We start from the raw sequence: 144,179 nt of genomic DNA on the forward strand, positions 1-144,179 counted from the left end.
CCAGTTGGGTATGTGTGATGTTTGTGTTTTGCATAGTTGTGGATATACTTTTTCCAATAAATTAATTTTATAAACCCTTGTGTTCTGTCTGACGATATTGATCCATGGTATTAGTCCTGGTCTCCCATGACAATACACTCCAGAGTTTAGTGTCTATATCAGTATGTAGAGGAATATACACCAGCGTGCAGTGTATCGATCAGTACGCAGAGTAATACACACGAGTGCAGTGTATCGATCAGTACGCAGAGTAATACACACGAGTGCAGCGTATCGATCAGTACGCAGAGTAATACACACGAGTGCAGTGTATCGATCAGTACGCAGAGTAATACACACCCGAGTGCAGTGTATCGATCAGTACGCAGAGTAATACACACGAGTGCAGTGTATCGATCAGTACGCAGAGTAATACACACCCGAGTGCAGTGTATCGATCAGTATGCAGAGTAATACACACCCGAGTGCAGTGTATCGATCAGTACGCAGAGTAATACACACGAGTGCAGTGTATCGATCAGTACGCAGAGTAATACACACCCGAGTTGCAGTGTATCGATCAGTACGCAGAGTAATACACACCCGAGTGCAGTGTATCAATCAGTACCCAGAGTAATACACACCCGAGTGCAGTGTATCGATCAGTACCCAGAGTAATACACACCCGAGTGCAGTGTATCGATCAGTACGCAGAGTAATACACACGAGTGCAGTGTATCGATCAGTACGCAGAGTAATACACACGAGTGCAGTGTATCGATCAGTACGCAGTGTAATACACACGAGTGCAGTGTATCGATCAGTACGCAGAGTAATACACACGAGTGCAGTGTATCGATCAGTACGCAGAGTAATACACACGAGTGCAGTGTATCGATCAGTACCCAGAGTAATACACACCCGAGTGCAGTGTATCGATCAGTACGCAGAGTAATACACACGAGTGCAGTGTATCGATCAGTACGCAGAGTAATACACACGAGTGCAGTGTATCGATCAGTACGCAGAGTAATACACACGAGTGCAGTGTATCGATCAGTACGCAGAGTAATACACACGAGTGCAGTGTATCGATCAGTACGCAGAGTAATACACACGAATGCAGTGTATCGATCAGTACGCAGAGTAATACACACGAGTGCAGTGTATCGATCAGTACGCAGAGTAATACACACGAGTGCAGTGTATCGATCAGTACGCAGAGTAATACACACGAGTGCAGTGTATCGATCAGTACGCAGAGTAATACACTCGAGTGCAGTGTATCGATCAGTACCCAGAGTAATACACACCAGTGCAGTGTATCGATCAGTACGCAGTGTAATACACACGAGTGCAGTGTATCGATCAGTACGCAGAGTAATACACACTCGAGTGCAGTGTATCGATCAGTACGCAGAGTAATACACACTCGAGTGCAGTGTATCGATCAGTACGTAGAGTAATACACACCAGTGCAGTGTATCGATCAGTACGCAGAGTAATACACACAAGTGAAGTGTATCGATCAGTACGCAGAGTAATACACACTCGAGTGCAGTGTATCGATCAGTACGTAGAGTAATACACACCAGTGCAGTGTATCGATCAGTACGCAGAGTAATACACACCCGAGTGCAGTGTATCGATCAGTACGCAGAGTAATACACACCCGAGTGCAGTGTATCGATCAGTACGCAGAGTAATACACACGAGTGCAGTGTATCGATCAGTACGCAGAGTAATACACACTCGAGTGCAGTGTATCGATCAGTACGCAGAGTAATACACACGAGTGAAGTGTATCAATCAGTTAGCAGAGTAATACACACGTGTGCAGTGTATCGATCAGTACGCAGAGTAATACACACCAGAGTGCAGTGTATCGATCAGTACGCAGAGTAATACACACCAGAGTGCAGTGTATCGATCAGTACGCAGAGTAATACACACCAGAGTGCAGTGAGGAGATACACCACGCTGGGTGTTTTTATTGAGCATTTGACATCATTTTATACGTGGAATCATTTACTAGAAATACATGGTCTGGATGATAAAAGTTTTGACTAAAAACCTGCACCGTATGGTGCCACAGGTGTATGGAATACAGCGCTTCAGGGTCAGTATATACAACAGGACTCCATATGTAGTACAGTGCAATGTTATGTAGCACAGATATGTATTCATTAAAGCTGCTATACATGTTGGAATTGGGATCATATCTGAGCAAGATCTCCCTCTTGCTATCAGCTCTGATAGATACATATCTTGATGCTGGAATGTCCTATTGTATGCAGAGTAGTCCAGATTTATCTATATTCTACAGCATGTTGAGGAAGGCATATGTTTCTGTAACATTGCCTTCTGCATCTATGTGTGTGTGTGTGTGTGGGTGTGTGTGTGTGTGTGTGTGTTTGGGTGAATCCCAAATCCCAGTGGCAGCTCCGTGACCTTCGACAAGCCACTTTATCTCACTATGCCTTGGCCATCAGTATTAGATTGTAAGCTCCTCGAGGCAGGGACACATTGTGCTTGCAGAATTATATATACAACTATATGCGTACGGGAGCTATATAACATATTATGTGCCCAGCACTAACTTGCCTCTCAGTCCCAGAGGTCAGCATGGTGCAGCCACCTCCAGGGTTCAATCCTGGCAGTGTGCTTCTGACACAGTGATGTTACAACCCAATTATAGATAAAGTGATAGGTCAGGTCACATGGGGCATCACTGGCCGAGGAGGGAGCTGTGTTCAGGGTTATACCGCACAGGACGCTCTGCAGAGCGCCGATATGCACAGGACACTGCAGAGCGACGATATGCACAGGACGCTTGGCAGAGCGCTGATATGTACAGGGCACTGCAGACCGCTGACATGCAGAGGACGCTCTGCACAGCGCTGATATGTACAGGGCACTGCAGAGCGCCGATATGCACAGTACGCTCGGCAGAGCGCTGATATGTACAGGGCACTGCAGACCGCTGACATGCAGAGGACGCTCTGCACAGCGCTGAAATGCACAGAACGCTCTGCAAAGCACTGATATGCACAGGATGCTCTGCAGTGCAATATGCAGAGGACACTGCAGAACGCTTATATGCAGAGGATGCTCTGCAGTGCAATATGCAGAGGACACTGCAGAACGCTTATATGCAGAGGATACTCTGCAGACCATCTCACCCTCTCACAGCAGTAAGGAGATTCCAGAATCAGAAAGGCAGGAAGAAGGTCCCCGCTCAGACACACAGAGGCAGCCCTCCTGTCACATGCAGTATTCCTTCAGCTGTGACACAGCGGAGACGCGATGCCAGGAGTACGATGTACAGAAGCTCACTGGAGCAGAGCCCGGATCTGCTTGGATGTGGTGTCATCGTGCAGGTGACGGGTGGTGTATCTGTGACATAGCAGATGAGAGAATGTCGCTGAGCATCAAACAGCTGCCCCCCTCCACCTTCAGGCTGCTGGCAGACATGGCGCACGCTTACATACCTGAGAGCGTTGAGGAGCCCCTCTGTGCTGGTGGATGGCTGCTCCTTCAGCACCTTGATACAGCCTTTCATCTGAGAGCAAGATGGGAACACACGTCACTTGTAAGGCTGCGTCCATAGAGCCTCAGCCCACGTCACTTGTAAGGCTGCGTCCATAGAGACTCAGCCCGCGCTCCTCCGCACTGACGCTGAGACTCGCCTGCCCGGTCAGGAGCGATCCCATGGACTGGCAGACGAGCCAGCGTGCGAGATCGGGAGGCGGGGCAGTGACGTCGCTGGGCCAATAGCCCCGCGACGCACCGACGTCAACGTCACGGCGCCGTGACATTGACGCTGCTTTGCTGTGATTGGAGGTTTTCAGCCGACAGCTCGCTGAGAAACAGGCTCTGCTGTCGGCTGAAAATTCCAAAGCCTCAGCACGCCTGCGGACGCTTGCGTGAGCCCCCTCTAAAGATATCCTCATTGAGGATGCAGGGGCTCAGCGCGGAGCGTCCGCGCGGCTTCCCCTGCTATGGACGTAGCCTTAGGAGAAATAGGGGTGTGTGTATATGTATGTACATATATATATATTTTTTTTTTGTAAAATGGGTGTGCATATAGAGATAGAGCGGTATATAGATAGCACGAGTGAGCGCACAATTGGAGGAGTTATAGGAAGCCTTTATATGGAGCAGGGAGTGATTACATGGCATAATAAAAGGATTTATAGAGATTTATATGGCAGAGTAGTTATATGAGGAACATACACAGAACACGTAACAGAAAGAGATATATATCTGCATCCGATACCGGTAGTTTCATTTGTTGGATGCAGTGATTTGATGTCAGTGTATATACAAAAGGGACTCCCGTTTGGTTTACACCATAAACATATTTTCGGAACTCTGGGGGGGGAGGAGGGTTGTGGTGACCCCCCATTACATACTCCGGACCCCGATACTCACGTCGATCTTGGAGGTTTTGGCGAAGGCTCCAACAGGGTGCACGTGATCATATAGGATGATAACTCCAACCATCACTCTCATGCAAAACAGCAGCGTCTCTGTGCTTGTGAAACGGCTGCGGTACCCCCTGAGAAAAGGACAGGGGACAGGCGTGTTGGAAAAATCCAACGTTTCGACTGCAAATGCAGTCTTTGTCAAGGTGAGAGCCTTGTAGTGTAGCTGCACAGAACCTGCTCAGGGAGGGAGGTAGTGGTGTGTCTGTAGGGGTCTCCGTGTGTGTCTGTATAGGGGTCTCCGTGTGTGTCTGTATAGGGGATTTCCATGTATGTGTATGGGGGGGGGGGGGGTCTCCATGTGTGTATGTATGGGGTTCTTCATGTTTGTATGGGGATCTCTGTGTATGTATGGGGGTCTCTGCCTGTCTCAGTTGCGGGTACTCACGGGGTCTCTAGCATGACTCTGCACACACAGGCCATGGTACTCAGACAGTCTGTCGTGTCCTCAATAGGTAAAGATTTGTTCTGCAAAGAGATTAGAGTGTTTAAGTCTGCAGAGCATCCATCACCAGCACTCTATCTGCAGAACATCCCACCTTCCAGTGTCTGCAGATCATCCCATCGCCTGTCTTCAGAGCATCCCTCCCTATTATGTCTGCAGAGCATCCCTGCCCCTTCTATGTCTGTAGATCATACCTCCTCCTGTGTCCGCAGAGCATCAATCTCCTTGTCTGCAGATCATCCCTCCTCCCATGCCTGCAGAGCATCACTCCCCCTCCTATGTCTGCAGAGCATCCCTCCATCTCTTCTTTATCTGGAGGAGCATCCACTTGGAGTGCTCTGCTGTGTCTACCAAGCATCCCTCCCCCCCTCTGCAATGTGTCTGCAGAACAAAGCATCCCTCACTTCTCACCTCAGACACAAACTTGGTGGTAGCGCTGCTCAGGGTTTTCAGCATGGGGGTGGCGTCAGCGTAGAACAAAGACATGCGATTGGCCATCTCATTGTTTACATCACTCTCCGGGTCTATCTGAGAGACAGAAACACAACCTGAGAGTGTGTGAGAGCAACGTTCTGCAGATACTGAACATTGAGAGTGTAAAAGACACTATACAGTTACTGACCACGGATTGTGTAAAAGATGCCATGCAAATACGGAGCACGGAGTGTGTAAGCGAGGTTTGACAGATACTGAGCCCTGAGTGTGTAAGAGACGCTCTGCAGATACTGTGCATGGAGTGTGTAAAAGATGCTCTGGATAGTGAGCATTGAGCGTGTTAAAAGCAACGCTCTGCGGTTACTGAGCACACTGAGTGTGTTAGAGTGACACTTTAGATACGTTGCAGCTGTCGGTACCTGGAAGTTGTTGAGACGGTTTCGGCTGACAGTCCGTCTGTAGTAACTGAAGTCATTCTGTATCGCAGGATTTGTCATCTGAGGAGAAGAAGCAGAGTGAAATTGAAATCTGTGGTAAATGAATTACTCATATCACAATCAAACAGCACAGCCTGATAGTGCAAAGACGGACTTTGCTAGATGTTTCCCCACTTGTGATTCATACAATCGGGTTACACTACGGCAGAACAGATAGGGAATTCAGGAATATTTGATGTGGATTCCAGTTTAGATATTTTAATTTAATCTTCTATCAAAATAAAATACATTCTGACTCAGAGTTAAGAAAGGCAAATACAGACTGCACCTCTCACTACAAACAATTAATTAGTGACATCACAGCACTGCTTACATTTTAACAGTGACATCACACCCCAAGTGCCTATTAGTGATATCACAGTACTCATTACACTATAACAGTGACATCACACCCTGAGTGGTAAATCAAAGTTACAAATGGCGCTCTAAAACCAAAGTGTAAAACCTAGATCCTAAAAATAATAGAGAACCTATTACTTGTGCATAAAGCTCGTGAATATAAGGTGAATACCCCAAGATGACAAGACTAAACCACACGGTCCAATAAATGCACCAGTGCCCACAAAGATACCAAATAATTTGTGATATATACTACATAAAATGAATAGAATGTTGGTTGCTGCTCAAACCCTTGGTATGAATCGTTCCCCCAATTCTTCACAAATGTCTTATTTGTCCAAAACCCAGGGAGCGCAGATAAAGTAACCAGAAATTAGAAAAACACAATATAGTGCAATATGACAAAAAATAAGGCAGGTAATGTGGATGGTGATAGGGTTATACTCGCATATTCCCCAAAGTAAAAAAGCAATTCCCAATTCAGTGGCCAAAAAATGTTGCTGGTAGTGTGATGGGAGAAGACCTTTCCAAGAAAAGCCAGAGAAGAGATCGACAGTGCAGGCTGTAAAACTAGTCTTTATGTTGTATCCGTAATACAATCCAACACTCACATTGTGTCAAAGTTGAAAAGGCATAAGTAACAAAGTAAAGATAGTGCTCTCACCGCCTCCTTTACTTTGTTACTCTGCCATCTTAACTTTGTTACTTATGCCTTCTAAACATTGACACAATGTGAGTGTTGGATTGTATTACTGATACAACATAAATAATAGTTTTACAGTCTGCACTGTCGGTCTCTTCTCTGGCTTTTCTTGGAAAGGTCTTCTCCCATCACACTACCAGCAAAATTCTTTGCCATTGAATTGGGAATTGCTTTATTACTTTGGGGAATATGCGAGTATAACCCCTATCACCATCCACATTACCTGCCTTATTTTTGGGCATATTGCACTATATTGTGTTGGTCTAATTTTCGGTTACTCTATCTGCGCTCCCTGGGTTTTGGACGAATATCACACCCAGAGTGCCTATTAGTGATATCATAGCACTCATTACACCTTAACAGTGACATCACACCCTGTGTGCTCATTAGTGACCACACACCCAGAATGCTTGATAAAAACTACAATAATTCTAGAATGTTCATGAATGACATCCCACCCGTAATACTTATTAGTGACATCACAGCAATCATTACACCTTAAAAGTGACATTACAACCCAAGTGCTCAATATTAACATCCCAGAGCTGGTTATCATCACACCCTGATCACAGTAGAAGTCGCATCCTGATTACAGTGCTGGTTACACCTTGTTAGTAGAAGGCAAAAGTCCAGGCACTCGGTCTTCAAAATAAGTAGTTTAATACAGCAGAAAAATCCAACGTTTCGACTGCAAATGCAGTCTTTGTCAAGGTGAGAGCCTTGTTAGTGACATCACACCTTGTCACAGCACTGGTTACACCTTGTTAGTGACATCACACCTTGTCACAGCACTGGTTACACCGTGTTAGTGACATCACACCCTGTCACATTGCTGGTTACATCTCACTAGTGACATAACACGCTGATCACACTGCTGGTTACACCTTGTTACTGACATCACACCCTGATCACACCGCTAGTTACACCTTGTTAGTGACATCACACCATGATCACAACGCTGGTTAGACCTCATTAGTGACATCACACCTTGAGCTCGTCGAAGCTGAGCGTGAAGTGCAGGATCTCAGCAAACTGCTTTGCCAGAGCCTGTTCCCTCTCTAGGTGCTGAGTCGGAGCAAATGGAGGGGAGGTGAGAGCTTCCAGGAGGCTGTGCAGGGCGTTCTCTGGGGGAGACAGAACACAAGCTATATAACAACACAAACCACACATTGTGTGCATGTAATACACATACTGACTGAACACACAAACACAGGTTTTGCAGTTGGCAGCACTGTGAGTGTGAGATGTATGTGGCAGGGGTGACATAAGACAGGTGTGTCGACTGGTGTGAGTGTGATATGTGACAGGCGTGAGATATGACGTGTGTTATGCGACAAGTGAGTGCGATATCTGGCAGGTGTGTGATATGTCACATATATGACATATAACATACAGTGAGTGTGACATTTCACAGGTGTCACAACATACATGACAGCTGCAATATGTGACGTGAGTGTATGACGTGACAGGTGTGAGTATGACGTGACAGGTGCGATATGTGACAGGTGTGAGTATGACGTGACAGGTGCGATATGTGACAGGTGTGAGTATGACGTGACAGGTGCGATGTGACAGGTGTGAGTATGACGTGACAGGTGCGATATGTGACAGGTGTGAGTATGACGTGACAGGTGCGATATGTGACAGGTGTGATATTAAACAGGTGTGAGTGACAGTCACCGAGTCGGAGGGAGAATTCGTAGAAGCGTTTTAGTTTTGCCACCAAGGGGCAGACTGCGTGCCAGGCCTCCTCCTGTAGCTGCACATTCCCCGGGTTCTGGATCGCCTGAGGATGACAGACAGAGTGAGAGAAAGGAGCAAGGCAGAGAGAGAAATTGATAGACATAGAAACAGTAAGAGAGAAAGATACAGGGGTTGAAATGAATAGAGAGAGGTTGTAAGAGATGTGTGCAGAGGTATTTAATGGAGACCGATTAGGGTTAAATTAAATCCTGGCTTTATTGCACCTGTTCCTTTAACAGGGCAAAACATACAAAATGAAACAAAATAAAGGCCTACTCCACTTTGGAGAATAACTAAACCTTTACTCCAGCCCTTTCTAACGGAGTGGCTAGCTAAGCTGGTTACCACCCTAAACACACACACACACACACACATATATATATATATACATCCACACACATACAACTGTCCAACAAGAAAGTCTCTTGTCTGTTGCTGTAGCTCTAGGGGAAAGCCTCTCTGTTCTCCTGGGTCAGCATCCTTGTGTGCTATGTCACTCTCTGTGTCCAGGTATAGAGGTGTTGTCCCCGTGTCTTGCTGTCAGCATACAGTCCTTCTGTGTGCAACAAGACATCATATTTTCCTCAGGTCAGCCCAATTGTGGGCTAAGGAAATCTCTGCAGTTCTCTTTCTCCTTATGTCAGTCCAAATGTGAGCTACGGAATCTCTCTCCTGTTTCTCACATCAGGCTTTTTCTAAGAGTCCTAATCAGGCAGGTGTGCCTGTGTGCAATTAACCACCACACTGTTGGATTTAGAGGCAGTTTCTCTCAAACAGTGTCCCTGTTACAGAGGTATATATATATTTTGATCAGCGTGTTAGATATATATATATATCACACAGATATATGTATCTGCAAAATATATATATATATATTGTGACAAAAACAGCTTCCTCAGTGGGCTCTGCGTCTGTTCGCGCCCACTAGAAAACGCTCTTTTAGGGTGTGTAGATAGATAAGACGTCCCACAATGTTGGCTTTACCAGGCTTATGCCTGCTTTATTCAGTCCCAGGCATTGGGACTGCAACACTTGAAAGAAAAATACAAAAACAAAATCCCTGCTCAACGGAGTAATAACTAAACAGAAGGTTTATCCTGACTACCGTTGGGCGTCTTCCCCACTTTCCAACCAGATAAAGTAACAGACTCCAAAATAACATATAAGGACGATTTACCCTTGGGGGGTTGTGGGGGGGGGGAGCTCGGCTCCAGCACCTGTGAAACTGTGGGATGGAGGACATCCATTCTGTGGCTGCACTTTCCAGCCTAAAAAGATTAGAGGCTTTCCAGTATCCTATCCTGGGAGCCCTATGTATCACATTTATTACAACTCACTAGTCTGTCTCATATCATCCCCCCCCTCCCCACAGACCTAGAGGGGTGAGCGACTATGGATAAAAGAAAGTGCATCCTTGACAACCCGTCGGCATATTTTCCACCCTGACCTGTGTTCTACAGAAAAATTAAAAGGTTGTAGGCTCAGAGACCATCTAGTCACCCTAGCATTTTTCTCTCTATTTTGACACATCCAGGTGAGGGGTGCATGATCCGTGACCAACCGGAATTTTCTGCCCAATAGATAATATTTGAGGGATCCCACAGCTCATTTTATTGTGAGACACTCCTTTTCGACTATGGAGTAATTTTTCTTTTGGGGATTTAGTTTCATACTTAAATAAAGAATGGGGTATTCTTCACCCTGGTTTTCATGGGAGAGCCCATTTTCAGGCTTTTAAAGGGCTGTCTGCTTCAGGGGACCATTTTATGATTAGCGGTCCTCTTGCTTTTGTGAGGTTGGTTAGTTGGCTTGCCTTAGTTGAAGTTAGAAATTAACCTTCTATAGTAGCCAATTAACCCGAAAAAGGTTCTCACTTGTTTCTTTGTAACTGGCATTAGCCAATTTTGTATCGCCTCTACTTTGGCCATTTGGGGTATAATTAGACCACTGCCAATAGAATATACTAGATACCTGGCCTCCTCCAGACCAATAGTGCTTTAGTGGGGTTAGCGGTTAATCCAACAGACCAAACTGAATCTAGCACATCTTGGATTTTTGGAAGGTGGGATTGCCAATCTTCATTATGAAATACCACATCATCCAGGTAGGCGGCAGCATACCAAGTATGTGGTTTCAAAATCTTATCTACCCCTCGTTGGAATGTGGCAGGGGCCCCATGTAGGCCAAAAGGTAAAAATTTATACTGAAAGAGGCCATCTGGGGTTGAGTAGGCCATATTTTCTTTTGCCCTTTCTGTGAAGGGAACCTTTTGTAAGGTCTAGGGTTGTGAGATATCGGGCTTTGCCTAGTCTCTCTACCAGCTCGTCAACCGTAGGATAAGTATCACATTTTGAAATGGCATTTAGGTAGTCATTGCAAGATCTTATTGTACCATCGGATTTTGGTACTAAAACTATAGGGCTCTTTCACCCACTTTGGGATTCTTCAATTAAGCCGACATTTAACTTTTTTTTTAACCTCTAAATTTACAGCCTCTCTTTTGGCCTCTGGGATTCGGTAAAGTTTAAGGTTAACCCTTACCCTGGGTTCAGAGACTAGGTCATGTTCCATTACTTTAGTTCTACCTGGCTTTTTAGAGAAGACTTCTTTGTTTCTTCTCACTAGGTTCTTGACCTCTCATTACTGGTGAACGGACAGGGTTTCAACTTACTAACCTCTGGGTCAGTTTCAACATTCGTCAATGGACCTGGGGTATCGAGGGTACATACATTTAGAGCACAAAGAATAAGGTTTGACGCTATTGCATATTGCTTTCACCGTGTGCAAAAGTCAGGGAGCGCAGTTCACCGGTATAAATACCGGTGAACTGCGCTCCATGACTTTTTCCCCACCACTACACCCAAGGATCAACTAGAAAGATCCAGTGAAGGTCGAGCTGCATCGTGTTACCGTCTGTATAATTTTCCTGTTTTATTTATTGTGTATTACTGCTGTTCATTGTCTCAACCTAGACATCTGTAGAAGTGCTTGGTGAATCTCTGCTTCTTTCGCCGTGTGCACCCTCCAATAACAATTTACACATTTAGGTATATAGTCTGTGTTCCAATTAAAGCCCTTCCGTGGCTCTGCATGTCGGTTGTTGCCCTTGATATGCGAGCCATTGTTGCTGGTGCTGTATGAAGGCAGTTACCGCTCTTCAGCCAACCTTAACCCTGGTACCCTTTTACCATCTTTGGTAGAGTCCTGAGTCCTTGCGTTGTGGGGATGCTACGGGACTGTGGGTTGCAGGTGCTCATTTGCCACGACGTACCTCTCTACGAGGAACACCAGCTCATCTGCAGGGCGGGGGTGACTGGCTAACCCAATGGCATAGGGCGGAGAGGAGTAGCCTTAAGAACTGATCCATGACTAACTGTTCCACGATGTAGCTTGATGAGTTGATCTCGGGTTACTGCCACTTCCGGGTGAGGTGGATGAGGTCATACATCTAGGACTGGGTGGCTTTATCCAACGTGAAGGACCACGTGTGGAACCTCTGGGCATGCACAGTAGTGGTTACGCCAAGGCGGACGAGGATCTACAATTTTAACTTTAACTTTGCATAGATGTTGGCTTCGGTTGGCTCTAAGTCAAAGTAAGCCTTCTGGGCTTCGCCGCTTAAGAAGAGTGCGATTAGACTAGCCCACTCAGCTTCTGGACAACCCTCTCTTTCTGCAGTGCGTTCAAAAGCGAGACAATATCGGTTTCAATATCATCCATTTTTTGAAGGAAGTGGCTTATCCTTATCATCTTGGGGCCTGGGGCCTCTTTCGCTGGGGCCTTAGCGATAGTCTCTCAGGACAGCAAGCTCCTGCTCTATGACCTGGGCAAAACGTTGTTGCTCCTTTCTCAGCAAGTGATTTGTCTCAAACTGAGCTGTTAGAAGCTTATGAAAAGTGGTATTAGTGTCTCGCTGAGTTACATTAGTCTCTTGCTGGGTTACAACAGTGCGAACCAACACACTCGCCATGTCGTCCATCTGTTTTACCAATATATATATATATATGATATATATAAAACAAATATATATATTTGTTTTTCAAAGTTGTTTTGCCCCCAGACCTTTCAGTGTTCTGTCTGCATTCTCCACCATATGTGACAAAACAGCTTCCTCAGTGGGCTCCCCCGTCTGTCCGGGCCAGCTAGAACACTGTCTTTTAGGGTGACTAGATAGATTAGAGGTCCCACAATGTTGGCTTTACCAGGCTTATGCCTGCTTTATTCAGTCCCAGGCACTGGGACTGCAACACTTGAATGAAAAATACAAAAACAAAATCCCTGCTCAACTGAGTACAGCAGGGCCCCGGCTATACGGCGGGTTCCGTTCCAGAGGCCTGCCGTACAGTGAAAATCGCCGGAAAGCGGATCCAGCGATTTTCAGTGCTGCGCATGCGCAAACCGGCATTTTCGCCGTTCTACGCATGTGCGACCTGCGGTCTGCGCGCGCATCCTGCGGTCTTCGCATGCGCGCCGGGCGCACCCGTCCGTTCTGTGCATGCGCGATTACAAATTCAACATGGCGGCCCCCTTCTCGGTACCGCCGTATCAGCGGATCGCCGAGAAGCGGGGCCCTGCTGTAATAACTAAACAGAAGGTTTATCCTGACTACCGTTGGGTGTCTTCCCCACTTTCCAACCAGATAAAGTAACAGACTCCAAAATAACATAAGGACAATTTACCCTTCAGCAGGGAAAGGTTCTCCCCTTTCTGTTTGCTGACAACAGCCTAGCCTCCAGGCTCTTGGAGAAAGAGAAAGCAGGAAACCAGCTTTAAATAAATACCTGCTTTCCCACATAGCAGGGCAGGTGAAAGAATCCACGCAGCAGTCAATCTCTGGTCTTGATCCCTCATCCCTCAGCCCCAGCACCTGTGAAACTGTGGGATGGAGCACATCCATTCTGTGGCTGCACTTTCCAGCCTAAACAGGATAGAAGCTATCCAGTATCCTGGGAGCCCAATATATCGCATTTAGTACAACTCCCTAGTTTCTGTCACTATATATATATAATGAAAAAATATATACTGCTGCGCCTGCACTATACACCCAGAAGGGAGTATTAAATACCAATAGGTGACTAGCAAACAACACTCAATACAGACATACAAAACAAACAAACAACAAAAGAGAAAAAGAAACAAACAATCCCCAAAGCAGATATTGCCGAAGTTGATGCTATAGGAACGCCGCTGCCAGTCTCTTTCCTCTTCAAACTTTCCTCTCTTTCCTCTTCAAACTACAAAACAAAAAGAAGACAGCGCGGCTTCCATAGCGTCATCTTGCAATACAATTTTAATAGATGCAAAATGCACGGATCAAGGACACTCACAATGTTTAAAAAGAATATGCGCAAGGAACTCAATACAATCTCTTGAACTTCACCCCACTCCTCTGTCCGTGTGGTGTACCGTCTGATGCGCCGAATCCACGTGTAGGGGTGCCGGTATACTTCCGCTCGAGGACGCCAGGAGTGCGCGTCCGCACTGTGTTCCGTCTCCAATCCAAATCTCGCGATAGTGATCTCCGGTAGCAGAGCCCTCAGTAAGCCTCACACGGGCAGAAAATTCACCACATGGAGATTAGTTGGTAATGAATATCAACATTAAAGGTGATATGAAAGCACAGTGCAAGAGTCCAAGTGTTTGTAAGGGTCCTTGTCCTTAACCCTACTCGTTTCGTCGCGGTACAGTACATGCGACTTCATCAGGGGTTGTGCGACTGCATTTAGTGTGCTCTTAAATAGCCTGATGTCTAATTACTTAATTGACTACACACATATTTCAGCAATCAATAAAATGACAGAGTGTCTGCTGTGGGATAAAAACGTACAAAGACCAAAGACTAAATACAAAAAACAAGTCACCTGGGTAAAGATACAAGACACAATATACGAATCCTGAATGATACTAAAATCTTACCGTATGACATGTAAAATATATCAATTAAGACATACTAGGACAATACTGTTTATATAAAATATATATGCTAATCATTTTGAATGGATCTGGGTTAGAGCTATTGATACCAAAGTATCTGCATAGCAATGAAGCAGGCAACTACTTTTTGGATAAAAGATCCTTTAATACATCAGGTTCAAAAGAAATTTATACTTTCCAGCCTATATTTTATTTTACAGCATAACTACTTCCTTTTTGAAAATAATTTTTATTTACAGATATGTGGAACAGCCACGGGGACACCTGGTTCACCCCCAGCTATGCAAACCTATACATGGGGTTGTGGGAGGACCTACATGTGTGGACCAATACTAGACTGGTGGCGGGCCTCGTGTTCTATGGACGTTTCATTGATGACATCATCATCATCTGGGACGAAGAGAAACATGAATTATCTGAGATTCTTCAAATGTTTAATGTGAACGAGATGGGTCTGGTTTTTACATTCGAGATACGGTCCATGCACATTACATTTTTAGATCTCGAATTGTTTGTGGCAGGTGATGATGATGATCATATATACACTAAAACTCACTTTAAGGAAGTGGCTGTCAATGGTTACCTACATGCGTCGAGTAACCATCATGCCAAATGGCTGGAAAATATACCCAAAAGTCAGTTTTATTGAATTAAAAGGAATTGTTCATCTCAATTGGATTTTGAAAAACAGGGATATGAGTTAGTCACCAAATTCATTGAAAAAGGCTATAACAAGGATTCTGTTACAAAGATGGATGAATGAAGTTAAAAGAATTGATAGAAATACCCTTTTAGATCAATCTAAGAATAGGATCCATTGTAGTAATCTTGTGGATACTACTAGTGGTAAGGGACAAAATCAGGGTATTTGTCCCAGATTTATCACAAAATATAATCAGTCCGCTTCTAAAATAAAAGGTGTGTTGGGCAAACACTGGAACATTCTCAAAAGTGATCCCATTTTGGGACCTATTTTACCTCCTAATATACTGGTTACATACAAACAGGCCAGAAATATAAAGAATATCTTGGCCCCTAGCCGGTTAAGAGATGTAGCTAGTGAATGCTCTAATGTTTCTACTCAACCTTGTGGTAACTTTTCATGTGGACGCAAACGTTGTCTCACATGCAAACACTTGGTTACCGGCAATGTCTTTTGTTCCTTCCCCAATCACAAAGAACATGAGGTGAAGGGTAGAATTAATTTCCTTTTCAACCTTTGTAATCTACTTTATATCATGCTCCTGTGGTCCCCAATATGTGGTGAAGAACCCTTTGTACCATGAGTACTAAGTTCTTGGAACACAGGAGAAATGTCATAAATGGTAATTTAGCCCATAGTTTATCAAAACATTTTTTACATGAACACAATAAAGATCCCTCATGTATGACTATTAGGGGGGTGGAGTGTGTTCCGTCCGGTGTCCCTTTTGGGGGGAGATAGATTCAGGAGGTTATGCCTTCGTGAGACCTTCTGGATCTATACACTAGATACACTGTCCCCCAAAGGTTTTAATGAACATATAGACACCAGCACGCTCATCTAACCCTAGGTCCTTCTCATGTTCTAGTGAGCTCTGTTGGCCTTATCATCCAATTTTAAATCAAGAAAGAATTCTTTTTTTTTTAATTTTTTTTAATTTTTAAACAGGTTTTTAACTGACTTTTTGTTATAAAACCAATGTTTTTATATATCAATTTTTAAATTGTTTATTCAATTTATTATTTAGTATTAGGTTATTTCTGGACTGTATTTAAACAACGATTATTTAATAGCTATGCAGATACTTTGGTATCAATAGCTCTAACCCAGATCCATTCAAAATGATTAGCATATATATTTTATATAAACAGTATTGTCCTAGTATGTTTTAATTTATATATTTTACATGTCATACTCTAAGATTTTAGTATCATTCAGGATTCGTATATTGTGTCTTGTATCTTTACCCAGGTGACTTGTTTTTTGTATTTAGTCTTTGGTCTTTGTACGTTTTTATCCCACAGCAGACACTCTGTCATTTTATTGATTGCTGAAATATGTGTGTAGATAATTAAGTAATTAGACATCAGGCTATTTAAGAGCACACTAAATGCAGTCGCACAACCCCTGATGAAGTCGCATGTACTGTACCGCGACGAAACGCATAGGGTTAAGGACAAGGACCCTTACAAACACTTGGACTCTTGCACTGTGCTTTCATATCACCTTTAATGTTGATATTCATTACCAACTAATCTCCATGTGGTGAATTTTCCGCCCGTGTGAGGCTTACTGAGGGCTCTGCTACCGGAGATCACTATCGCGAGATTTGGATTGGAGACGGAACACAGTGCGGACGCGCACTCCTGGCGTCCTCGAGCGGAAGTATACCGGCACCCCTACACGTGGATTCGGCGCATCAGACGGTACACCACACGGACAGAGGAGTGGGGTGAAGTTCAAGAGATTGTATTGAGTTCCTTGCGCATATTCTTTTTAAACATTGTGAGTGTCCTTGATCCGTGCATTTTGCATCTATTAAAATTGTATTGCAAGATGACGCTATGGAAGCCGCGCTGTCTTCTTTTTGTTTTGATATATATATATATATATTTTTTATATATATATATTGTCCTGCGAAATACAGATACATATTCCTCTTGGTACTCGATATATATTGACAGGTGTGTTCCAGACATATATTGCTCTGCGTGTTACAGATGTATATTGCTTTGTGTGTTATAGATATACAGGCATGCCCTGCATTAACGTACGCAATGGGTCCAGAGCATGTATTTGAAGCGAAAATGTACTTAAAGTGAAGCACTACCTTTTTTCACTTTGAGTCGGTATTGCTGTTCAGGACGTGCCTGTGTTACGCATGCGTAAGCTACCGGTTCCCTATTGGCCGAGGGGAATCAGCGCGTCACACAACTGCGGCGGTCTATAGGGCTGAATAAGTGTCCGTACGGACACCGGGGAATGGTGCTATTGTAAATAGGTGCTAGTGTAAATATGTCCGTACTCGTGAGTGTCCGTAAAGAGAAGGTCTGTATAGCGTGGTATACCTGTATAGTGTTCTGTGTATTACAGATATATCTATACCTAGATATATATTGTTTTGCATGATATATAGATATATAGCACTGGCTAGGTGTGCGAGTATAGAGCTCACCTGTCTAATCTCCTGCCCGGCCCCCGTGTAGGATTGCAGCTCAGCCAGCACACCCTGTGCCTCCTCTAGCACAGAGTTCACCTGATTCCACACGGCCGTCTCTGCCTCTGTGGGCTGAGCATCTGAGGGCCCCAAGCACAGTGAGACAGTGAGAGCAAGTATTACCACAGGTCAAAAACAGCAAGTGTACGAGTGGTCTTGTCAACTGGTTTGTGTGCAAAGAGTTAGCGAGGGATCATCTGATCACCAAGTGTGTGAGGGGTCAGTTGGTTTGATTTCTCCTTGCCATCATTTGGGATCTTAAAGCTCTGATATGGAAGCTACAGGTAACGCAGATTATTGGAGACAGGCTCAGAGAGACCAGGATTGTAACACTAAGTGTGACATATCATCCTGGTTCCCTGTGGCAGGTGTTAGATTTATGTGCTAGCTGATCCTGTCCCATGGAAATTATCTCTTCAAAAGAAATGGTGACGATGACATGATAAAAAAAATAAATGACAGTTTGTGTCCTGATGTGTGTGGTACGTGGGGTAGCCTCATCATCATTTACCCTGAGCTCCCCATTTAATGACAGTGCGGTGACATTATCAGTTCTGTGAGGGGTGGGTCCAGAGACCCATGTATCCCTGTCCCTGTAGGTACTGGACTGACAGTGTACACTGCACTTCATTGGTGGGACTGAAGGGTGGTCGTCGTAAGTCAAACATGTTGGCCCTTATTCTATAAGGTGTGATTGTGCAAGTTCGGTGCTATCGCACAGAAAGACCCATTTAAGTCACTTTATAGGATAAGGGCCATTGTGCTTTATGATGAAATTAAACAAACGGTAAGAAAAGCAAAATCGGAGAAAAAAAACAAACAAATTAAGAAAATGGAAAAATTAAAATGATCTCACGTTCAAAGTCAAGGAAAAAAGTGGGACACTGTTCTATGTCGTTATAAGACAACACTTTAAGAAGGTTCCCCATCTGACACCTGGAAAAAAAAGACAGAGAGGGGGAAGTGACGAGGGGGCACAGAGTGAGCAAGGAGGGGGCAGTGCTGCACCTAACCCACCCAGGGCAACAAGTGAGAAGTCACAGCACGGTGACCGTCACTTCTTATATGGCGACTGAGTCATTTGTAATGGTAATGGGCCCTGATGAAGGTCGCTGAGGTTGAAGTGTTGGCGTTTGTGATTAACATTTAATAATAAAGTGAAGGAAACACAGAGGTTCTCTGGGAGTGCACAGAATTAATTAACTGCACTTCCTGGTCTGGGTCTCCCAGTAATGCTCTGTGTGCGAGTTACTTTTGTCCTTTATAAAAGGTAGAGTATCATGCTATTATGTTTGCTCTTATACTAGGTGCTGCCTCGGCTCCCCAACAGGCTGGGGATTTGAGTCTAACAAGACCTCCAGATACCAGAACCACCCCCATCACACAGCCCAACCCAGGAAAATGCATCGGCTCTCATAGGCTTCATAGATTTGCAAAGAGGTGAGAGAACATCTTACAGTATGAAATGTAATATACCACATGTATTTGAACTAAAAAAGATATTTGGTTACACCAATACTCTATAACAAAGCATATTCATTCATACACACTTCTTACACAGATACTTTATCATATAGTATTCACACACACTTCCTGACACAGAAATAATCCGTCATACACAGATATGTTATGATTAAAGGCATGCATCTGTACAAAGATACTTTATAACAAAGTCCATTCATTCATACACAGACACGTCATCATATCGTCATATTTACACACACATTCTCTGACATAGGATATTTATATACACAAACACGTATGTTAGCTCTGTGACAGGATATTCATCATAAACATACTGGACTTACTTTCAAAATCCAGAAAAAAATGAGGACAGTTTTCTAAATCTTTGCCCAAAACCTTAATGAGGTTTCCCATGACCCGCAGACCTGAGTGAGAGCAGAAACAGACAGATCAAAAGAAGCCGTATACTGTGTGTTTGTGCCTTATATTATCTTATAACACTATGTATGTGAGCTCACATATCATGTTTAGACCTAGTTAATGCTGTGTCCCTTGTCTCTGTCCCAATACCTGTGCACCTGAAACTGTATCTGTTTCTCTGTCCCTCCCATAAGCTCCTTGTGTATCGTAGGAATGTACCTGCTGCTTTCTCTGTCCTGTCTTTGTCCCTCCGTCTGTCCTCGTCTCTGTCTACTGATCTTACATATTGTTCAATACGCAGGTCTCTCTCTCGTTGACTCTCCCTCTCTCAGCGGAAATGCAGCTTTTTGTGTTACCACTTCTGTTTTTGTCTATTTCTGAGCCGTAGGAGGAAGCTGCCAGTCGTTTTTTATTCTCTGCACTTCCTGTGTGAGTCCCTCTCTCTGCTCTACGTGAGGCTCAAACCTCCAGTCTGTGCTCCTGAATATAGAGAAGGCAAGAGACTGATAACTAGGCCCATTGACATGTTAGGATCTCTGACAAATTACTTTACATAGTTACATAGTAGATTAGGTTGAAAAAAGACATGCGTTCATCAAGTGCAACCTATGCTAAATTTAGACTTTACCTCCCTATGCCCGTGTGGTGCATAATAATATTGCAATGAAATAAAAAAACAGAACAGTACAGTAATGTTCTTTGGGCCAAGTTTGCGCTGTTTATGTGGAGCAGGTCTGTGGGACTCAGGCCATGTATATACTGCTTCAGTGTGTTAGATGTTGCTGTCTAGCTCAGATCTCATGTGTGGAGGCTGTGGCTCTTTAAATCCTGTGGCACAGACTTCCTCATTGTGTTCCTGACGTTTCTTACTCCCCGATTTTCCCACAATGATGAGAAATCTCACCAGATACAGCTGTGTCACCGGCAGCTGGAGCAGCGTCACCTGGAGTCACTTCATCAGCACAGACAGAACTGCAAAGAGGATGAGAAGTCAGAGAATGTACAGAGAATACAGCAAACTCTGCACACTGAATAGTGACCCTGTGCAGTGTATTACATAAGTACCCTGCAAAGTCTGTGTGTAGCACTGCGTAATTACCTAGTACAGTGCATGCATGGCAATACATGATCTGACATCGCAGTGCGCTGCATGCTTACCGTGAGCCGTGCATGCATGGAACTGCATAAATACCTAATTAAGAACACTGCATACTTACCCAGCACTGTGCATTGCATGCTTATACAGTGCTGTGCATTGCATGCTTACCCAGTGCTATGTACTGCATGCTTACCCAGTGTTGTGCACTGCATACTTACCCATCGCTGAGCACTGCATGCTTACCCAGCGCTGTGCACTGCATGCTTCGCAGCGCTGTGCACTGCATACTTAGCTGTGCACTGCATGCTTACCCAGAGCTGTTCACTGCATGCTTACCCAGAGCTATGTATTGTATGCTTACCCAGCACTGTGCACTGCATGCTTGCCCAGCGCTATGCACTGCATGCTTACCCAGCGCTATGTATTGTATGCTTACCCAGTGCTGTGCACTGCATGCTTACCCAGCACTGTGCATAGCATGCTTACCCAGCGCTCTGCACTGCATGCTTACCCAGCGCTCTGCACTGCATGCTTACCCAGCACTGTGCACTGCATACTTATCCAGTGCTATGTATTGTATGCTTACCCAGCGCTATGCACTGCATGCTTACCCAGCGCTATGCACTGCATGCTTACCCAGCACTGTGCTATGCATGCTTACCCAGCGCTGTGCACGGTATGCTTACCCAGCGTATGTATTGTATGCTTACCCAGCGCTCTGCACTGCATGCTTACCCAGCGCTGTGCACTGCATGTTTACCCAGCTTTGTGCACGGCATGCTTACCCAGCGCTATATATTGTATGCTTTCCCAGCGCTGTGCACTGCATGCTTACCCAGCGCTGTGCACTGCATGCTTACCCAGCGCTGTGCATTGCATGCTTACCCAGCGCTGTGCACTGCATGCTTACCCAGCGCTATGTATTGTATGCTTACCCAGCGATGTGCACTGCATGCTTACCCAGCGCTGTGCACTTCATGCTTACCCAGCACTGTGCACTGCATGCTTACCCAGCGCTGTGCACTGCATGCTTACCCAGCGCTATGTATTGTATGCTTACCCAGCGCTGTGCACGGCATGCTTACCCAGCGCTATGTATTGTATGCTTACCCAGCGCTGTGCACTGCATGCTTACCCAGCGCTATGTATTGTATGCTTACCCAGCGCTGTGCATGGCATGCTTACCCAGCGCTGTGCATGGCATGCTTACCCAGCGCTGTGCACGGCATGCTTACCCAGCGGTGTGCATGGCATGCTTACCCAGCGCTGTGCACGGCATGCTTACCCAGCGCTGTGCACGGCATGCTTACCCAGCGCTGTGCACGGCATGCTTACCCAGCGCTGTGCACGGCATGCTTACCCAGCGCTGTGCACGGCACGCTTACCCAGCTCTCTGCACGGCATCTCACTGCATCATTACCCAGCACAGCACGCAATGCTATCACACTAGGCTGCGGTGGAAGTGTGGTAGCACTGGGGGTTTACAGAGTACCTGCTACTTTTTTATTCACAAACTTTCACTTCCACTTTTTTAAAGGAAGAGGGATCTGGCTGAAATAATGTTCCCTTCCTATCTGTTCTTTCAGCATCTATATTGTGTAATCTCTCCTAGTATCAGGCACAAAAGCCATACCCCCATCATTTAGCAGGCCTGGATTTTCATGGAATAAAACAGCACTGCTCCTCCTCCTAAAAATAATGCTCACAACTACAGTTTAACTTTCGTGAATAAAATAACTCGCTTCTAAAAGAGAATCAATCCCCTTTTCCTCTAACATCAGACCTGCACCACTGCTCTATGCATGCACTGATACACTGCTCTATGCATGCACTGTACCACTGCTTTTATTGAGCTCTGTGCACCTCCCTTCCCGTGAATCAGCTGTGTATAACACTGTGTGAATCCATTATCCAGCAGCACTAGGGGGGAGCGGAGTGTGTGAGGAGGGGGAGAGACAAGAGAGACAAGAGAGACACAGTGCGGCAGGAGAAGTGAAGGAGAGAAAAATGGAGGGAAAAGGGAGGGGAAGAAGAGACGGAAAGGAAAAGAAGAGGCATATAGCCGGGCAGAAGAAACACGCATGCACTTGGTGTTAAAGAAGATACCCACCCCATGTTGCATACACATCCAGACACATCCACACAGCGCTACATGCACACCCAACTGATGTAATATGCACATTTTGTATAACAGGCACACTGTGTTATATACACGCCGTATGTTATATGCACATTCTGTTACATGCACATTGTGTTATATACACGCCGTATGTTATATGCACATTCTGTTACATGCACATTGTGTTATATACACGCCGTATGTTATATGCACATTCTGTTACATACATATATCCTGCATTATACACATCCTTGCAACACACACCCCGGTGTCATACCCTTGCCAGGAATATAAAAAAAACCTGTATTACATACCCGGTGTCTGCCTATTACAGGTGCCCCGGCCTCCGACCACAACCCTGCCCACTGTTCCTCGCACACAGACACAGCACTCACCGCTCAGCCGGCTGCAGGAATGAAGGCGAATAGGAGCGTGTGAGGTTAGGAGCCAGGAGCCAGGAGCCAGGAGCCAGGAGCCAGGAGCAGCAGCAGCAGCAGCAGCACAGTGCGTCTGTGTGCGAGTGCCTGTGTGTGTCTATACCAAGGAGCCCTGCAGCTGCTAACTGTGCAAAATACATCACACAGGCAGACACCCTCCCCCCAAACCCCACTGTGACGTCTGCATTGGCATATTAACCCCCTGAAAGCAGTGTATCAGGGCAGAATAACCCCCTGCATGGAGTATCATCAGTATTATTGCAGACTAACCCCCTACATCCTAGGTATCAAGATTATGAAGGCAGATTAACTCACTGAATGCTGAATAGCAGTATGAACAGATTAACCCCCTGAATGCTAAGTAACAGGACGGAGGAGCACCCCCCACCCCCCGTGTACTGAGTATCAAGAGTATGAGGGCAGATTAACCCCCTGCACACGGAGTATCAACCGCCGGAGGCCAGATTAACCCCCAGCATGCTGAACATCAGGTTTATAAAGGCAGAAGTACCCCTCTGCATGCTGAGTATCAGGGCAGATTAACCCCCTGTATGCAAACATACCATGGCATTTGGAGGAGATAACCCGAGGTATACTGATGTACAGAGGGTAATGTAAAGATGACTGCACAGTTGTGACACTAAGCAGCTCTCTGCTGCTGACACAGGTGTGAAAATGCACTGCGTCTCAGGCATGTAATGTCCCGCCTGCACTGTCACGGGCCTCTGAGATGGTGTGGGGGTGGGGATAGTAAACAAGACGGCCACTTATAGCCAGCAGTGTCCTGGGTCCTATCATAGAGGCACAGTGTGCTTCATCCATCTCTCCAGTAACCCCAGATCTCTCAATGTTACCCAGCCTGTCAGTGTACTCCTGTCTTCCCAGTTAAATCCAGCTCTGCCAGTATCACCAGTGTTAGTAACAGAGGTGGGACTTCAACCAATAACCTTGTGGTTCCATGAGCTGTGCTCCGAGCACCTGACCCCAGTGGAGGCTATGTGGTGGTAGCACAACCCCTACAGTGCATCCACTGACAAAAAACATGAATGAAATGATCAATTGTGAATAGGCAAAAAGCAAGTGGAAGATTGGTTGATCTAAATGTCAATCACAGACAGAGACTCGCTAGCTTCAGTCCCATGAGATGTTTCTATGGAAACAGCCAATCACAGGCTGGCATTTGTTACCGTTAAGTCCCATTCATCCCTTAGAAACTGGTCCCATAAATCAAACACACATGATGTCTAATACACAGGGCTGGAAAGAGCATGTGGGTCCAGATTGGAAAACATTTAATTATTTATCTGTGGAAACCAAAACCTCAGCAGAGGAGAAATGTCCCTTAATGTAAGATAATGAATGAGGACGTGTTCATTACCAGAGATGTGTTAATAATAATAATAATAATAATTCCCCTGCTGTCACACCCTGGCAGCCCTACTCCCATCTCTGCAGGAATATTCTGCTCCAAGGAGCTCACACAACTTCCAGTTTGCCCAATTCCTGCTGTTTTCATATACACTGTATAAAATGTGATTATTTTTTCCCCGCATTTGAAGGAGGAACTAGTGAGGTGGTTTGAAAATCTTGTGTACAGAACACATATTTAAAGAGTTCTCATGTTGGTCCACATCCAGTAAAAAGTCTTGTGGATTCTTGATAGAGGGCCCCAACATTTTGCACAGAAAAATAGGTACACCTATAGTCCCCCTACTCATGCTGGATGGAGACACTTCCAAGCAAGTCCTATGGGTGTCCCCTTAACCTACACACACAAAAAAATCTGCTTCGTAGGCCCAATTGGTCCTGCAGGACCCAAAACAAGTAGTGTAATTGCTAAATAGGTACAGTTGGAGGGTATGATTAATATATTATACTAGCTGTACACGGCGTACAATACGCAGATCTAGCAGACCTTAAAGGTTTATTAATGAAACATTCACGCATTTATTAATCTTTTGAACTTAGATTTTTTTTTTTTAAATCAAAGATTTATCTAAAGGCACAATTGTCAATTTCTGGGTTATTTTCCGACACTACACTAAGTGAATCAAATGATCTGACTCTTGATAGAGCAACGTATAATTGTCCATGACTAAAAATAGGCTTAGGTAGGTTAAGGCACATCTTAACAAATGTTTGGCCTTGTGACTTATTGATTGTCATTGAAAAAGCAAATCGTAATGGAGATTATTTTAGTTCGAAACTGAGTGGTAAATTTGTGTCTGATGGAATGAGTGGGACTCTTGGAATAAGTACTGTGTCTGAGTTTGCTGCAAGGATCACTTTTGCTTTGATTATGTGCGTTTGTATTCGGGTAACAGTGAGTCTTGTACCATTACATTGTCCTCTCAATAGCTGGCAGTTGGTTTCTAAGGAGCATGATAACGGCTACTACAGTACTTTAAGTTTCAGTTCATGAGGAGGCATTACAGTTGGAGTAAGACTGTTTAAGAATTCTTCTGGGAATGCCAGTTGATCAGCAGTACCATCACTCACAATAGTATTCAAGTTTTGCTGTAGTGATCAGTAGGATGACAATATAATATAAATATTATAAATATTATAATTATCTACCCAGTTTGTCAGTTGTTTTCTACAACCGCATCACGATCTTATAATCATTACCTAATGCTTTGCTTTATATTGCAGAATATTCAGACTTTTGTTAGCAGCGGCCATACCATGCTGAACACACCGGTTCTCGTCCGATTCTCTGTTGGTAAAGCGAGCCTGCGATCAGCTGTATACCGTGCAAACCCTATATATCATGAGACTGTCGCTCTCTTATTGCTACATGGTAGCTGAGTCAAAACTTTGGAAGTTCGAGCTGCTGTGGTTTTCTGGACTCTATCCGGTTACCAACATCTTGGAGGTCTGATTATCTGGTGTGAACCCCCTGCAGATGAGTACTTACCCACAGAGAATCTTTCTCTAAATGCGCGTGTTCTAGCTCCGTTTGTGAGTGTATTACCTCATATCTTTTATATTCTGGCAATAAATATTTTACAGATTTATACTATGGGGCACGCGCTTCTCTTTTTTCTTTTTCTATAGATTCATGTGGATGCAGGTTATCCTCTGAGAAGCTGCGATTTTGCCCAATGAAAGATATATCCTTTTTCGACATTTTTTTCAACATTGCTGAGTTAATAATAATTATTGCATATATTTATATTGGACAGACACACATGATCACTTTTGTATACTGTCTGATATAATATCCCTGCCCTTTCTTACTGGGTCTACATACTATTTGTAACATAGACTTCGTTTTATTCTGGTATTGTATATCTTGTTAGAGCTGACTGCTTTTCATATAGATATATATATATATATAAAACGAAACGCGTAGGGCGTTTCCCAAAGAGACGAGTTTGTGGCTGACATTACTGCACGAACGGAGAGAGTACCTTGGAGCTGTTGCTATTTTGCTTGGGACTGCTGTCGCTTCCGGTTTTGCAGTTGCCTGCTGGTGAGCAGTGAGAGCTGTGGGAGGTGTATCTGGAGGGAGTCTCTGTCAAGAGAGAGGGGATTTGGCCTGGGATTAACGGGGTTACACCCCATTTGGCCACCCTCTACTCTCACCTGGGAAGCAAGGGGTTAACTGGACTGTGGTCCAGTAATGTGTTTTTACCTTGCTTCAGCATCCTAATGTATATTCCCCTGTAAAAATGTATTGTTTCTGTTCCAGTGTTGCACCAACACATACACTGGGATTGATGCGGGAGGCTTAAGGGGTTAATGATCTACAGTTTAGGAAAATACAATTGTGTGGGGTCTTTTCAGGAATATCTGGGCTTCAACAGGCTTGATTGAAGTTGGGTGTAAAAAGTACAGAGGGGGTTTGGTGTATGTTAACACATCTTGCTGGTAGAGATAGCTTGGCCCATGTCTGGGGCATTGGGTGTGAAATCTAGCACCTGTGACAAATGTTCTCTACACAGGAGTCCCTGCTTCAAAGGATTTATTGACCAGGGTTTATGGGGGCCAGGGATGCGGTTACCCAAGGAGATATCAGAATGAGTGACCTTATTAAATATAAGAATACCATGAGATGTCCTCGGCTGAACATGCTAAAAATTACATATGTGTAACCGGGGGACCGAGCCGCAAATAACCATTACAGACACATGATGTCTAGCAGGTCCTAGAGATATTAATATCTCTCTTAATTTTAATATTCATGCGTGCCGGAATGTATTAATATGTCTCGCGTGTCCGTAAGTACTACTGAACTGAAGTTATGAAGTTATTTAGATAGGAAAAGCAGTTTTTAAACGTCCTTGAGTGGGAGGAGTTTTACTCTGGAGAAAACTGTCAACCTCACCACTGATTTATGAGATGGGCTGGGTTTAGGTTGAATTCAATGGGAAATAATGGTAAAGAACCAGGCTCAGCCTATGGCTATTGTCTTTCGTGTCCTTTGTGATTTTCAAGATTGCTGTATGAACTGCTAGTCACGATTTCTGACTATTTCATCATTCCCAACTTTAAGTAAGTGCATATTTTGTCTGTTATTTGTATATCTCATGTGTTCACCTTTTTCAAGGAATAAATTATATTTTATCATATCTAAGCCTCGTTCAGTTCAACCCAGTTATATTTGGTGTGTATTATTAATAGCCTGTCTCAAAGCTATCGTCACAGTCTCTGACCGTCTTGCTGATTATTACATCATCTGGCTGCAGTGGCTCCAGTGCACCTTGCTGAACCAACGGATACACCAGAGGTGGCACTAATGGGACAGGCTGATACATTCCCTTCACAGCTTCAAGGCGATTGAGTATATCTCATAAATGCTATTATTTTTACTCTGTTTTTATATTTTACAATCCCATAAATACTGTTTTATACTTTATCACACTAGGAGTGCGCCTGTTTTTTCTTCTTGTTTTCTGCATATATATATATATATATATATATATATATATATATATATATATATATATATATATGCAAAAACAAAAGAAAAACAAGCGCACTCCTAGTGTATTAAAGTATAAAAGGTTTTATAGGACTGTAAAATATAAAAAACGCACTCACAAACAGAGTAATAATTAAAGCATGTATGAGATATACTCAATCGCCTGAGAACTGCAGGGGTCCACGCTAAACGTCCGTTGGTGCCACCTCTGGTGTATCCGGTATTCTAGCAGGATGTGTAGGTACTTCAGGGACCGGATGATGTCATACTCGGTGTCTCGTGCAGAGACTTCCTCCGGCTACACATCCTTCAGCTACCACTGCTTGCCAGCAGACAACCGCGGTATTAGGAATGATGGCAATCCCATGCAAGTTCTCAATAGCCGCAAATAAACTCTCTGTTCGTGTACAATATCAGCTGTTTGCAGTTCTCTGTTATTGACCCAGCTTGTTTTGGACTCCGCTCTTCTGTACTCTTGTCCCCGGCTATCTACGACAATCCGCACCTCTCCAACCCCGACCTCGGCACCCGTACAACGACTATTTTTATCTCTCCAACCCGGACCTCAGCTAATAGTACCTACAACGATCCATACCTCTCCAACCCAGACCCCGGCAAGTATATCGACTATCCGTACCTCTCCAAACTAGACCCGGCTACCTTGACCAACCACACTCCAGAAGCGCCCACACGGCTGTGGGTGGTGTTTATATCCATTCCCACCTTGGCCCCACGGTCACGCCTTGTTTGTGGTGAGCACATTGTGACAGTATGCTCAACCCAACAAACATGGACCCCGCCGAGGTGGGTCAAGTCTTGAGAAAGCACGCCAACATGTTCTCTAAAATAGAGAAATATCTAGAGCAGAACGACCGACGTGTGGACTGGCTACAACAGAATCTTCTCTCTCTGTCCAGGCGCAAGCCCCTCTTCCTACTCCCGTTCTGTCGGGTTCTTCCACCCCTACGCCTACCCTTATGTCTGTGACCATGACTTCTGAACCTCGATTCCTGACTCCCAACCGCTATGCTGGAGATCCGCATGGATGCCGAGGGTTCTTGAACCAATGCTTCATCCAGTTCAAGATCACACCTTCTCGCTTTCCTTCCCAGAGATCCAAGGTGGCGTATATTATTTCACTACTCACTGATGACACCCTGGCCTGGGAACAAATATCGGACTTGGCTCAGAACATCGGACTATTCGCCAGGGAATTCCGTAGAGTCTTTGACACACCACAAGGTAATTGCTGCCTCCTCTATTTTTCATATCTCCCAGGGAAACCGTCCGGTCGCCAGATATGCTCTTGAGTTTCATACCATCACTGCGAAGACCGGTTGGAATAACATGGCGTTGTCATCGACCCTCTGGCAGGGTCTTTCGGAGTCACTAAAAGATAAACTCACCGCACAAGAGCGCCCAACGGATCTTGAAGATCTTATCACTGTCTGCATCCACGTAGACCAATGGTTGCAAGAAAGGAGGTCTGAACGCTCCCGTCATCGCCAATTCGCTCCCAGATAGTCTTCTTTCCACCCCAGTACGCCGTAATATTCTCACTCCGACACTCCTGAACCCATGCAACTGGGTGGTAATAAATTGTCTCCCTCTGGGAAGCAACGCCGACGCAACGCCGGACTCTGTCTGTATTGTGGTAACTCTGGGCATCAAGACCTTCATTGCCCTCACAAGTCGGGAAAAGCCAGCTCCCAATGAGGTCCAGGGGAGTCTCTTTGGGAAAACTCTCCACTTCCCCTATCACCAAGAAGACCTTGCCAACCAGGATATTGATCCCAGTTTCACTTACCGGTAAGGGTTTTCAGACCACTGCCTTAGCTTTTCTGGATTCAGGGTCAGGAGGCAACTTTATCGACCAAGGCTTCGCTGAGAGGAACAACATCCCGCCTGTCTGCAAGAGGATCCATCCCGGTAGGATTAGAAGCCATCAATGGTCGGCCATTACAGCCAGCCTTCATTTCCTTGCAGACTATCCTCTTCCACTTACAGACCAGTGAGGATCATAGGGAGGAGATCCATCTGGACGTGATTCACACCCCTTCTACGAAGTGAACCTGGGCCTAACGTGGCTTCAACGTCATAATCCCTGTATCGACTGGACCAATAAAGAACCTATCCAATGGAGCACCCTTTGTGGAGAAGATTGCGCGGTTCCTGTCCAAAAGATATGTGGGTTGGTTATCCCAGGAGAGGAGACGAGCTCTCTGCCCGAGGTATATATCGAATTCCGTGATGTTTTTGACAAGGCACGATCAGAGGTTCTACCACTGCATCGCCCCTTCGATTGCCCAATTGACCTTTTACCCGGTTCAGTTCTTCTCAGGGGAAGGTCTTATTCGCTCTCACTCCCGGAGACTAAAGCCATGAGGGACTACATTCAAGAAAATCTTTAAAAAGGGTTCATTCGGAAGTCCTCTTCCCCAGCCGGAGCAGAATTCTTTTTTGTAAAAAAAAGTAAGACGGATCTCTTCGCCCCTGCATCAACTACAGAGGTCTTAATAATATTACCCTTAAGAATCGTTACTCTTTGCCTTTGATCTCAGAACTTTTCGACCACCTTCAAGGGGCTACCATCTTCAGCAAGTTGGATTTGCATGGTGCCTACAATTTGGTAAGGATTCGCCAGGGGGATGAATGGAAAACAGCCTTCAACACACGAGACGGCCATTATAAGTACCTGGTCATGCCCTTTGGTCTCTGCAATGCCCCTGCCATCTTCCAAGACTTCGTCAACGAGATCTTCAGGGATCTTCTTAATCAGTTCCTTATTGTCTACTTGGACGACATAATGATTTTTTCCAAATCTCTCCAAGAACATATCGGCCATGTCAAACTAGTACTATTACGCCTTCGTGAAAATTATCTTTTCGCCAAACTGGAAAAATGCCAGTTCCATTAAACTTCTACGGCATTTTTGGGATATGTCATCTCTGACTTCAGGTTCACCATGGATCCAGCTAAAGTAAAGGCAGTTCTGGATTGGCCTCGCCATACTACACTTAAGGCCGTACAACGTTTTTTAGGCTTCGCAAATTATTATCGCAGGTTTATCCAGAATTTTTCTTCTACGGTAGCCCCCATTACTGCCTTGACCAAGAAAGGAGCGGATCCTGCTTCTTGGCCGCCAGCCGCCATTCAAGCCTTCGATCACCTGAAAAGAGCCTTCGTGTCTGCTCCCATCCTCATACATCCGGATCCCAAACTACCATTCACATTGGAGGTAGACACATCTGATGTCGAGGTCGGAGCCATCTTATCACAAAGAAGGTCTCCTCAGGACACGCTTCCCCCTTGTGCCTTTTTTCTAAAAGATTTTCTTCTGCTGAGCAGAATTATGACGTAGCGAACCGGGAACTCCTGGCCATCAAGCTTGCTCTCGAAGAATGGAGACATCTGTTGGAAGTTATGGAGAACCCTATCACCATCTTAACCGATAACAAAAATCTGCTCTACATAGAAGGCGCTCGTCGCCCAGGTGCTCGACAAGCCCGCTGGTCATTTTTTTTTCACCGCTTCAATTATATTATTTCCTTTTTACTGGGTTCCAAAAATGTTAAAGCTGATGCTGTTTCACGACAGTTCAGTTCAGTTCTGAAGATCATCTAGAGACAATTCTTCCTCCTAAGTACATTCTCTCCGCCAACACGTTTGACGTACTGGACGACATTCTACAAGACCAATCTTGTATCCCAGAGGATCTCGAAGTCCCGAAGTGCCGCCTTTTCACCTCACCACAATACTGGAGGAAAGTTCTAGAATGGGGTCATTCATCCAAATCATCTGGACATCCAGGTACCAGACGAACCACCAATCTTATGGAACGGACCTTCTGGTGGCCCGGCATTCAAAGGGACATGAAAGAATTTGTCAATGCGTGCTCGACATGTGCTCGAAACAAGAATCCCCGGAGCAAACCACCTGGATTCTTACATCCTCTCCCCATACCGGATCGTCCTTGGAACCATTTGTCTATGGACTTTATAGTAGAGCTTCCTGTTTCCAAGGGGATGAACACCATTTTTGTTGTCTTTGATCGCTTTTCCAAACAAACACACTTCATTCCATTGAAAGGTCTTCCCAACTCATCCAAGTTAACAGATATTTTTGTCAAGGAGATTTTTCGTCTGCATGGGGTTGTAGAGGGAGAAAGGGGGTGGCCCGGTATTAAAGGGGTTGCACCCCATATGGCCATCCCCTGACCTCACAAGAGAGACAAGGGGTTAACTGGACTGCGGTCCAGGGATAAGGTTTGCACCTTGTTGTATCTTGAAAATGTATGTTCCCCTGTTCCCATGTTTCATTATAAGCATGTATTTTAATGTTTTAAAGTGCATTTCTGTATCTCTAGTTCTGGAGGTCGCAGAGAGTTCATATTTGGCCAATATGTGGAGTCACTGTAGGCATTAAAAACTGGCAAAGGTCGACCCACTGAGCCCACCAGAATGGAACTTATTAATATGTGTAGATATTAAAGTGTATATGTATTTTATTTTGGATCTGTTCTGAAAATGCAGACGCCATTTGCTAGGCTAATAGGTCATGAAGGGCAGACGGCTGAGTAGCCTAAGCACGGTGATCAAAAAGTAACTGCCTTGATTGTTACCCAATGTCTAGGGATTAAGTATTAGTCAATCAACAAACTCTGCCAGTCTAATTGTTACCTGAGGGCATGGGTTAGTCTGTTAGTCTGTGTCTCCACATTAGAGAGTGGATACAGATAATTGTTCACCAATAGGCTGTGTTCAATGTTAAGAATAGGGTTGCACAGGTATATAAACTGTGTCAACCCTACAGTTTTTAGTTGTGCTAGAGTTGTGCTTCTGATACCATCTTGAATGTCACTGGATTGCTGGAGTTGTGCTTCTGATTCCATCTTGAATGTCACTGGACTACTGGATAATTGCTAATGGATACTTCTCCATCCCCCAACCCTAAGTAAGTGTTATCTTCTTGTCTGTTAATTGTACTATATTGATGTGTTCACCTTATTTAAGGAATAAATTATATTTTATTATATCTAAGCCTCGTTCAGTTCAACCCAGATATTTGGTGTTCATTATATCTTGTCATAAGCTACCGTGACAGGGGTACAACAGACCATCGTCTTCAATCGAGGGTCTGAATTCATTTCAACGTTCTGGCGTTCTTTTTCTCAAAGGATGGGCGTCTCTTTACATTTTTCTTCAGGGTATCATCCCCAAGCCAACGGTCAGACAGAGAGAACCAATCAGTCCTTGGAACAATACCTGCATTCTTTAATCTCAGACACCCAGGATAACTGGACGGACCTTCTTCGCTGGGCTGAATTCACGCACAATAGTCTGTGCAGCGAGTCCACCCAAGAGTCGCCTTTTTTCATAAACTATGGATTCCACCCATCCCGCCTTCCGATGTCCACATCTTCTTCTGAGGTACCGGATGCAGATAACAGAATTCTACTTCTACAGGATTCATGGAAAGTGATCCAGGAGAAGATTAGGACCGCAACGGCTAGACTGAAACTCTGGGCAGGCCGTCACCAGTGCAAGATCCAGGAATTTAGTCCAGGAGATTAGGTGTGGTTATCATCTAAAAACATTCGCCTCAAGGTGCCCACGCTAAAACTGGCACCCAGGTTCCTTGGACCCTATTCCGTAATAGAGAAGGTCAATCCACTGGCATATTGCCTACGTCTTCCTCCGTCAATGAGGATCCCCTCTGTCTTTCACGTCTCCCTACTGAAACCTGATTCCCAGAGCTCTCGCTTTCCCGATTCTTCCTCGCCTCCAGCTCCTCTCCTTGTACAGGGGCAACAGGATTACGAAATTCAGTCCATCATGGATTCCAGGATCTCTAGAGGATCAATATAATATGTAGTCCACTGGAAGGGTTTTGGACCGGTGGAACGCTCCTGGGATCCTCACCACCATCTTCACGCCCCCAGACTCGTACGGGCTTTTCACCAGAAATATCTCAAGCATGCCTGGAGACGCCCGGAGGTCGCTCCTGAAGGGGGGTACTGTAAGGATCGGGGAGTCACGCCACTGTGGCGCGCTCCCCACTCACATCCGCTTGCTGCCGAGGCTCCCGCCTTCCCCGCTTCCGCCGCTGGCGGGGACGTCTCTCCTTCGGGGACCACCCAGCAAATGGCTCGCACGCGCACCCCGCTCCAGGCTTAATGCCTCTTCCTCCAGCTTGCGTCCTCGCGCTGACGTGGGGGGCGTTCGGCGCGCACAGGGCCCGCCTCCTCGGACCTCGTCAGGCATCCTCATCCCAGGCATCCTCATTGGTTGCTCTCTCCAACTTATGCTCAGCTGCCCCACTGGCAAATTGGCTGAGCATAATCCTATGTTCCATTGTGTTCATTGCTTCCTAGCCTTGCAGTCTTGTCTTATCCTCTTGTTCGCAACTCTCTGTTATTGACCCGGCTTGTTTTGGACTCTGATCTTTTGTACTCCTGACCCTGGCTATCTACGACAATCCGCACCTCTCCAACCCTGACCTTGGTACCCGTACAACGACTATTCTCCTCTCTCCAACCCGGACCCTGGCTAATAGTACCTACAACGATCCGTACCTCTCCAACCCAGATCCTGGCAAGTATATCGACTATCTGTATTTTTCCAACCCAGACCCGGCTACCTTGACCAAAAAACACTCCCAGACGCGCCCACGCGGCTTTGGGTGGTGTTTATATCCATCCCAACCTCGGCCCCGCGGTCACGCCTTGTTTGTGGTGAGCACATCGTGACAGTTGTAAAGCGCTGTGTACATACATTACAACTGTATTTTGTTGTAACTTATTTTTCGATATTTTGTATGCCCCTTTTAGAATATATATATATATATATATTATATATAAAAAGATACTTCACCAAAATCAGATGACCAGGGAAGGAAACACAGCACAACAGGTAGATGAGTAAAAAGAAGGGTATTTAATCCATATCCACATGTATCCAACATTTTGGAGACCATCTCAGGGCCCCCTCATGAGAGAGAGAGAACGTTATGTAGCCCAGGTGCCCTCCGTCTCCCAGAGACCCCCCTCCTTTGTGGCAGCGCGGTCGCGGGTGCCGCCGGAGCCAGTGACGGACCCGCCGGCTGCTTCCAAAGGTGGGGGCCGGAGCAGGGAGTGTTGCGAGCCTTAGGAGGCTCGGCGGCGTACCCGGCAAGCGGGGGCCGCCATTGTGGTTGCGCGCACATGCGGCGTGATCGTGCATGCGCGGATCAGGCTAGGGAGTTCCGGCGGTTCTTAGGGAGTTGCGCATGCGCAGTAGAATCGCGCACGCGGCCCCAATATAGAAATAGCCTCCACGGGACTACAATTCCCAGGAGGCTAAGGGGGAAAGGCACCAGGTGCCCCAGAGTAGCCAATAGGGCTGGAGAATTGCCCTGCAGGGAGAATAGATACATTTGGCGGGGTTTTGAGGTGAGGAGCAGTTGGCGCCAGGAGAAGCTAGGGGAAGGAGGTAGGGTGCAGGAGTCAGTGACTCTCTGCACTAGGCCAGCAGCCCCCAAGGCCCCAGATAGTCCTGAGTCACCCAGTAGTGTGAGTTGTGTCAGGGACAGGCCCCAGTTTAGGGAACCTGCCCCTTATTATCCAGAGTCAGTTAAGGACCCAGCAGACGCTGCGCGTCCATCCAGAGGTTTGGGCTCAGCCCTTCGCTGTCGCTGCAGCAGCCATCCGGGTGGGATCGCCCCGGACAGTAGTTCCTGTATAAAGCCGACATCAGGATCCTTTGTGAAGTTCCTTGGCAGTCCCAGGCACCGGAGTGCCCGGCAGGTAATCAACAAGTGCACCAACGAGTCATATCATATTCACACGGGACATAGTGGCTGCGCAGCCACACATATCTAGCTCACTTGAGGGTGGGGTAATACTGTGTGGGGTTACTGGACACTGGGTGGGATCATCCAGTGGAGGTAGAGGTAGCGTCCTGCGAGACGCAGTGGTTAGTGTCTCCTCTAGGGAGGGAGACCTGTTGATATATGTGCATATGCTATACAGTAAAGTCATTGGTTGTTTTACATACGGTGTGTGGAGTGATATATATATTTTCCTGCGAGGGGCCACTCCCCCTCTGGTGGGAGCCATCGCAGGTGGAGGCGCTGCACCAAGTAAGAGGTTATTCATATTGTGTCATACGTGCCCCAGGCTCTCCGTGGCGGAGGCTTAGGCCTCCTGTGAGCCTAACAAGTAAAGCACCACACTGGGTAATGCATATAGATCCCCTCATCTACACTATCTGCGATTGGGGGGGGGGGGAATATGGGTTACATTTAGAGGCGCTGCTGAGATCAGACCTGGGGTACCCTATTCTATTTTTGTATCAAATTGTCCACCATGGTTGTAAAGTCCGGACACGAGGTCCTTGCCTGGGCCTTGAGGCAATATCTTAACCCCCACAGTGTGGTGGCCGTAGGAGGCCTTCCCGCCACTATACCCATTGCAAAGGTCAGGGATCATATGTGTAAAATTCCTGAGTGGCCGTACGCATGTATGATAGATGAAGAACAAGATCCCACGTCCACGTGGAAAACGATACTTTTCGTGGCAACCCACACTGAGGATATATGCCTGTCAGAAGCACCGTCCACACTGTTTATGCCAGGGGCCCCGTCTGAGGGGTACCCCTTAGTCTACGCTGACCCAGTAAAATGGCGTCTCCCGCCAAAGCAGGAGAGCGCACGTGTTGCTTGTCTTCAGCCTGAACCGAAATGTGCCACAAAAATCTGTCCTGGTCTGGTGCAAACACCAGAGCCCCAACCCTGCGGGGACAGCAGCAATATATTACTCCCCACAAGCCAGGAGGTTCATGACTGGGCCGTCAGGCTGCATGAGCGGCCCAGTCATGTGGTAGCAGTAGGGAACGTACCCAGGCCTGAGGAGGGGAGTGCACTTCAGGAATCCCTAAGGAAACTTCTGGGCTTAGGCAAAGTGCGAGCGATAGGAGAAAAGCATGACCCTACCTTTTACTGGTGTACCATACTATGGGCGGTAGATCAGGAAATATACCAGGAAAAGGCCCCTCAGAGGTTAAAAGCCCCAGAAGCCCCACCAGACGGCTACTCCCTTATCTATGCTAAAAGCTGTAGTGAAATTAACAGAACTGCGATCAAAATGGAGGCCCCCTCATCCAGTGAGTCCCACCTAAAATGGCGTCTCCCGCCAAATCAGGAGAGCACACGTGCTGCTGACTACCAGGCTGCACCAAAATGTGTTGCAAAAATCTGTCCAGGACTGGCGGGAAAACCAGAACCCCGCCCCCGTAATGTGAGTGACTCAATGCAGAGCCAGAAACACTCTTTGAAAGAGTGTGCCGCCCCTCCTTTAAATTCCACCAGGGGGAGTGAGCACAGTGAACAGCAATCAGCAAATTCTGTTCTCCATAAGAAAAGTACGGGGTGCAGCGAAACACACCCTCAGTTGTATAGAACCTGGCAAGCGCAAGAAGTGAATGTACCCTTTCTTTTTTGTCCGTGCTTACAAAAAGGCTTGATTATATATGATGGTATGGACATCAACCTATTTCAGCTACCTATCTAGAGTCAGTTAAGGACCCAGCAGACGCTGCGCGTCCATCCAGAGGCTTGGGCTCAGACCTTCGCTGTCGCTTCAGCAGCCATCCGGGTGGGATCGCCCCGGACGGTAGTTCCTGTATAAAGTCGACATCAGGATCCTTTGTGAAGTTCCTTGGCAGGCCCGGGCACCGGAGTGCCCGGCAGGTAATCAACAAGTGCACCAACGAGTCATATCATATTCACATGGGACATAGTGGCTGCGCGGTCACACATATCTAGCTCACTTGAGGGTGGGGTAATACTGTGTGGGGTTACTGGACACTGGGTGGGATCATCCGGTGGAGGTGGAGGTGGATGTAGCGTCCTGCGAGACGCAGTGGTTAGTGTCTCCTCTAGGGAGGGAGACCTGTTGATATATGTGCATATGCTATACAGTAAAGTCATTGGTTGTTTTACATACGGTGTGTGGAGTGATATATATATTTTCCTGCGAGGGGCCACTCCCCCTCTGGTGGGAGCCATCGCAGGTGGAGGCGCTGCACCAAGTACGAGGTTATTCATATTGTGTCATACGTGCCCCAGGCTCTCCGTGGCGGAGGCTTAGGCTGCATCCATAGATGGACAAGCCGTGCTGAGGCGTGCGGACGCTCCGCGCTGAGCCCCTGCATCCTCAATGAGGATGCCTTGAGAGGGGGCTCACGCGAGCGTCCGCAGGCGTGCTCAGGCTTTGGAGTTTTCAGCCGAGCGCCAAGCTGTTTTTCAGCGCGCTGTCGGCTGAAAACATCCAATCAGCCTTAAGCAGCGTCAACGTCACGGCGCCGTGACGTCGGCGCCGTGACATTGACGTCAGTGCGTCGCGGGCGATTGGCCCAGCGACGTCACTGCCCCGCCTCCAACCACCTCCCCCCGGCTCCCTTCGCGCACGCTGGCTCGCCTGCAAGTCCGTGCAATCGCGCTGACTGAAGCAGGCGAGCCTCAGCGTTAGCGCGCCTCCGCTCTCCCCACCCCTCTATGGCCCGGGCCTTAGGCCTCCTGTGAGCCTAACAGTTAAAGCACCACACTGGGTAATGCATATAGATTCCCTCACCTACACCCTATCTGCGATTGGGGGGGGGGGGGGAATATGGGTTACAGTTATTTGGAATTTTGTCAGTTTATTATATTTTTCTATATATCTTTTCCCCATTTTACCTGTGGCTAACAAGTAATTGTGTTAATCTCACTTTTGTATCCTGGCCAATTAAGGGTATCACAGGTTTCATGTTATAACGTGTGATTCAGATCCACACACGCAAAGCCCATGTTCAGGGAACAGACCCGCACACACACGTCTGTCCGGTAGATTTAAGAGGAAGTTGGGAGTGCATAAAGCTGAGAGAGACTTTACAGGAAGAAAGAAAATACCAAATTACTCAGCTAATTTACCGTCTCCCTCATCAACAGGCCGAGTTTGAAAGTGTAGTTAAGGGGTTAACAGATAACTTTGTTAAGCAAATGAAATATAAGGAAAAAAAAGGATTAGTAATATACAAGGCGCCAACATGAAAGGATATAATCACCACCAGGAGGAGACCGATGAGGATTCCAGGTGATAAAGATGTGCTTAAAAAAAGATTAAAAAACACAGAACATAGTGTAATACTGTTAAAACAAACAACATATACTATTACTAATTATATATCAGCTGAGATCAAGGGTGAATGGAAATAACAACATTTAATAAAATAATTAAAACACTGGACATACAAAACATATACAAATGAAAATTACAATGGGTAACAATTAAGGACAATTAATATGGGACCATGTAACAGCTGCACTGGGTGGATTGCCCACTCACCGGACGAAAGATATATATATGCAGTGGATATATCTGAGAGTATCCCCTCTCCTTTTTCCAGCTACCACTGCTATCGCATCCGCATCAGGGCCAGGGAGAAGGTTGCAGCACGCCAGACTGTGTGTGCCTCTCTGGATCCTCGTTTCCCCGCAGCTGGGCAGGTGTAGCACAGTGAATTGGTGCAGCTCTCACCGCTGCTGCGCCGAGTGTTGGGCCAAAGGGGAAAGGCTATGCACGCTAGACAGCGTGAGACTCCCTCCGCACTGGCGTTCTCTCCTCGCGGTAGTTGGAACTTTGCAACAGCAGATTCGAGCGGATTTAGTGATAGTCAACAGCAGATTCGTCACGGAGCTTGCAGGCAATGGCAATGCACTGGTTCAGGTCCCCACGGATTAACCCTACGCGTTTCGAGAGCGAGCTGCTCTCTTCCTCAGGGGTTCTAACAATGTGTCTCACAGTGTCCTCTTATATAGGTGTCCAAATAGGTCCAATTAGCACCCTAATTTAATTGTTGCACATGCGCAATCAACAGTGTGTGGAAATCAATGTCCTTTTACTCACACATGCGCAGTGGTTCTCAATGGTGGAAAAACAAATATAAACATGTTAAAAATAACGATCTCAGCTGTATATATATATATATAAACATATTAACATATTATAATATGTATATGATGAATTATAGCACTAAATTGGTGATATTAAAAATAAAAATAAAAATATAAACCAAACAGTGAAAAGTGTCTTTGTGCAATGTGTTATAGTGAGTATTAAATAATAGCCCTGAAAACAGTTGCTGTGAGGAATATTTAAATTGAGTTTTAGAATAATGTATATAAAACATATAAAGTGTACTATGTGATTTTAAATAATAATCTCCTATACAATTTGTGATTAGATAATGTGTATTAATAAACAGTGAATTATTTGTCATATAATATTTGTGTAAAAATATATATGTGTGGTGATTCTCAAATTTATAACAAGTGAATGGGTGTATATATATAATGTAAATAAACTCCAAGTTAAAAAAAAAAATAAAAAAATTTTGGTAAATATATGTGCTTATAAAGTGACAATGTTTATCCATTTAATATGAAAACATGATATTTCTACCAATATTTAACATAATTTGAAGTTACACCAATTAATAAAAATTACACCAATGAATAAAAAATGTATACAATACAATATTTATACAATAATATTTATCATCTTTATGCTAATTGTATGCAATACAATACTTGTACATTAATATCATATTTATTACACCCTTTAAAGCAAGAATCAAGAATACAAACAGAATGGACAATCTATTATTTGAATTACATAGCCAAAAAAGGTTTCAAATCGAAGTCAACGTTGAGGCCAAGTGGGGATAGGGTCTTTAGCTCGTAAATCCAATAAGACTCCCGTCTCCCCAATTGGCCTACAGCGTTTCCTCCTCTCCAGTTTGGGGTGATGGTCTCAATTGCCGTACATTTCAAACCAGTGGGATCTTGGTTGTGCACTTGTTGAAAATGATGGGATACGTTGTGCGTTGTTAACCCTCTTCTGACGTTATATATATGTTCATATATACGTCTTTGGACGGGTCTGGTAGTCATACCCACATATTGCAGACCACATGGACACTCCAAGAGATATATTACAAATGAACTTTTACAAGTGATGTGTTGTTGAATAATATAATTTTTGGATGTCTTATTAGATGTGTATTGAGATGTTTTAGTACTATATTTGCACGCAGTACACCTATTACATGGGAAGTAGCCTTTGTTTGTGACATTATTACGTACCTTTGGTTCTAAAGATGGGCAGCTAGGGGCTAATTTACGTCCGATGTTTGGAGCTCTAGTAAATACTATCTGAGGATGTTCTGGCAATATCCCTTCAAGTTCTTTATCTTTTTTGAGGATGGGCCAATATTTTTTAAATATTTTCCTTATATTTGGTGCCATCTGATTGTATTGTGTTATAAAACTAATATTAGCATTTTTGTTTTTATCTTTATTCTTGTACTGTAAAAGATTAGATCTTTCCATCGCTGCCACTTCTGTTATCGTATTGTCAAGATCTTTTGAAGAATACTCTCTATCCAGAAATTTTTGCTTAAGATCTTTAGCTTGACTTTGAAATGTTTTGGCACATGAACTATTCCTTTTGAGTCTGATAAATTGTCCCTTGGGTATATTTTTAACCCAAGAGGGATTGTGGTGACTGCGTGCATGGAGATAATTGTTTGCCTGTACGGGCTTGAAATAAGTGCAAGTTGCTATTTGGTCATGATCGGCCGAAATGAGTAAATCTAGATATTCTATAGATGTTGAACTAGAATTAAAAGTGAATGTTAAATTATATGTGTTTTGATTCATATAATTTTTGAATTCTTCTAAGTGCTCTAAAGTGCCGGACCATATAAAAATAATGTCATCTATGTAGCGCCGCCACAGGACCAAATCCGCTCCGAATGGGCAACTGGACCATATATGATGTTCTTCCCAGCTACCCATAAATAAATTCGCATAGCTGGGAGCGAATTTGGTACCCATGGCGGTGCCACACACCTGTAAATAATACTTGGACATAAAATTAAAAAAATTGTGCGTTAAAATAAATTGAATTCCAGAAATAATAAATGACTTTTGGTCTGTGGATAAGGTGATATCTTTATCTAATGTATCAGAAATTGCTTTGCATCCTTGGTTATGGTTAATAACTGTATATAAAGAACTTACATCAGCTGTGACAAAATAGTAATGTGATTTCCATTGGATGTCTTTGAGGGTCTGCAATATGTGGGTAGTGTCCCTGACATAGGAGGGCAACTGCACAACGTATGGCTGAAGTTTATTATCAATATACTGGGATAGATGTGAAGTTAAAGATTGTATTCCCGATATAATCGGTCGGCCGGGGGGAAAGTTTAAATTTTTATGGATTTTTGGTATGATATAAAATAAAGGAATACGTGGATGTAAATTATAAAGAAAATCAAATTCATGCTTAGTAATGATTTGTTGGTCTAAACCTGTAGTGAGTAATTTACATAATGATTGCTGATATTGAACAGTAGGGTCAGTAGGGAGGGGTTGGTATGTGGACACATCTCCTAGAATCCTAAGAGACTCCTCGATATAATATAATTTGTCCATAATTACCAAACCCCCCCCTTTGTCAGCAGGTTTAATGATTATTGTATCATTTTCCTCAAGTGCACGTAGAATGTTTTTATCTTCCACACTTAAATTATCGTGTTTGATTTTAAAGTTACGGCTTTGAACCTCAATATCATCAGTGACCATTTGGGCAAACGTGTCCACAAATGGACCACTCACAAATCTCGGGAAAAACGTTGATGGATTTTTAAATATTTTATTTTGTTGGGGTACAGCAGAGATGGGTAGTTGACTATTTCCATCTGATCTAGTAAGCGCATCCCTTAGGAAATATTTCTTGAGGCATAGCTTTCGTACATAGCGTTGAATATCTATGTACAACTTAAAGCTATCAGGGCCTGTTACTGGAGCAAAGGATAATCCCTTAGCTAATAAGTTTTTCTCCTTTGCTGTAACTTTGTATTTACTGATATTAAATATATTATTGTTTAAAGGTTTTTTTCTTAGTGTTTTATTACCTTTTCCATTCTTTCGCCCTCCTCTCGTTCCTCTAAGGTGTTTTTTCGCTTTTTGTTGTGTGTCTCTCTTGCGGATCCATCTCTCCCCAATAAGTCCCTTATTGCCTCTTTGGCATTCTTGGTTTCCTTGGACTGTCTCCAATCTAAAAAAGAGAATGTTGCCCTCTCTTCCTCACGACCAGAGGCAGTGTGATGCCGTTCTCTATCTAAATCAACTAGAGGTTGGTATTTATTGTGATGGTTATATTGATCAAAGATATTGTCCATATCTTTCTCTAATTGATTACAAGAAACAATTGTTGTACTTGGTTCATTTGAGGAACTAGTAGTCACTGATGGTACATTTGATCTAGATGTCTGTCTAACCAAATTGGGTTTAGGATGTGTATATTGTTTTCTCTGCGGTTTTGGTGACATAAATTGTACTGGTTCGTTAGATGTGATTTTGTTGCTGGGGATAATCTTCCTATATGTAGATGGAATCTTATGTGAATAATCCTTAGGATATTTATCTTTATTAGATTTTGTTTGATCAAAATCTTGTTTAGATTTTTTCCAGTTTCTATAACGGCCAGTTGCATAATCTATTTTGTCACGTTGAAACTTCACCTGTTTAGAGGTGATAGTTTCATTCTGTAGTTTGTCCATTCTGTTTTTAATTCTAGACTCCAGCAAGGGTAACTCACTGTGGTCTTTATATTTTTCAAAATATCCCTTCATGTCATTGATTTCCTTATCTAATGTTTCAAGGCATACTTTGCGTTTTGATATTAAAAGGCGCATTAATTCGAAGGAACAATTGTCTAGGATGCGGTTCCATTCCAGAATGAATGATTCACTTTGAAAATCGCTTGTGGGTTTTTTGAATAGTCTCAACCCACGTGGAATACGTTTTTGCTCCACATATTTTTCTATTGTTATGGCATCCCACAATTGTTTATTCTCATTAATGAGGAGTTTTTCCAATTTGTCTGCCATTTCTTGTATATCATTTTGGACATTGTCAACAACAATTGGAACTTCATCATCAGAAAATATACGGTTAATATCAATATTTCTGGTAACTCTTTGTGCAAATAACATAGACATAGTAATATAGAAAGCAGCTAGCCTTGGGGGGGAAACAACAGATAAGAACACAGTTTAGGTAGCGCTAACTATATGGATAATCAATCCCTAAATTAGGGGGCTGCCCTTATACTAAAAACTGACCCCCTGGTCAGATAACAAGAAAGGAAAAAAAAGGATTAGTAATATACAAGGCGCCAACATGAAAGGATATAATCACCACCAGGAGGAGACCGATGAGGATTCCAGGTGATAAAGATGTGCTTAAAAAAAGATTAAAAAACACAGAACATAGTGTAATACTGTTAAAACAAACAACATATACTATTACTAATTATATATCAGCTGAGATCAAGGGTGAATGGAAATAACAACATTTAATAAAATAATTAAAACACTGGACATACAAAACATATACAAATGAAAATTACAATGGGTAACAATTAAGGACAATTAATATGGGACCATGTAACAGCTGCACTGGGTGGATTGCCCACTCACCGGACGAAAGATATATATATGCAGTGGATATATCTGAGAGTATCCCCTCTCCTTTTTCCAGCTACCACTGCTATCGCATCCGCATCAGGGCCAGGGAGAAGGTTGCAGCACGCCAGACTGTGTGTGCCTCTCTGGATCCTCGTTTCCCCGCAGCTGGGCAGGTGTAGCACAGTGAATTGGTGCAGCTCTCACCGCTGCTGCGCCGAGTGTTGGGCCAAAGGGGAAAGGCTATGCACGCTAGACAGCGTGAGACTCCCTCCGCACTGGCGTTCTCTCCTCGCGGTAGTTGGAACTTTGCAACAGCAGATTCGAGCGGATTTAGTGATAGTCAACAGCAGATTCGTCACGGAGCTTGCAGGCAATGGCAATGCACTGGTTCAGGTCCCCACGGATTAACCCTACGCGTTTCGAGAGCGAGCTGCTCTCTTCCTCAGGGGTTCTAACAATGTGTCTCACAGTGTCCTCTTATATAGGTGTCCAAATAGGTCCAATTAGCACCCTAATTTAATTGTTGCACATGCGCAATCAACAGTGTGTGGAAATCAATGTCCTTTTACTCACACATGCGCAGTGGTTCTCAATGGTGGAAAAACAAATATAAACATGTTAAAAATAACGATCTCAGCTGTATATATATATATATAAACATATTAACATATTATAATATGTATATGATGAATTATAGCACTAAATTGGTGATATTAAAAATAAAAATAAAAATATAAACCAAACAGTGAAAAGTGTCTTTGTGCAATGTGTTATAGTGAGTATTAAATAATAGCCCTGAAAACAGTTGCTGTGAGGAATATTTAAATTGAGTTTTAGAATAATGTATATAAAACATATAAAGTGTACTATGTGATTTTAAATAATAATCTCCTATACAATTTGTGATTAGATAATGTGTATTAATAAACAGTGAATTATTTGTCATATAATATTTGTGTAAAAATATATATGTGTGGTGATTCTCAAATTTATAACAAGTGAATGGGTGTATATATATAATGTAAATAAACTCCAAGTTAAAAAAAAAATAAAAAAATTTTGGTAAATATATGTGCTTATAAAGTGACAATGTTTATCCATTTAATATGAAAACATGATATTTCTACCAATATTTAACATAATTTGAAGTTACACCAATTAATAAAAATTACACCAATGAATAAAAAATGTATACAATACAATATTTATACAATAATATTTATCATCTTTATGCTAATTGTATGCAATACAATACTTGTACATTAATATCATATTTATTACACCCTTTAAAGCAAGAATCAAGAATACAAACAGAATGGACAATCTATTATTTGAATTACATAGCCAAAAAAGGTTTCAAATCGAAGTCAACGTTGAGGCCAAGTGGGGATAGGGTCTTTAGCTCGTAAATCCAATAAGACTCCCGTCTCCCCAATTGGCCTACAGCGTTTCCTCCTCTCCAGTTTGGGGTGATGGTCTCAATTGCCGTACATTTCAAACCAGTGGGATCTTGGTTGTGCACTTGTTGAAAATGATGGGATACGTTGTGCGTTGTTAACCCTCTTCTGACGTTATATATATGTTCATATATACGTCTTTGGACGGGTCTGGTAGTCATACCCACATATTGCAGACCACATGGACACTCCAAGAGATATATTACAAATGAACTTTTACAAGTGATGTGTTGTTGAATAATATAATTTTTGGATGTCTTATTAGATGTGTATTGAGATGTTTTAGTACTATATTTGCACGCAGTACACCTATTACATGGGAAGTAGCCTTTGTTTGTGACATTATTACGTACCTTTGGTTCTAAAGATGGGCAGCTAGGGGCTAATTTACGTCCGATGTTTGGAGCTCTAGTAAATACTATCTGAGGATGTTCTGGCAATATCCCTTCAAGTTCTTTATCTTTTTTGAGGATGGGCCAATATTTTTTAAATATTTTCCTTATATTTGGTGCCATCTGATTGTATTGTGTTATAAAACTAATATTAGCATTTTTGTTTTTATCTTTATTCTTGTACTGTAAAAGATTAGATCTTTCCATCGCTGCCACTTCTGTTATCGTATTGTCAAGATCTTTTGAAGAATACTCTCTATCCAGAAATTTTTGCTTAAGATCTTTAGCTTGACTTTGAAATGTTTTGGCACATGAACTATTCCTTTTGAGTCTGATAAATTGTCCCTTGGGTATATTTTTAACCCAAGAGGGATTGTGGTGACTGCGTGCATGGAGATAATTGTTTGCCTGTACGGGCTTGAAATAAGTGCAAGTTGCTATTTGGTCATGATCGGCCGAAATGAGTAAATCTAGATATTCTATAGATGTTGAACTAGAATTAAAAGTGAATGTTAAATTATATGTGTTTTGATTCATATAATTTTTGAATTCTTCTAAGTGCTCTAAAGTGCCGGACCATATAAAAATAATGTCATCTATGTAGCGCCGCCACAGGACCAAATCCGCTCCGAATGGGCAACTGGACCATATATGATGTTCTTCCCAGCTACCCATAAATAAATTCGCATAGCTGGGAGCGAATTTGGTACCCATGGCGGTGCCACACACCTGTAAATAATACTTGGACATAAAATTAAAAAAATTGTGCGTTAAAATAAATTGAATTCCAGAAATAATAAATGACTTTTGGTCTGTGGATAAGGTGATATCTTTATCTAATGTATCAGAAATTGCTTTGCATCCTTGGTTATGGTTAATAACTGTATATAAAGAACTTACATCAGCTGTGACAAAATAGTAATGTGATTTCCATTGGATGTCTTTGAGGGTCTGCAATATGTGGGTAGTGTCCCTGACATAGGAGGGCAACTGCACAACGTATGGCTGAAGTTTATTATCAATATACTGGGATAGATGTGAAGTTAAAGATTGTATTCCCGATATAATCGGTCGGCCGGGGGGAAAGTTTAAATTTTTATGGATTTTTGGTATGATATAAAATAAAGGAATACGTGGATGTAAATTATAAAGAAAATCAAATTCATGCTTAGTAATGATTTGTTGGTCTAAACCTGTAGTGAGTAATTTACATAATGATTGCTGATATTGAACAGTAGGGTCAGTAGGGAGGGGTTGGTATGTGGACACATCTCCTAGAATCCTAAGAGACTCCTCGATATAATATAATTTGTCCATAATTACCAAACCCCCCCCTTTGTCAGCAGGTTTAATGACCCTATCCCCACTTGGCCTCAACGTTGACTTCGATTTGAAACCTTTTTTGGCTATGTAATTCAAATAATAGATTGTCCATTCTGTTTGTATTCTTGATTCTTGCTTTAAAGGGTGTAATAAATATGATATTAATGTACAAGTATTGTATTGCATACAATTAGCATAAAGATGATAAATATTATTGTATAAATATTGTATTGTATACATTTTTTATTCATTGGTGTAATTTTTATTAATTGGTGTAACTTCAAATTATGTTAAATATTGGTAGAAATATCATGTTTTCATATTAAATGGATAAACATTGTCACTTTATAAGCACATATATTTACCAAAATTTTTTTATTTTTTTTTTAACTTGGAGTTTATTTACATTATATATATACACCCATTCACTTGTTATAAATTTGAGAATCACCACACATATATATTTTTACACAAATATTATATGACAAATAATTCACTGTTTATTAATACACATTATCTAATCACAAATTGTATAGGAGATTATTATTTAAAATCACATAGTACACTTTATATGTTTTATATACATTATTCTAAAACTCAATTTAAATATTCCTCACAGCAACTGTTTTCAGGGCTATTATTTAATACTCACTATAACACATTGCACAAAGACACTTTTCACTGTTTGGTTTATATTTTTATTTTTATTTTTAATATCACCAATTTAGTGCTATAATTCATCATATACATATTATAATATGTTAATATGTTTATATATATATATATACAGCTGAGATCGTTATTTTTAACATGTTTATATTTGTTTTTCCACCATTGAGAACCACTGCGCATGTGTGAGTAAAAGGACATTGATTTCCACACACTGTTGATTGCGCATGTGCAACAATTAAATTAGGGTGCTAATTGGACCTATTTGGACACCTATATAAGAGGACACTGTGAGACACATTGTTAGAACCCCTGAGGAAGAGAGCAGCTCGCTCTCGAAACGCGTAGGGTTAATCCGTGGGGACCTGAACCAGTGCATTGCCATTGCCTGCAAGCTCCGTGACGAATCTGCTGTTGACTATCACTAAATCCGCTCGAATCTGCTGTTGCAAAGTTCCAACTACCGCGAGGAGAGAACGCCAGTGCGGAGGGAGTCTCACGCTGTCTAGCGTGCATAGCCTTTCCCCTTTGGCCCAACACTCGGCGCAGCAGCGGTGAGAGCTGCACCAATTCACTGTGCTACACCTGCCCAGCTGCGGGGAAACGAGGATCCAGAGAGGCACACACAGTCTGGCGTGCTGCAACCTTCTCCCTGGCCCTGATGCGGATGCGATAGCAGTGGTAGCTGGAAAAAGGAGAGGGGATACTCTCAGATATATCCACTGCATATATATATCTTTCGTCCGGTGAGTGGGCAATCCACCCAGTGCAGCTGTTACATGGTCCCATATTAATTGTCCTTAATTGTTACCCATTGTAATTTTCATTTGTATATGTTTTGTATGTCCAGTGTTTTAATTATTTTATTAAATGTTGTTATTTCCATTCACCCTTGATCTCAGCTGATATATAATTAGTAATAGTATATGTTGTTTGTTTTAACAGTATTACACTATGTTCTGTGTTTTTTAATCTTTTTTTAAGCACATCTTTATCACCTGGAATCCTCATCGGTCTCCTCCTGGTGGTGATTATATCCTTTCATGTTGGCGCCTTGTATATTACTAATCCTTTTTTTTCCTTTCTTGTTATCTGACCAGGGGGTCAGTTTTTAGTATAAGGGCAGCCCCCTAATTTAGGGATTGATTATCCATATAGTTAGCGCTACCTAAACTGTGTTCTTATCTGTTGTTTCCCCCCCCAAGGCTAGCTGCTTTCTATATTACTATGTCTATGTTATTTGCACAAAGAGTTACCAGAAATATTGATATTAACCGTATATTTTCTGATGATGAAGTTCCAATTGTTGTTGACAATGTCCAAAATGATATACAAGAAATGGCAGACAAATTGGAAAAACTCCTCATTAATGAGAATAAACAATTGTGGGATGCCATAACAATAGAAAAATATGTGGAGCAAAAACGTATTCCACGTGGGTTGAGACTATTCAAAAAACCCACAAGCGATTTTCAAAGTGAATCATTCATTCTGGAATGGAACCGCATCCTAGACAATTGTTCCTTCGAATTAATGCGCCTTTTAATATCAAAACGCAAAGTATGCCTTGAAACATTAGATAAGGAAATCAATGACATGAAGGGATATTTTGAAAAATATAAAGACCACAGTGAGTTACCCTTGCTGGAGTCTAGAATTAAAAACAGAATGGACAAACTACAGAATGAAACTATCACCTCTAAACAGGTGAAGTTTCAACGTGACAAAATAGATTATGCAACTGGCCGTTATAGAAACTGGAAAAAATCTAAACAAGATTTTGATCAAACAAAATCTAATAAAGATAAATATCCTAAGGATTATTCACATAAGATTCCATCTACATATAGGAAGATTATCCCCAGCAACAAAATCACATCTAACGAACCAGTACAATTTATGTCACCAAAACCGCAGAGAAAACAATATACACATCCTAAACCCAATTTGGTTAGACAGACATCTAGATCAAATGTACCATCAGTGACTACTAGTTCCTCAAATGAACCAAGTACAACAATTGTTTCTTGTAATCAATTAGAGAAAGATATGGACAATATCTTTGATCAATATAACCATCACAATAAATACCAACCTCTAGTTGATTTAGATAGAGAACGGCATCACACTGCCTCTGGTCGTGAGGAAGAGAGGGCAACATTCTCTTTTTTAGATTGGAGACAGTCCAAGGAAACCAAGAATGCCAAAGAGGCAATAAGGGACTTATTGGGGAGAGATGGATCCGCAAGAGAGACACACAACAAAAAGCGAAAAAACACCTTAGAGGAACGAGAGGAGGGCGAAAGAATGGAAAAGGTAATAAAACACTAAGAAAAAAACCTTTAAACAATAATATATTTAATATCAGTAAATACAAAGTTACAGCAAAGGAGAAAAACTTATTAGCTAAGGGATTATCCTTTGCTCCAGTAACAGGCCCTGATAGCTTTAAGTTGTACATAGATATTCAACGCTATGTACGAAAGCTATGCCTCAAGAAATATTTCCTAAGGGATGCGCTTACTAGATCAGATGGAAATAGTCAACTACCCATCTCTGCTGTACCCCAACAAAATAAAATATTTAAAAATCCATCAACGTTTTTCCCGAGATTTGTGAGTGGTCCATTTGTGGACACGTTTGCCCAAATGGTCACTGATGATATTGAGGTTCAAAGCCGTAACTTTAAAATCAAACACGATAATTTAAGTGTGGAAGATAAAAACATTCTACGTGCACTTGAGGAAAATGATACAATAATCATTAAACCTGCTGACAAAGGGGGGGGTTTGGTAATTATGGACAAATTATATTATATCGAGGAGTCTCTTAGGATTCTAGGAGATGTGTCCACATACCAACCCCTCCCTACTGACCCTACTGTTCAATATCAGCAATCATTATGTAAATTACTCACTACAGGTTTAGACCAACAAATCATTACTAAGCATGAATTTGATTTTCTTTATAATTTACATCCACGTATTCCTTTATTTTATATCATACCAAAAATCCATAAAAATTTAAACTTTCCCCCCGGCCGACCGATTATATCGGGAATACAATCTTTAACTTCACATCTATCCCAGTATATTGATAATAAACTTCAGCCATACGTTGTGCAGTTGCCCTCCTATGTCAGGGACACTACCCACATATTGCAGACCCTCAAAGACATCCAATGGAAATCACATTACTATTTTGTCACAGCTGATGTAAGTTCTTTATATACAGTTATTAACCATAACCAAGGATGCAAAGCAATTTCTGATACATTAGATAAAGATATCACCTTATCCACAGACCAAAAGTCATTTATTATTTCTGGAATTCAATTTATTTTAACGCACAATTTTTTTAATTTTATGTCCAAGTATTATTTACAGGTGTGTGGCACCGCCATGGGTACCAAATTCGCTCCCAGCTATGCGAATTTATTTATGGGTAGCTGGGAAGAACATCATATATGGTCCAGTTGCCCATTCGGAGCGGATTTGGTCCTGTGGCGGCGCTACATAGATGACATTATTTTTATATGGTCCGGCACTTTAGAGCACTTAGAAGAATTCAAAAATTATATGAATCAAAACACATATAATTTAACATTCACTTTTAATTCTAGTTCAACATCTATAGAATATCTAGATTTACTCATTTCGGCCGATCATGACCAAATAGCAACTTGCACTTATTTCAAGCCCGTACAGGCAAACAATTATCTCCATGCACGCAGTCACCACAATCCCTCTTGGGTTAAAAATATACCCAAGGGACAATTTATCAGACTCAAAAGGAATAGTTCATGTGCCAAAACATTTCAAAGTCAAGCTAAAGATCTTAAGCAAAAATTTCTGGATAGAGAGTATTCTTCAAAAGATCTTGACAATACGATAACAGAAGTGGCAGCGATGGAAAGATCTAATCTTTTACAGTACAAGAATAAAGATAAAAACAAAAATGCTAATATTAGTTTTATAACACAATACAATCAGATGGCACCAAATATAAGGAAAATATTTAAAAAATATTGGCCCATCCTCAAAAAAGATAAAGAACTTGAAGGGATATTGCCAGAACATCCTCAGATAGTATTTACTAGAGCTCCAAACATCGGACGTAAATTAGCCCCTAGCTGCCCATCTTTAGAACCAAAGGTACGTAATAATGTCACAAACAAAGGCTACTTCCCATGTAATAGGTGTACTGCGTGCAAATATAGTACTAAAACATCTCAATACACATCTAATAAGACATCCAAAAATTATATTATTCAACAACACATCACTTGTAAAAGTTCATTTGTAATATATCTCTTGGAGTGTCCATGTGGTCTGCAATATGTGGGTATGACTACCAGACCCGTCCAAAGACGTATATATGAACATATATATAACGTCAGAAGAGGGTTAACAACGCACAACGTATCCCATCATTTTCAACAAGTGCACAACCAAGATCCCACTGGTTTGAAATGTACGGCAATTGAGACCATCACCCCAAACTGGAGAGGAGGAAACGCTGTAGGCCAATTGGGGAGACGGGAGTCTTATTGGATTTACGAGCTAAAGACCCTATCCCCACTTGGCCTCAACGTTGACTTCGATTTGAAACCTTTTTTGGCTATGTAATTCAAATAATAGATTGTCCATTCTGTTTGTATTCTTGATTCTTGCTTTAAAGGGTGTAATAAATATGATATTAATGTACAAGTATTGTATTGCATACAATTAGCATAAAGATGATAAATATTATTGTATAAATATTGTATTGTATACATTTTTTATTCATTGGTGTAATTTTTATTAATTGGTGTAACTTCAAATTATGTTAAATATTGGTAGAAATATCATGTTTTCATATTAAATGGATAAACATTGTCACTTTATAAGCACATATATTTACCAAAATTTTTTTATTTTTTTTTTAACTTGGAGTTTATTTACATTATATATATACACCCATTCACTTGTTATAAATTTGAGAATCACCACACATATATATTTTTACACAAATATTATATGACAAATAATTCACTGTTTATTAATACACATTATCTAATCACAAATTGTATAGGAGATTATTATTTAAAATCACATAGTACACTTTATATGTTTTATATACATTATTCTAAAACTCAATTTAAATATTCCTCACAGCAACTGTTTTCAGGGCTATTATTTAATACTCACTATAACACATTGCACAAAGACACTTTTCACTGTTTGGTTTATATTTTTATTTTTATTTTTAATATCACCAATTTAGTGCTATAATTCATCATATACATATTATAATATGTTAATATGTTTATATATATATATATACAGCTGAGATCGTTATTTTTAACATGTTTATATTTGTTTTTCCACCATTGAGAACCACTGCGCATGTGTGAGTAAAAGGACATTGATTTCCACACACTGTTGATTGCGCATGTGCAACAATTAAATTAGGGTGCTAATTGGACCTATTTGGACACCTATATAAGAGGACACTGTGAGACACATTGTTAGAACCCCTGAGGAAGAGAGCAGCTCGCTCTCGAAACGCGTAGGGTTAATCCGTGGGGACCTGAACCAGTGCATTGCCATTGCCTGCAAGCTCCGTGACGAATCTGCTGTTGACTATCACTAAATCCGCTCGAATCTGCTGTTGCAAAGTTCCAACTACCGCGAGGAGAGAACGCCAGTGCGGAGGGAGTCTCACGCTGTCTAGCGTGCATAGCCTTTCCCCTTTGGCCCAACACTCGGCGCAGCAGCGGTGAGAGCTGCACCAATTCACTGTGCTACACTTGCCCAGCTGCGGGGAAACGAGGATCCAGAGAGGCACACACAGTCTGGCGTGCTGCAACCTTCTCCCTGGCCCTGATGCGGATGCGATAGCAGTGGTAGCTGGAAAAAGGAGAGGGGATACTCTCAGATATATCCACTGCATATATATATCTTTCGTCCGGTGAGTGGGCAATCCACCCAGTGCAGCTGTTACATGGTCCCATATTAATTGTCCTTAATTGTTACCCATTGTAATTTTCATTTGTATATGTTTTGTATGTCCAGTGTTTTAATTATTTTATTAAATGTTGTTATTTCCATTCACCCTTGATCTCAGCTGATATATAATTAGTAATAGTATATGTTGTTTGTTTTAACAGTATTACACTATGTTCTGTGTTTTTTAATCTTTTTTTAAGCACATCTTTATCACCTGGAATCCTCATCGGTCTCCTCCTGGTGGTGATTATATCCTTTCATGTTGGCGCCTTGTATATTACTAATCCTTTTTTTTCCTTTCTTGTTATCTGACCAGGGGGTCAGTTTTTAGTATAAGGGCAGCCCCCTAATTTAGGGATTGATTATCCATATAGTTAGCGCTACCTAAACTGTGTTCTTATAAGCAAATGAAATATGTTATTATTGTTCTGAGATAATCAATAGATCCCATCCACCTCCTACTAACCTCTAACTCTGCAGATCTCTGATACACTCTGCTCTGGACATTAATACTCATCGCTCTGCAGTGATCCACTCTGGACATTAATACTCATCGCTCTGCAGTGATCCACTCTGGACATTAATACTCATTGCTCTGCAGTGATTCACACTGCTCTGCACATTAATGTTCATAGCTCTGCAGTGATTCACTCTGCTCTGCACATTAATGTTCATAGCTCTGCAGTGATCCACTCTGGACATTAATACTCATTGCTCTGCAGTGATTCACACTGCTCTGCACATTAATGTTCATAGCTCTGCAGTGATTCACTCTGCTCTGCACATTAATGTTCATAGCTCTGCAGTGATCCACTCTGGACATTAATACACATCACCCTGCTACGATGCAAACATAGTTTTCTGTCTGCAGAAATCATATGCTATAGCACCACCTGCTGGTATCTTGTGAAATTGCTCATCTTCAATACAGGCACAAGCCTATTGACCAACTCTACCTTTACTAGGGAGACTTCCTGATTTAAAGCTGAAAAAATATATAATTTCTCTGCTGTCTCCCTGAAGATGATTCTCCTACCCCAATGCAAGTCAATGGAAGTGTATGTGCTTGTGTATCTTTGTTTATTTGTTTAGGTATTTGTGTATGAACATGTACGCGTGTATATATTTGATATCACTTCTCTGCAATTTGGCTAAGATAAAGTGTAGTCTTATCAGAGCACATACAAGTGTATTGCATGTGATCCTCTGGCCATGGCCGAGAAGTAGGTAACAGAGCCCGAGTTACACCCCAGGCCTAGTCCTCTTTAGGAGTCCTTAGTACAATTGCACCGCACTTTGGAATGCACACGACGGTGGATACTGTGCACAGTACGTCTTTGCACCTGGAACAGACAACACACAGAGCACAGGACTTTTAAACCCTTTATGGACTGGAACACCTGCCCCGGCCATTAGGCTGAGTAGTGCTCAGGAATATTTATAATACATGACCTTCTGGCTGGGGTGCTTGCTAGCACGCTTTTGCAGCACTGTTTGTGTTTAGTACTGAGCTCCCTTTGCACTTATTTTGATATGACTGTTTTTGTCTGTCGGGGGGATGGGGGGCATGGGGGGTGAGGGAGGGAGGTAAAGACTGCCTGGTCAAAAGGGCCTTTTGGCGTAAAAACCTCTTTCTGCTTTGTTGATTGATAAACCTTATGGTCATAATAACCAAGTTAGGGGACTATCAGAATCTTTGTGATGAAGATGTCTCTGAGTTCAGCAATTGGTTAGCGTTGTATGGCTGGGGATCAAAAAGGATCATAGCTCTTAGGAACCAGTGGGGGAGGAGCTCCTTTGAAGACCATTTGACTTTTTGGCCAAAGATCTACATATAATGTGGACCTTCTGGCTGAAGAGGTTAAAGTCTTTAAACCTGGATTGACTCATAAGTGGACTGAGTACCTGACATTAAGGGAGCGCATACAACTTTGGATCCCAAAAAAATGTGCGTGTATGTATTTGTATGCGCATGTGTGTATCTACATGTCTGCTTCATAATGACTGCCGGGTCTCAAGGATGTCTCATTCCATCAGAGCGCAGTGCTCACTTCTCATGGAAACTGTTTCCATGGAAACTGCACAGTACCGTTCTCTGTGGAGTTTGTAGCACCACCTGGATCACATGCTCCCTTTTACAAGCCCCCTGGGCTACCACTAGCCAAACCTGCGTTTCTCACACACAGCAGCATCGTGAGCCACACAAGCATCTTGTCTGAGTGACAGACCCCCAAACCAATTGTAGAAGCCAATCTCTACGAGGGGGTGCGGCTATGCAAATGACAGAGGGAAACATTGTGATCCAGGTTCTGCTTAGTGCCCCCCAAAACCATCTCATCGTGACCGTCAGAGACAGTACAGAGACTGCCAAAGAGAACGTCAGAGAGACCGTGAGACCATCAGTCAGAATACAGAGGGACGTCTGTCATCCCTGATAACCCTGAGGTAAGTGGGGATGCACAGCCGTATACGGACATGCTCTGCAGGGAAGGGGTTGCGTAGCGATGCTCTGCAGTTCTTTCTCTAGTAGATAAAGGAATGTCGTTGTGCAGGATTTTCTTTGGCAGCGAAAGGGTATATATTGCATCATTTCTGCGTCCGTTGCCCCCATCTTTATGCTTCCTGCCTCCCCCCCTGCTGTGAGCAAATAAAGAGGGTATGAGGACCCCTGGAATTTTTGTGCAATGTCAGCAAGGATTGTTTATCACAATCTGCTACTCAATGCACCATCGAACCCCACATTCAAAAGCAGCACAATATAACAAAGAAGCAAGCCACAGGTGGAGCGGTCCTTGCTCCTAGGAGCTTACAATCTAAAGGGAAGAGTCACCAGGGGCACATCTATGGCACGATCAAAGAATTTGTGAGTGTATGCGTCAGAATGACTGCATTTGTGTAATCGTGTAGGTATCTGAATGCATGTGTACATACCTGCATGTATGTGTGCAAGTGTATATATATATGTATATATATATATATATATATATATATATATATATATATATATATATATATATACATATATATATATATATATATATATACATACACACGTATATTAATATATCCCCACCCATAGATAGATTGTACACTCTTGGGACAGGGATTCCCTTTGCTATATGTTTACATTAATGCTTAATGATTTTATATATATATATATATATATATATATATATATATATATATATATATATATGTATGTATGTATGTATGTATGTATGTATGTATATATATATGTATATATATATATATATATATATATATATATATATATATATATATATATATATATATATATAGTCCATCTTTATACTCCCACTTTACAGTGCTGTGTACATGGTTGGCTCTATATAAGAAACATTATATAGAAGCATTGTTTTTCATGTCCTAGTTAATTATATTGCTTTGCAATGCAGTGTTGGCCCCTCTGGCAGCACAAGGGTTAAAGCTGGCAGCTTGTGTACAAGTGACACATTCACACAGAGCTGGGTTTCTATGATATCAGATAGATGCCCATATAACAATACCTTAACCTTTATTATATGCATATATGTGTGTGTGTGTGCATCTCCATACAAAAATAAATATCACCATGGCAACGCGGAGATAGAAACAGCCATAGATCCACACTGCGGAGTGGCGAGTATCGGAGTGAGAACAATTTCTGGGTCATAATGATAGACGTGATGGAATTAAACAGCTCGCTATCACCGAGCACAACCTGAGGTCCCTGCAAATAGAAATGTTTATATACATAGCTATGGTGCCCGGGGCACGTACCTGCTGTGCCACCTTTAGATACCCTTGATAAAGTGCTTAATCAGTGAGCTGTGTGAATATCACAGCGGTGTAAGGGATCACAGATACCCGTGTCAGAGCAGCCAGGGTAGGGGGAGGATGAATGGGTGGTGTATGGACAGGTAAGGAGTATAAAGACCCGCAGCGTGTACACTGGTGCTCTATGATCAGGGAGCGCTCCCTGTACCAAGCAGCAGTTTCCGTGGTAACCGCCTCAGCAGCAGCTCCCACTACACAGGGCTAGAGACGGGGCTCATCCCTCAGCACTGTACTGCAGCTAAGGAAGGGGGGGGGGGTGAAGGGAAGGATAGAGAAAAGGGGGAGACGGAGGCAGGGGGGGGGGAGCGGGAGGCAGGGGGGGGGGGGGAGCGGGAGGCAGGGGGGGGGGGGGAGCGGGAGGCAGAGAGTCAGTGAGAGAGAGAAGGGGAGAGAGGGACTCATAGCGAGGGAGGCAGAACATGAGGAAATATCAAAAGAGGGACAGGCGCAGAGAGAAAGAGGATAGAGGGGGATATAAAATAGAGGAAGATGAGATAGAGGGACAGAGAGACAAAAGAGGACCTTCTAAAGAGACCCATACAAGTTTTACACATGTAGACACACTGATACACAAACACACATGTAGGTACAAACACATGCAGCTACACGCATACTAACACATGGCCAGGTAGATACACACAGGTACATATACACGGATACACAAACACCAAATTGTTACAGAGACATGCACACAGTTACACATATACGCAGTAATACACAAAAACACACAGTTATATGCAGACACAGTTACATACAATTATACACAATTACACAGACGCAGTTACACACAGACACATAGTTACAGTTACACACAGTTATATGCAAATACAGTTACACTCACACACTTATACAGTTAGACACACAGTTATATGCAGACACAGTTACATACAATTATACACAATTACACAGACACAGTTACACACAGACACATAGTTACAGTTACACACAGTTATATGCAAATACAGTTACACTCACACACTTATACAGTTAGACACACAGTTATATGCAGACAGTTACACACAGACACAGTTACACACAGAGTTATATACAGACACCTTTACACAGTTACACACACATTTATACGCAGACACATAATTACAGTTATATGCAAATACAGTTACACAGTTACACACACATTTATACGCAGACACATAATTACAGTTATATGCAAATACAGTTACACAGTTACACAGTTAAAAGCAAACACAGTTACACACAGATACAATTGTGCTCACAGACGCATATTCACAATCAGACACACACAGTACTTCAATTTATAAACAGATACACAGTTACACACACACAGTTATACAGACGCAGTTGCATGCTCACTGGCACAGTTATACATAAATACACAGTTACACACACAGGTATATACACATAATTACACACAGTTACTTACTGACAAAGTTATAGTTACACAGTTACACACATAGTTATACACAGACAAACACTCACATGCAGTTATGCACAGACACACAGTTACACTCACATAGTTATACACAAAGACAGTTACACTCACATAGTTATACACACAACGCTATACACCGACACACAGTTACACTCAAATACAGTTACACACAGACACATTTATACACACACAGTAATACAGAGTTAAACAGACAGTTACACACACAGTTATACACTGTTAGGCACACCAAGTTAGTTACTGTAGATCTGTGCAGTAATACAGACAGTTACACACATTAATATACTCAAACAGGTACACACACATACAGTAGTTATACACAGACACAATCACACATACACGGTTATACACCGACTGTCACATAGTTACACAAATACAGTTATTCACAGACACAGTTATACAAAGACTATTACACACACAGTTACAGTTATATGCACACACACAGTTATACACAGACAGTTACTCTCACACAATTACACACATAATTATGCACAAATACAATTTCACTGAGTTATACAGAGACACAGTTACATACAGCTTACTCAAACAGTTACAGTTATACAGAGACACAGTTACATACAGCTTACTCAAACAGTTACAGTTATACGCAGACGCAGTTGCACGCGCACAGACATACAGTTACATGTAGACACAGTTACACACAGTTACATACTGTTAGACACACAGTTACACATATACAGTTATACACAGACACAGTTATACTACGACAGTCACAGTTAGACACAGTTACACACAGACACAGTTATACGCAGACAATTACACATATATAGACGCAGTTACACACACTTATACACAAATTTATAGTTACATGTAGACAGTTATACACCGTTCGACACACAGTTACAGTTAAGACACACAATAATACAGACAGTTACAAGCACACACATAGTTCAACACAGACACAATTACACATAGACAGTTATACACCGACAATCACAGTTATACACCAACATTTACACACATAGTTATAACAGACCGGAGAGAAAGAACATAGTAAGGGCACTCTAAACATATAGGTGGTATGGTGAACACTTTAAAACATACACTTTATTCAAATAATTTAAAATAACGGGTGATAAAATAAGAATTAAACGTTTAGATCCTTCATATGAACACTGAATGTGGTGTTCTGGATCAATGAATGCTGACTGCAAATATCCTCTATTAATGTATGTTGCAGAATATATATTAATAGCCAGGATCCCACTCATTCAGCCAGTCACACTACCTCACTGTTTTTTGGCAGACCTGGCTAGGGTTCCTTATGTATGCTAGAGTGCTGTATATTCTGCATATTAGGGATTGTTTATACTGGCACATACTGTTACAGCAGCGACATTTAGGGTGCTTTGGTTCATTTGGACAGTGACTCACCATACTCAGTGGTCCAAACTGCAACATACATTAATAGAGGATATTTGCAGTCAGCATTCATTGATCCAGAACACCACCTTCAGTGTTCATATGAAGGATCTAAACGTTTAATTCTTATTTTATCACCCATTATTTTAAATTATTTGAATAAAGTGTATGTTTTGAAGTGTTCACCATACCACCTGTGTGTTTATAGTGCCCTTACTAGGTTCTTTCTCTCCGCTCTGTTGTTATATGCACTTACCTAGGGAGCACCGACACATTTACATTTAGACAGTTGCGGGGGTTCCCTCTTTTGTTATCTATCACACATAGTTATACACAGACACACAGTTACAAAGACACAGTTATACACAAATACACAGTAATGACACACAGTTATAGTTACACAAACAGTGATACACAGACACACATTTATTATATGCAGAGATAGTTATACACCCAATCATAGTTACAGTTATACAGTTATAGACTAACACAGTTATACACAGACATACAGTAATACACAGTTATACGCAAACACAGTTATACTCAAACTCAGTTACACTCACACAGACACAGTTACACACGCACACATTTATACGCAGAGAGTTACACACAGTTATACACAGACAATTGCACACACACAGAAACAGTTACACACAGTTATATACAGACACCCAGTTACACAGTTTACACTGATAGACACAGAGTAATACAGACAGTTACACACACACATACACAGCTATATAGAGAAAGTTACATAGTTATACACAGACACAGTTACACACATACTTATACAGAGACACAGTTACACAGTTATACGCAGATAGTTACACATTCCGTTACTCTTATACGCAGACAGTTATACCCAAGCACTGATTTACACATAGTTATACACAGACAGCCATACTCACTCACTGTTATACACATACACAGTTACATACACAGTTACATAGAAACACAGTTATACACAGTTACACACACAGTTACACACACAGTTACATAGAAACACAGTTACACACAGTTATACCGATATACTCAGACAGTTAGACACACACACAGTTATAGACAGATACAGTTACACAGTTACACACAGTTAAGCAGTTACACACACCGTTACACACTTAGATGCACAGTTACATACACTCACACACTCTGCTTAGATCACAAAGTTTTTTGTTTCTTTCAGCAACAATGGGAAAACCCAACAGCAAGCTGGCCCCTGAGATGCTGCAGGACCTGGTCAGAAGCACAGAGTTCACAGAGCAAGAGCTGAAGCACTGGTACAAAGGCTTCCTGAAGGACTGCCCATCCGGCATCCTTAACCTGCAGGAGTTTCAGCAGCTCTATATCAAGGTACTAAACTCAGGAGCAGAAGGCATCCCATACCCTCCCTCCACTGTGCTGCCCTGCCCCCTACGCGCTGGTAACCACATCCTCACGGCATACTGGTTAGGGTAGCAGAGGAGTAGTTACATGGCACACATATTATAATGGGACGGATCACATTTTATGCCTCTAAACTAATCTGTGAAAATAGTAATTTAATTTATGTATGATATGGAAAGGTGTTTAATTTATTAACAAACAAAAAAAAGTGTGTAGGCCGGGTGTCCAAGGAGAGAAATTCTGTAAGAGCCACAAAGATTTTGCAGCACATTAAAGAGACAGTCCACGTGGCACTTTAATATATGCAGCCTTCGATTACCTTTATTGAAAAGGAATGACCTAAGTTGCTGATTGATTTGTTCACTCGTGATCGATCAGCAACGGTCCTGATCCCAGGGCTCACTAAATGGCTGCCTTTCAGTTTCAATCAATCCGTCAGTCAGTGTAACTCAGCAGCTACAATGTATTCTTATATTACTAAGGTAACATTATCTATTGTTACAGTTTGTAGCTCAAACTGCTGGGAATATTTGCAACAAATTATCACAAACGGGAAAGTGTTGCGAAGATCTTGCACTGCTGGGGAGGTAGCTAAACCTGCTATAGAAATCAAAGGGATGCTCAGTATATTACATAGTTACAAAGTTACATAGTAGATGAGGTTGAAAAAAGACGTAGGTCCATCAAGTTCAACCTATGCTAAATTTAGACAACAGATACTTTATCCTATATCTATACTTACTTATTGATCCAGAGGAAGGCAAACAAAAAACACCAGAGTCATATCATCCAATGATATCTCACAAGGGGAAAAATAAATTCCTTCCTGACTATTAAAATTAATTAAAAATGGCATTAAGAGTTTAATTAACACAATTAAATGTAGTAAGTATTATCTAATACTATAGAACTGATTTATTTAAAAAATAAATAAAAATAAACACATGTGGGATATTGCATGGATTGCTCCTTTAAAGTGCAACACCAAAAATCATACTAACTACAGTTTCATAACCTAGAAACACAGAATTTGACAGTAGATAACCACTCCCCCCCCCCCCTAGTTTGCCCATTTTCCTATCTTGTAAAACCTCCGAACTGATGTAGCCCTTGGCTTGCTCTCATATTTAAGATAGCTGCATGTTTATCCCAAGCACTTTGTAATTCCTTTACTGTATTTGCCTCACCCACCTCTGCTGGGACACTCTTCCACAGATCCACCACCATTTCAACAAAGACAGACTTCCTCACATTTCCACTTAACCTGTCACCCTCCATCTTCAAAGCATGACCTCCTGCCCTAGCTCTTCGCACATTATCCCGAGTCTGTGTTTCCCGGTAAAAGTGGGGCACTGCCGTTTTCCAATGTCCCCACTCACTGTCCTCTGCAGTTTTTCCCATACGGTGACGCCTCCAAGTTCGCTCAGCACGCTTTCCGCACGTTCGACAAAAATGGGGACGGAACCATCGATTTCCGGGAGTTTATCTGCGCTCTGAGTGTCACCTCAAGGGGGAGCTTCGAGCAGAAACTCAACTGGGCCTTCGAGATGTACGATCTGGATGGAGACGGGAAGATCACGCGGCTGGAAATGCTGGAGATCATAGAGGTGCAAGGGAGGGGAGATGACGGGGGTGGAGGGGCACAGGGAGGTATGGGGAACAAGGGGTAAGGACAGGGGAGAGAGGGGCACAGGGAGGTATGGGGAGCAAGGGGTATGTAACTGTAGGAACACAGGGCACAAACGGATTTGAAGTAACTAAACTAATTTATTGAGCCAAACATTAAGTGTTTGGCTCAATAAATTAGTTTAGTTACTTCAAATCCGTTTGTGCCATGTGTTCCTTCAGTTACTACCTGCATTGGATTGATCACAGGCTGTCGTTCAAACACGGGAGCACCGGTAATTGTATCATTGGTTATACTATTCTTTTTTGGTGTGCAGCATTTACCTTATATGCATTGGAGCAAGGGGTAAGGACAGGGGAGAGAGGGGCACAGTGAGGCGATGGGAACAAGCGGTAAGGACAGGGGAGAGAGGGGCACAGTGAGGTTATGGGGAACAAGGGGTAAGGACAGGGGAGAGAGGGGCACAGTGAGGTTATGGGGAACAAGGGGTAAGGACAGGGGAGAGAGGGGCACAGTGAGGCGATGGGGAACAAGGGGTAAGGACAGGGGAGATAGGGACACAGTGAGGTAATGGGGAACAAGGGGTAAGGACAGGGGAGAGAGGGACACAGTGAGGTTATGGGGAACAAGGGGTAAGGACAGGGGAGAGAGGGGCACAGTGAGGTAATGGGAACAAGCGGTAAGGACAGGGGAGAGAGGGACACAGTGAGACGATGGGAACAAGCGGTAAGGACAGGGGAGAGAGGGACACAGTGAGGCGATGGGAACAAGCGGTAAGGACAGGGGAGAGAGGGACACAGTGAGGCGATGGGAACAAGCGGTAAGGACAGGGGAGAGAGAGACACAGTGAGGCGATGGGTACAAGCGGTAAGGACAGGGGAGAGAGGGACACAGTGAGGCGATGGGAACAAGCGGTAAGGACAGGGGAGAGAGGGACACAGTGAGGCGATGGGTACAAGCGGTAAGGACAGGGGAGAGAGGGACACAGTGAGGCGATGGGAACAAGCGGTAAGGACAGGGGAGAGAGGGACACAGTGAGGCGATGGGAACAAGCGGTAAGGACAGGGGAGAGAGGGACACAGTGAGGCGATGGGTACAAGCGGTAAGGACAGGGGAGAGAGGGACACAGTGAGGCGATGGGAACAAGCGGTAAGGACAGGGGAGAGAGGGACACAGTGAGGTTATGGGGAACAAGGGGTAAGGACAGGGGAGAGAGGGGCACAGTGAGGTAATGGGAACAAGCGGTAAGGACAGGGGAGAGAGGGACACAGTGAGGCGATGGGAACAAGCGGTAAGGACAGGGGAGAGAGGGACACAGTGAGGCGATGGGAACAAGCGGTAAGGACAGGGGAGAGAGGGACACAGTGAGGCGATGGGAACAAGCGGTAAGGACAGGGGAGAGAGAGACACAGTGAGGCGATGGGAACAAGCGGTAAGGACAGGGGAGAGAGGGGCACAGTGAGGTGATGGGAACAAGCGGTAAGGACAGGGGAGAGAGGGACACAGTGAGGTGATGGGGAACAAGGGGTAAGGACAGGGGAGAGAGGGACACAGTGAGGCTATGGGGAACAAGGGGTAAGGACAGGGGAGAGAGGGACACAGTGAGGCGATGGGAACAAGCGGTAAGGACAGGGGAGAGAGGGACACAGTGAGGCGATGGGAACAAGCGGTAAGGACAGGGGAGAGAGGGACACAGTGAGGCGATGGGAACAAGCGGTAAGGACAGGGGAGAGAGGGACACAGTGAGGCGATGGGAACAAGCGGTAAGGACAGGGGAGAGAGGGACACAGTGAGGCGATGGGAACAAGCGGTAAGGACAGGGGAGAGAGGGACACAGTGAGGTGATGGGGAACAAGGGGTAAGGACACGGGAGAGAGGGTCACAGTGAGGTAATGGGGAACAAGGGGTAAGGACAGGGGAGAGAGGGGCACAGTGAGGTTATGGGGAACAAGCGGTAAGGACAGGGGAAAGAGGGACACAGTGAGGTGATGGGGAACAAGGGGTAAGGACAGGGGAGAGAGGGACACAGTGAGGCTATGGGGAACAAGGGGTAAGGACAGGGGAGAGAGGGGCACAGTGAAGCGATGGGGAACAAGGGGTAAGGACAGGGGAGAGAGGGACACAGTGAGGTATGGGGAGCAAGGGGTAAGGACAGGGGAGAGAGGGACACAGTGAGGTATGGGGAGCAAGGGGTAAGGACAGGGGAGAGAGGGACACAGTGAGGTAATGGGGAACAAGGGGTAAGGACAGGGGAGAGAGGGGCACAGTGAGGTATGGGGAACAAGGGGTAAGGACAGGGGAGAGAGGGGCACAGTGAGGCGATGGGAACAAGCGGTAAGGACAGGGGAGAGAGGGACACAGTGAGGCGATGGGAACAAGCGGTAAGGACAGGGGAGAGAGGGACACAGTGAGGCGATGGGAACAAGCGGTAAGGACAGGGGAGAGAGGGACACAGTGAGGTGATGGGGAACAAGCGGTAAGGACAGGGGAGAGAGGGACACAGTGAGGCGATGGGAACAAGCGGTAAGGACAGGGGAGAGAGGGACACAGTGAGGTGATGGGGAACAAGGTGTAAGGACACGGGAGAGAGGGTCACAGTGAGGTAATGGGGAACAAGGGGTAAGGACAGGGGAGAGAGGAGCACAGTGAGGTAATGGGGAACAAGGGGTAAGGACAGGGGAGAGAGGGGCACAGTGAGGTTATGGGAAACAAGGGGTAAGGACAGGGGAGAGAGGGGCACAGTGAGGTAATGGGGAACAAGGGGTAAGGACAGGGGAGAGAGGGACACAGTGAGGTAATGGGGAACAAGGGGTAAGGACAGGGGAGAGAGGGGCACAGTGAGGCGATGGGGAACAAGGGGTAAGGACAGGGGAGAGAGGGGCACAGTGAGGCGATGGGGAACAAGGGGTAAGGACAGGGGAGAGAGGGACACAGTGAGGCGATGGGGAACAAGGGGTAAGGACAGGGGAGAGAGGGGCACAGTGAGGCGATGGGGAACAAGGGGTAAGGACAGGGGAGAGAGGGACACAGTGAGGTAATGGGGAACAAGGGGTAAGGACAGGGGAGAGAGGGGCACAGTGAGGTATGGGGAGCAAGGGGTAAGGACAGGGGAGAGAGGGACACAGTGAGGTAATGGGGAACAAGGGGTAAGGACAGGGGAGAGAGGGGCACAGTGAGGTATGGGGAGCAAGGGGTAAGGACATGGGAGAGAGGGACACAGTGAGGTAATGGGGAACAAGGGGTAAGGACAGGGGAGAGAGGGGCACAGTGAGGTAATGGGGAACAAGGGGTAAGGACAGGGTAGAGAGGGGCACAGTGAGGTTATGGGGAACAAGGGGTAAGGACAGGGGAGAGAGGGGCACAGTGAGGTAATGGGAACAAGCGGTAAGGACAGGGGAGAGAGGGGCACAGTGAGACGATGGGAACAAGCGGTAAGGACAGGGGAGAGAGGGACACAGTGAGGCGATGGGAACAAGCGGTAAGGACAGGGGAGAGAGGGACACAGTGAGGCGATGGGAACAAGCGGTAAGGACAGGGGAGAGAGGGACACAGTGAGGTGATGGGTACAAGCGGTAAGGACAGGGGAGAGAGGGACACAGTGAGGCGATGGGAACAAGCGGTAAGGACAGGGGAGAGAGGGACACAGTGAGGCGATGGGAACAAGCGGTAAGGACAGGGGAGAGAGGGACACAGTGAGGCGATGGGAACAAGCGGTAAGGACAGGGGAGAGAGGGACACAGTGAGGCGATGGGTACAAGCGGTAAGGACAGGGGAGAGAGGGACACAGTGAGGCGATGGGAACAAGCGGTAAGGACAGGGGAGAGAGGGACACAGTGAGGTTATGGGGAACAAGGGGTAAGGACAGGGGAGAGAGGGGCACAGTGAGGTAATGGGAACAAGCGGTAAGGACAGGGGAGAGAGGGACACAGTGAGGCGATGGGAACAAGCGGTAAGGACAGGGGAGAGAGGGACACAGTGAGGCGATGGGAACAAGCGGTAAGGACAGGGGAGAGAGGGACACAGTGAGGCGATGGGAACAAGCGGTAAGGACAGGGGAGAGAGAGACACAGTGAGGCGATGGGAACAAGCGGTAAGGACAGGGGAGAGAGGGGCACAGTGAGGTGATGGGAACAAGCGGTAAGGACAGGGGAGAGAGGGACACAGTGAGGTGATGGGGAACAAGGGGTAAGGACAGGGGAGAGAGGGACACAGTGAGGCTATGGGGAACAAGGGGTAAGGACAGGGGAGAGAGGGACACAGTGAGGCGATGGGAACAAGCGGTAAGGACAGGGGAGAGAGGGACACAGTGAGGCGATGGGAACAAGCGGTAAGGACAGGGGAGAGAGGGACACAGTGAGGCGATGGGAACAAGCGGTAAGGACAGGGGAGAGAGGGACACAGTGAGGCGATGGGGAACAAGGGGTAAGGACAGGGGAGAGAGGGACACAGTGAGGTATGGGGAGCAAGGGGTAAGGACAGGGGAGAGAGGGACACAGTGAGGTATGGGGAGCAAGGGGTAAGGACAGGGGAGAGAGGGACACAGTGAGGTAATGGGGAACAAGGGGTAAGGACAGGGGAGAGAGGGGCACAGTGAGGTATGGGGAACAAGGGGTAAGGACAGGGGAGAGAGGGGCACAGTGAGGCGATGGGAACAAGCGGTAAGGACAGGGGAGAGAGGGACACAGTGAGGCGATGGGAACAAGCGGTAAGGACAGGGGAGAGAGGGACACAGTGAGGCGATGGGAACAAGCGGTAAGGACAGGGGAGAGAGGGACACAGTGAGGTGATGGGGAACAAGCGGTAAGGACAGGGGAGAGAGGGACACAGTGAGGCGATGGGAACAAGCGGTAAGGACAGGGGAGAGAGGGACACAGTGAGGTGATGGGGAACAAGGTGTAAGGACACGGGAGAGAGGGTCACAGTGAGGTAATGGGGAACAAGGGGTAAGGACAGGGGAGAGAGGAGCACAGTGAGGTAATGGGGAACAAGGGGTAAGGACAGGGGAGAGAGGGGCACAGTGAGGTTATGGGAAACAAGGGGTAAGGACAGGGGAGAGAGGGGCACAGTGAGGTAATGGGGAACAAGGGGTAAGGACAGGGGAGAGAGGGACACAGTGAGGTAATGGGGAACAAGGGGTAAGGACAGGGGAGAGAGGGGCACAGTGAGGCGATGGGGAACAAGGGGTAAGGACAGGGGAGAGAGGGGCACAGTGAGGCGATGGGGAACAAGGGGTAAGGACAGGGGAGAGAGGGACACAGTGAGGCGATGGGGAACAAGGGGTAAGGACAGGGGAGAGAGGGGCACAGTGAGGCGATGGGGAACAAGGGGTAAGGACAGGGGAGAGAGGGACACAGTGAGGTAATGGGGAACAAGGGGTAAGGACAGGGGAGAGAGGGGCACAGTGAGGTATGGGGAGCAAGGGGTAAGGACAGGGGAGAGAGGGACACAGTGAGGTAATGGGGAACAAGGGGTAAGGACAGGGGAGAGAGGGGCACAGTGAGGTATGGGGAGCAAGGGGTAAGGACATGGGAGAGAGGGACACAGTGAGGTAATGGGGAACAAGGGGTAAGGACAGGGGAGAGAGGGGCACAGTGAGGTAATGGGGAACAAGGGGTAAGGACAGGGTAGAGAGGGGCACAGTGAGGTTATGGGGAACAAGGGGTAAGGACAGGGGAGAGAGGGGCACAGTGAGGTAATGGGAACAAGCGGTAAGGACAGGGGAGAGAGGGGCACAGTGAGACGATGGGAACAAGCGGTAAGGACAGGGGAGAGAGGGACACAGTGAGGCGATGGGAACAAGCGGTAAGGACAGGGGAGAGAGGGACACAGTGAGGCGATGGGAACAAGCGGTAAGGACAGGGGAGAGAGGGACACAGTGAGGTGATGGGTACAAGCGGTAAGGACAGGGGAGAGAGGGACACAGTGAGGCGATGGGAACAAGCGGTAAGGACAGGGGAGAGAGGGACACAGTGAGGCGATGGGAACAAGCGGTAAGGACAGGGGAGAGAGGGACACAGTGAGGCGATGGGAACAAGCGGTAAGGACAGGGGAGAGAGGGACACAGTGAGGCGATGGGTACAAGCGGTAAGGACAGGGGAGAGAGGGACACAGTGAGGCGATGGGAACAAGCGGTAAGGACAGGGGAGAGAGGGACACAGTGAGGTTATGGGGAACAAGGGGTAAGGACAGGGGAGAGAGGGGCACAGTGAGGTAATGGGAACAAGCGGTAAGGACAGGGGAGAGAGGGACACAGTGAGGCGATGGGAACAAGCGGTAAGGACAGGGGAGAGAGGGACACAGTGAGGCGATGGGAACAAGCGGTAAGGACAGGGGAGAGAGGGACACAGTGAGGCGATGGGAACAAGCGGTAAGGACAGGGGAGAGAGAGACACAGTGAGGCGATGGGAACAAGCGGTAAGGACAGGGGAGAGAGGGGCACAGTGAGGTGATGGGAACAAGCGGTAAGGACAGGGGAGAGAGGGACACAGTGAGGTGATGGGGAACAAGGGGTAAGGACAGGGGAGAGAGGGACACAGTGAGGCTATGGGGAACAAGGGGTAAGGACAGGGGAGAGAGGGACACAGTGAGGCGATGGGAACAAGCGGTAAGGACAGGGGAGAGAGGGACACAGTGAGGCGATGGGAACAAGCGGTAAGGACAGGGGAGAGAGGGACACAGTGAGGCGATGGGAACAAGCGGTAAGGACAGGGGAGAGAGGGACACAGTGAGGCGATGGGAACAAGCGGTAAGGACAGGGGAGAGAGGGACACAGTGAGGCGATGGGAACAAGCGGTAAGGACAGGGGAGAGAGGGACACAGTGAGGCGATGGGAACAAGCGGTAAGGACAGGGGAGAGAGGGACACAGTGAGGCGATGGGAACAAGCGGTAAGGACAGGGGAGAGAGGGACACAGTGAGGCGATGGGAACAAGCGGTAAGGACAGGGGAGAGAGGGACACAGTGAGGTGATGGGGAACAAGGGGTAAGGACACGGGAGAGAGGGTCACAGTGAGGTAATGGGGAACAAGGGGTAAGGACAGGGGAGAGAGGGGCACAGTGAGGTTATGGGGAACAAGCGGTAAGGACAGGGGAAAGAGGGACACAGTGAGGTGATGGGGAACAAGGGGTAAGGACAGGGGAGAGAGGGACACAGTGAGGCTATGGGGAACAAGGGGTAAGGACAGGGGAGAGAGGGGCACAGTGAGGCGATGGGGAACAAGGGGTAAGGACAGGGGAGAGAGGGGCACAGTGAAGCGATGGGGAACAAGGGGTAAGGACAGGGGAGAGAGGGACACAGTGAGGTATGGGGAGCAAGGGGTAAGGACAGGGGAGAGAGGGACACAGTGAGGTATGGGGAGCAAGGGGTAAGGACAGGGGAGAGAGGGACACAGTGAGGTAATGGGGAACAAGGGGTAAGGACAGGGGAGAGAGGGGCACAGTGAGGTATGGGGAACAAGGGGTAAGGACAGGGGAGAGAGGGGCACAGTGAGGCGATGGGGAACAAGGGGTAAGGACAGGGGAGAGAGGGGCACAGTGAGGCGATGGGAACAAGCGGTAAGGACAGGGGAGAGAGGGACACAGTGAGGCGATGGGGAACAAGGGGTAAGGACAGGGGAGAGAGGGACACAGTGAGGTAATGGGGAACAAGGGGTAAGGACAGGGGAGAGAGGGACACAGTGAGGCGATGGGAACAAGCGGTAAGGACAGGGGAGAGAGGGACACAGTGAGGCGATGGGAACAAGCGGTAAGGACAGGGGAGAGAGGGACACAGTGAGGCGATGGGAACAAGCGGTAAGGACAGGGGAGAGAGGGACACAATGAGGTTATGGGGAACAAGGTGTAAGGACAGGGGAGAGAGGGACACAGTGAGGTAATGGGGAACAAGGGGTAAGGACAGGGGAGAGAGGGGCACAGTGAGGTTATGGGAAACAAGGGGTAAGGACAGGGGAGAGAGGGACACAGTGAGGTTATGGGGAACAAGCGGTAAGGACAGGGGAGAGAGGGGCACAGTGAGGTAATGGGGAACAAGGGGTAAGGACAGGGGAGAGAGGGGCACAGTGAGGCGATTGGGAACAAGGGGTAAGGACAGGGGAGAGAGGGACACAGTGAGGTAATGGGGAACAAGGGGTAAGGACAGGGGAGAGAGGGACACAGTGAGGTGATGGGAACAAGCGGTAAGGACAGGGGAGAGAGGGACACAGTGAGGTGATGGGGAACAAGGGGTAAGGACAGGGGAGAGAGGGACACAGTGAGGCGATTGGGAACAAGGGGTAAGGACAGGGGAGAGAGGGTCACAGTGAGGTAATGGGGAACAAGGGGTAAGGACAGGGGAGAGAGGGGCACAGTGAGGTTATGGGAAACAAGGGGTAAGGACAGGGGAGAGAGGGGCACAGTGAGGTTATGGGGAACAAGCGGTAAGGACAGGGGAGAGAGGGGCACAGTGAGGTAATGGGGAACAAGGGGTAAGGACAGGGGAGAGAGGGGCACAGTGAGGTTATGGGAAACAAGGGGTAAGGACAGGGGAGAGAGGGGCACAGTGAGGTTATGGGGAACAAGCGGTAAGGACATGGGAGAGAGGGACACAGTGAGGTAATGGGGAACAAGGGGTAAGGACAGGGGAGAGAGGGACACAATGAGGTGATGGGGAACAAGGGGTAAGGACAGGGGAGAGAGGGACACAGTGAGGTAATGGGGAACAAGGGGTAAGGACAGGGGAGAGAGGGGCACAGTGAGGTTATGGGGAACAAGCGGTAAGGACAGGGGAGAGAGGGGCACAGTGAGGTATGGGGAGCAAGGGGTAAGGACAGGGGAGAGAGGGACACAATGAGGTGATGGGGAACAAGGGGTAAGGACAGGGGAGAGAGGGACACAGTGAGGTAATGGGGAACAAGGGGTAAGGACAGGGGAGAGAGGGGCACAGTGAGGTATGGGGAGCAAGGGGTAAGGACATGGGAGAGAGGGACACAGTGAGGTAATGGGGAACAAGGGGTAAGGACAGGGGAGAGAGGGACACAGTGAGGTAATGGGGAACAAGGGGTAAGGACAGGGGAGAGAGGGGCACAGTGAGATTATGGGGAACAAGCGGTAAGGACAGGGGAGAGAGGGGCACAGTGAGGTTATGGGGAACAAGGGGTAAGGACAGGGGAGAGAGGGACACAGTGAGGTAATGGGGAACAAGGGGTAAGGACAGGGGAGAGAGGGGCACAGTGAGGTATGGGGAACAAGCGGTAAGGACAGGGTAGAGAGGGGCACAGTGAGGTATGGGGAGCAAGGGGTAAGGACAGGGGAGAGAGGGACACAGTGAGGTGATGGGGAACAAGGGGTAAGGACAGGGGAGAGAGGGGCACAGTGAGATTATGGGGAACAAGCGGTAAGGACAGGGGAGAGAGGGGCACAGTGAGGTATGGGGAGCAAGGGGTAAGGACAGGGGAGAGAGGGGTACAGTGAGGCGATGGGGAACAAGGGGTAAGGACAGGGGAGAGAGGGACACAGTGAGGTAATGGGGAACAAGGGGTAAGGACAGGGGAGAGAGGGACACAGTGAGGTTATGGGTACAAGGGGTAAGGACAGGGGAGAGAGGGGCACAGTGAGGTAATGGGGAACAAGGGGTAAGGACAGGGGAGAGAGGGGCACAGTGAGGTATGGGGAACAAGGGGTAAGGACAGGGGAGAGGGGCACAGTGAGGCGATTGGGAACAAGGGGTAAGGACAGGGGAGAGAGGGACACAGTGAGGTAATGGGGAACAAGGGGTAAGGACAGGGGAGAGAGGGACACAGTGAGGTTATGGGTACAAGGGGTAAGGACAGGGGAGAGAGGGTCATGGCAAGATGGGAATGGACAAGGGGACAGAGGGGCACGTTAAGCTGAGGGGCACAAGGGGCAAGGAGAGGGGCACAGTCAGGAAAAGGATGCAGAGACAGAAAGGATAAGAGGAAAGGGGCTGCGGTTACTTCTCCAAAATGCACAGCTATCTTTCATTATATGAGGCTCAACTATCGCTCAGCATAAGATGCACAGTTATCTTTTACTGCACTAGCTCTCAGTATAGGATGCACAGCTACCTCGCACAGTGTTATCTCACTATTCATATCTCTCCCCCAGGCTATCTATAAGATGGTGGGCACGGTGATCATGATGCGTATGAACCAGGACGGTCTGACCCCACAGCAGCGAGTCGATAAGATCTTCACCAAGATGGACAAGGATAGAGATGATCAGATCACCCTGGAGGAGTTTAAAGAGGCGGCAAAGAGTGACCCCTCTATAGTGCTGCTCCTGCAGTGTGACATGCAGAAATAGCACCCACACTCTGGGCAGCTCAGCTGACCCCCCGTGCATGCACCTCACTACCTTCCCCATCCCATGCTCTGTCCTGGGAACTCAGCAGGAGCACTGCCATTTCCTCCTGTGTGATAAGAGGGCGTCTCACACACAGGCCTCCTCTTATCATGTAAGAGGGAGGTGACACCAACATTGTTACCATTTGTAAATCAGGGTTCCAAACTGGGAAACGCTGAGACATGAAACACGTGTGTTTGATCATTCAAGCTGACAACTAACGCCACGTTGCAGGGCAGTTTGGTCCAGTCCTGTTTTTTATCTCTCACCCATAATCATTGTAGTATTTGTAGTCCTGCTTTTCCAAACCAGTGGACTGTATATCCGAGGGATACTGAGAAATACATGCTTAGCATGTTTTAGATACATTGCTTTACTATGCATTGCTGGCAGAGGTATAAAAATGGACTGCACCAAATTGTCCTCATAATGTAGAGCTAGTTGACAGGTTTGACTCCCCCCTGCACTGTGGATAAATGGAAAAGTCTGACTAGTGTATCTTATAGGTGATAGGTTCAGCGTTTCCATAGCAATGGCTCTGAGCCAATCAGATTGTTCCTTGAGTGACAGCCGTCCTTGAGGCTCCTGTTGTGCCAAATAAGAAGGTGCGTGAGCAAACCAGAATGCAGCCTTGTGATTGGTCAGTGTCACAGCTCTTGTTTTGTGTCACCCCCCTCATCCTGAGAGATCCGCAGGTAAGCACAGGTATACCCTGTCAGCACTTTAGGGCCAAATGGCCCCAGCTGTCCCCAGAGCAGCCCCCCTGGGGGCCCTTGAGCTGCTGCATGTTCCCAGACACCCTTCCCCAGTCCCGCTATGTGTGTAAGTGTATAGTCTGATTAGTACAAGTGAACTCGTTATATTTTTCTATCTGAAAATAAAATACATAAAGTCTGAATTCCAGCGTGTTATCTGTGCCTTGCATACACATATATACCAGTATAAATACACACCCATACATATACAACTACACAATCATACACACATATACAAATACATACTCATAAGCAATACACACATACAAATGTTTAAAACGACATGCACACAAATACAAATATATATATATATATATAAATAAAATCAAAAACTAATAGATGATACTGTTCTGTGGCTAACTAAATGCTTTTATTTGTGCCAGCTTTCGAGATACAATGATCTCTTCTTCCGGCGCTGTTACAATGGATAAAGCAAGAAAGGGTTTTACTTAAAAACAGTGCATCTTGGAATGTATCTGTGACTGAAGCCTATCCATCCCCCCTGTGCAGTACGCGATTTACTGTATTACTTAGGGCAGGGGTGCACAAACTTCTTGAACTGCGCCACCCTGCTCGGGAGCCGCATCGTTCGCGCCCCCCTCTACAAAGACTCGGCGTCAAATGATGTAGCGGGTCATGTGACGTCACGTGACCCTGCTGCATCATTTGATGTGTGTTGCCATGGCGATGCGTCGCCGAAGACCCGGCACAGAACAGGCAAGTGAGTTACAGAGGCCTCACGCCTCTCCTGGCCTCTGTAACGGCCACGCCATCCCCTAGAAATTCTCGCACCCCCCCTGGAGAGCACCCCCCCTGTTTGTGCACCTCTGACTTAAGGTGTTAAATGGTCCCTGAATGTTGAAAAAATGATATTGCAGAGAAAACTTTCCCAAAGTAATGAAAAAAGTTTATTATCTAATCTGCACCTGCCTTTCTACTCCAATTGGATTTAGTCTTTAGAAGATTTATAATCATAATCAGTGTTCGACAAACCTGTACATTTGCACGCCCCGGGCGAGTGGATTTAACATCGTGGCGAGCTCCTATTGGCCCAAGCAGCACACATGTGGTATTAGGTGGCGAGTAGATTTTTTTGTTTGGCGAGTAGATTTTTTGGTGATTTGTCGACCACTGATCATAATCATATAATAATTGATATTTTGTAGTCAGCAAGATTCCCAGGTATTTTAGTCGTGATTTATACCAGGGATAGCTGAAGTTTAATTTTATTAGTTTTGCTTCTATTTCTGGAAGCGTTAGGTTAAGGGCCCCAGATTTTGCTGTTTTAATTTTATATCCTGGAGGAAACCAAATTCTAATAACACTTTTTGCAGGTTAGGGAGAGATGTCAATTGGTTGGATAATGTCAATATAATATTATCCGCAAATACAGACAATTTAAACGTATCTTTTCCAATCTGAATACCTTGTATGCTAGAACATTTCCTAATAGTAGTCGCAAACGGCTCGATTGTCAAATCAAACAACAATGGGGACAAAGGGCAACCCTGCCTGGTTCTGTTTCAGATTTTAATTGGGTTTAGCTCTCCTCCTGACATTTGTTTTTTGAAACTTATATATATAAACATATATATATATATTTTTTTTTCCCACACATAAATGGGAACGGGAAGGATACAAAAATAAAAAGGGGGGTGGGGAAGAACCACCATTTTGTACCAAATTTCTTACAAATAACAACAGTCACATTACATATCATCCAACATTTGGTAAACACCATATTTTACATTCAGCACTCCCATATCCTCTCTCCCTCCTGGAGTGCACCCCTATCCAGCATCCCAGGGCTCCCAGACCTTATCATACTTCATAGTGGTGTGGTTCAGAAATGAGGTAAGTTTCTCCATTAATTGAACATCATTGACCCTTCTAATAACCTCTCTTCTGGAGGGCGGGAGTGTCTTTTTACACGCTGCTGCTACAGCGCATCTGGCTGCTGTTAGAATATGCAGAATCAATCTTTGTGTATGATGATTCACATCTTCCATAGGTTTAGCCAGAATAATCAGAGTTGGGTCTAGCGGGATTTTGATATTGAATTTTTTATTCGTTTCAAAACTGTCCTCCAGTACATCCTCCTGACATTTTTAATGTTGCCGTTGGAGATTTATATAGCGCCTGGATCCCTGTCAGAAATGGAACCATAAAACCAAACACCTCCAGTGTTTTTCTTAGGAAATCCCATTTAATTCTATCAAACGCTTTTTTGGCTTCTAGGCTTAATAATATAGCCTTTAGGTCTAGTATAGCTTGCATAATCTATAATAATCTTATGCATGTTATCTGAAGCTTGCCGCTCACTTATAAGTCCGACCTGGTTATTGTGTATTAGTCGGAGCAGAATTGGGTTAAGTCTGTTTGCCATGATTTTGCTATAACTTTTAAAGTCCGAATTTATACGAGATATTGGCCTATAGCTGGCACCACTCATCGGGTCTTTGCCTTCCTTTGGAATAACTACTATATTTCCTTTCGCCGTTTGTGTCAGAATCTGTGTTTCCTTTAAAAAAACTATTAAATAATTCTAACAAATGTGGGGCAAAGATTTTGAAATACTTTTTATAATAATAAAAATAATAATCGGGGCCTGAGGCTTTAGAAAGTTTCAGTGCTTAATGACTTCACCCAATTTTATCATACTTCTATTTGCATTAAGACCTTTCAGGTTATCTGCAGATAATTTGGGAAGGTTACAATCTTTCAAAATATTCATCAATTTGGTCTAGGGTCGCTTTTTTAGCATTAGGGTTCGTCGAATTCAGGTTATATAAATTATTGCCTCTCCATCCCCACACCCTCTCCATTCTCTCTCCCCCCACTCCCTCTCCATCCTCTCTCCCCCCCACTCCCTCTCCATCCTCTCTCCCCCCCACCACTCCCTCCTCTCTCCCCTCCCACTCCCTCTCCATCCTCTTTCCCCACTCCATCTCCATCCTCTCCCCACCCCCCCACTCCCTATCCATCCTATCTCCCCCTTCCACTGTCTCTACATCCTCTATCCCCACTTCCACTGCCTCTCCATCCTCTTACCCCCCACTGCCTCTCCATCCTATCCCCCCCACTCGCTATCCATCCTCTATCCCCCACACTCCCTCTCCATCCCCACTCCCTCTCCATCCTCTCCCACCCACTCCCTCTCCATCCTCTCCCCCCCCCCACTCCCTCTCCATCCCCACTCCCTCTCTCTATCCTCTCTCCCCCCACTCCCTCTCCCCCCCACTCCCTCTCCATCCCCTGTTCCCCCACTCCCTCTCCATCGTCTCTCCCTCCATACAAAAACACAAACATTACACCATATACACACATACCAAACATGCAACACTAGTTTAACACACATACCATCTACAAATATACATTTATATTCAACATAAACAAACACTAAATAAACAACATATACATGCACATAATGCATGAAACACATATACATTACAAATACACACACTTACCAGCACATACTTACCAACACACACACCTAGCAACACACACACCCATTTACCAACACACACACACTTACCATCACAGACACACGGAACCGGTCGATCTATAGAGGAGCAGCTCTGAGCAGGAGCTCAAAGCTGGAGTGCTCTGCAGCGCCACTTATTGCCCAGAAGCTGTAGCAGCCAACAAAACCCTGCTCTCCTCCTCCCTCCTACCGGCTGCAGCTGTTCTTATCTGATCGACTCCATGGTCTGCCGTCCGCATCCTCCTCTGATCTCCTCCAACCTCCGCTCTCCTCCTACCCACCAAACCGGAAGGACACCTCACTAATAACCGGGACTGTCCCAGCTAAACCGGGACATTTTCACAATATTGGGGCACCGGGACAGCTCACTAATAACCGGGACTGTCCCAGCTAAACCGGGACATTTTCACAATTTTTGGGGCACCTCACTAAAAACCGGGACTGTCCCGGCTAAACCGGGACGTCTGGTCACCGTAGCTATTACTCCCCTAAGTTTACTTGCCAGCAACCTATCCGCCTTACTACCCTTATCATAATAGGTTTGCTGGGTCAATTTCATGGCTTTTTCGGTATCCTCCAGCCTTAACATTTGTAATTCCGCTCTGGCCTGCCTTAATAATTTATATATGTTCTTGCTGGGGCATCTTTATATTTATGTTCCAACTCTAGTACTTTTCCTGTTAGTTTCTGGAGATGATCTGCCCACAGGGTAGTCAGGGACTCGACTGAACCTTTGTTTATCAAAAAATAATTCCCTAGCAAGACCCTGGTCTCCTTTTCAATCTCTATATGATTCAGCAGTGAATCGTTTAAGCGCCACTGAAATGCTTAGGGCCTAGCAAAAGGAGGGTGTAGGAGCAGTTCCATGGGGCATGGTCAGACCACGTTATAGTACCGATATCTGTGCTACTCTATCAAGGTTGTTAGCAGTGACGAATATATATCATCTATCCTTGAATAGGAATCTTGAGTCGAATACAACGTATAGTCTCTTTGATTCCTATTTTTAATACGTCAAGCGTCTTCTGAGCTGAATTCCTTTATTAAGTTCCTAAACTTTTTTGCTCTGTGATATACCTCTTTAGGATATTTCTTGTTTGGTATGGTGGTTTTATCTACATCAGGATTTTGAGTTGTATTAAAGTCTCCTCCATTTACCAAATTTTCAAATTGTTTTTCTCCAATCTCTTCTAGAATTGATCTAAGAAACTCAGCTTGTTGATCATTGGGAGCGTATATGTTCACTAAAGTCATTAACTCCTGATAATAAGCATTAACCACAAGGAATCTACACTCTCCATCTCCTTTAATTTTTCTCATCTGAAAAGGGACATGATGTTTTATTAGAATGCCCACTCCTCTTTTCCTCTATGTATAGGATAAGTAATATGCTGTCGGGTATGTGCCCCGAAATGTATTAGGGGGTTCCTGGGTAACGAAATGCGTCTCTTGGAAAAACATATCTCCCTGCATTTTTTACAATTCTTTTTACATTTTTTACAATATAGTGCGCCCGCATGCGCTACCGTGCGCCTGCACATCAATGATAATTGCCTGTGTGAGCCTGACGCTCCTATAGTTGAGACGCGCATGCGCACGGCCGTGAGCGTTGGCGCAGGTGATCAGAGGAAATACAAGAAATTAGTATCGTTGCGCAGTTGCTGCGCCACGTGATGCTGTGGGCCAATCACAGTGCGGCCGAATACTGTGACATCATAGCCACGCCTCCTAGCTGTGCATGCCCCCGCTTACCCTATAGACATTAAATGCCCATGCGCAGGTCCACACGCGCACCAGCGCATACTATATTACACGCCTAAGGGCCAGTCTCTATTTTTTGTTAGAATTTAATCCTTTAACATTTATAGAGATTACTTTTAATGGATTTTGGCTAGCCATATGTATTAGTGGATACAAAAAGGGTGGGGGGGGCACAATAGTTGGAAACAGGCAGTGTTGTAGAACTAGTAATTGCTCTTAAGATGAAGCAGTTATATCCTGAGCGAGTGTGGTAGCTCAGGTGTCTAATGTCTAATTGGAAGGATAGACACACATGGGTTTGTATGTGTTGGTGAGAAGGTAAAATAAAAGTATATGTAACTTACACGGCCTTGTGTAAGCCCAGTCGCATCAAAGTTTCTTTGGGAATCCCGTGTGCTTCTAATGAGGCTTTTCTTCTTGCGGTGTGGGTTCTTCTTCTTGATATGTAGGCCGCTTGCTTCGTTGGTTCAGAGTGCCGCTCCAGGGGGATTTCCTCTCGTGTAAACAGAAAGGAACTAACTTTAATAAAAAACATGAGAAATAAAATAAAAACCTGGAACATTCTACAGCACATCACAGAGGTGACAGAGGTGTAGTTGCAGCTCCCCATCCGGACGCGGAAGGCAAGACCCCCTACTACTATACACCACACTGTCCCCCCCGTACTTTTACTTTCCCACAGAAGCGTTTGGTTTCTGTTTTTGTTTTTGTTTTTATTTTATTTCTCATGTTTTTTTATTAAAGTTAGTTTTTACCCTCCAGACCTTAGTGTCTTTTATATGTGTTAACCCCATCTTCACCATTAGCTACATCAGGAACAGAAGAGCAAAGATACCGCTAGGAGTGTGTACTCACACTGGCCCGTGTGAGTATTGTGTTATATTTACCACTTATACCCTTGTACCCCACCCTTTCATCACCTGATACTGATTGGGCAACACCCATAAATGAACAAGATACCAAGATAAGAGTACACTCACACCAGCCCGTGTGAGTGCCAGATTATAATATATATTTTTTTGGTGGTCTATAAACACACCATCCCCCCCCCTCATTGACGTATATATGTGTTAACCCTATCCTCCTTTCTGTTTACACGAGAGGAAATCCCCCTGGAGCGGCACTCTGAACCAACGAAGCAAGCGGCCTACATATCAAGAAGAAGAACCCACACCGCAAGAAGAAAAGCCTCATTAGAAGCACACGGAATTCCCAAAGAAACTTTGATGCGACTGGGCTTACACAAGGCCGTGTAAGTTACATATACTTTTATTTTACCTTCTCACCAACACATACAAACCCATGTGTGTCTATCCTTCCAATTAGACATTAGACACCTGAGCTACCACACTCGCTCAGGATATAACTGCTTCATCTTAAGAGCAATTACTAGTTCTACAACACTGCCTGTTTCCAACTATTGTGCTCCCCCATCCTTTTTGTATTCATTGCCTACAAGGGTCCCGGATAGATCCTGCTGGGGTTCCGAGTCACAAGAGGACACCACTTGAAAACCACTTACAGGCAGTATTACACCACTCTTTTTATACTTCCGCACATCAGATAAGCCATACAGAGATAGCGCCCGGGTACCTCCTCAAACATATGTATTAGTGGGTCTACTTTACTTCTTGTGTTCATAAATGTCTTAAAATCTGTAAATGGCTGTTATTACCTGATCTCGGCGAGTTTTGTGCTCATCTTTGAGGGCCCGAAAAAGCATCCAACCTGTAAATCTGTGGTGGTACCGGAAAGGTTAAAACTGTGAAAAGGGAAGGGGATGAAGGATAAAAAAGAATGAACAAGGTTAAAGGCGAGATGTAAAATTTGTTCATGTCAACCCATTTTAGTTCCTGGTCCTGTTAACTCAAATCTCGCCATGTTTATACTAATCTCTTACTCTAACTACTCTTTGACTTGTTGATCAAGTTTTGCTATTAATATTAAATCTAGACATTCTAAACTTTCTAAACCTTCTAAACATATATCTTTCGTTACCGGTCACCTTCTTTAAATTTCTGGCTAGCATAATAAAGACAATAACCTATAGGAACAGTTGATAACTGTTGATAACTAGCTGATATTTACTAAATATAGTTCCTTTAAGTCCTGTAATAAATGTCCCTTTCAGCCCTTCTTAGCCTTCCTTCCAGGGTCCAAGAAGCATCGAAAATCCCAGTCATGGCTAGAAAGGGTCAAAAGAGGATGTGCCCGCATTGATTGCACTCTGCTCTTGTTGAATCTAGGCCTTCTTGTCCAAGTAGACAACTATTTTCTTTCCCCCCCCACCCTCAGGTCTGGCGAGCAATCTTGGGCTCATCTAATCTGTCCCCTCTCTTGTCTCGGAACATTTCCCTTGATGCACTCCCGATTCGTGGGGATCTTTGTGGCCTTGGCAGGGGCCCCGGTTAATCTGCAATTCCAGGCCCAGGATCCAATGGAAGGCCTCTGCTTTCTCCGGGTATCTCAGTGAGGCTTGTCTTCCGCCTTTACTTGCTATTAAGCAAAATGGAAATGCCCATCTATAATGCATCTCGTTCTCTCTAAGTATCGTTGTAACTGGGCTAAGGTCCCTTCTTCTTGAGATAGTAGATCTTGACAGGTCTTGAAATATCAGCAACTTTGAGCCTTCAAATTGTATAGACTCTTATTCCTTCATCCCTTTATTATCTTCTCCTTAGTATTGTAATGATGAAGTTTTAGTACTATGGCTCATCTTTTCTGTGAAACTGCAAATCTTGGCCCTAAGGCCCAGTGCGCTCTGTCCATATGTAGAGAGTTTGTATACAGGGATGTGTCTATTTGTTTAAATAGTCTTGTTAGGTATGGGTGGAGGTCATCCAAGTCTATTGCCTCTGAGATATTTCTTACCCTGATATTCTGCCTTCTTTCACGGTTTTCCAGATCATCAATATTATCTTTTGAACTTCTGATCTCATTGTGGAATCTGTATACCCCATCCTCTGTTGAACCCTGACCCTGCAAGGACTCCTCCAGCTTGTTTTCAATCAGCGTTGTCTTTGTAGTCAGAGAATCAGGTCTGCTTTAAATTCAGTCACAGCTTTATTTAAGGCTTTTTGAAAAAACCCTTGCAAATCTTTAAACAGCTCTTTCATGGCTTTTGGAGTGATCTGGGAGTTTTCCTTCCTTTCCTGATCTGACTCTAATGAGTCTCTCACATGCACACGTGTCCCGCCGCCATTGTTGGGCTCTTCTAATAGAAGCGGATCAATTCCGGTGGCTTTATTTTCTTATCTTTTTTTCAGAGGCAAGTTCGCTTGTTCTCTGTCACGATGTGCTCACCACAAACAAGGCGTGACCGCGGGGCCGAGGTGGGGATGGATATAAACATTATCCACAGCCGCCTGGGAGCGTCTGGTGTGTAGGATGGTCAAGGTAGCCGTGTCTGGGTTGGAGAGGTACGGATAGTTGCAGGTACTATTAGCCGTGGTCCGGGTTGGAGAGAGAATAGTCGTTGTACGGGTGCCGAGGTCAGGGTTGGAGAGGTGCGGATTGGCGTAGATAGCCGGAGTAAGTAGTACAGAAGAGCAGGAGTCCAAAACAAGCCGGGTGAATAACAGAGAGCTGCGAACAAGAGGACAAGACAAGACTGCAAGGCTACGAAGCAATAAATATAACAGAACATTGAGTTATGCTCAGCCAATTTGCCAGTGGGGCAGCTGAGCATAAGTAGGAGAGAACATCCAATAAGAAGAAAGCGATGTGGAGGTGTGTCAGCAGTGGTGACCACCATTGGCCGCTCCGCTGTGCAGTTGTGGGGAGGTACCCAGGTGATTTGCTAGGGGTTTGTCTCCTGCGCGTGCTGGTCGCGCGCTGCGCATGCTCGTTACTGAGCGGAGTCCAGAGGCGGGCCGGAGGAGGAAGCGTAAAGCTTCCGCATTGTGAGCGGTAGATGGTGCGAGAGGAGCGGGACCGGCCGTGGAGAAAGGTAAGCTGGGAGTGCTCCAAGGGCGGCGTGACCCCCCGATCCTTACATTCTCACGTCATCATGGATAGTTTGAAAGTAATTTTGATCTGTTTTGGAGGGCTATATTTGTATTTTAAACAGCACAGTCCACGGAGCTAATCTAGAACGTCTCCATCTGCTCCACCGGCACGTGTGTGTGGCCCTGTCGTCTGAGCATCATTTGAAATTAAAGTTAATCTTGAGTCATTTCTTAGTGGGGTTTGGAATATTTAATGTCATAGCTTCAGTTTGAGCTATTTATTTTATAATTTGAGAAAAGGACAAATATTTCTACTTCCTGGAAGATGTCGGGAAGGGATGTCAGTGATCTCGTTAATGTTAGACCCACATCATCTGCAAAATAGGCCACTTCAAAGCTTGAAGGTTCTATGTTGACACCTGTAATACACGTGTTTAGTCGAATGTGGGAAGCTAAAGACTCGATGAGCATATCAAATACGAGAGGGGACAGTGGGCAGCCCTGTCTCTTTCCATTATAGGCAAAGGGGAGGAGGTAAATCCCCACCTTGACCACAGCCAACAGGTTTGTGTACATGGCCTTAACATCTGTCACGGTGACCTATGACAGGCTGCAATTTACACCAAATATATATAATATAATATATAATGTTTGCATGTAAAACTATCTTTCCCCTCTTTGTGGATCACCACAATGGAGTACATGGTCATACTGTAGATGCCGGGCAAACATATCCTTCCCTGAAGAGATTGAACATTTTGGTGAGGCGGGGGATTAAACTAGCAGCAAACTTATTGTAATAGCTGTTGGATAAGTCACCCGGCCCAGGAGACTTATTAACTTTTAGGGATCTAATTGTTTGCTTTACTTCATCTTAGCAGATCAGAAGGCCCAGTGCTACCATAGCTTCTGAGTAGAGCTGCTTAAGACCAGTACCTTTGATATAATCATCTATGGTGACACCCAGTTGGCTTTTGGCAATGTCCTGTGGTTTCAGGTTTATATACAGAAAAATAGTAGCCTTTGAAACTCTTACAGATCTCTTTTGGATCTGTCACCAGAACATTAGTTTTGTTTCTGATAAGTTCCCCTCTAATGTTCATGATTGTGGACCATGTTTTTCTACGGGGATGTTTTGTCTGTAAAGTTTCATGGGTAGGTATTTTCAGTGTGAGGTCATCAATTTGTTCCCTCTTCACTTTTTTGTTATATGAGGCTATGCTAATTAAAGTACCTCTAATAACTGCCTCATGGATCTCCCGTTAGGTTGTGTAAGGAATACCTGGGGGGTAGAATTTAGTTGGAAATAATTTGTGATTTCCTCTTTTACATTACGAACTGTGCCTGCATTGCATAACATGGCTTCATTTACTCTCTAGGAGTATTGGTAGCTAGGGAGGGAAACTAAGTCCAGAAGCAGTTGTAGTGGGACATGATTTGACCATGTAATTGCATGGTACTTGGCATGTCATATTTTAGGGAGAAGGAAGTTATATCAATAAATATGTAATCTAGTGTGGAGTATAGTGGATTTGGGAATAAAAAAAAGCAGTCCTGCTCATTTGGGTTAAGTGATCTCTAGGCTTCTGGAATAAATTGTGATTGGCAAAAGATGTGTAGGCTTCTGGCTGTATGAAAGTCTTTCTGGGTACTAGAGGAAGTTGTTGTCGAGTCCGATTTATCTAGAAGTAGATTACATGGGATATTAAAGTCATCTGCCCGGGAGAGAGCCTGGGTGATGTTGCTTGGGAAGTCAGCCTGGTCAGTGTTAGGTGCCTAGATATTTGCTAAAGTGATTCTCTGTTCATTTATTTTACCTACTATGATGACAAATCTGATATTTTTGTCTGTTTCACAGGACTAGAGCTGGAACGGAACAGACTAGTGGATCAATGCTGCCACCCCTTTTGTCTTATCAGGAGCTGTAGAGTGAAAAATGTTAGAAAATTGTCTATTGTTTAGTAGATGAGCATCTTTCTTTAGGAGATGCCTTTCATGGATTAATACAATCTGGCTTTTCACTTGCTTTATATCAGAGAATAAACAGTTTATTTTGTATGGGGAGTTAAGACTTTTAGCATTATATGAGATGAACCTAATAGTCATATCTGACCGTTATGTAGAAGTCATAAAAAATCTTTACCAAGAGCTGTAAGATATTTCAAGAGTATATATGGGTGTGGCATGTGGGGGTAAGGAGTGAACCACAGAGATATACATGAAAACACAACTGATACATAGAATATGGCTCAAACAAGCTAAGAGTGTTGTGTTACAAGAGAGGGGATGTGGGGGGGAGGGGTGCTACACGACAGAGGCCCCAGGATGAGCCCTCCACACATCCACACACATTATACATTAGAAGAGGCATAGGTGTAGAAATTTTGATTGCATGGTGGGGAACATCCTTCTCTGCCAAGAGCAACCACTGTGTGTAGGTAAAGTAATCATATGATTTATATGTCTACATGTGTACTTGGTGGTTTAAAACTGATGGGTGTGCTCATGTCACTCAGCATTGATACCCTGAAGCCAGGGCCGTTTTAGCTATTAGGTGCACAGGTTTTTTACATTTATATACCACAACCATTAATAAACATAAACAAATGAATAAACCAGTAATACATAACCAGCGTTCAGGGCCCGTAAGGAACGGTGCATTACGCTGTCCCAAACGGTGATTGCTGCTCGATAAGACTTTACCCCCGGAGGGTTCCCCCTCCAACCTCAGACCACCCAAGCTTTTGGACGGGCCACCGATTGTCGGTGAGGTCTCACAGTTGGCTCCAGGCGGGTATCAAGGGGCCACTGTTGTGCTGTCGCCCCGGAGAGAGATTGGGCCTTTAGAGTTTCTTGCTAGTGCTAAACTACTCCCTGCTCGGCTGCCTGTGCCACTTCAGAGGTTTGACTTTCTCCGAGTCCACATATGTGGAGGGGGGTGTTTGGGAGGGTAGAAGTAATGAAGTTGGAATATTGTGTCTCTAGGTTTACTTTGGGGGCCATATCAGGAGCCAGGGCTTTGAGGATCCTGTCGATTGGGAAGGATGCCTTAGTTTTGTCTGGCAGTAAGGCCCTGAAACGGCTTGTTGTAAAGTCTTTTAGTTGAGTCGGGCCTACCGTTTCAAGAGTCACTCTCGCTCTGAGGTTATTCCTCCTGGAGCGGTTCTCCGCTTGGTTTATGGTTTTATTGCACCCAGAGTCATGGTCCCATGACAATTATCCAGTAGCCATCATAAACAGAAAAAAAATGTTTAAAAAAAAAAAGAAAGAAGAAAGTTAACTCCTTGGTTGCTGGCCTGCTTCCATGCTTTAACCCTTGCATGGCTTCATCATGACAGTCTGTGTATGTAAATTGTGTATCTGTCTATGCATGTCTGTGTATCTGAGTGTGTCTGTACTTATATGTATCTGAATGTATGTGTATATGTATGTGAGTATGTGTGTATATACGAGTGTGTGTCAGTGTGTAAGAGTTTATATGAGTTTGTGTGTCTGTACTTATGTGTATCTGTGCTCATGTATATTAGTGTCGTTGTGTATATATATCTGTGTCTGTGAGTGTATCTGTGTATGTATCTGCATGTATTTGTGTATGTGTACAGTATATACAGTATGTACTGTATCTGCATGTGTGTGTGTATGAATGTATATGTGAGTGTGTGTATATGAGCAGTGGATCAGTTCCAGACACGCAGATTGTTGCTGGGTTCTGGGATTGGGAGGGTTTACACTCTCTCTAGAGACACTCAGATGGATAGATTCTCCTTTCATTTTCCTGTTTCCCATAGTCTGTTCCAACCTCTGGGGGGGAAAACCCTGCTGGTCCTGCCTTGGAGAGGAGGAAGCATCAGTCGCACTGCATCCAGCTGACCTGCCCGAGACTTACACTCAATGTATATTTATCTCTTCCTTCTCCATTTCACTGAACCAGGAGCCTGCAGCACTGAGGATTTATGGGACTCCTTATAAAGACCTGTCACCAGTGACGGGAGGGAGCAGGGGGAAAGGGAAAAGCAGAGAGAGGCACAGAGAAGCAGAGATAAATATAGAGTGAAGCAAAGGGAAACAGTGATAGATAAAGAGAGGGAGACAGAACGAGAGAAAGATACATAGAAAGAGGGATGGGGAGAGACATATAGAGAAAGTCAGACAGTCTGCTGTCAGGCTCACCTCAATCACACATAGGCACTAGCTGTTTCCCAACCTTGCTACCTCGGCTTGTCTTCGCACTGTGCTCACTGTCAGCTACTCTGCGCCCTGCTGCCTGAGTCATCACAAGCAGGAGCCCCTGCACTGGCACCATGATTCCGGGCTTCGGGGAGGAGGCTGCAGGAGGATCCAAGGCCAGCCACGTCCCAGCCCAGAGCCTGGGGGAGAAGGAGAAGTTGGAAGAGGTCAAATCGTTTTACGACAATCTGACCCCCACCAAGAAACCAAAATCGGTAAGAGCTGGGCATGCTCTGGATTGTGGTCAGTAATCCCCCTCCCCCCCCCCTGTGGCACGGCAGAGCTGAGAAAAGGACTCAGCAGGGTCCCTAATTATTGGCTTCAAGAGTCAAGTTAGAGGTCAAGTGGGATCTGCGATGTCACAGCAAGTAGGAAACCTTTCAGTGTGTGAGAGCAGGTTCTTTATGGCTGTGTGTATCTGGGCCTGACGTGCTGCCAATATGCGTCCAGAACACTTTAAACTTATTAGGCTGAGTCCATGGTGTGGGAGACCACGCAGAGGCGTCGGCACGAGGCGCGATCAGATTGCCTTAAGGCATTGATCGAGCCCATAGACCGTGAGGTTGCACGCGGGCGGAGGCAGGAGGGGGCGCGCGTTGCGCAAGAAAATCAGTTGAAACTGATTTCTTGGCGCGACACGCAGGTCACGTCAGTGGTTAGCCCAATGAGGGTAAACCAGCTCCGTGACGCCTCTAGGAACGCCCCCCACGGCCCGTCGACCAAGGCCAGGGAAAGCACCCGCTTTCCCACAGCCTCCGCACGGGAGAAGGCACCATGGCCCCAGCCTTAGACGTTGGTTGCCACTGTGAAGCTTTCTGTGCAGAACAGCTTGCAATGTATTAACAGAGAAAATATATAGAGAGCACAGGTATACATATAGGAGTCTCTGTATCAAGGTGATGATACCGTGATATAGTACAATCATTTTAAATCAGCACTGACATCAAATGTAAAGACACTGCTGACTGCGGTTCTTGCAGCCGACGCCGATTTCTCCAATCAGTGCCATCGAGGCACACACTTTGATATATCCCATTATTATATAGCACCCGGTAACTCCTCCTCTAACTGTTCCTATAAATCGCTCTGTGACGCTAGAAACACATTTATTAATGGAAAGACTTCCACATTGCATCAGGGTCTGAGGTTTATTATAAGGGTTATAAATGAGATGCTCTGACCAACCAAAATGTATCCAGTCTTTTTAAAGATATAGCCCTGTATTTACAAAGATACATCACAGCATTATACTACAGGTTACTAGAGAGTCTCAATGCACTTTAGAGAGACTCAGTATATCCGAAGTGCACCTCAGTTCAGTTGTACAGCAGTGTTTGTGCAATGCTGTGGGAGATGAGATGTTCTGTACGTCAGCTTTGGTGTCATGCTGAAGGACAATCTGTCTCTTGTTTGTTTTTATCTCATCCTCCCTGGCTCAGTTTACCATTTTAGTAGCTCGCTTGCTATCTCCTGCCTGCATTTCAGTTCTGCTGATCGCATCGAGGGGGTTAAATTCTGCTGCAGAGAAGGCAGATCAATGTGCATGTGTGTGTGACTTTGTGTCCCTGGATCTGCGCAGAGGGACAGGTGCGGGTGGGGGAGGTGATTAAAGCTGCTCTCTGCTGCTCTCATAAAAGGTGTCTACATATGAACAAGGCGTTGTGACCTTCAGCTGTGAAATCAGTAGCCGATGTGAAATGGGTCACCAGCCAGGGTCACTGACTGACCTACAGTATAACACTGCTCCAAGGTCATGTCACTATAGTGGCAGGATGACCTTGTGGCAGGGTCAGCAAGAGTCCACACGATGTATTTTAGGCTTTAAACTCTTCCGTGGTTTATTTTTCCACATCAAAAACACAGTATTGGACACTGTCCCTTTAAGGTAAAACACAAACCATAAAAATAAAGCTTACTCCACAGTAGGGAGGCCAACTACACAGCCATTGCTCTGACTAACAAACTGGATAGCTAGGCTAACTTCCAGTTATAAACACTGCCAACTATAAAATACAAAATATATAGTCCTTAACTTGAGGTGCTGGGTAATCCGTCCCAGGAGTCTCCAGGCAATCCCTCTGGATACTGCAGCACCTAACAGAAAGGCAGCCCGCTTCCACAGCGGGCTGTGGCACAGGTTCCTGAGTGTAGGTTCTTGGGTGTGGCTCCCAGCAGTCCTGGGGAACTGTACAAACCAGTGTCCTACTGTTTGGCAAAAATAATTCCCAGCCCTGGTAGCTTGCTGGCTGCCTTAAACCCCCTTGCAGTCAGAAGTTCAGTCTGAATTGGGTGCACCTGCAGACTGCCTCTCTCAGACCCTGGGAAGCCTGCATAATGCAACCTGCTAACATACAGAGTCCATGACTGTCATAACATAATATATATACAATATGTATATATCAGATTACCCCTGATGAAGTCTCCAAAGTTCATCTTTCCTGTCTTGCCTTTAAATACTTTCTGGGTAAGCTACCCACCTATCTGAACAAACTCCTCACCCCTACCACATGCAGTACTTATCTGAGATCTGACTCCAAAAGACTGTTCATGGTCCCATGGCTCAACAAAGTATCCGGACATTCCTTCTCTTACCGTGCACTCCAAAACTGGAACAACCTACCAGAGACTCTCACATCCACCACCAGTTTAAGTTCTTTTAAATCTAAGGCTGTCACACATTTTAATCTGGTCTGTAACTGTTTCATACGCCCATAATATTTATTATCTTTAACTGTGCATGCAATGTCTTGTATATAATGTATACCCTGTTCATTTATGTAACTATTTGTAACCATGTATTATTTGTCTTAACTCTGTGCCCAGGACATACTTGAAAACGAGAGGTAACTCTCAATGTATTACTTCCTGGTAAAATATTTTATAAATAAATAAAATAATAACATTAAAAATACATTTAATATAAATGTTAACCATAAAACCATTGATTGTCACTGTGGCTACCTAGGCCCTCTCAAGGATGGGCCTAGATAGCCGCACTGGCAATCAATAGTCAGCTATAATATACAAAAAATAGTTTACAAAATTACAATACATTACTTACGCCTCCTGACTACCTTAGTGGCTAGTAAAGAAGTACTAAGGTAATGAAGGGGTTTACCCCTTCCACCACCCCCTGGGAAGACCTAACCACCCACCACCGGGAAACTACTCCCATCATCCATCCCCTACCTCCAATAAAACAACTCAACTACAGTAATGGTAAATAGGCCTATTAGCCAAATGTAGCAAATAGAATACATAAAATACATAACATTAAGTACATAAGAAAGAAAGACATAAAAAAAGATGCAAACACCATATAAAAACGTACTTTTTAATCCATCGATTGGAGCTGTAGCTACCTAGGCCCTCAAGGGGGCCTAGATAGCCACATTAGCAATCATTGAACACCCTAAATAAATAAATAAATGTATTACTTACTTCTGCCGGGATGAAGTCTGTCCTCCTCATCCTCAGGGGCATCTGCAGATTAATCCAATAATGTGCAGATGCCCAACCATAGCCCCCCCCCAAAAAACAATCCCAGCCCAATGACCCGTAAAAAATAACAACACAAACACCATGCAAAATAATCCCTGCCCAATGGCATAAAAATAAACAACAAGTGAAAATCAGGTAAAATAGATCCAGGCGTTATGACCTCCCAATCAAAACCTATCCTGTGTGAAGGTTGATGGATCCTCAACTTGACCCGAAGCAATGGATCCTCTGTTGATTGAAGAGCAGTCTCCGTTGAGTAGATCTTCTTTTTTCCTTATTTTCTTGATTATTTTTTTAAAAAGATGTCTGCTTTCTTTTCTTCTTTCTTAATCCAGGATGTTGCTTCGTCTTCTTCCTCTCTTCTGTGACGTCCCAGGCCTGCCTCATATAACGCCATTACTAATGGTTGCGTTAAATCTAACATTGCGATATTTGGCTGAATATCGCACCTGTAAATTATTACCGAAATGTTGATGAATCCCATTTTAAAATTGATGTAATAAGGCCCTACATATTTTTTTTACCGAGTGTGATATTAACTTCAATTTAACAGATTTTTATGTATCCGGGCCTTAGCCTTTACATAAACTCACATCTCAGTGTTATAGCACTCAGCCTTTATAATATCAGTGTTATAGCACTCAGCCTTTATAATATCAGTGTTATAGCACTCAGCCTTTATAATATCAGTGTTATAGCACTCAGCCTTTATAATATCAGTGTTATAGCACTCAGCCTTTATAATATCAGTGTTATAGCACTCAGCCTTTATAATATCAGTGTTATAGCACTCAGCCTTTATAATATCAGTGTTATAGCACTCAGCCTTTATAACCCCCCCCCCCTATCAGTGTTATAGCACTCAGCCTTTATAATATCAGTGTTATAGCACTCAGCCTTTATAATATCAGTGTTATAGCACTCAGCCTTTATAACCCCCCCCCCCTATCAGTGTTATAGCACTCAGCCTTTATAACCCACCCCCCCTATCAGTGTTATAGCACTCAGCCTTTATAATATCAGTGTTATAGCACTCAGCCTTTATAATATCAGTGTTATAGCACTCAGCCTTTATAATATCAGTGTTATAGCACTCAGCCTTTATAATATCAGTGTTATAGCACTCAGCCTTTATAATATCAGTGTTATAGCACTCAGCCTTTATAATATCAGTGTTATAGCACTCAGCCTTTATAACCCCCCCCCCCCTATCAGTGTTATAGCACTCAGCCTTTATAACCCTCCCCTATCAGTGTTATAGCACTCAGCCTTTATAACCCCCCCCCCCTATCAGTGTTATAGCACTCAGCCTTTATAACCCCCCCCCCCTATCAGTGTTATAGCACTCAGCCTTTATAACCCCCCCCCTATCAGTGTTATAGCACTCAGCCTTTATAACCCCCCCCCCCTATCAGTGTTATAGCACTCAGCCTTTATAACCCTCCCCTATCAGTGTTATAGCACTCAGCCTTTATAACCCTCCCCTATCAGTGTTATAGCACTCAGCCTTTATAACCCCCCCCCCCTATCAGTGTTATAGCACTCAGCCTTTATAACCCCCCCCCCCTATCAGTGTTATAGCACTCAGCCTTTATAACCCCCCCCCCCTATCAGTGTTATAGCACTCAGCCTTTATAACCCTCCCCTATCAGTGTTATAGCACTCAGCCTTTATAACCCCCCCCCCCCTATCAGTGTTATAGCACTCAGCCTTTATAACCCTCCCCTATCAGTGTTATAGCACTCAGCCTTTATAACCCCCCCCCCCTATCAGTGTTATAGCACTCAGCCTTTATAACCCCCCCCCCCTATCAGTGTTATAGCACTCAGCCTTTATAACCCCCCCCCCCTATCAGTGTTATAGCACTCAGCCTTTATAACCCCCCCCCCCCCTATCAGTGTTATAGCACTCAGCCTTTATAACCCTCCCCTATCAGTGTTATAGCACTCAGCCTTTATAACCCCCCCCCCCTATCAGTGTTATAGCACTCAGCCTTTATAACCCCCCCCCCCCTATCAGTGTTATAGCACTCAGCCTTTATAACCCCCCCCCCTATCAGTGTTATAGCACTCAGCCTTAATATAAATCCAGTGTTGTACCACTCAGTGTTTATATAAATCCATGTTTTATTTTAAGAAAAACCTCAATTTGTATATAAACCGATCTTTTAATTTTAAAAAACCATCAGTGTGTATATAAATCCACATCTAAGTGTTACATGACTCAATGTGCATATAAACCTGTGTTTCCCTTCTCCCTCATCGCAGCCTAAGCCTCATAATGCCATAACGATCGCTGTGTCTTCGCGGGCTCTCTTTCTCATGGAGGAGGAGCAGCGGGTGTTTAAGGAGCAGGGGCTGGAGGAATATGTCCGGTACCAGCTGGAGCACGAGAATGAGCCGTTCAAACCTGGAGCTGCCTTCCCCTTTGTCAAGGTGAGTCCCAAATCAGCCATACGTAACAACAAACATCCCAAAGATAGACAGAGGATTATAGGTAACTGGCGGAATTACCCGGCGTTGCCCGGTAGGGGGGTCCAAAGTAAGGAGAGTTCAAAAATATATTTTGTATATTTCTAACAATAGTTGCACTGGTTCTTGTCTCAATCTTTGTTCTTCAAGTCGGCTGCTCTTTTGTTCTTCCATTTCAGAATTTCGGGACTGCTGTACCCGGCGTAACATACGCCGATATAGATCTTAAAGGTTATTAATTAAACATTCATCACCCATGTGCCCCATACATCTGTCCCCCATCACCCATGTGCCCCCACCACTCCTCCCCATGGTCCATGTGCCCCCCCTGCACCACTTCTGCCTGTGTGCTCCCTACACCTCTCCAACCATCGCCCCCTACACCTCTCCCCCATTGCCAACTACACCTCTCTCCGATCACCCCCTACACCTCTACATCGCCCCCTACATCCCATCACCCATGTGCCCCCTATATCTCCCCATCATCACCTGTGTAACACCTACATCTCCCCATCAAGTGTTTGACCCCCTACATACCACCCCAAACCTGTCTGGATCCTGCTCTTGGCCTCCATCACCCCTACCCTCCCTATAACAACCACCCTCTCCTTCTTCCTTGCTGTCCTGTGATGCCCCTCTCCTCTGCTGCCTGCTATCCGCCATCCACAATTTCTGTAAGCAAATCAGCCACTGGGTATTGTACCTGGTAGACTATATATCTGGCACGTGACATCATACTGGTGACATCATAATGAGTTGCAGACATCTTGTACAGCTGAACCTTTGTACAGAAGCATACCTAAGCCATATATCTATATATATATATACAAAAAAGAGGAAGATAACCTCGCATTCACTCTAACAATGTAGATGGTCACCATAAGCCGATATATAACGGAATTATTACTGTAACAGGCGGCGCTCACGGGTCTATAATAATGGTACAACAGGAAGAGGAAAGGACCCGCTTAAGAGCACTCAGGTATACCGTAATGAAAATAACATTTTATTAATTGACACAAAGAACATTAAAAAACAGTACAAGATGATTAAAATATGGCAAGGATCCCTGACACGTGCGCTACCCAAAAGAAACACTGATGTATATAGGAAGGGTGAACAAACACTATAGTCACCGATACCTAGTGTAAGCAGTAATGGAACCACCTAAATCCACAGTAGAGTAATAATCTGGCAAGTGTGGCTAAAATAGCCCTAAATCAGAAGATGTAGAGTAACAGATTCCAAGATGTTAAGAATACATGTGAATGGACAGATCCGCATAAACATTGACTAGTTGCCCAGTAGATAAATCTTCCACATCAAGCATTGGTATACAGCCTGTGAGGGCAAATTGCAATCCAAACCCACAAAATAGTAACAATCTGTAGGTGAGTGATCCTCTCAAGCTCTGAGGGTCACACAGTGCAGTCAATGTATCACATAAGATGTGTATAATAAACACACTGAAGTATGGCTCAAAGGTGATGAATTTCCACTAACAACAACAGCAGTGTTAGGTAGCATAGTTACGTGTACTCCGGTAGGAGAATCATCCAGGGGTCCTGCCTAGCACTCCCACTCCTACGCGTTTCGTCCAAAGACTTAAACTTGGAGTGGTGAGGAGGCAGGGGGCTGTTTAAAAAGGAAAAATTTCGCGCCACGAGGAGGGAAAACAGCTGTATGCAATCGGGGCTGCAGGAGAGGGATAGACACTTCCGCGTGTCAGCGTGAGACGCATAATGGTATGGTTTGCTTCCTGTATACATCAGTGTTTCTTTTGGGTAGCGCCCGTGTCAGGGGTCCTTGCCATATTTTAATCATCTTGTACTGTTTTTTAAAGTTTTTAATGTTTTTTAATGTTCTTTGTGTCAATTAATAAAATGTTATTTTCATTACGGTATACCTGAGTGCTCTTAAGCGGGTTCTTTCCTCTTCCTGTTGTCTCATCACCAATTAAGGTCGAGACACTCTGTCTGTGGGTGGGTTTTCTGGCTATGCATCTTAACCCTGGCTGTGCTCAAAGCTGTGACCATGCAGCAAGCTTAAGCCTATAGGGAACCATGTTAATGGTTTTGAAGCAAAAGGTGGCAGTATGTGCTCATTTGCATTTCATTTCCCAGAATCCCTTGCTGCAGTGGAAGTGCTGTGTGCTGGGTGATAATGGTGAAAGGCAGGATTGCAGACCTGCTAAGACATGCAAATGAGCATACAGGAATATTTCCATTTGCTATATGCTTTACTGTGGAGGGTTTTTGTCACTTTTGTTTACCCACCATAACTTAACTAAGTGTGTGTGCGTGTGTGTATGTATATATATATATATATCAGTGATACCGTCTAAAGAATCCTTTATATGAATGTTTCATTTTTTATCTTGTAAGTGGGCATTGTATACCCCGCCTTTAATATAATACATTTTATTTTTGGTAATGCACAAGGGTGTGTGCTGTTTCTTCTCTTTTTTCTACAGATTTATCTTTGGAAGTGATTCTTCCCGGACACAGCAGCCCCCATCTCCTGCTTTTTTTGCATTTATAGACACATCTTCAACTACTCCTGGACAGGATTTGTAACTATAATATTGTTATATATTATGTATATAATATATTCAATATTATAGTTACAAATCCTGTCCAGGAGTAGTTGAAGATGTGTCTATAAATGCAAAAAAGCAGGAGATGGGGGCTGCTGTGTCCGGGAAGAATCACTTCCAAAGATAAATCTGTAGAAAAAAGAGAAGAAACAGCACACACCCTTGTGCATTACCAAAAATAAAATGTATTATATTAAAGGCGGGGTATACAATGCCCACTTACAAGATAAAAAATGAAACATTCATATAAAGGTTTCTTTAGACGGTATCACTGATATATTCACCGTCAGGGGATCACCCGGTCGTGTGCTTAAAGGTCCGAATGCACCTCCTGCTCCGTGGGCTGCTGGGGATGCTGCTGGAGTCCTCCGACAACGACAGTAAACAAACAGCGTTGCCCGATCCTGAGCGGCAGCGTGCAGGCACTTCCGACACGATGGTAAACGAATCAGCACAGCTCAATTCAGCATACACCAATCAGAGCACTTGTATTATCAACAACAAAACTTCCAGGTATTCCCTTGCATACAGATCGCGTCCTCAAGGTAGCGCAATGACGTCACTCACTACGCGTTTCGACAGCATCGGCTGACTTCCTCAGGGGTTGTCGGGTGAAATACGGCAACATGCTTTATAATAAATACTACTGTACCTGAATATCATTGGTCTGGAGTGGGAAACCAATAAAGCCTATAATTACCCCTAAACAAGGAACACTTGATGTGAAGATAAAACTGAAATCAGGGCACGCACAAAATAAAATAAAAAATAAAGGTAAAGGGAGGGTGGATACTTTCCAAAAAGATACAGAAAAAGGGACAGGCACTCCTATATAAGGAACAGGCACTCCTATATAAGGGACAGGCACTCCTATATAAGGGACAGGCACTCCTATATAAGGGACAGGCACTCCTATATAAGGGACAGGCACTCCTATATAAGGGACAGGCACTCCTATATAAGGGACAGGCACTCCTATATAAGGGACAGGCACTCCTATATAAGGGACAGGCACTCCTATATAAGGGGCAGGCACTCCTATATAAGGGGCAGGCACTCCTATATAAGGGACAGGCACTCCTATATAAGGGGCAGGCACTCCTATATAAGGGACAGGCACTCCTATATAAGGGACAGGCACTCCTATATAAGGGACAGGCACTCCTATATAAGGGACAGGCACTCCTATATAAGGGACAGGCACTCCTATATAAGGGACAGGCACTCCTATATAAGGGGCAGGCACTCCTATATAAGGGACAGGCACTCCTATATAAGGGACAGGCACTCCTATATAAGGGACAGGCACTCCTATATAAGGGACAGGCACTCTATATAAGGGACAGGCACTCCTATATAAGGAACAAGCACTCCTATATAAGGAACAGGCACTCCTATATAAGGGACAGGCACTCCTATATAAGGGACAGGCACTCCATATAGGAGTGCCTGCTTTTGAATACAATTTTTGATATTACCAAGTGTGCTGCCTCTTCCTTACTTTGTGTTCCTTGGATTTCTTGGATCTCATGGTCTGTCTGGTAAGGATTATATGTAAGGGTTGTATGTGGTTACTAGTGGTATGCGTGTGGTAGGTTCTTTCTGTCTGTATTGTAGTAGATGTTCTCGTGGGGCTTTTAGTGCAGATGTAATAGTTTTGGCAATGGTCTTTGGTTTGTATCCCTTCTGTCTGAACGATTCGGTCAGGGTTGTGAGATGCCTGTTTCCCCCTCCCCACCTTCCTTTGACACTGTCCCCTGGCTTCAAACACTTAACACCCTACCTTATCTACAGTAAATATCTGTTGTTTTTTTCCCTCTCTCCACACTGTTTTAGCCATAGATTCCTTTGTATATCAGTATTGCTTGACCTGAAGAAGAGAGGATAACTCTCGAAAGCTTGTCCTATGACATTAATTGTTAGTCCAATAAAAAAGGTATCACCGAATACTGAAGAACTCATTTATTCTGCACTATCGAAACTGGACTAACACGGCTATTTTCTGCTTTATTCATGATGGAAGATACCCCCTATAGCCGTATGAAAAAGACACTGACCAAACTGATTACAAAGGAATCACAACTAAACAGCGACATCTACTTCCTATCAGAATGCAAGAGAAGGAACTGGATACCAAATGGGCTGAAGATCAAAAACCCACTTGCAACAACACACAATTCCCATTTCGCTGAAGAACAATGCAAACGCCTCAGTGAGAAACCGAGAAACAAACTGATCCATCAACTATATGGAAAAAAACATGAATTAGAACGGCAAAAATGCACAATACTCCAAACCCTGCAATTGCAAAGCAGTGCAAATACCAACAAACTGGAAAAAGATATGCAAACTCTGCACAAGAGACTGCAGTGGAACTTAATCAAGAAGAAACAGAAGAAACTACAACGCCTCTCTCAGTATGACTGCAGACCATGGACACAACATAAGGGATTTCAAACCAACAAAAAGCAGGACAACTATTTAGAACTAGAAACCAGAACTGACTCTTCAAGACAGATACACAACCTCAACCCAAAAGAGTACAAAGCCTGCCAGGGAGTTAGAAACCGGTCTGATTATAAACTCTCTAAACCTGAGATCTCTGTTCTCTCCAAGGGACTAACATTCTGTCCCACCACCAAACTGGATCAAATCCAATTATTCTCAGACCTAGAAGAATTCTTCAGGAGACTACGACTGAAAGAATACTTCCACAAAAAAGAGAGCAACTCCATAATGACAGAGAACAACAACAAGAAGAAGAACACGTACTTCACACCACCAACAGGACGCAACATCATACTTGACAGCTACATACAGAGCTTAAGATCACACGTTTCCTTACTAGCATCAACACAGCAGAAAAAAACTATGTACAACCTATCCCCCATGGAGAGATCTGCTATCAAGGAACTGCGAAACAACCACAACATCACCATCAAACCAGCAGATAAAGGAGGCGCAGTGGTGCTTATGAACACAAATAAATACATAGAAGAAGGCAATAGACAACTCACAGACAACACCTACTACAAGAAACTCACGCATAATCCAACCCAGGAATATACAAAGCAACTCATGAATCTCATTCAAACATTCCCTAACCACCTGCAACCACAATTGAAGCAACTAATACCTGACAACCCAGGAGTTGGGATCTTCTACATGCTTCCCAAAATCTACAAACCAGGAAACCCCGGCAGACCAATTATAACAGGTATGGATACACTCACGGAACAAATATCAGGCTTAGTGGAGAATATCCTCAAACCTTTAGTCAGAAGCACCAACAGCTTCATACAAGATACCACAGATTTTCTCAATAATCTTAACAACATCAACCAACTATAAACCAACACACTGCTAGTTACCATGGATGTAGAATCCCTTTACAGCAACATCCCCCACAAGGATGGTATTGAGGCATGCCTGCATTTCCTTACAACATCTCCCCTGGATCAGAAATACAGCGCGGATGTAATTACCAAACTGATAGAATACATCCTCACACACAACTACTTCAGCTTCAACAAGGAAATGTACCTACAACTAATGGGGACTGCAATGGGTACCAAGATGGCACCGCAATATGCCAATCTTTTCATGGCAAATCTTGAACAAAGATTCCTAACTACATGCCTCCACAAACCCTACAAATACTTCAGATACATTGATGACCTGTTTATAATATGGACAGAGGGTGAAGAAAACCTAAAACAATTCCACGAGTCCCTGAACTCATTCCATCCATCAATTAAACTCAAAATGGATTATTCGGCAAACCTAGTAAACTTTCTAGATACTACAGTAACACTGAAAGATGGCAAACAACACACATCTGTATACAAGAAACCTACTGACAGATGCCGTTACCTCCACAACTCCAGCTTCCATCCCACTCATACAAAACAAAGCATTATACACAGCCAGGCTATAAGATACCACCGCATATGCTCTGACACTGAAGACAGAAACAGGCATCTCACAACCCTGACCGAATCGTTCAGACAGAAGGGATACAAACCAAAGACCATTGCCAAAACTATTACATCTGCAATAAAAGCCCCATGAGAACACCTGCTAGAATACAGACAGAAAGAACCTACCACACGCATACCACTAGTGACCACATACAACCATACCCTAGAGGGTATACGAAAAATAATCAAAGATCTGCAACCCATGCTGACAGAGGATGCGACATTAAAAGAAATCTTTCCCAAACCTCCCATTCTTGCGTTCCGGCAACCACCAAACCTCAAACAGAAATTAGTCAGCAGAAAACTTCACAACGATTTTAAAGACATGGATAATGGCACAAAACCGTGCAGCAACAAACGCTGCAAACTCTGCAAACATATTTGCCAGGATCCCACAGCCAGTCACAACCATAGAACATTCAATGTTAAAGGATCATACAGCTGCACATCCAGGAATTTAGTGTATATGATTGAGTGCATCAAATGTGACCAAGGTTGCTACATTGGGGAAACCAGCCAAAAACTACAAAGAAGAATGAATATGCACAGACACTCTATACTCCATCACGAAGAAGGAAGATACTGCTCACCTGTGGGACATCACTTCTCACAACCAGATCATTCCATAAATCATCTAAAAATCAAAATCCTCAATGGAATGTTTAAAAGCACCCAAGAACGGAAAACATTTGAACTCAGAATGATAAGACTCTGTGACACCAAAACCAAAGGACTTAATGCGGACATGGATTTTCTCACACCCTATCAAAATTGCTTGTAATTATCCTGCTTGCCTCTATTCTTATCCACACTTTCTCTCCCCCCCAGTATCCCTCCCCCTCCCCACCTTCCTTTGACACTGTCCCCTGGCTTCAAACACTTTACACCCTACCTTATCTACAGTAAATATCTGTTGTTTTTTTTTCTCCCTCTCTCCACACTGTTTTAGCCATAGATTCCTTTGTATATCAGTATTGCTTGACCTGAAGAAGAGAGGATAACTCTCGAAAGCTTGTCCCATGACATTAATTGTTAGTCCAATAAAAAAGGTATCACCGAATACTGAAGAACTAATTTATTCTGCACTATCGCAACTGGACTAACACGGCTATTTTCTGCTTTATATATATATATATGAAGCGCTATGCATATATATTAAGCGCTATGCACATTAATGGTGCTATATAAATAAAGACATACATACATACAAATCTATGGGCCAAACATACCAACACCCCGCCTAAACTCTTCCTTTTGATCCTATTAGATAGCATGCCACGTTTGGTGGCTCTAAAATTAAATGTGTGGATTTGTATAGTATTGTGTGATTCTCTCCGTTGAGGATTGTGTGTGATGCTATGCATTGTGGGTAATGTGCGAGCTGACACGCCTGTTTCTATCCTAGGCTCTGGAAGCGGTTAATGTCCGCCTGCGGGAGCTGTACCCTGACAGCGACGATCTATTTGATATCGTTCTCATGACCAATAATCACGCGCAAGTTGGAGTGCGGCTAATAAACACCATAAACCATCATAGTAAGTCTGTATATTGCTGACAGCATGCAGTGACACACTGCTCCTCTAATGCTGACAGCATGCAGTGACACACTGCTCCTCTAATGCTGACCGCATGCAGTGACACACTGCTCCTCTAATGCTGATAGCATGCAGTGACACACTGCTCCTCTAATGCTGACCGCATGCAGTGACACACTGCTCCTCTAATGCTGACCGCATGCAGTGACACACTGCTCCTCTAATGCTGACAGCATGCAGTGACACACTGCTCCTCTAATGCTGACCGCATGCAGTGACACACTGCTCCTCTAATGCTGACAGCATGCAGTGACACACTGCTCCTCTAATGCTGACAGCATGCAGTGACACACTGCTCCTCTAATGCTGACCGCATGCAGTGACACACTGCTCCTCTAATGCTGACCGCATGCAGTGACACACTGCTCCTCTAATGCTGACAGCATGCAGTGACACACTGCTCCTCTAATGCTGATAGCATGCAGTGACACACTGCTCCTCTAATGCTGACCGCATGCAGTGACACACTGCTCCTCTAATGCTGACAGCATGCAGTGACACACTGCTCCTCTAATGCTGACAGCATGCAGTGACACACTGCTCCCCTAATGCTGACCGCATGCAGTGACACACTGCTCCTCTAATGCTGACCGCATGCAGTGACACACTGCTCCTCTAATGCTGACAGCATGCAGTGACACGCTGCTCCTCTAATGCTGACAGCATGCAGTGACACGCTGCTCCTCTAATGCTGACATCATGCAGTGACACACTGCTCCTCTAATGCTGACAGCATGCAGTGACACACTGCTCCTCTAATGCTGACAGCACGAAGTGACACACTGCTCCTCTAATGCTGACCGCATGCAGTGACACACTGCTCCTCTAATGCTGACAGCATGCAGTGACACACTGCTCCTCTAATGCTGACAGCATGCAGTGACACGCTGCTCCTCTAATGCTGACAGCACGAAGTGACACACTGCTCCTCTAATGCTGACAGCATGCAATGACACACTGCTCCTATAATGCTGACCGCATGCAGTGACACGCTGCTCCTCTAATGCTGACAGCATGCAGTGACACACTGCTCCTCTAATGCTGACAGCATGCAGTGACACGCTGCTCCTCTAATGCTGACCGCATGCAGTGACACGCTGCTCCTCTAATGCTGACCGCATGCAGTGACACGCTGCTCCTCTAATGCTGACCGCATGCAGTGACACACTGCTCCTCTAATGCTGACAGCATGCAGTGACACACTGCTCCTCTAATGCTGACCGCATGCAGTGACACACTGCTCCTCTAATGCTGACAGCATGCAGTGACACACTGCTCCTCTAATGCTGACCGCATGCAGTGACACACTGCTCCTCTAATGCTGACAGCATGCAATGACACACTGCTCCTATAATGCTGACCGCATGCAGTGACACGCTGCTCCTCTAATGCTGACAGCATGCAGTGACACACTGCTCCTCTAATGCTGACAGCATGCAGTGACACGCTGCTCCTCTAATGCTGACCGCATGCAGTGACACGCTGCTCCTCTAATGCTGACCGCATGCAGTGACACGCTGCTCCTCTAATGCTGACCGCATGCAGTGACACGCTGCTCCTCTAATGCTGACAGCATGCAGTGACACACTGCTCCTCTAATGCTGACCGCATGCAGTGACACACTGCTCCTCTAATGCTGACAGCATGCAGTGACACACTGCTCCTCTAATGCTGACAGCATGCAGTGACACACTGCTCCTCTAATGCTGACAGCATGCAGTGACACACTGCTCCTATAATGCTGATAGCATGCAGTGACACACTGCTCCTCTAATGCTGACCGCATGCAGTGACACACTGCTCCTCTAATGCTGACAGCATGCAGTGACACACTGCTCCTCTAATGCTGACAGCATGCAGTGACACACTGCTCCTATAATGCTGACTGCATGCAGTGACACACTGCTCCTCTAATGCTGACAGCACAAAGTGACACACTGCTCCTCTAATGCTGACAGCATGCAGTGACACACTGCTCCTCTAATGCTGACAGCATGCAGTGACACACTGCTCCTCTAATGCTGACAGCACAAAGTGACACACTGCTCCTCTAATGCTGACAGCATGCAGTGACACACTGCTCCTCTAATGCTGACAGCATGCAGTGACACACTGCTCCTCTAATGCTGACAGCACAAAGTGACACACTGCTCCTCTAATGCTGACAGCATGCAGTGACACACTGCTCCTCTAATGCTGACAGCATGCAGTGACACACTGCTCCTCTAATGCTGACAGCACAAAGTGACACACTGCTCCTCTAATGCTGACAGCATGCAGTGACACACTGCTCCTCTAATGCTGACCGCATGCAGTGACACACTGCTCCTCTAATGCTGACCGCATGCAGTGACACACTGCTCCTCTAATGCTGACCGCATGCAGTGACACACTGCTCCTCTAATGCTGACCGCATGCACTGACACACTGCTCCTCTAATGCTGACAGCACAAAGTGACACACTGCTCCTCTAATGCTGACCGCATGCAGTGACACACTGCTCCTCTAATGCTGACAGCACAAAGTGACACACTGCTCCTCTAATGCTGACAGCATGCAGTGACACACTGCTCCTCTAATGCTGACAGCATGCAGTGACACACTGCTCCTCTAATGCTGACAGCACAAAGTGACACACTGCTCCTCTAATGCTGACCGCATGCAGTGACACACTGCTCCTCTAATGCTGACAGCACAAAGTGACACACTGCTCCTCTAATGCTGACCGCATGCAGTGACACACTGCTCCTCTAATGCTGACAGCACAAAGTGACACACTGCTCCTCTAATGCTGACAGCATGCAGTGACACACTGCTCCTATAATGCTGACTGTATGCAGTGACACACTGCTCCTCTAATGCTGACAGCACAAAGTGACACACTGCTCCTCTAATGCTGACAGCACAAAGTGACACACTGCTCCTCTAATGCTGACAGCACAAAGTGACACACTGCTCCTCTAATGCTGACCGCATGCAGTGACACACTGCTCCTCTAATGCTGACCGCATGCAGTGACACACTGCTCCTCTAATGCTAACCGCATGCAGTGACACACTGCTCCTCTAATGCTGACCGCATGCAGTGACACACTGCTCCTCTAATGCTGACAGCATGCAGTGACACACTGCTCCTATAATGCTGACCGCATGCAGTGACACACTGCTCCTATAATGCTGACCGCATGCAGTGACACACTGCTCCTCTAATGCTGACAGCACAAAGTGACACACTGCTCCTCTAATGCTGACAGCACAAAGTGACACACTGCTCCTCTAATGCTGACAGTATGGGACAGACACACATTCCATATGCTCTTTATAATGAGCAGGCCTACAGCTGATATCTCTTATGCTTTATCTGCAGTAACGCAGAAAATTGGCATGGGCTGCAGTAACCACAAGGTCTCTCTCCCCTGCAAAGCCGGGAATTCCGGCACTATTCCAATGATATTTTCTTGGAGAATCTCTGGTGCATTTCAGGGATCCTGTATTCACTCTGTCTTCTCGCTTACCTCCCCACCTATTCTGGGGTCACTGGAACTTGATTTAAACTTCGGGCAAAATAATGGATTCACCCGCTCTTCCTATTACCGGACTAGGGGTGCACTGGGGTTAATATCAACAGAAACAACAAAGGTGTGGAGAATTATCCGTTAGAACTATGGTTATTCTCCACAAAAGAACCCCTGATATACAGTAGTGCACTCTCCTAAATAATACTATCAGTATATACTGTGACAGGGCTGGTCTTAGGGAGAGATAATGAGAGTAGCAGAACGTATTGTTATACAAAATGACCCTTTATGTAGATAGATAAATGGACTTAGTTAAAAATATAAATCTTTAATAAACTTAATGCTAAAATAAAGTGGGGAATAGAAAACTCCTAAACACAAATAAACACAGGCATGGATATATTGTGGTTGTTTTGAAGGGTAATTACTATACTCTAGGAAGATTCCTCTGTGGTCCACCAGGGAACGCTCAATAGACACAATTTGGTATACATTGTGTAATGTGTGCTAAGTACCAATACTACACTAGCAACAGCATTAGGCACGTTCTATAGTGCCGGGCGTGTGCTACGCCGTGCGCGCGCGCGGATTTTTAGTTGGCTGACGTTAGTCAGCCTTTCTATAGATGTGCCGCGCGCGCGCATGGCAGGGAGAGGTGAGCCGACAGACAGCGGCGAAGATTAAGAAATTCATCTTTTCGCACCGCTGCCTGCGCTCAAATGTATGTATTGGTGTGTATGTGTGTATGTATGTATGCGTGTATGCGTGTTTGTATGGATGTGTGTGTGTGGGGGGGGTAAATAAATGCACACACACAAAAAAAAATTTTTATTAAACTTTTTTTTTATTTAAAAAAAATCTTACTTACACTCCCCTTACACTTACTCTCACACAGCATATATACACGCATATACATGCACATACACGCATATACACTTACCTGCAGCTCCCGGCTCTATATACACGGAAAGCATGCGGCACGTGCACGCGCGTTCGCATAGGAAGGCGCAGCCGCATGCTGTATAGAACGGCCCTTATACTGGTGCTAACTGTGATTGCTCTAATCTATGAAAGTAGTACTGTATCAATACAGTATATATCCACTAAGATCTTTGGGATATACAACAATACCTAACAGAAACAACTACTAGATGTAAGAAGGATATCAAGTCTTTACTAGCATATTGTTTGATCACACTGTCTTATATACCCTTAGAAGTCTTACTAGTATAAGGACAATATTATTGTAGTGTTAACATCTAACACGAAGGAGGGTATATTTTAGAGAGACTACGATCCCTCAAGGGTGTCTATTACTAATACACCCATGTCTGTGTTTATTTGTGTTTAGGAGTTTTCTATACCCCACTTTATTTTAACATTAAGTTTATGAAAGATTTATATTTGTAACTAAGTCCATTTATCGGTCCACATAAGGGGTCATTTTGTATAACAATACGTTCCGCCACTCTCACTATCTCACACTTCATCTGTACTTGTCACATAGAAGCTATTTAATGTTTGTATCTGTACTATTTTAGTGCCAGGATATTAAAGGTATTAGTGTATTAGAGTCAGGGTGTATTAGGATAGTATAGTTCGGGTATTATGGTCTTTCAAATTGTATTTTCTCCCCCAGATCTTTTTATCGAGCGCTTCTGCATGACCGGGGGGAGAAGCCCCATTGACTACCTAAAAGCTTATCACACCAACCTCTACCTCTCGTCCGATGCCATGAAAGTGCAGGAGGCCATAGAAGAGGGTGAGTATATGTGCATACGGTGGGGCAAGAAAGTATATGACAAATGAATCTCTGGGGTGTTACCTGTCCCTCACCATGCCACCACGCTCTTGAAGTGTCACACTGTCGCCACCTTCTGCCAATGGTGCAGAGCCTGCTCCTTACTCCAGCACTTACCGACCCCTAAAAGAGAGAGATAAGACGTGAAAGTGGATCGAAAAGGTAAATATTACTTTAGGTCTTGTAAATGCGCAATTCCAGTCAGTTTGCAAAACAACGCATTGAAAATAACTTGTAATTATCTTCCTTTAATCACGTGTAATTAGACAAAGCAAAGATGTGACTGTTTTGGTTCCTCACAATATTAAGAATGTGTTTTCTTCTGGGCCTCTGAAAAGGGAGAGGGCAAGCTGCCTGTCAATTAAGTTTTTTTTTGCTATGTGAGGTTTCTCTAGCAAGAATGTTTTATTTATGCTTTCTCTTTATACAGACATCAGTTTTCTGTTTGTATGTCCAAGAACGATATTTAGAAAAAATCCACAAAAGATGAGAATTATTGTGATGATGAAAGTAAATCTTGTCTCAGACATTAGTTTTTCCTGCTAGTATAATTATAATATTGAGCGACCACCTGTGACAAGTAAGGCGCCCATCATCTTCCTGATATGCAGATTGCCTCTGTTTCAGCCAGTTCTGGGTTTGCAGTGTACCTGGAGCAACATGGCTAATTTCTACTGCTTTCCACTCTGTAAGTCCTGTAATGGGACTAAAGACTGTGAAGCCAGGATAGAGTCTCCACCAGAGACTGCCTTTATTATCCTACAGTATCTCTGTGATATAAAGCTCTTTTGATTTGATCTACGCCTTGTGTCCAGCCTCTGACTACCTCACTACACCCCTCTTCTCCCCCATGCAGGTATCGCAGCTGCTACAATTTTTAGCCCTAACCGGAACAAGGCTGTGAACGAGGACCAGCTACGTGTGGCGTTTGATGGAGACGCGGTCCTGTTCTCGGATGAATCCGAGCAGATAGTGAAAGAGCATGGGCTGGACATGTTCTTTGAGCATGAAAAGGCTTACGAGAACAAGCCTCTGGCACAGGTGATGCGCCTACTGTCACATGACCTCTTGCTTCTACCTGTCACGATGTGCTCACCACAAACAAGGCGTTACCGGGGCCGAGGTGGGGATGGATATAAACTGCGTGGGCGCGTCTGGATTGTAGGTTGATCAAGGTAGCCGGGTCTGAGTTGGAGAGGTACGGATCATTGCAGGTACTATTAGCCGAGGTCCGGGTTGGAGAGAGGAGAATAGTCGTTGTTTGGATGGTGAGGTCAGGGTTGGAGAGGTGCGGATTGTCGTAGATAGCCGGGGTCAGGAGTACAGAAGATCAGAGTCCAAAACAAGCCGGGTCAATAACAGAGAGTTGCGAACAAGAGGACAAGACAAGACTGCAAGGCTAGGAAGCAATGAAGACAATGGAACATAGGATTATGCTCAGCCAATTTGCCAGTGGGGCAGCTGAGCACAAGTAGGAGAGAGCAACCAATGAGAAACCTGCAGTGTGGAGGTGCGTCAGCAGTGAGGACTGTGGTTGGTGAATCCAGAGCAGGAATCAGGTGGGATGAGGATTCCTGACAAGGTCAGAGGAGGCGGGAACTGTGTGCACTCCCAACGTCGGCCGGAGAACGCAAACCAGAGGCGGAGCCGAAGGAAGGGGCATTAAGCCTGGAGCGGGTTGCGTGCACGCGAGCAGTTTGCCGGGTGGTCCCTGAAGGAGAGGTGGACCCACCAGCGGCCGAAGCAGGGAAGGCGAGAGCCTCGGCAGTGAGCGGAGGTTAGTACCCCCCTCTGGGAGAGGTGAAAGACAGAGGGGATTCTCATTGATGTAGGAAGACGTAGGCGATATGCCACCAGATTGACCTTCTCTATTACGGAATAGGGTCCAAGGAACCTGGGTGCCAGTTTGAGTGTGGGTACCTTGAGGCGTATGTTTTTAGATGATAACCACACCTTATCTCCTGGACTAAATTCCTGGATCTTGCGCCTGTGACGGTCCACCTGGAGTTTCTGTCTAGCCGTTGTGGTCCTACGATTTTCCTAGATCCCTTTCCATGAATTCTGTAGAAGTCGAATTTTGTTATCCGCAGCCGGTACCTCAGAAGAAGATGTGGACATCGGAAGGCGGGATAGGTGAAATTCATAGTTTATGAAAAAAGGTGACTCTTGGGTGGACTCGCTGCACAGACTATTGTGTGCAAATTCAGCCCAGCGAAGAAGGTCCGTCCAGTTATCTTGGGTGTCTGAGATGAAACAACGCGGGTATTGTTCCAAGGACTGATTGGTTCTCTCTGTCTGACCGTTGGCTTGGGGATGATATCCTGAAGAAAAGTGTAAAGAGATGCCCATCCTTTGAGAAAAAGAACGCCAGAACCTTGAAACGAATTGAGACCCTCGATCGGATACGATGGTCTGTGGGATCCCATGCAGACGAAAAATCTCCTTAACAAAAATGTCTGCTAACTTGGATGAGTTGGGAAGACCTTTCAATGGAATGAAGTGTGTTTGTTTGGAAAAGCGATCTATGACAACAAGAATGGTGTTTATCCCCTTGGAAACAGGAAGCTCTACTAGAAAGTCCATAGACAAATGGTTCCAAGGACGATTCGGTATGGGGAGAGGATGTAAGAGTCCAGGTGGTTTGCTGCAAGGAGTCTTGTTTTGAGCACATGTCAAGCACACATTGATAAATTCTTTCATGTCCCTTTGAATGCCGGGCCACCAGAAGGTCCATTCCATAAGATCGGTGGTTCTTCTGGTACCTGGATGTCCAGATGATTTGGAGGAATGACCCCATTCTAGAACTTTCCTCTGGTATTGTGGTGAGATGAAAAGGCGGCCCTCTGGGACTTCGAGATCCTCTGGGATACGAGATTGGTCTTATAGGATGTCGTCCAGTACGTCAAACGGTTTGGTGGAGAGAATGTATTTAGGAGGAAGAATTGTCTCTAGATGATCTTCGGATTTATCGTCAACCATGAACTATCGTGAAAGAGCATCCGCTTTGACATTTTTGGAACTGTAACGCTTGAGTGCCCGCAGACCTGGCCAGTCCCCAGTACTGAGGTGGGTAAGGGTATAACACGCACCCACAGCAGTGAGGGTGTGCCCGGAGTGTGGTAAGATGCGTTGCCGGGTCTGGTGAGAAAGGGTTAGCCTGATACTTGCAGCGTCCGGGGCGCCAGAGGTCCGAGGTAGAGATCCGAAAGCCGTAGGTCAAGGGCAGGAGAGAGCAGCGTAGTGAGGGCCAAAGCCGAGTCCAGGGAGTAGCGAGGTACACGAAGTCTAACGAGAGCCGAGATCAAATCCAAGGGTATCAAACGAGGGCTGGGACTGGATGGAGAGCTGCAACACAAAAGAGAGCCAGGCATAGACCTCCATACTACAAGAGCCACAGGAAAACTATGCAGAGTGAGGAAAGAGAGGGAAGACAGGAACTATAAATGTTGGAGAACCAATGGGAGTAAGAGGTGGAGCGGGGGCTTGACTGAGCGGTCCCAGGGATAGGTTTAGATGCCTGGTGTGGTGTTCCCTAGTGGGAATAGCCTCCAGCTGATGGGAGGTGGAGCCAAGGCTGCAGGAGGAGTGTAGAAAAGGACGGGTGCGCGCGCGCTGTAACAATCCCGCGCGCGCGCCCCGGCAGCGTGTGGGCGGAGGCGGCGTGTGCCGCGGAGGAGCGGAGCGGCGCCTGACCGGAGCAGGTAAGGAGCTGGCGGGGAGGGGGCCTGGGACGAGCGGCAGTACTGTGAGTCGGGGTGACGGGGACCCGCTGTAAGGCGCGTGTCCCCGATCTCTTACATGAACCCAGTAAAAAGGAAATAATATAATTGAAGCGGGGAGAAAAAGGCGACCAGCGGGCAGGCTTGTCGAGCACCTTGGCGACGAGCGCCTTCTATGTAAAGCAGATTTTTGTGATCGGTTAAGATGGTGATAGGGTTCTCCATACCTTCCAACAGATGCCTCCATTCTTCGAGAGCAAGCTTGATGGCCAGGAGTTCCCGGTTCCCTACGTCATAATTCTGCTCTGCAGAAGAAAATCTTATAGAAAAAAGGCACAAGGGTGAAGCCTGGCCTGAGGTGATCTTCTTTGTGATAAGATGGCTCCGGCCCCGACATCAAATGCGCCTATCTCCAAGGTGGGAATTGTAGTTTGGGATCCGGATGTATGAGGATGGGAGCAGACACGAAGGCTCCTTTCAGGTGATCGAAGGCTTGAATGGGGGCTGGCGGCCAAGAAGCAGGATCTGCTCCTTTCTTGGTCAGGGCAGTAATGGGAGCTACCGTAGAGGAGAACTTCCGAATAAATCTGCGATAATAATTCGCGAAGCCTAAAAAACGTTGTACGGCCTTAAATGTAGTACGGCGAGGCCAATCCATAACTGCCTTTACTTTAGCTGGATCCATGGTGAACCCGGAGTCAGAGATGATATATCTCAAAAATGCCGTAGATTTTTGATGGAACTGACATTTTTCCAGTTTGGCGAAAAGATTATTTTCACGAAGGCGTAATAGTACCTGTTTGACGCGGCCGATATGTTCTTTGAGAGATTTGGAAAAAATCATGATGTCGTCTAAGTAGACAATAAGGAACTGATTAAGAAGATCCCTGAAGATCTCGTTGACGAAGTCTTGGAAGATGGCAGGGGTATTGCAGAGAACAAGGGCATGACTAGGTACTCACAATGGCCATCTCGTCTGTTGAAGGCCATTTTCTATTCGTCCCCCTGGCGAATCCTTACCAAATTGTAGGCACCATGCAAATCCAACTTGCTGAAGATGGTAGCCCCTTGAAGGCGGTCGAAAAGTTCCGAGATCAAAGGCAAAGGGTACAGATTCTTAAGGGTAATCTTATTAATACCTCTGTAGTCGATGCAGGGTCTACGAGATCCGTCCTTCTTTTTTACAAAAAAGAATCCTGCTCCAGCTGGGGAAGAGGACTTCTGAATGAACCCTTTTTTAAGATTTTCTTGGATGTAGTCCCTCATGGCTTTAGTCTCCGGGAGTGAGAGCGGATAAGACCTTCCCCTGGGAAGAACTGAGCCTGGTAAAAGCTCAATAGGGCAATCGAAGGGGCGATGCGGTGGTAGAACCTCTGATCGTGCCTTGTCAAAAACATCACAGAATTCAATATATACCTCGGGCAAAGAGCTCGTCTTTTCTCCTGGGGTAACCGACCCACATTTCTTTTGGACGGGAACCACGCATTCTTCTGCACAAAGGGTGCTCCACTGGATATATTCTTTATTGATCCAGTCGATACAGGGATTATGATGTTGAAGCCACGGGAGACCCAGGATCACTTCGACGGAAGGAGTGTGAATCACATCCAGATGGATATCCTTCCTATGATCCTCACCGGTCTGTAAGTGGTAGAGAATAGTCTGCAAAGAAATGAAGGCTGGTTGTAATGGCCGACCATCGATGGCTTCTAATCCTACCAGGATCATCTTGTGGACAAGCGGGATGTTATTCCTCTCAGCAAAGCCTTGGTCGATAAAGTTGCCCCCTGACCCTGAATCCACAAATGCTAAGGCAGTGGTCTGAAAACCGTTACTGGTAAGAGAAACTGGGATCAATATCCTGGTTGACAAGGTCTTCTTGGTGATAGGGGAAGTGGAGAGTGTTCCCAAAGAGACTCCCCTGTACCTCATTGAGAGATGGCTTTTCCCTACTTGTGAGGGCAGAGAAGTACTTGATGTCCGGAGTGGCCACAATACAGAGTCTGGCGTTGCGTCGGCGTTGCCTCTCAGAGGGAGATAATTTATTACCACCCAGTTGCAAGGGTTCAGGAGTGTCAGAGTAAGAAGATTCTGGTGTACCGTTGTGGAAAGAAGACGATCTGGGAGCGTGTTGGCGATGACGAACCTCCTTTCTTTCAACCATTGGTCTACGCGGATGCAGACAGCGATAAGATCCTCATGATCGTTGGGCGCTCTTGTGCAGTGAGTTCGTCTTTTAGTGACTCTGAAATACCCTGCCAGAAGACCGATGACAACGCCTCATTATTCAACCGGTCTCCGCAGCGATGGTACGAAACTCAAGAGCGTATCTGGCGACCGGACTGTTTCCCTGATATGAGAGATATGAAAAAGAGAGGAGGCAGCAGTTACCTTGCAACCAGGTGTGTCAAAGACTCTATGGAATTCCCTGGCGAACAGTCCAATGTCCTGAGTTAGGTCCGATCTTTGTTCCCAGATGGGAGAAGCCCAGGCCAGGACGTCGTCAGTGAGTAGTGAAATAATATACGCCACCTTGGATCTGTGGGAAGGAAAGCGAGAACGCGTGATCTCGAACTGGATGAAGCATTGTTCAAGAACCCTCGGCATCCATGCGTATCTCCAGCATAGCAGTCGGGAGTCAGGGTTCAGAAGTCGTAGTCACAGACATAAGGGTAGGCGTAGGGGTGGTAGAACCCGACGGAATAGGAGTAGGAAGAGGGGCTTGCGCCTGGACAGAGCGAGAGAAGGTTCTGTTGTAGCAAGTCAATGTGTGTGTTAATCCATTTCTGACTGGCAACAGTTGTATGGAGGTAGGTGGCACCTACCCCCAGAGCTCACTCCTCCTCACTTTTTTAACTTTGGAAGGTCTTTTCATTTTGCTGCAAGAACAGGATCTAATATGGTTCTTTCCCTTCATACAGAGGAAAAGGGAAGGGTTCACAGTATAGTGTTAGGACCTGCAAAGTTTGGTTATACCTTGGCGTGGTATGTAGGCTTATGATGCTTTGGCCAAAGGATTTAACTAAATAACCAAGAAAATATTATTATTGAAGTATTTAACTTTAATTTTATACTTATTACCATATATGTTTTGTCAATTGGATGTAGCATTGGGCACCCCTGTCTTTTGTTGTATACATTTGTCACGCTCAGTAGCACTCTTTTTGACATAAATATATATTCATGATGTGGTGGGTGTAGGAGTTTGAGCTATGTGTGTGTTAATCAAGGTTCTGTTGTAGTAAGTCCATACGTTGGTCGTTATGCTCTAGATATTTCTCTATTTTAGAGAACTTGTTGGCATGTGTGCTCAAGAGTCGCCCCACCTCGGCTGGGTCCATGTTGGTTGGGCTGAGCATACTGTCACGATGTGCTCACCACAAACAAGGCATGACCGCGGGCCGAGGTGGGGATGGATATAAACACTACCCAGAGCCGCGTGGACGCGTCTGGAATGTAGGTTGGTCAAGGTAGCCGGGTCTGGGTTGGAGAGGTACGGATAGTTGATATACTTGTCGGGGTCTGGGTTGGAGAGGTAAGGATCGTTGCAGGTTCTATTAGCCAGGGTCCGGGTTGGCGAGAGGAGAATAGTCGTTGTACGGATGCCGAGGTCAGGGTTGGAGAGGTGCGGATTGTCGTAGATCGCCGGGGTCAGGAGTACAGAAGAGCGGAATCCAAAACAAGCCGGGTCAATAACAGAGAGCTGTGAACAAGAGGACAAGACAAGACTGCAAGGCTAGGAAGCAATGAACACAAAGGAACATAGGATTATGCTCAGACAATTTGCCAGTGGGGCAGCTGAGCATTAGGAGTGAGCAATCAATGAGAAACCTGCAGCGTGGAGGTGCGTCAGCAGCGAGGACTGTGGTTGGTGAATCCAGAGCAGGAATCAGGTGGGATGAGGATTCCTGACAAGGTCTGAGGAGGCGGGACTTGTGTGCGCCGGCCGCGCACGTCGGCGGCGCGAGAACGCAAGACGGAGGCAGAGCCGGAGGAAGGGGCATTAAGCCCGGAGCGGGATGCACGCGCGTGAGCAGTTTGCAGGGTGGTCCCTGAAGGAGAGGCGGACCCACCAGCTGCGGAAGCGAGGAAGGCGGGAGCCTCAGCAGTGAGCGGAGGTGAGTGGGGAGCGCGCTGAGGGCAGCGTGACTCCCCGATCCTTACACTACCCACATGACCCCCAGCACTTGTCACATGACTTTACCCACCTCCCTGGCCACCTGATCTTGAACTGCCATAAATAATTTGTTCTGGGTGACCAGGGGAAGGTAGAGCAGTGTTTTACCCAGAATTCAACACAGCCTTTGTTATTTTTTCCTTGTAAGATAAATATCTGCTTGGGGTCCTGGGAAGGTGCCTTCCAAGAGCCAAAGGGGGAAAGATCTGGTCACTAAGAGGGTGGTGGGTGCATGGAACAGCCTCCAAGCATATGGCAAACAACAAATATAAACAGGATTAATAATGAAGAATTAAAGATGGAGATTCAGCAGGGCCTGAAATTTTACAGTAAGCGTGGTAGTCTACGGCTCAGATTCACTAAGCTCAGTTAACCTATTAAAGGTGATTTTATCCTTAGTTAACACCTCATAATCCTAGCACAGCATTCACTAAAGCAAGAAACGTGATGTTAACCGGAATTTACTTCTGTAAAATGCAAGAAATTATTTATAAATTCTGTTGTTCTTAATGACACATTAGTTCATTATAACTTAAATTATATTCATCCCATATACACAAAGCTCCGTTAAGGTTAACGTCGAAAATAATGCTATTTTAAGTCATACCTAATACGGCTGTTACTCTTACCCAGACCCTGAAACAGGAGGAGGGGGAGGAGCATTTTGGCAATTATTTATATAATTTTGAATAGATGAACCTATACTGCACGTGGGGAGATACCTGTGAACGCATCTGAGGTATCTGGGAAATATGCAAATTTATATTATTTTACTAGATTTTATATATTTAAATTGGCAAATTTTCAAGGTATCTGAGGTGTGCTCATATGTATGTCCACATGTGGTGTATAGATTAATCGATTGGAAGCTATATAGGTCAATGCACCCTCTCCTAAAAGCTCCCTCTCCTCCCCAAAAGCCCCACTTCAAATGTCTGGATGGCAGTAATGCCAAGACTTAAAATAACATCACATTATTTGGGGATGAGGCAGCATTATCCTAAAATAATGGGACATAATAGCAGCAATCCCACCTAGGAATGTCTTTATTTTAGTTACATAATTTGCTGAACAGCACTGAGTTCAGTGCCAGGGAACCTCGGTTCTCGAGATACATATTGGATACAAGGTTTAAAGTTCCATTCTTGGGAAACAATTGGCTGTCAAATGTCACTGGATCTGCAATAGGAAGCCGCATCATCATCGGCTGCAGCTTCCTATTGGTCGACACCAGTGACCGTGTTTTATCCATGAGGAGCACCGCCACCTTCCTTTGTAATTATCTGAGCTTTAACCCTTTTCTAATAAGCTCAATTACAGTTGTGTTTTTTCTCTATATATAATTACCATAGTGAATAAGGCATGCCTCAGGCAATATAGAGAGCTGTTTTATGTAATGTCACATTATTTGCCCTGATTTAATGGAGCTTAGTGAATTTAGGCCGTAATAGGACAGGAGGTACATTTCTGTGTCCCATGACCTCTGATTCCCCTGACCTAATCTTACTGACATGACCTTCTGTCCTGCCATGTCACCTGCCTGTTTTGGGGATGTGAGGGGTAAGCTCTAAGGCTAAGCTAAGAAATGTGTTTTCTCGCAGGGGCCGCTGAAGGGTTTTCTGGAAGCTCTGGGGAAATTACAGAAGAAATTCTACGCCAAGGGGCTGAGACTGGAGTGTCCCATCCGCACTTATCTTGTCACTGCACGCAGTGCCGCCAGCTCTGGGGCACGAGCTCTGAAGACCCTGCGCAGCTGGGGGTTAGAGACAGATGAAGCACTGTTCTTGGCTGGGGCCCCAAAGGGCCCCCTCTTGGAGAAGATTCGCCCTCACATCTTCTTTGATGATCAGATGTTCCACGTGGAAGGAGCCACAGAGTCAGGAACTATAGCAGCCCACGTCCCATACGGGGTAGCACAGAGACATAAGCACAAGCAAAATCCCAAGTGAGGGGGGACTAACTCTCCCCCTGACCTATCTATTTTTTATGTTTTAAACTCCACAAGTCACAACTGTCTAGGATCTAATGAACAAGACCCTCGCTTGCACTTTATGCAGTGGCAGCAACTGGTTCTGTGCTAGAGCCGGGGAGATGCACTCCAAAACTGGAACAATCTACCGGGGACTCTCACAGCCACCAGTCAAAGTTCTTTCAAAACTAAAGCTGTCTCACATTTTAATCTAGTCTATAACTGTTACATACACCTATAATATTTATTATCTCTAACTGTGCATGCAATGTCTTGTATATAATGTATACCCTGTTCACTTATGTAACTGTATTTGTAACCATGTATTATTTGTCATCTTAACTCTATGCCCAGGACATACTTGAAAACGAGAGGTACAGTAACTCTCAATGTATTACTTACTGGTAAAACATTTTTTATAAATAAAATAAATAAATGCGCAGCGAGTATGTGAGGGCATCACATTAGCACGACTAAGGGAACTCCTGGCTTTCTATGTACCTGTGCTCATGCCCTGTTGATATCTGCTGCGGATTAGTGATTGTAACTGAGAGATCTTAAGTCCCTGGTGGGTGAGCGTCACTGTGTGCAATATAGGTTATCCATTTAACAACCAGCCTATCCTCCTTGCTCTGCCTCCCCTTCTTTATATCATCAGATCTAAGAATGTCATACAGAGAGGGCTTAAGTACCCTCCTCATATTACTGTACTAGGGATTCTGCTGCCTATAAAAGAAGGGAGTGACGCTGTAACATTGTGTCTAATATCTGTGTGTTACAGTTTCTGCTCTCACACTGTGCCTGTATCTGTGTTAGGGTCTGCTCTCACACGGTGTATCTGTGCTAGTGTCTGCTCTCACACTGTCTGTATCTGTGTTAGTGTCTGCTCTCACACTGTGTATCTGTGTTACAGTTTCTGCTCTCACTCGCACTGTCTGTATCTGTGCTTCTATATCTGTGTGTTACAGTTTCTGCTCTCACACTGTCTGTATCTGTGCTTCTATATCTGTGTGTTACAGTGTCTGCTCTCACACTGTCTGTATCTGTGTCAGTGTGTGCTCTCACACTGTGTATCTGTGTTACAGTTTCTGCTCTCACTCACACTGTCTGTATCTGTGCTTCTATATCTGTGTGTTACAGTTTCTGCTCTCACACTGTCTGTATCTGTGCTTCTATATCTGTGTGTTACAGCGTCTGCTCTCACACTGTCTGTATCTGTGTCAGTGTCTGCTCTCACACTGTATCTATGTTACAGTTTCTGCTCTCACTCACACTGTCTGTATCTGTGCTTCTATATCTGTGTGTTACAGTTTCTGCTCTCACACTGTCTGTATCTGTGCTTCTATATCTGTGTGTTACAGTTTCTGCTCTCACATGGTGTCTGTATCTGCTCTCACTGTGGCCCATATTCACAAAAGGGTGCTAAGTTTTAGCACGCCAAAGCTTAGCACCCTTTTTTGGGTCTGGGCCAGTGTGTCTGCATCTGTGTTATAGTTTCTGCTTTCACACTGCCTGTCTGTGTAACTGTTTTGACACTTGATGCTTGTGTTTCAGTTTGTGGTGTGACACTTTGTGGCTGTGCTGACATGCACTCCTTCCCTTGCTCTCAAAGGCCACTTTATTCCTATATCATGCGGGCGCTGCAGTTTCAAGCTTTGGAGATATTTGAAACAGAAGTTTGTGCATAAGGCCTCGTTCAGGGTGCTGGCTTCGGAGGGAGGGCGTGCTGCCGTGAGAAACAAAGTATTCAATTTGAATACTGGTTGTCAGGGTAGCAACTTCCCTGTCTCCGAAGCCAGGAGTTGAAACTGGCTACAGTTTCAATAAATGAAAATTTCGTTTTTTGAAGCTGCAGCAGCGTCACAGGGACCTAGGCAGCCAATGAAATCATTCTTCAGAATGATTTCATGACTGCAACCTCAATACTTAACCTGCTGTGTGTAACCCTGCCCCCTCCCCAACGCTGAAAAGTCTGCTGGGGGATAAACACAGATCGCCCAGCAAACTGCCGCACTGCCGCCCTCCCGCCCTCCCTCCAACTCCTGCAGCTGGCACCCTGAACGAGGCCTAAGGGACACCTCTTCCAAAGCATTAGCATCAGTGCTGTACAATGACACTTATGGGTAGATGTATTGAATAAAGAAAATACAGATAGAATTTTGTTTTCTAATGTAATTAAGAGTTTCCTATAGTTCACACAATAGTCAAGACAGAAAAATTTACACCACTTCAGAGTTGGTGGATATTTTTAATGCAAGTACAAGATAACTCCTCCTGTTAACACTCTCTAAATTTTAAGCTGCACAAAAACTGCAGCAAAGACCTTGATGTATTTATTAGGAGACGCAAGATAATTACATTCATTGTGCGTCACATTTGCTTTGATACGTCTTCCTTTAAATATCTAGACACATACACAAATTCCCTTTGCTTACACAGTTTGAACAGAAGACACTTTATTTATTTGTAACATGTTTTACCAGGAAGTAATACTGTACATTAAGAGTAACCCCTCGTTTCCAAGTATTTGGACTGTTGAATGTATGTGTGCTCAGGATTGCTATGTACTGTATAACAGCATATTCACGAGTGGGGCTATAAGGCATGTAATGCTGCGTTAACATTATTGTCACACATTGTCCTACAGACATCACACGGAGTGACAACCTGAAGCATGTAATATTGTACACTGTAACCTCCAGTCTCCTGTGGCTCCTGTTATGAATGGGTTTGAAAAGAACATCACAGAAACTTATCTTCGCGATCCTTGCCCCCCACTGGGTTCTTGTGCCTTATAATGAGTGTGTCTTGTGCCTCGTTATGAGCCAGATTGTACAATGGAAGATGGGGGGATCCACATTTCTTTCTCTTTTGATTGCTATGAATGTAACAAACTGAATGTACTGAAACCTCCTGTGTGGTTTTATCAGTAATAAAAGAAAAGTATGTTGGCTGTTATAATATTCTTATGGTTTGTCTTCCAATGAGTGAATCTCTCTCCTAATGAGCAGAACTCCCTTCCAAACAGTGGGAGTCATAACGAGAGAGAGTCTGTCAATGAGCAAGACTCGCTACTAATGAGACATTCTCACAGTGAAATACACTCCCAATGAGCGAGACCAGAGGTAAAAATACACCTCTAAATATTTCATAGGAGTATTTTTATTTTATTTGTGGTGTGGCTACAGTCCCCATCAGGAGCTTGTAGATGATTCCAAGCATCGGTACACTCGCACAAGTTTAGCTCCTAGCTTGGCTGTGCTTCACTAACGCTTTTAGCAGCAATAACAGTACTTCAGGATTGGTGCTTCAGGAACATTAATCAGGGTACTCTCTCACCCCCCTCCCCTTTCCAGTCTGATCACTGTAAGGCTTAGGCCTTGACCCCACTGCCTACTACAGCGTCCGCCACAGAGCCCTCCCCTCAATGGCGCCGGGCCCGCTGCGAGGGGGGGCCGCAGCGCTGGGGCGAGAGTTGCTCCTGCTCTCAATAGAATTGAGAGCAGGACTCACGACAAGCGATACGGCACGCCCCCCGGCGGTTCAGCCAATGAGGGCGAACCTGCCGGGTGACGTCATGGCCACGCCCCCGTCACTCCCCCGCCACGCCCCCCCTGGTCTCTCTTCCTGCAGTGAGCTGCAGACCAGGGAATCGGCTGCACGCGCCGCCAATCTTACGGGCGCGCGTTGCAGCGGAGTTACCGGGGCCTTAGCCTTAGGCTCCGGCTATAGTCAGCCAGATGGAGCGGAACGGAGGCGCACACACCCTGCAATGCTCTTGCTGAAGCTTGAGCTTTTTTTTGCAGGGTATGCAGCGGGCGCGAATTGGGGGCGTGTCAATAGGCGTGGCAATGACATTCCGGCGCGGACGTCACTTCCACTACTGTACCTCAAATCCCGATCCACTGGCATTTTTTCAAATGCAGCATCTAAAGCACTGTGGTATTTCCCCCCGGTCTGGAAAGTAATTAACTTTAATTTTGTGTGTGTGTTGTGTTGTGTGTTTGTGTTGTGTGTGCTTACCACCGGCATCCAAAAAAGAAAAATGGTGTCACTTTGAAAATGTAACTTCACTTTGATTGGAGAAGACAGGTCATGTGATCATGCCATCGCGCAAAAAATCTCTTGGCTCTGTCTTCTTCAATTTCGCGCCTTTGCCAGCTCCGTCTGACGTGCACGCTGGCGCCATCTATAGACATCCTCAAAGAGGACCATAGATGTGAACGCGCAGCGTGCGCGCGCCTCCCTTCCGTCTGAAATACTATAGACGCTGCCTAAGGCCCCGCTCCCTCAGTCAGCGCGCCTGCACTGCAGACAGGCGGCGCGCTGACAGGCACAGACCGCGATATGCGGTCTGTAGGGAGCCGGGTGGGAGTGGGGGGTGTGGCTTGAGTGGAGGGACCCGCTACTCCCCCCCTCCCTCCACGGGCTCGGTCTCCCGAGCTTCAGGAGGGAGCTGCTGCGGGCAGCTGGAAGGAAGGTAAGCTCCCGCTCCCTCCCCCCCCCTCCTGCACGCTGATACACACACACACACACCCCTACCTTGTGTAGGAAGCTGTCTGACAGCTCCCGCTCCCGCCGCTGATAGGCTCATCAGCGCACCACGTGATGCGTCATCGCTCGGGATCACAATTTTCTTGCATCCCCTGGCGGCTGACGCGTAACAGCGCGTAGTGAGCCGTGCAGCGAGGGAGGAGGGACTGGGACCTGCTCAGAAGGATTCCCCTGCTGGTGGGAAACGCTCACGCGGCCGCTCGCGCCACCGGGCGCAGCGGGTCCCAGCCCTTACTCCCCATGGTATGGCTCGGAACTATAGACCAAAGGGACATTTATTAGGCAATACTCCTGCTTATCCAGTCCGACCACTACACACGTCAGGGTTTAGAATAGTTGCATGAAAGGGCCTGGTTCTGATATACGCCAGGCAGCTTTGTGTTGGAAAACATGAAAGTATTAAACAACTATGGATGTTTTATTTCAAGGAAGGAAGTATAGGTATCTATACATTCATTAAAGCCCATTGGAAACCTTGATCTCAATTTACAAATCCCAAACTGCTCCTTTACAATAAAAGGAGATCTCTACATCCTGATAATAGTGATTATTTTCAGACACTATACAGTATATAAGATCTGTAGGATTATAATGATGTATTTGATAAAAATGTGATAACAAAAGAGTCACAGGTTATTATTTCGAAGATGCTCAAGGATGCAAATGTTCAGGTTTCTTTTAGTCTTCCCTATGTATTACAATCCACATTTACATATTTACATTGAAACATATAAACAACAGACCCTGTAATGTAATTTCTAAATGAAGTTACTTTATATTTCAAGCATATGACATATGAGAAGGTTTAATCCGTTTACATATTTACAACTATGACATTGATAACAACCGTTTAATATTGATATATCAATTCATTTGTTTTAAATATCAGTTCTTTTTTAAGGGAGGCGTGCACGCAGGGGTAATGGTCCAGCTGCCTGCGGAGCAGCGGCCGCCCGCCGGGGAGGACGGGGTAGCCCCCTAACCACAGAGGCCGGGCGGGAGCTGCGAGGAAGGAGTCCCACAGTGGCGGGAGTCAAAAGAGGTGAGGGGAGGTCACGCTGCGACCGTCGTGACCCCTGAATCCTTACAGTACCCCCCCCCCCCCCCCTTCAGGGTCGGCCTCAGTACGATTGTTCCAGTGGTTTGGATGGAAACTTTTTCCGGAAGCGTTTAAGAAGTCCTGGTGCGTGAATGTCTTTAAGAGGTACCCAAGACCTTTCTTCGGGTCCAAAACCCCTCCAATGGACCAAGAACTGGACCTTACCTCTCGAGAGACGGGAATCTAGTATAGCTTGGACCTCATACTCTTCATTGTCCTGTATGATCACTGGATCAGGTTTAAGAGTGTGGTCCGGAAAGAGGGGACTGGAGATGAACGGTTTGAGACGTGATGTGTGAAAAACATTAGGAATTCTCATGCTCCGAGGTAATTGAAGACGGAAGGCCACCGAGTTTACCTGCTCCATGATAGGAAATGGGCCCAGAAACCTAGGTGCCAATTTAGGGGAAGGGGTTTTGAGGTGGATATTCTAGGTAGACAAACAAACATTATCCCCTGGCTTGTAACTGGGTACAGGACGTTGACGAAAGTCAGCCTGGATCTTCGAAGTCAGGTAGGCCTTTTGAAGTGCCGATTGAATTCTAACCCAAGAGTCCTGTAGGCGGGAGATGTGTTCATCCACGGTTGGTACTCCAGAGGAGATATTGGAAATAGGCAGGCGAGCCAGGTGGAATCTGTAATTAATAAAGAAAGGCGTCTCATGAGTGGATTAATTCCTGGAGGAATTAAAGGCATACTCAGCCCAGGGAAGTAATTCCGACCAGTCATCCTGGGAGTCAGAGACGAAGCACCGTAAATACTTCTCGAGGGATTTATTAACCCTCTCGGTCTGCCCATTAGATTGAGGGTGATATCCAGAAGAAAAAGAGGAAGAAATGCCCAGTCTTCTGTGAAGGTCCTCCAGAATCTGGAAACAAATTGAGAGCCTCGGTCCAATACGATGGACGTGGGAATACCATGGATCCGGAAAATTTCCTTGGAAAAAATATCGGCTAGGGCGGGTGAGGAGGGTAATCCTTTGAGAGGAACAAAATGTGCCATCTTGGAGAACCGATCCACCACTACTAGAATGGTGTTCATGCCATTAGACCTAGGCAATCCGACAATAAAGTCCATGGATATGTGGGACCAGGGGCGTTCCGGAATGGGTAAAGGCATAATAAGACCATGGGGTCTCTGACAAGGTATCTTATTGCGTGCACATACCGGACAGGCCCGAGTAAATTCAAGGATGGACTTGGCCACATTGGGCCACCAGAAGGTGCGACGGATGAGGTCCAATGTTTTTTTGAATCCCGGATGTCCTGCCGAACGGGAAGCGTGACCCCAATCCAGAATCTCAGGAATAAAGTTGGGCTCTACGTAGAAGGTGTCCTTCGGTACCTCGAGATCTCTAGGCAGGTGTTTTGGGGATTTAATGATTTTTTCAAGATTCTTGAATGCAGCGACCGCGAGGATCTTTTGCTTGGGAAGGATGGACTCGGTAGTCTTCTCCGGTCTCTCTTCAGAAGAATACTGTCTATAGAGAGGGCATCCACCTTGACGTTGTTGGTGCCGGGAATGTAGGACAAAATAAAATTAAACCTAGAGAAAAATAACGACCAGCGGGCTTGACGGGAGCCCAAGTGGCGGGCACTCTCGATATACAAAAGATTTTCATGGTCCGTGAGAATCGTGAACAGCTCTTTTGACCCCTCCAGAAGATGCCTCCATTCCTGAAGAGCCAACTTGACAGCCAAAAGCTCCCTATTGCCCACGTCATAGTTCCTCTCTGCTGGAGAAAGCTTCTTAGAGAAAAAACCACAAGGGTGGAGTTTATCCTGGGGAGAAAATCTCTGGGATAGGACTGCACCGGCCCCGCGTCTACCTCCAGGGTAAAAGGAAAATTGGTGTCCGGGTGTCGGAGGATAGGAGCTGAGACAAATGCTTGTTTCAATGTTTTGAAAGCCGTGACTGCCTCAGGTGACCAAGTCACAGGATCCGCTCCTTTTTGGTTCAGTGCCGTGATCGGAGCGATGATGGTGGAAAAATTGCTAATAAATTTCCGGTAATAATTGGAAAACCCCAAAACCCGCTGAATGGACTTGAGGGAATCGGGTTGCGGCCAATCCACTACGGCTTTAAGTTTCTCCGGGTCCATGGTAAATCCCCTGTCGGAAATAATATACCCAAGAAACGAGGTGGAAGTCTGGTGAAAAAGACACTTCTCCATTTTGGCAAACAAACGATTCTCTCGGAGGCGGGAGAGGACGAACTTCGTATGGGTGATATGGTCCTGTAGATTTTTAGAAAAAATAAGAATGTCGTCCAGATAAACAATTACAAAAATATTAAGGACATCCCGAAAAATATCATTGATAAAGTCCTGAAAGACCGTTGGGGCGTTGCATAAGTCTAAGGGCATCACAAGATATTTGTAGTGGCCACTACGGGTGTTAAAGGCGGTCTTCCATTCGTCTCCTTCTCGGATGCGAATGAGGTTATATGCCCCGCGAAGATCTAGCTTGGTAAACAGGTTGGCACCTTGAAGTCTGTCGAAGAGTTCAGAGATGAGTGGAAGGGGGTAACTGTGGATCTTTGCTCAGCCTGCCGGGTTTCATGCTCACCGATTGCTGTCTCTCTCTCAGCCTTGCTGGCTGCTGGTCCCCGCGCCGACTTGATGCACTCCTCTGGTCTCGGTGCCCGGCTCCAGTCAGACAGATGGCCGGCACTTTGGTTCTGGAGGCAATGCTTCTCACAAGTAGGGGAACAGTGAGGAGGTGCCATATCTTGTGTTATATGTTGTACACTGTGTGTTCAATATCTTTAGTCCCAGGAACTTGCAATTACCATCAAGTACCCACTGGATCACAGTACCCCGCAGAATACTGTAATCCAGGTCCAGTTCAGTCCCGCCAGCTGCCACCAGTTAATTACAAGCTTGTCACGGTAGCTTATGGCAGGCTGTAATTTACACCAAAAATATATATAAATATATATATACCTGGGTTTGAACTGGAACGAGACTTAGATATGATAAAATATAATTTATTCCTTGATAAAGGTGAACACACAAAAATGTACAAATAACAGCAAAATATAGACACTTACTTAAAGATGGCAATGATGGCACAGTCCCTTCTGGACTGGCAGATCATACAGCAATACCTGCATCATCCCAAGACCTTGCATAAAGACACAGGCCTCATGACATGCAGACATGAAGATCATGAAGACAATGGGTAAAAGGGTGGCTCTGACTTATATATCATTTTAACCCTCCTTTCCCAGTTACGGCGCCGAGCCGTCTAGCAAAAGTCCCTTTGAAGCTTTTGAAGCTGAGTTTGGACTTCCAGGGTTCAGTGTGAAATGTCACACTTAAACTGGTTAGTTCCTTTGGTCAGTTGGGCCAAGCATAAACAATTAGCAATTTAGTCTTTGATGACCAGGCTATGTAAATTCTAGCCTTCCTGTTTATTACCATAGCAGGGGGTTTGCAGTTTCTCAGAACTCAACCAAAATTTCATATTTACTGCAAATCACTTCATAACTTCAGTTCAGTAATACGTACAGGCAGGTAAGACATATTAATACATTCCGTCACACCTGACGCTCCCAGAGAGATCAAACATTACAGTGTAATATGAAAATTAATAGAGATATTAATATCTGGCACTTAGTAGCTGTTAGATATAAAGTGTTTAGACTCCACAGATGGGCTAAATCCCACGAATACACATATGTAACTCTTAGCATGTTCAGCCAAGGACCTCTCAAAATATTCTTATATTTAATAAGGTCACTCATTACGATTCCCTTCTTGGGGTAGCTCCACCCCTACCCCCATCAATAAACCCTTTGAAGCAGGCTTTTGGCTTCCATTGTAAGTGTGAAGAACAAACACTCCGTTTCTTGGTTCCTGCTTCCGCATAACCAATTAGGGCAGTAACTTTTTGATCAGGGCTATGTAAATTCTAGCAAGATGTCCTGCTTGCATTACAAAGGGGGGCAGGCATTCTGCCTGTACATTAGCATTAGCACACCATTAGCATTCTGCCTGTACATTTCAAAAACCCCAACAGGAAGGCACTTTATCAAAAATATATGTTCCCCTTATGACAAAGTTATATTTTTAATATGTGTGTACTTGGGGGGTTACCCTGAGGCTGCACCCCAAGATTCAGGGTGCTGGCGCACTCCGTTCCCAAATTACCAGTTTTCAGGGAACCGTTTATTCAGCACTGCATATAATATTAACCCCTTAAGTCCCAGTGGGTGTGTTATGCAGACCCTGATTAAACCAGAAACAATAAAACATGGGGGAACAGGGGAATAAGCATTTTCATGTTATAACAAGGGTTAAATCACATTTCTGGGCCTCAGCCCAGTTAACCCCATGTCTCCCTGGCGAGGTTAGAGGGTGGCCAAATGGGGGGGTAACCCCGTTAATCCCGGGCCAAAACCTCACGATCGTCACAGTAACGGTTCTTCATCGTAGTGCGGTTCAGGCCCCGGTAGTCTATACACGGTCTGAGAGTACCGTCTTTTTTCTTAACGAAAAAGAATCCGGCCCCAGCGGGCAAACTGGAATGCCGTATAAAGCCCCGCTTCAAGTTCTCGCGAATATATTCATCCATGGCTTTCGTGTCCGGCAGAGAGAGGGGGTAGGACTTGGATTTGGGCAATGTGTATCCGGGCACCAAGTCTATCGGACAATCGTAAGATCTGTTAGGGGGTAGTAACTCGGACTGAGTCTTGCTGACGACATCCATAAAATCTGCGTACGGGGCAGGTAGGTTTCCCTTGGGGTTGGATGTATTAGCCAGCAGTTGGGGCGGAAGTACTGCTGGTGGGGAAGACTCCTCTGACCTTGACCTCCAGACAATGGGATCAGGAGATGTCCAATTGATGTGTTGATTGTGTTTCTGCAACCACTGTAAGCCAAGGGTGACAGGTGTTCCAGGAGCATGGATTACATCCAAGGCCAGGGTCTCCTTATGGGAATGAGAAGAAAGGGTGAGAGGGCTGGTCTCCAAGGAGATGTAAGCCGGGCTGAGAGGACAGCCGTCGATCCCTACCAAGGCAACGTGATATTTCTTCTTAATGAGTGGAATCTGGTTCAATTCCGAAAAATGCCCCAACCTGATAGCACCAGTGTGTCCCCCAAAGTACATAGGGTGCTTGGCACCAATACCCTGATGAAATTTTCCCCCAATGTCAGGGCCCACCCAAAAGTGTAGGAGATAGCGCTATCCTGTGGAGTGTTGGTGCACTTAGTTGAGGTACCTGCCGAGTACTGCAGTACTCGGTGCGGCCGACATAGCCACAGGGATCCGCCTATCCAGCGACGTCGTCTGCAATAGCGTCCGCCTCTACGTTGGGTGAATTCCGGCATGGATAAAATCACCATACAGGGTCTCTTACTGTAACGCTGTGCTCACCACAAACAAGCGGGACCCCAGGACTGAGATGGGAAGGGGTATAAACGCCACCCACAGCCACAGGGGCACGTCTGGAGTGTAGATTGGTCGAGGTAGCCGGGTTGGGGTTGGAGATGTAAGAGTCGTCGTTATACTTGCCAAGGTCAGAGTAGGAGAGGTCCGGATCGTTGAAGGTACTATTAGCCATAGTTGGCGTTGGAGAATGGAGAGTAGTCATTGTCCAAGTGCCGAGGTCAGGGTTGGAGAGATGCGGAGGGTCAGAGGTAGCCGGGGTCAATATTCCAGAGGTGCAGAGTCCAAGAACAAAGCCGGATCGGTACACAGAGCAAGGTTCAGCAAGCAAGGCAAGACTGTGGAGGCAAAGAACAGGTAAGCAAATGGAACATGAATCTATGCTCAGCCAAAGTGCCAGTGGCACAGCTGAGCACATATAGGCAGGACTGTCGAATCTTATGGAGAGGCGGAGCGGAGGCGCGGCCTCAGCGGAAGCAGTGATTGGGCTATGTGCAGGAGACAGGTGAATGTGCTGGAGCTGATTAGCTCTGTTGCCACGGAGCTTGGGCACAATGCACACGCGTCACGTGCGCGCTGCAATCCGGAGGCGGAGCCTTCCCCCGCAGTACCTGGTGACATCACCGGTGCGCGCATTCACGCTGTGCGTCCTGCGGATAATGTTCCCTTGGAAGGTTGCCCCGCACGTGAACGGAGGTAGGGCGGGAGTACGCCGAAGGTGGCGTGACTCCTGAATCCTTAGACTTACAACGGAGGTGGTCTGGTCCCAGACCACAGTCTCCGTGCGGCGTCTTCACTGTGTCCCTGACACGACAGTAAATGGGGAAGCATCCCTATCTAAGGGGCCTTCCCTACAGCAACCACAAGCTACTGTGAGTCGGGGCCTAGTCACTGGCTCTGAGACACTACCTGCTGGATCCAGCTCTCTCTTCTGACTGGCGTAGTGTCCTGAGCGCGCCAAATGTATCCTTCTGCCTGCCAAGATCCTAGAAGCCCTATTGGCTGTGCTTGCCCATGTGTTGTGCAGACCCTGGGGCTACTGGGAATTGTAGTTCCCCTACGGAGCTTTGGGTGTAATGGCCGCCTCTATACTAGCTACTGCACATGCGCGAGGTGGCGCAAGATGGCCACCGCAATAAGGAATATCCTCTGTACATGCGCAAGTGCTTCTGCGCACATGCGGCCAATTCAACATGGCGGCCCCCCGCTGTCGGGTGCGCCGCGAACCTCCCGGCGACCTGGTCGCCCAGTGCAACCTCCCTGCCTAGACGCGCTCTCCCCAGCTGCAGCGGAGGTAAGGGGAAAGCCGAGAGCCCAGAGGGGGACCTGGCTACATCTATATATGCAAGAGTGTGTGTATTGTATTGGGCCCTGTGCAAGGGGTATCCAGCAGTGCCAGGGTCTTTCACAGGTAGAGGTGCGGTCACTGGCCGAACCAAATACACCCCAGGCTCCCTGCAGCGGAGGATCAGGCCTCCTGTGAGTCTACAGGTAACAGCGCACCACACGTCGTCACCCTAAACACGTGGGGAAAGGGGGCTACATATAGGTGTCTGTGTGGATATGGTAAATATCCTATGGAGCTGCAGTATACCTGTGATCACCCAACAGTTTAACTTTTAAGTTAGATATTTTATTTATTTTTTGTTCCTTTTTGGGTTACTTTTTCATCTTGGTCATTTTGGGGATTTTTTTCTTTATTTTTGCCAAGTTGCACTTAAATTGCTGCATATACAGTGATGTTTTGATTATTTTTACATTATATTATTTATTACACATATCAGTATTGTTCAGCGCGGAGATGTTTCCTTTTTGTTTATGTGTGTGTGTGTGTGTGTGTGTGTGTGTGTGTGTGTGTGTGTGTGTGTGTGTGTGTGTGTGTGTGTGTGTGTGTGTGTGTGTGTGTGTGTGTGTGTGTGTGTGTGTGTGTGTATATATATATATATATATAAATATATATATATATAGGTGTGTGTGTGTAATTATCATGACCCGAAACAGGTGACTCGTCCTCTTTTTGATGCGCGTGCAACACAGTGACTGCCACACAAACTTCCCGCTTTTAACCAGCGCGCGCAGCTGCTCGCACTGCGCATGAGCCAGCCTCGTGGAGTTGAGCACTAGACGTCCTGCTGTTCCCCTCCCCCGGGAACGTGGCGGCACCACATGGTGGATTCATACACCTGACGTCACATCACCCTGGTAACATGGCGGTTGCTTTCTCAGTCCCTGTATAAAGTATAGCGGCACTGTCCTCTAGTAACATGGTGGTCTCCCTGCAGTTACTCTGGCGGACTCCAGGGGTCGCTGTGCCCTCGGCTCTTGCCCGGGGGCCGCGCTCCTTGTCTGTGACCCGGATATAAAAGCCGCGATCCGATACTTCGCCGGCCTCTTTTGTCCTCGCCGTAGCGCGGGGAGCCGGCCAGAGCCTGCCTGACTGTGACCGGGTCCCCCAAGGTGGCAGCGAGCCCCCCATCTGTGTACTTCGGCAACGGGGCTAAGCTGACATAATACACACTGCGGAGCCGCGCCGGATATATACTGGGCGCAGAAACACCGGGCAACTACCGCTACCCCATATAATCGCGATATAAACCGGGGGGCACCACCACAGGACACCCTGGCATCCTCTATCACTACACCAGAGGGCACAGTGTCACCCCATTCACTGCAGTACAGACCCCATTATCGGTGTGGAGTTGTGAATCACACGTCACTATCTTGTTCTCTTCTGTTCCTTAATACGCAGGCCCCCTCCCTTTCACTAGATTACAAAGACCTTGATATTGTGTCGTTATTTCTCCTGTGGAGCCCCTGCCATTCTCCAGCAGTGTGGTAATTGCTCCTGCCCCTCTACCCCCTGCAGTCCTAGCTCCCCTGCTAGCTGCACTGTATCCCTGGGTGGGTGATGCACACAGCTGACGCCAGTTACCCCATGGCGTCCCTGTATGTGGGCGACCTGCACCCCGATGTGACGGAGGCCATGCTGTACGAGAAGTTCAGCCCCGCTGGCCCCGTCCTGTCCATACGAGTCTGCAGAGACATGATCACACGCCGGTCACTGGGATATGCCTATGTCAACTTCCAGCAGCCTGCGGACGGTGAGTCTCCTGTGTGTGTCATCTTTGATGGTCTTGTGGGGGAGTCTCTACACAATGGTAGTCACCTTGTTGTGTCATTTATCCATGGAAAGAGTAGAAGATGCATGGATAAACTACCCAGCAGAAGTAGTGGGGGAGATAGGGTCATGGAATTAACCGCTGTGCTGCCAGACATGCTGCATCAGGGTTCTTCAGGCTGTAAGGTGTCCTCTGTGGTTGTTTCCTTTATATAGTGTACAGTATTCCCTCCTGTATATATGTCCATGGTGACTTTCACTATATATGTCAGAAAACTCAGTGCAGAAGTGATAATATATGCCTAATACTAACTGATAGGAGCTGGCAGTAAAAAGTCTTCTAAGAGGTTTCTGAACTGGATCTTACAGGCCAGGAACCTGATTATACACAAGGACTGGGAATCGGAGGGCGTGCAGGTAACCCTGCTTGTAGCTTGCTCTGTGGAATGGATGTGTGGGATAGTATCCTGCATGTCACTTGCAGTCGGTCCGCGAGATGGATCTAGTCTAACTGCCGACAGCACATAACTCCACATAACCCTGATTTGCTATAAATAAACCCAGCCAAACGTCAGCTGCTCCTCCATCTGGGCCTGCTCTCTACCTGACCATGTTTCCTGGTCTGTAATTCTTTTTACAGTCCTAGAGCAGCATCTTATAACGTGTTGCAATTGTGCATATGAGCGAGCACTTCAGTAGTAGTGATAACTTTTTTTTGATTGAACTGGCTTAGTATGTTTATAAGGCAAGGCAGTACTTGCACTCATGAAGTGTTACAGCTTGTCTAGATTCCTGACGGCTCCTAAGGCCGTGATTATAGTGGCAGCGCACGACACTGTGTGCCCAATGAAAGCGCATATAGTGCGCTTGATTCTCAGCCAGATAAATGAATTTCTTTGCTGTGCGACGGATGGGTCACGTGCACGGTTCAGCCAATGAGGGCAAACTGCTCACGTCAAGTCATAGCCTTCGGCCTCAGTGTATGTTTCGTGCGAGATGTCACGTACAGGCACTATAATCGCGGCCTATAGTGCACCCCCCTAGTGTAGCTGATACATGTGTCCGTGTTTGCGTTACCTATGTCACTGTTGAGCACCTTTTTAGTTTTGAAAGTACCACAGACATGTCACTTGCTGCTTAATTAGATGTCTGACTTCTGATCATCCCTCAGATGGGATCACTAGATTTCCGTCTCCTGAGTGCTGTTTGCTCAGTACAGATTATTTTGCCTCCACAGCTGAGCGTGCTCTGGACACCATGAACTTTGACGTGATTAAGGGGAAGCCTATTCGCATCATGTGGTCTCAGAGGGACCCCTCTCTCAGGAAGTCCGGGGTGGGCAATGTGTTCATCAAGAACCTGGACAAATCCATCGACAACAAAGCACTTTACGACACGTTCTCTGCATTCGGTAACATCCTGTCCTGCAAGGTCAGTCCGTCCCCTACCAGGTAGCTCTGCTCCTCCGTGGCTTGCATGTCGTAGGCTGGTGCAAGCTCGACAAGGAGTCTTTTTCCTCTGCAGGTCGTATGTGATGAGAACGGCTCCAAGGGTTACGCCTTTGTACACTTTGAGACGCAGGATGCTGCAGATCGAGCCATAGAGAAGATGAATGGGATGCTGCTGAATGACCGCAAAGTGTGAGAGATTGTTGCACGTGTGGTGAGCGAGACGGGAAGGCGGCGTTCGAAAGGGGGCAAAGGCCATCCTTATTCTGCTGTTTTCCCCACAGGTTTGTCGGCCGCTTTAAATGTCGCAAGGAACGAGAAGCAGAGCTAGGAGCCAAAGCCAAGGAGTTCACCAACGTTTACATCAAGAACTTCGGGGAAGACATGGATGATGAGCGGCTGAAGGAGACGTTCAGCAAATACGGTAACTGCGTGGGCTCGCCATCTCCACTTCCGCATGTGACCATGGACCCCCGGCCTCACGTGTGCAGTGGTTAACCATGTGAGCAAGCTGGCTCTGCCCCCGCATGCAGGTGCCTCAACCCCGACCACAGGCGCCTGGCTTCACGTGTGTGCCGTGCACCTGCATGCTGTGACCCCGTGACCTTTGTGGTTAACTGGTGTCTCTTGGCTGCAGGGAAGGCCCTGAGCGTTAAGGTGATGACTGACCCCAGTGGCAAGTCTAAAGGTTTTGGCTTTGTCAGCTTTGAAAAGCACGAAGATGCCAATAAGGTAAGAGCTCCCCTGGAGGACCATGCAGACATGAGATCCCCTTTCCCCCCAGCAGGAGATCTGCAAGGAATAACCAGGAGCGGGGGAGCTCTGCTAAACATTTTTATGCTCAGGAGAGGGAAAGAGGGCAGCTGTTTCCAGGGCAATTTTTGACGGACTCCTGTCTCTGCCAGGCCGTTGAGGACATGAATGGAAAGGATGTGAACGGGAAGGTGATGTTTGTGGGCAGAGCGCAGAAGAAGATTGAACGTCAGACGGAGCTCAAAAGGAGGTTTGAGCAGCTGAAGCAGGAGAGGATCAGCCGGTACCAGGTGAGGAGCATAAGGACTTGGAGACAGTCCGTCCATATGGGATCCTGTATAAGGACTTGGAGACAGTCTGGGCATGGGAACTGCTGTGTAATATGTGTACATGTTTATATGTATCTGTGCAGGGGAGGGGGCGGTTGCAGCACTGTCATCTCATCCTTGTCCCTGCTGTGCGGTGCAGGGGGAGGGTCACTCGGTGCTAGAGCAACGCAGAGGAAATCCAGACGAAGCATGGTCTAATTTGTGTTTTGTCTCTACAACTCGGCCACAGCGATTCCTGGGGTGATATGCTCTTGGGGTGCGTTCAGTGGGTGTCTGGGCCTAGGGGATCTTTTAGAAGGACCTGGAGACAATCTGCCCACGTGTCTGATGTTATTACTAGATGTAGCGCAGCGGGTGCACAAATGAGATGCTGTAGCCTGCAATCTCGGTACTTGCAGCTCAATTATAAGATTCCTCTCTCCCTACAAACTTTTGCACTTTGACTGGAGCGATTTTATTACTCTGCATGATACTCTGAAATTCAGATGCACATTCATGTATTTCCCTCCTCTTTCCCCTTGGGAAGTCGAATTTGCAGTGTGAGTTGTCTCCTGATCATCATTTTTGTCTTCTCAGGGAGTGAATTTGTACATTAAGAATTTGGATGACACCATTGATGACGAGAAGCTGAGAAAGGAGTTTACCCCTTTTGGGTCGATCACCAGTGCCAAGGTGAGAGGGAGGGTCCTGGGAAACCTGTGTGAGGGGGGTGGAGGAAACATCCCCACGGGGTGAGGGTGGCACTGTCATCTCATCTCTGTCCCTGCTGTGCAGTGCAGGGGGAGGGTCACTCGGTGCTAGAGCAACGCAGAGGAAATCCAGACGGAGCATGATCTGCTTTGTGTTCTGTCTCTACAACTCGGCCACAGAGATTCCCGGGGACACACTGAGTGTCAGCCCGTACTGTGCTCTGGGTGACATTCCCTCTCCATGCTCCTTCCAGGTGATGCTAGAAGACGGGCGCAGCAAAGGATTTGGCTTTGTCTGCTTCTCCTCCCCGGAAGAGGCCACCAAAGCAGTGACTGAGATGAATGGTCGCATCGTGGGCTCAAAGCCCCTGTATGTGGCGTTGGCCCAGAGGAAGGAGGAGCGGAAAGCCCACCTCACTAACCAGTACATGCAACGCATCACAGGAATGAGGGCTTTGCCTGCCAACACCCTCATCAACCAGTTCCAGCCTGCACCCGGAGGTTACTTTGTGCCAGCTGTGCCGCAGGTAGGTTTGCAGTGTGGGGTATGTACACATCTGTATATACGAACATGTTTATATACATATAGTCTCACACGTCTGTGTACACACATCTCTATACATATGCACACACCTGCACGTATATGTGCTCATACTTGCACCCGTGTGCACCTGATGATTCTTGTGTGTAATGGTTTTCTTCTCATCCAGGCTCAAAGCAGACCTACCTATTATGCACCCAATCAGATGGCTCAGATACGGCCCAGTCCACGCTGGCAGCAGACAGGGCGACCTCAGGGTGAGCAGCCTCTCACTCCTCTCTGCCACCCCCATGCCTCAATGTTGCATAGCTGAAGTGATGCGTGTTACACATACATGTGCTGAGGTTCCTTTTAGTACTCTCAAAGACTCCCCGAGCAGTTGGCTGGCTTAATTCGTGGATTGGTTACTTCAATCAGCTGTGTGTGCAACACATAATGCTACAAGGTCTCGCACTAACCTTTTGCTTCTGTTCTTTCAGGTTTCCAACCGATGCACAATGCACTACGCCAGAGTGGGCCGCGCCAATCCGTGCGCCACCTGTCACCTTCCACCAATACTCAGGGATCCCGTGGCATTCCCAGCGTGGCCCAGAGAGTTGGTAAGAGAAAGGAGCCTTGGACCAGACTTCTTTAACATACAGTGTTAGTCTCCGTTCTGGGTAGTTATGTAGTAGTTTGTGTCATTCATTGAGTCTCTCAAGCATTTCTACTTATTATTTCCTCCTGTACAGGGGTATCTTCTGCTACTCAAACCATAGGCTCTCGTCCCCCCGTCTCTGCTCCCCCTCCTCGCGCGGTGCCTCCCTATAAGTATACACACTGCCCCCTTTCGACTGTGCAGCCTCTGCAGGTACGTGATCACAGGGCCTGGTATTAAACAGCTATTCTACTCGCCTGTCACCCGTACCTAGTTAGTTGAATGTTGGAGCAAACGTCTTTAACAACGACAGGGCATGAAATAACTTCTCTCAAATGGCCCATCAATTTTGTTGGACCTGCATTCAACTTAAACTCCTACCAGATTTCCCCCCCCCCCCCCCCCCAAAATTAAACATTTTCTTTCACCCAATTTGCTGCCAGGGGGGCTCTGCAGGTAAAAGGTTAATGTGTTTTCTGGTCTTTAAATCACTAGTGGCCTGACATCTGTGGGATGGGCCCAGTAAGCTTTTCCTGAGACATTATAACTGTCCTGCTTTTGGCAACCTGCAACGTACTCCAGGAATAACCATGTCACCTTTTATTATAGAGGAGCTGCTGTGGGTGGGTGTGTCTGTCGGTCACAAATATATAGCAACGCTTGGCATTGATATACACTGCAGCACTGGGAAAGGAGTCCGGATGTGAGCTGCTGCTTCAAGATCTTCCTTTTTCCCACAGAACCCACAGCCGGCCGTCCACGTGCAGGGACAAGAGCCTCTCACGGCCTCCATGCTGGCTGCTGCTCCGGCCCAGGAACAGAAGCAGATGTTGGGTGAGTCCTGTGTGGTGTCTGACGGGAGGGAGGAAATAAGTGGCAGGCTGGTTATAGGAACAGCTGATATTCTCCTTCCCTCTCATCTCAGGAGAACGTCTGTTCCCGCTCATCCAAGGCATGCACCCCACTCTGGCGGGTAAGATCACAGGAATGTTGCTGGAGATCGATAATTCTGAGTTGCTGCACATGCTGGAGTCCCCGGATTCCCTCCGCTCCAAAGTAAGGGCTTCGGGTTGTAGGAGAGGGATGTGTCTGTGCTTAAGGGAGGCCTTTTATCAACACTCAATAATGAGCTTCGTATTGTACTGGGTTGTGATCAGGAATCTGCATATTACTGGTTTATAAAGCGCTAACGTATTGTGAAAGGTAAAATAAAACATTACAAAATTAACGCTACAATGTTTTGCATCTTACAACGTTACCACAACATTACTATATAAAAAAACTATCATGCAAAACATTACAATAGTATCGTAACATATAAATGGTGCACTATCAACATTGAAACATTGTATCACAATGAGCTAATCGTTACAGAAGTCTTTGCTTTCGGCCGCAGTTATAGTGCGCGCGATGCGACAGATGACGACGTCACCCGTCGCCGCTAGCGAAAGTTGTAATTCACTTTACGGCGACGTTGCAGGCAACCAGGTCTTTGATTGGTTCAGAGGCTGTCACGTGACGACAGCCTCTGAAAAATCAAATTAGACCGGCTTCAGAAATTCGTGTTGCGCTTACTATAAGTGCACGCGACGGTGGCAATACATTTGTTTTGCCGCGACGTCGCCGGCACTATAAGCGCAGCCTTAAGAATAGAACAGATGCCAGACTGCTGGAGAGTGGATAGTGCTCCTATTTTCCATCACTGTTTGTTTTCTTTTCTGCAGCAAAATGACAAATCTGCAGAATGTCTAAAAAGTTTATAGTTCAGCAAGTGAAATATAAATAGTCACTGTTCTAGCATTGGGGGGTCTGATCAACAAGAATGTCCAAGACAAAAGCTGTCCCCTGCAGGTGGAGGAGGCTGTAGCCGTTTTGCAGGCGCACCAAGCCAAGAAGGAAGCTGTACAGACAGTGGGGATTGTCACTGCTACCTCCTGAGCCAGGGTGACCTGTGAGTATCATTCCCCAACCCCCTTTTCCTATGCAGGGTTTACTGTATCGGGGCCAGAGCAGCCCCCAGCACCAACATCTCCGCACAGCTGCTGCCCGTGCAGTGTGTGGGTATGTGGAGGTGCCAGGGCAGCGCGGAGTAAATCCAGATGCCCTGCAGATCGATCACATGGTGTCTCTACAACTCTGCGACATTCCTATGCTTCGCACCCTGCTCCTTCCTGCATTTAATAATATGTAACGGTGCAAGTGATGTCCGCACAGATCTCATACAAGCAATGCAGCAAGCACCAGCAACATGTTCATCCTCGTTTAAATGTTATTTCACAACTCTGCCTCCTTTATTGAGAATTATTAGCATTATCAACTAATTAAACAGTATCTAGATTTTTATGGGTAAGTTTGTATTGCAACAAGACAAAGCCTCAAATGCTACATCCAATATGACCACATATTTAGTTCATTACTATGTATTTTATCTATATTCTTCATAAATATGGGTAATTTAGTTCAATGCTTTGGCCAAAATATTTTAAGCTTACAACCACGTCACAGTAAACCCATTTCAGTAGTTCCTACACTACCAAAATGTTAACCCTTTAGGCACCGCCTGTATCTCACACTATTCTGTGTACTGCGTCATTTTGTTTCTTCGTCTATGAAGTGGAAGAAAAGCATAAGGCAGTGTAATATTGGTAGTGTAGGAGCTACTGAAATGGGTTTACTGTGACGTGGTTGCCGGCTTAAAATATTTTGGCCAAAGTAGTGAACAAAATGACCCATATTTATGAAGAGAGAGTATAGATAAAATACATAGTAATGTATTAAGTTTGTTATATTGGATGTAGCATTTGTGGACTTTTTGTCTCGTTTACAAAGATTTTGTGTCTGGTCACAAACCCAGTAGCACTCAAAATAAAAAAAAAATATATATATATATATATATATATACACACACACACACACTAGTGAGTGTGGGTTTTAAGCTTGCTTACACGGTATGTTTAAGTTTGTATTGCAATAGAATTTACTCGTTTCCATTGACACTTGCCCAGATAATTTAGGTATCACTCGACATACTGTCACACAACCTCATTGCACCTAGTTTGTTAAACAGTTTGGAGGTGGACGCTTGGTGTGGTTAATGTAAATAGGGCATGATTTGGTAGAAATATGAAAGTCTAAGGAGCAAAGCCTTGTTGTAGAATGTCTTGACTGTGTGCACAGTACAACTACTTTTCTAACTGGGTTAAAATAGCAAGATATTTTAAAGCAAATAAAAATAACACTTGTGGGGACATTTGCATCTCTAACATTTGAACTGGAAGATATCTGGGGCGCTCCCTCTAAAACGTATAAATCATAAATTCAGAATAAGAACAGAACAAACCAAATGGTACAATAATGGCCCAAATCGTAGATGCTGCTCAACCAGAGAAGGATCTTCCCTTGATCCTCATGTAGCGAATATAGTAAGTTTCGGTGAGCGCAAGGAAATAAAGAAAATTTGTACAGTGATTATTGTAGACAGGGCGCTCCGAGGAACTACGGTGGCCATTGAAGAACAAACTAGCTCCACATCCGAGCTCAGAACAACGCGTTTCGCATTCAACAATGCTTTTGTGAGGTTCTTGAGCGCCCTGTCTACAGTCCCGCTGACCGGAAGCGGGAGTTCACTGCGCCAAGGTGCCGAGTGTAGCTGCGTGTAGCCAAGACGAGTGTATTCTATGTGAGTAACTTGATACTCTATTTTTGAGTAATCTGCATTTTTTACATCCTAACTGTGGCTATTCGTCATCCAATTCGGGTACACTGAGGACACTAGGCGTCTGCATACGCATCTCTAACATGTCAGCAACCCTGTCTTTAACCATTATATCTTGGCATACAATGCTTCCACTGCAACCAGGGATTCTGGGTAAGGATATGCAAATGAGTACCCAAAACAATTCACCTTTTTGCTTCTTATCAATGTTAACATGGAACCCGATAAGCTTATGCCTGCAGCATTACACGGCTCTTTCCGCACAGCCAGAGTTAAATATTATGTGTAATATGGAAGGCTTATAGTGGTCCATGTTAACATGTACAAGAAGCAAAAAGTGAAACTGTGCTCATTTACATGCCATTGCCCAGAATCCCTGGCTGCAGTGAAAATACTATATGCTAAGAGATAATGGGGAAAGGCAGGGTTGCAGACCTGTCTGAGACATGTGAATGCGCTACCAAGTCATATTTTTTATTTGCTGTTAGTTGGACGAGGGTCTTTGTCACTTTTACGCACCATAACTTCTTTAATGAATATATTTGTAGACACTATTTGACATTACATTTTCACCTTCCTATAAGCGGCTTAAAACAATTATTTGGGATTGTAAACCTATTGGAAAAAATAGTTGTACTGTGCACAACCACCAGAGATTCTAAACCTGTTAAACAATGGGGCTCTGGACCTTATTCCGACTTTATTCAATATTCTAGCAAATTATTTCTAAAAGTGAATAAATTTGCCATTTGAGATTAGAAGTATAGGTTTACACATTCAAATAGTGGATTGTAAATCATAAATGTAATTGTATTCTGATCACCTGGCACCATCACACTACGACATCTGCTTATTTCATCTCTTAACAGGGAGCAAAGGAGCCAAATAAAACTGGGACTTGTGAAGGTTGGAGAAGTGGCTGCCAGGAGTCTCCTTTCTGCCACGTGCTGCTTATCTCGACCAGAGATTGTCTAGTTTGTTAAAACATGAGGTCAATGCACTGTCGCTTTATGTTCTTGGGTGGAGGATTGGGGTGACATGCTCTGCGCCCGTGGGGGGGATCACTGGAAATCACTACAGATTTTTTTGGATTGCAAAGGATTTTTATTTTTTTGCAGGTGGGATTTGAAGAAAATGTGTTTTAATGTAACATCAAATAACTTTCTCAGTAAAAATAATAAAAAAAAAAGTTTCAGAATTGCTTTTTTTTTTTTTTTTTTAAACACTACGTTGTAAAGCAAGTCACAGCTGGGGTTTCACCCTCTGGTGTGGTCATGAGAACATAATTTGTAGGCTCTTTCTGGGTGGAGTCTTTGTGATATTTAGGGACCGGAGCTAATTGAAGGACTCCTTGCATGGTAAAATAAGATGTTCTGCTCACTTCAACATGGCTCAGGGAATCCTCAACAGTGACTGGTCGCCTCCACTAGTCGGAAACTGTTTCTGCCTGTGGCCTTTTTGTGCTGCACTGGTTTCAGCAAGCCTTTCCTTACCTCATACCATAACTACACACAGCGATTACCCCTCCATACACTTCCATGCTTTTAAATATTCACAGGAAGAGCAGAGCTTGAGATGACACACACTCACTCTTCTATGGCAATGGGTGTTGGGCTGTCGCTCAGGGCACAGTAGGAATGTTTCACGTTGCCCCTTTTATGTGCATCGCGGTTCCTTCAGACCCTCCAACATTTGGCACACGTATGTTCTATTTGCTGTCAATGTGGGATAGAGAAACTTCTGCAACAGTGGCATAAAGTGCATTGACTGGCAGTCTCCCCTCCGAAAGATAATGGTTCAATTTACTGTATGTAAACAGCCTCTTAATAAAAAAAATGTATGGATTTATTTATATAAACTTTATAACTTGTGATAAATTCCCCCAACTGCCCAAACCAGCTGATTATCAGATTCATCCTCAATCTTCCAGCTGCTTTTAATTAGCTCAACTAAGCCATTGGCAGAAATAGCTACAGGACATAAAAACAATAGGTACAGTTGGAAGGTAAGTATTTTTAGTTTTCAATAAATATGTAGCATAACTATGTTATGATGTGACACTAATCTCAGAACCCTAAAATAATAGAAATGTCCGCTCTACATTAATAATGCTCTTAGTTATTCTGTATCATAATACCTCCTGTACCTCCCCACATTACATTATTATACCCGCTGTATCTCCTCCCCACATTACATTATATACCCCCTGTACCCAGTGCTGCCGCCGGAGGGAGAGCCTGGCCGGTGGTAGAAGTGCTTCCCGGCCTCTGGTTGCTGCCGGACCTTGGCTTGCTGCAGCTCCTGCGGGCCTCTCACCAGTGCGTGCCAGAAGCTGGAGAGAGCTCTGGGACCACTGCGTACACCTCCCCCCCCATTTTTATACCCCCCCCATCTGTCCGACACATTATTATTATACCCCTCCGTCCGCCACATTCTTATTATACCCTCCGTCCGCCACATTATTATTATAACCTCCGTCCGCCACATTATTATTCCCCTCAGTCCGCCACATTATTATTATTATACCCTCCGTCTGCCACATTATTATTATTCCCCTCAGTCCGCCACATTATTATACCCTCCGTCCGCCACATTATTATTATACCCTCCGACCGCCACATTATTATACCCTCCGTCCGCCACATTATTATTATACCCTCCGACCGCCACATTATTATTATTATTATTATTATACCCGTCGTCCGCCACATTATTATTATACCCTCCGTCCGCCACATTATTATTATTATTATACTGTGACGGGAGCTTTGTGACAGGCTATTAATAATACACCAAATACTGGGTTGAACTGAACGAGGCTTAGATATAATAAAGTATATTTATTCCTTAAATAGGTGAACACACAAAATAGTACAGTAACAGGCAAGAAGTACACTTACTTTGGGGTTGGGGAATGAGAAGTATCATGTAGCAATTCTCCAGCAATCAGGTAACAATTCAGATGTTATAGAAGACAATGGATATAGGGATTACCACAGTTTATATATCTTTTGTAACCCTATCCTTAACATTAAGTACAGGTGATTGGGCAACAATTACCTGTATCCAATCTTTAACGTGGGAATACATTTTAATCAATGCCCCCTGCTAGTTAGGAAATGCACACTAGGACCCTGGGGGTCTCATTTCTGTAGCACCACATTTACATCAGAAATGCCAGCCAGTCTACCAAATGGGATTTCTGGCAGGATACTCTTTGTTGTAAGGTGTTAAATGTGACACTTACAGACTGCTCTGGTTTGAGTCGTCTCCGCCCTCAGGTAAACAGTGAGGGTGACAAAATCCTTTGAACAATACTTAAGTCCTAGACATTGGGTCGCCTCTCTCACCATATGCTACCTTGTATGCAAAGGAATTTCCTCTGGGTTTTATCCCTGCCTTGGGATACAGTGTTATAAGTAAAACACAAACATATTAAAATATCCGGTTCCGTTGGGTCCAAACTACCCAGATCTCAATGCCGGAACTGGGACACCGTATGGTCCGAGTTTCAGCCCGCTGGGACCTTTGGAACCGGAGTTACACAAATACACCTTAAACCGTTTCCTATTTTAATACAATAAACTCCGCTGTAAATTAAATCACGTTTTTTCACTAAATCCCCATTGAAAACAATGGGCTTCGCCGCCATAGACTTTCAATGGCAAACCTCCGCCGTTGGTGGCTATGGGAATCCGCCGCCATAGACTTTCAACGGGGCATCGCCGCCGTTGAAGTCAATGGGGTTTCTCCGCCATAGCCGGTCAATGGAAATTGGCCGCCATTGGAGTC

General features: G+C 45.3%; 4 protein-coding genes and 3 non-coding genes across 18 annotated transcripts; 6 read left to right on the plus strand and 1 right to left on the minus strand.

The window, feature by feature from the left end:
* Nucleotides 1–1,942: 1,942 nt before the first annotated feature.
* Nucleotides 1,943–88,894, minus strand: LOC142497113 (CYFIP-related Rac1 interactor A-like). 10 transcript variants are annotated; one of them, XM_075604481.1, is made up of 15 exons: nucleotides 82,287–82,304; nucleotides 23,179–23,270; nucleotides 20,551–20,618; nucleotides 19,866–20,126; nucleotides 19,571–19,651; nucleotides 18,619–18,698; nucleotides 17,721–17,842; nucleotides 8,566–8,671; nucleotides 7,873–8,009; nucleotides 5,766–5,843; nucleotides 5,323–5,439; nucleotides 4,855–4,934; nucleotides 4,414–4,540; nucleotides 3,471–3,541; nucleotides 1,943–3,375 (listed from the first exon to the last, which is right to left on the minus strand). In XM_075604481.1, the coding sequence occupies exons 6-15, from the start codon at nucleotides 18,689–18,691 to the stop codon at nucleotides 3,312–3,314; spliced, it is 975 nt and encodes a 324-aa protein (XP_075460596.1). In that variant the 5' UTR covers nucleotides 18,692–18,698; nucleotides 19,571–19,651; nucleotides 19,866–20,126; nucleotides 20,551–20,618; nucleotides 23,179–23,270; nucleotides 82,287–82,304; the 3' UTR covers nucleotides 1,943–3,311. The 10 variants fall into 10 exon arrangements, with proteins under 10 accessions (XP_075460596.1, XP_075460598.1, XP_075460597.1 ...); XM_075604483.1 differs by lacking the exon at nucleotides 18,619–18,698 and having other exon boundaries at nucleotides 82,287–82,305; XM_075604482.1 differs by lacking the exon at nucleotides 19,866–20,126.
* HPCAL4 (hippocalcin like 4) lies at nucleotides 56,806–75,509 on the plus strand. The gene is made up of 4 exons (XM_075604474.1): nucleotides 56,806–57,060; nucleotides 62,448–62,614; nucleotides 64,039–64,254; nucleotides 74,375–75,509. The coding sequence occupies exons 2-4, from the start codon at nucleotides 62,453–62,455 to the stop codon at nucleotides 74,570–74,572; spliced, it is 576 nt and encodes a 191-aa protein (XP_075460589.1). The 5' UTR covers nucleotides 56,806–57,060; nucleotides 62,448–62,452; the 3' UTR covers nucleotides 74,573–75,509.
* NT5C1A (5'-nucleotidase, cytosolic IA) lies at nucleotides 88,422–121,072 on the plus strand. Its single transcript, XM_075604486.1, has 6 exons — nucleotides 88,422–89,000; nucleotides 94,554–94,721; nucleotides 102,739–102,868; nucleotides 108,085–108,207; nucleotides 109,103–109,287; nucleotides 117,744–121,072. Exons 1-6 carry the CDS (start codon nucleotides 88,860–88,862, stop codon nucleotides 118,089–118,091), a joined length of 1,095 nt encoding a protein of 364 aa, XP_075460601.1. The 5' UTR covers nucleotides 88,422–88,859; the 3' UTR covers nucleotides 118,092–121,072.
* A 10,444-nt stretch (nucleotides 121,073–131,516) lies between these two features.
* Nucleotides 131,517–141,585, plus strand: PABPC4 (poly(A) binding protein cytoplasmic 4). Of its 3 annotated transcripts, XM_075604487.1 has the most exons (15): nucleotides 131,524–132,258; nucleotides 133,513–133,706; nucleotides 133,800–133,915; nucleotides 134,008–134,147; nucleotides 134,361–134,455; nucleotides 134,629–134,766; nucleotides 135,382–135,477; nucleotides 135,749–136,021; nucleotides 136,205–136,292; nucleotides 136,515–136,634; nucleotides 136,767–136,885; nucleotides 137,413–137,506; nucleotides 137,598–137,728; nucleotides 138,524–138,623; nucleotides 141,257–141,585. In XM_075604487.1, the coding sequence occupies exons 1-14, from the start codon at nucleotides 132,066–132,068 to the stop codon at nucleotides 138,608–138,610; spliced, it is 1,884 nt and encodes a 627-aa protein (XP_075460602.1). In that variant the 5' UTR covers nucleotides 131,524–132,065; the 3' UTR covers nucleotides 138,611–138,623; nucleotides 141,257–141,585. The 3 variants fall into 3 exon arrangements, 2 of the variants coding, with proteins under 2 accessions (XP_075460603.1, XP_075460602.1); XR_012802178.1 differs by lacking the exons at nucleotides 135,749–136,021; nucleotides 136,205–136,292; nucleotides 136,515–136,634; ... (3 more) ...; nucleotides 138,524–138,623; nucleotides 141,257–141,585 and adding an exon at nucleotides 134,889–135,061 and having other exon boundaries at nucleotides 131,517–132,258; nucleotides 135,382–135,479; XM_075604488.1 differs by lacking the exons at nucleotides 134,361–134,455; nucleotides 135,382–135,477; nucleotides 135,749–136,021; ... (5 more) ...; nucleotides 138,524–138,623; nucleotides 141,257–141,585 and having other exon boundaries at nucleotides 131,521–132,258.
* LOC142498203 (small nucleolar RNA SNORA55) lies at nucleotides 134,906–135,036 on the plus strand. Its single transcript, XR_012802386.1, has one exon. It is a non-coding gene; the product is annotated as a small nucleolar RNA SNORA55 (small nucleolar RNA).
* Nucleotides 135,546–135,676, plus strand: LOC142498204 (small nucleolar RNA SNORA55). Its single transcript, XR_012802387.1, has one exon. It is a non-coding gene; the product is annotated as a small nucleolar RNA SNORA55 (small nucleolar RNA).
* On the plus strand, nucleotides 138,692–138,819 carry LOC142498205 (small nucleolar RNA SNORA55). The gene has a single exon (XR_012802388.1). It is a non-coding gene; the product is annotated as a small nucleolar RNA SNORA55 (small nucleolar RNA).
* Nucleotides 141,586–144,179: the final 2,594 nt, after the last annotated feature.

This window comes from Ascaphus truei, chromosome 6, assembly GCF_040206685.1.
Source record: "Ascaphus truei isolate aAscTru1 chromosome 6, aAscTru1.hap1, whole genome shotgun sequence".
Taxonomy (NCBI): Eukaryota; Metazoa; Chordata; class Amphibia; order Anura; family Ascaphidae; genus Ascaphus; species Ascaphus truei.

What these genes read in the sequence shown, in the direction of transcription:
- LOC142497113 (XM_075604475.1), bottom strand. Translation starts at nt 23,441, where the DNA reads ATGTATTTTGCACAGTTAGCAGCTGCAGGGCTCCTTGGTATAGACACA. An exon ending in CGGTGACACAGCTGTATCTG is followed by an intron (nt 19,652 to 20,550) that starts GTGAGATTTCTC and finishes GCTCTCACTCAG; the next exon opens with GTCTGCGGGTCATGGGAAAC. An exon ending in CCAAAACCTCCAAGATCGAC is followed by an intron (nt 3,542 to 4,413) that starts GTGAGTATCGGG and finishes TCTTGCTCTCAG; the next exon opens with ATGAAAGGCTGTATCAAGGT.
- HPCAL4 (XM_075604474.1), top strand. Translation starts at nt 62,453, where the DNA reads ATGGGAAAACCCAACAGCAAGCTGGCCCCTGAGATGCTGCAGGACCTG. An exon ending in TTCAGCAGCTCTATATCAAG is followed by an intron (nt 62,615 to 64,038) that starts GTACTAAACTCA and finishes TGTCCTCTGCAG; the next exon opens with TTTTTCCCATACGGTGACGC. An exon ending in AAATGCTGGAGATCATAGAG is followed by an intron (nt 64,255 to 74,374) that starts GTGCAAGGGAGG and finishes TCTCTCCCCCAG; the next exon opens with GCTATCTATAAGATGGTGGG.
- NT5C1A (XM_075604486.1), top strand. Translation starts at nt 88,860, where the DNA reads ATGATTCCGGGCTTCGGGGAGGAGGCTGCAGGAGGATCCAAGGCCAGC. An exon ending in CCACCAAGAAACCAAAATCG is followed by an intron (nt 89,001 to 94,553) that starts GTAAGAGCTGGG and finishes CCCTCATCGCAG; the next exon opens with CCTAAGCCTCATAATGCCAT. An exon ending in CTGCCTTCCCCTTTGTCAAG is followed by an intron (nt 94,722 to 102,738) that starts GTGAGTCCCAAA and finishes TTTCTATCCTAG; the next exon opens with GCTCTGGAAGCGGTTAATGT.
- PABPC4 (XM_075604487.1), top strand. Translation starts at nt 132,066, where the DNA reads ATGCACACAGCTGACGCCAGTTACCCCATGGCGTCCCTGTATGTGGGC. An exon ending in CGACTGTGCAGCCTCTGCAG is followed by an intron (nt 136,886 to 137,412) that starts GTACGTGATCAC and finishes TTTTTCCCACAG; the next exon opens with AACCCACAGCCGGCCGTCCA. An exon ending in GGAACAGAAGCAGATGTTGG is followed by an intron (nt 137,507 to 137,597) that starts GTGAGTCCTGTG and finishes CTCTCATCTCAG; the next exon opens with GAGAACGTCTGTTCCCGCTC.